The following is a 112,911-nucleotide window of genomic DNA, read 5'->3' as shown; positions in this document are numbered from 1 at the left end:
AAATATTATGGATTTTAACAAGCTTAAATTCTTGTTAATCTAACTGCACTTTCTGATTTACAGTAGCTATTACAGCGAAAGCATGCCATGCGATTGTTTGAGGATAGCGCCCCACATCAAAATATTTTTCCACCGGCACAGGCTTCATGCATTCACAATTAACGATTAAATATTCACTTACTTTTTGAAAGTCTTCCTCTGATTTGTCATCCAAAGAGTCCCAGCTATAACATGTAGTGTTGTTTTGTTAGATAAAATCTTCTTTATATCCCAAAAAGTCTATTTAGTTGGCGCCATCGATTTGAGTAATCCACTCGTTCAACATGCAGAGAGAGGAATCCTAAAATCTACCCCTAAACTTTGTTTCAACAAGTCAAAACGCGATTCTATTTACTCCTCAGATACCCTAAAATGTAGTCAAACTATAATATTTATTTTGGAAAGAAGTATGTTCAATAGGAAACCGATTTTAACAGGTCCGTAATGTCTTTATAGCGCGCAAACATGAATTTCCAAGACTGTGTCCCTCTACTAAAACTGATATTTCTTATTCGTTTTTGAAGTTACAAGCCTGAAACCTTGAACATAGACTCCTGACACCCGGTGGAAGCCATAGGAATTGCATGCAGGGAGCTAATTTTCAATATGACCTTTCTCTTGCAATTCTAAGAGGATGGTCTCTGGAAAAAAACAATTGGTTGGTTTTTCTTTGGATTTTGTTCTACCATATCTATTGCGTTATATTCCTCTACATTATTTTAGCATTTCTACAAACCTCTATAAAAGTGTTTTCTTTCTAATGGTACCAATTATATGCATATCCTGGCTTCAGGGTTTACTTTGGGCACAAAATAATGTATGAGACTATAACACAATTGATATGGCAGGCGAAAATCCAAAGAAAAACAAACGGGAATGGTTTTGGAGCTCCTAGGCTCTTATAATGGAAAGCTATGGGTTCTATGTAATTCCAGCTCCCAGATTGCAATTCCTATAGCTTCCACTAGATGTCACCAGTCTTTTTTCATTGTTTCAGGCTTGTTTCTTCAAAAACGAGCAAGAATTTGAAGTTTTTGTACAAAGAGTCCCGGCACAATATCAGTCTATTGAGGCACGATGAAGAGGAAGCGTGCTTGCTAATTTGACTATTCTATTGAACATACTTCTATCCATATTACATTTTATGGTTTATTTAGATTTTAGGATACCTGAGAATTAAATAGAGACGTAGTTTGACTTGTTTATACAAAGTTTAGCGGTAGCTTTTTGGACTCCTTTGTCTGTACGTTGAATGAGTGGATTACTGAAATCGATGGCGCCAACTGAACTGACTTTTTGGGATATAAGGATTTTATCTAACAAAATGACCATTCATTTCGTAGCTGGGACCCTTGGGATTGCAAACAGGAAGATTTTCAAATATAAGTGATTGATTGAATCGCTATTTGTGATTTTTATGAAGCCTGTGCTGGTTGGAAAATATGTTGTGCCGTCCTCAAACAATCGCATGGTTTCACTGTAAAGCCTTTTGTAAATCGGACAATGCAGTTAGGTTAACAAGAATTTAAGATACTTGTATGTTCATAAATGTTTAATATTATGATTATTTATTTGAATTGCGCGCCCTCCAATTTCACCGGATGTTGTTGGCAGGTGACCCGCGAGCGGGAGGCCTAGCCTTACTAAGGGGGAAGGTGTTACAGGCTTTGGTTTTTCTATTCATGTTTTCTTGCTGGGGAACGTAACAACAAACAATGTAGTAAAAACAAGCTGATATTTTGGGTTGGATGTTGCATCCAATTGTTCATATTTTAATCAATGGCATTTTCTTAGAATGTTCATTAGTCTTTCAGTTGTTAATCTTCTGTTTTTTATCCTCTTATGTTTGTTGTGGTAAATATTTGTTTATTTTCATCGTTTTTTTCCTGTGAAACCATTGTGTTGCATCCATGTCTGAAATGTGCTGTATAAATAAAGCTTGATTTGAACATATTGTAAAACAAATGAACCCAATGACCAACCAATCAACAGACTCTTGCTAAACCAATTAACAAATATGTGCAAAAGCAAAACATATCTTGGTCCATCTTAGTATGAAAAACAGTATAAATTCAGTTTCTCTCCCACTATGTCAATATAGTGCATGGTATGTAAGTTTAATATCACTTTTCAACCAACCCAGTTAATTTGTTGAAAATTAAAAATGTTGAAATCAACAATACGTCAAAGGATTCAACTACTGAAAACTGAAACACAAATGGATCCATCCCACTTTTCCAGCCTGCTGAAGGCGTGGTGGAGTGGTAAACACCACCCCCGGCTCTACCAGGGGCTTGAGGTGGTCTCACACAGCTCTGCTTATGTCATGTTCTGTGGCCTTGCTGTTCCATTTCTTGACTGCCCCTGCAACACAGAAACACATTTAGTCATATTATATATAACACTCAAAGTAATGGATATGGAGCATCTACAGCCTCAGTTACACCTGGCACCTAAATGTGACTTCTGTCATCTGATCACACCAAGCTCCATTAGGTTCAGATCTAACAGGATTGGCCGTTGACATAGTCTGGACACAGTCAGGCCACCAAATATGCATAAGCAATGTAAAGAGATAGAGATACATCCTTGGGATGTCCCTAGCCCATTGAAGTTGACATTTAAAATGGTTAAGGTTAGGGTCCCAGATAGCATTGACCATTGTGCATTCTTCTGTCTCTTTTACATAGCAGGTGATGGGTTCTGACTTCTGAACTTGAAAATATCCTAAGTTTGCCGATTGAGTGTATGTAAACTTCTGACCCACTGGGAATGTGATGAAAGAAATAAAAGCTGAAATAAATAATTATCTCTACTATTATTCTGACTTTTCACATTCTTAAAATAAAGTGTTGATCCTAACTGACGGTTAAATGTCAAGATCTGTGAAAAACTGAGTTTGAATGTATTTGGCTAAGATGTATGTAAACTTCCGACTTCAACTGTACAAATGAGATGAGTAATGCCAGATATATAAACATTATTAAAGTGACTAGTGTTCCATTCCTTAAAGTGGCCAACAGTGTGGTGGCCTTGAGATTGAAAAACAGCTTCTGTCTCTCGGTCCCAGCTTTGATGCACCTGTACTGACCTCGCCTTCTGGATGATAGCGGACTAAACAGGCAGTGGCTCGGGTAATAACAAAGAACAAATGTGTGCCTGAGGGGAAATTCCCTTTCATACAGCCAAAAAGGGTGAGAAACTACACCGGTTAAATGATTACGGTTAGGGGTTAAGGTTAGGGATGTCCCAAGGATCCCAGATAGCATTGACCATTGTGCATTCTTCTGTCTCTTTTACATAGCAGGTGATGGGTTCTGACTTCTGAACTTGAAAAGATGAAATATCCTTATTATGTGAAATTGAATGAAACAATAATGTATATTGATGCTAATATGATGTACAATATTCCATGATGTTTCTATATGATAACAATAGAGTAATATATTTAATATGATGTACAATATTCCATGATGTTTCTATATGATATCAATAGAGCAATATATTTAATATGATGTACAATATTCCATGATGTTTCTATATGATATCAATAGAGCAATATATTTAATATGATGTACAATATTCCATGATGTTCCCCACAGAGGGTAGTGCGTACAGCCCAGTACATCACTGGGGCCAAGCTTCCTGCCATCCAGGACCTCTGTACCAGGCGGTGTCAGAGGAAGCCCCCCCCCCCCCCCCCCCTACACACACCCTGTTATCATCTATGCATTGTCACTTTAATAACTCTACCTACATGTACATATTACCTCAATTACCTCAACTCACCGGTGCCCCCCGCACATTGACTCTGTACCGGTACCCCCTGTATATAGTCTAGCTATTGTTATTTAACTTCTGCTCTTTAATTACTGGTTCCTTTTATTCATTTGTACTTTTTAAAACTGCATTGTTGGTTAGGGGCTTGTAAGTCAGCATTTCACTGTACGGATTCACTGTAAGCATTTTACTACACCTGTTGTATTCGGTGCATGTGACTAATAAATTTGATTTGATAGACTCATAGTACAGAATGAATGACTGACTGCCTAGTTCCAACATCAGTTCACTGTCTCACCTCATACTGTATTGGAGCAGCAGCAGAGTGCCCAGTTCAACATCAGTTCACCGTCTCACCTCATAGCAGCAGCTGACATGATCATTGATGCTAATCATAATTTTTGAATCTGAGAGTAAATAGAGCCGTCTACACTCTAAAAATGAAGGGTTCAACTGAAGTTGTTCTCAGATCCCCTAAGAACCGTAGTGTTCTTGACAATGAAAAACAGCCCGAAAAGGTTCTTCAAATAACTTCTTAGAAGGTGGGGTTCACTCTAACTTTATGGAAAAAGCTTTATTCAATAAATATAGCAACTCCTCTCATATTGGGAAGAACCCCCCCGCCCCCCTTTTCAGGCCTTCAGTGGAGTTTTATTTCAAATGTGGTACCCGGACGGAGAAAATCCAATAAACGTTTTATAGTTTCATCCTTAGGGTAACTAACCCTAAAGTGGACACACTTCCACCAGTTTCCGAGACAACTGCCCAGACTTTGTAGACTGTTTAATAATGCTTAAACCTCATCTTTATCAAATTATCCATTAAAGATACCAACTCAAAACCTACGTTCGTCTACATATGGGTTGTTTTAATTGTATCTAATTATATTCCCAGTATTACACACACACATCCAATTCATAATATTTTCACAGAATCCATATAAAACGTAAGAAATTCTCAGGTACTCACGACAACCATTCCATTAGCTTTTTCAAGGACTCTCTGCAGTTACAAAGCAGCTCTCCAAACATACTCCCAGCAGAACCAAAAAAACATGTTTGTTTCCCGGACAATGACCGGAATTCAACGGTTCTCTAACCTCCCAGAGACCACGGCAAAATCAAGCCTCCCAGGAACTATAGACCTTCCGTGGCTTTCTAAAATATTATTCCGCTCTCAATACCACTCCATGATACTCTGATGGGCAGTGAAGTAACGGAACCCCAAGATAACGTTATATCAAAGCTTATTATCCACATGTCAATCATCTGATTAAGCATATTTCTATACAAGGAACTATATATCTCTGTGAGGACCTACAGATCTCTGTGAGGACCTATAGATCTCTGTGAAGAACTATAGATCTCTGTGAGGAGCTATAGATCTTTGTGAGGACCTACAGATCTCTGTGAGGAACTATAGATCTCTGTTAGGGACTATAGATCTCTGTGAGGAACTATAGATCTCTGTGAGGACCTATAGATCTCTGTGAGGACCTATGGATCTCTGTGAGGACCTACAGATCTCTGTGAGGAACTATACATCTCTGTGAGGACCTATAGATCTCTGTGAGGACCTACAGATCTCTGTGAGGACTTTTGATCTCTGTGAGGAACTATAGATCTCTGTGAGGACCTATAGAGCTCTAGGAGGATCTATAGATCTCTGTGAGGAACTATAGATCTCTGTGATCTATTCTAAAATGGTGTCCAGGTTTAAAACAATTACAGGTGCACATTACTATCTATATCATAAATTGTCTTAACTAGTAAACACAGATTATAGTTTTCATCCAGTTCACTCAGAGCCTCCTGACTCGGCCCTGTTTACGCCTCCAAGGTGCCCCCCTCACACAACAATACACACTCAGAGCCTAGTGCCTCAGCCCTGATCACACCCCCAAGGTGTCCCCCTCACACAGGAATACACACTCAGAGTCTACGAGGCTTTAAAAAAAACTTCACCTTAAGTGTTTCGCTCACTTCTATCTTTAAAAAAAACTAGGTTGGAGATGTGGTATCCACTCGGCTCACACTCTCTCAGATCAAAGGTGGGTTCATCTGCTCCGTTCCCCAAGTGTGGTCTCCCTGAGATCCCATGTTAAAGGGATCCCTCGTGCACCATTTACCCAGGTCGTCAGGAGCGGTCACCAAATCAGGATTCACATCCCCATCGCCAAATGTGTTTGTTAATTTCTTTAATATCAATTGAGGAAACAAACTTATCACATGAGTTATTCTTAATCTAAATCTTTATTCACTTAATAATAAGGGGGAAGGTCAATACAACGCACACATAAAGTGAATCAATTGAGTCTCTATGATAATGTTGGTTGGTGGACAAATCACCCCCAGATGATTCGTTGAGAGCCACGATACAAAAGTACAAAGGTCTTTTACAGCCAAGATGCACCCCTTTCAACCTACATGACCAACAACAGATGTATAGAACGGGTCACAAGGTTTAGATTTCTATCAAAGATAGTTCTAATTCTCAACAGACAGTATCTGCTGTAAAAACAGTACTCGGTGTAGAGACCAGGATCTGGCCCTGGGGTCATCTCTCCCTGGTACCATAGACAACAGAAACATTAACTCATGCTCTGGAATGCGGTCTCTTTAGGTTTTATCACCCAAAAGACATTGTAAATCTCCTGTCATTGTTTTCTCCCAGAGGCCCATCCTCGGTAGAACACACAGACACTATAGTTCTAAGAAACCTCTATTCTGTTGCATAAAACAACCATTTGATGCAATAAAAGTATTATAACATAATGTTGCAGTTTTGCTCTCACAGTATCAACTGAAAGTTGACTAGTAACAACCACTGGGACATAAAAGTCACCCACCATGAGACCCACTAAATCTGCCTGAAGAAGAGGCAAACAAAATCACTGGTGTAACACATACTGACAAATGAAGTGACACCAATCAGTGCGCCCTACGTGCTAACAAGCTATACGTGCTAACAAGCTATACATGCTGAAATCCAACCTCAAAACATAAATGGAAAAACCAAAGCCAGTAACACTTTCCCCTTTAAGACAACAAATATATCCTATATTGTTGTTTGAAAAGTTTGCACCACCAACAGAAAACAACTTCCATTTCACATTATAATCAACTACAATGCTTCACCTCCTACAATATAAACATGGTTTCTACTGGCTGTCAACAATTAAAAACAAGAAAAAACATGTATTTCTAAATAATAATATACAATCGTATCTTTTCTTTTTCATTCTATAGAATCCTAAAACTCACTAGCTTCTAGAACTCTCATCCCCTTGGAAGGAGCCCAAACAAAACTCATCTCCAATACGGAAAAACTTGCAGTCAAAATAAATAGTGACGCACTGGCTAAAAGCAAAACACAAAACTGTTTGACTTTCCCACCCTTGAGACAATCAGCAACCAAATACTCCTACAATGTTAAAACATTCTACATTGTGACATTAAAATCCTCCTTCTACAAGGTTTGATATCATGAAAAAAACTCCTTCATGCATGTATTTTCTGATGTTTAATCAGACAATCTCTGGTCACATTGATCACAGCTATAAGGTTTCTCTCCTGTGTGTGTTCTCTGGTGTACCTTCAGTCCCCCAGATTGAACAAAACTCTTCCCACATACAGTACAGCTATACGACTTATCTCCTGTGTGTCTTCTATGGTAAATCTTCAGATGGCTAGATGTAAAAAAAAAATTAAAAAAAAAATAAGAAAACTTCCCACATTGAGTACAGCTAAAGGATTTCTCTCCTGTGTGTACTCTCTGGTGTGAAAACAGGCTGCTTATCTGAGTAAAACACTTCCCACATTGAGTACAGCTAAAGGATTTCTCTCCTGTGTGTTCTCTGGTGTAATATCAGGCTGGTTGAATGAGTAAAACTCTTCCCACATTGAGTACAGCTATAAGATTTCTCTCCTGTGTGTGTACTTGGTGAAGAGTCAGATGGCTCAACCTAGCAAAATGGTTTCGCTCCTGTGTGTATTCTCCGGTGTGATATCAGGGTGCTTACGTGAGTAAAACTCTTCCCACATTGATCACAGCTATAAGATTTCTCTCCTGTGTGTATTCTCTGGTGTACATTAAGATGGCTAGATGTTTTAAAACTCTTCCCACATTGAGTACAGCAATAAGATTTCTCTACTGTGTGGATTCTTTGATGAATTCTAATGCCTGCTGATGAGGTGAATCTCTTCCCACAGTCAGAGTGGTGAATTATCTTCCCTGTGGGTCTCTGCAGGTTTTTCTTGAGGAGTTCTGATCTGGAGAGACTCTTCTCTGCCTCTTCAGCATAATGAGGTTGTTGAGGCTCCCCAGAGGATCCACGATAGTCGTGTCTCTCTCTTGTGTGAACAACAATGTCAGACAGATGATTAAAGGCCCACAACAGCAGAAATCCACTGTAAAAGGTGATGCAAACAGCGTAGCCATGTGTTACAACAATTGACGTCTGTATGAATGTAATGATTATTTGACATGTCTTAAAATGAGCAACAAAAGTCACATTTTGTCTTGATTTCACATTAGTAGGAACATCTAAGATTGTAGACTAGAAATAAGTTATTTGTGTTGTTGAAACTCTAAGCAGTGTGCCAGACGACTTTTGGTCTCCAATTTAGGCCCCTTTCTGGGTTTGCTAAAATTGCATGTAGTATATCTGCCTGGAGCAAAAATGGTGAGCAAAAATTTTAGCTTTTCACAATGTATTCTGAATGGGGGAAACTCAGGGGAGTAACCTCCATTTCCAGGTTGCTAATGACTGCATTTCACACTACCTTGGATTATAATTGTAAGGCTTGTTTGAATGTCCTGCTTAATATAATGTTTGTGTCATCATCACAAATCAACTGCTTTGTACTTAAAAAACACAAACCAGTAAATTGCTCTTTGGCTTTTTCATCAGCCTGACAATGGGGGTTTGTACGTTTGAATGAAGAAGCACTTTGGTTGTTGTTGCATGTCGTGATGTTTGTCATTTGACTGTCATTCAGAAAATGATTTCCTGGATCTTCTGATGATAGTTTAACATGTAACTAAACAGCTACAGGATTAAGGATTATGTGTAATTATTGAAGAACCACATTAATTACAGTATCCATGAGTGTTGTCAATAAAGCTAAGATTTAAAAATATATATATATATATATTTCACCTTTATTTAACTAGGTAGGCCAGCTAACAACAAGTTCTCATTTACAACTGCGACCTGGCCAAGATAAAGCAAAGCAGTGCGACAAAAACAACAACACAGAGTTACACGTGGGCTAAACAAAAGTACAGTCAATAACACAATAAAAAAATCTAGAAACAGCTTAACCTAGCAAAGACTTATAGATGACCCGGAGCCAGTTGGTTTGGGGACGAATACGTAGCGAGGGCCAGCTGACGAGAGCATACAGGTCCTAGTGGTGGGTGGTATATGGGGCTTTGGTGACAAAACGGATGTCACTGTGATAGACTGCATCCAGTTTGCTGAGTAGAGTGTTGGAGGCTATTTTGAAAATGACATCGTCGAAATCAAGGATCGGTAGGATAGTCAGTTTTACTAGGGTATGTTTGGCAGCATGAGTGAAGGTAGCTTTGATGCGAAATAGGAAGCCGATTCTAGATTTAATTTTGGATTGGAAATGCTTAATATTAGTCTGGAAGGAGAGTCTACAGTCTAGCCAGACACCTAGGTATTTATAGTTGTCCACATATTCTAAATCAGAACCGTACAGAGCAGTGATGCTGGACGGACGGGTACGGGCAGCGATCGGTTGAAGAGCATACATTTAGTTTTACTAGCGTTTAAGAGCAGTTGGAGGCCACGGAAGGAGTGTTGTATGGCATTGAAGCTCGTTTGGAGGTTTGTTAACCTTGTTGGGATAGGGGGCAGTATTTTCACTTTTGGATGAATAGCGTGCCCAGAGTGAACTGCCTCCTACTCTGTCCCAGATGCTAATATATGCATATTATTATTAGTATTGGATAGAAAACACTCTGAAGTTTCTAAAACTGTTTGAATGATGTCTGAGTATAACAGAACTCACATGGCAGGCAAAAACCTGAGAAAAAATGGAACATTATTGATGTTTTATGTTAAAAACGAAGTGCCTGCGCCTAGTAAATATGGATTCCTGTGCTGAACACGCTAACAACAAGTGGCTTTTTGCACATAAATTATGGACTTTATAGAAATTTATGGAACAAATCAGTCATTTATTGTCGAACTGGGATTCCTGGGAGTTTTTTCTGATGAAGATCATCAAAGGTAAGGGAATATTTATGGTGTAATTTCTAACTTCTGTTGACTCCAAAATGGCGGATATTCCTCTGGCTGTTTTGGGATCTGAGCGTCGTTCTCAGATTATGCTTTTTCCGTAAAGTTTTTTTGAAATCTGACACAGCGGTTGCATTAAGGAGAAGTCCATCTTTAATTCTGTGAATAACAGTTGTATCTTTTATCAATGTTTATTATAAGGATTTCTGCAAAATCACCGGATGTTTTGGAATCAAATCATTACTGCACGTTTTGCACAGATTTTTGGATATAAATATGCACATTATCGAACAAAACAAACATGTATTGTGTAACATGATGTTCTATGAGTGTCATCTGATGAAGATCAAAGGTTGGGGATTAATTTTAGCTATATTTCTGCTTTTTGTGACTCCTATCTTTGGCTGGAAAAATGGCTGTGTGTTTTTTTGACTTGGCTATGACCTAAAATAATCATATGTTGTGCTTTCGCTGTAAAGCATTTTTTTTTAATCGTACACGACAGGTAGATTAACAAGATGTTTACATTCATTTGCTGTATTGGACTTGTTAATGTGTGAAAGTTACATATTCCCAAAAATAATTTTTGAATTTCCCGCGCTGCCTTTTCAGCGTAATGTTGTCGAGGGGTTCCCTGCCCTAGAAAGGTTCACCTCTCTGGAATCGTTCGGGATGCATGCGTCCCACCTCGCCAACAGCCAGTGAAAGTGAAGGGCGCCAAATTCAAAACAACAGAAATCTCATAATTATAATTCCTCAACCACACAAGTTTTTTACACCATTTTAAAGATACACTTCTCGTTAATCCAACCAGTGTCCGATTTCAAAAAGGCTTTTCGGCGAAAGCAGAACATATCATTATGTTAGGTCAGCAACTAGTCACAGAAAGCACTCAGTCGTTTTCCAACCAAAGAGAGGTGCCACAAAAGTCAAAAATATTGATAAATGAATCACTAACCTTTGACAATCTTCATCAGATGACACTCCCAGGACTCAATGATACACAATACATGTTTGTTTTGTTCGATCAAGTTCATATTTAATTCCAAAAACATCCGATTACATTGGCGTCATGTTCAAAAATGCCTCCGAAACATCAGGAGAAATTGCAGAGAGCCACATCAAAAGACAGAAATACTCATCATAAACTTTCATGAAAGATACATATTTTACATAGAATTAAAGTTAAACTTGTTCTTAATGCAACCGCTGTGTCAGATTTCAAAAAAGCTTTACGGCAAAAGCACAATATTCAATAATCTGAGAACAGCGTAGAGCCACAAAAGCAAGCCATACAGTTACCCGCCAAATTGTGGAGTCAACAAAAGTCATAAATAGCATTATAAATCTTCACTTACCTTTGCTGATCTTCGTCGTAAACAATTGATTGGCCACAGCCTAGTCCACTTGTTGAAACAGGGGTGGTCGTTTGACCGCGGACCCATAACGTATGCAGGCAATGATCGCTGAGATCCTGATTGAAAACAGCAGAGGTGTATTTGGAGGGCAAGTTGGTCAGGATAATATCTATGAGGGTGCCCATGTTTAAGGATTTAGGATTGTACCTGGTGGGTTCCTTGATAATTTGCGCGAGATTGAGGGCATCTAGCTTGGATTGTAGGACGGCCGGGATGTTCAGCATATCCCAGTTTAGGTCACCCAACAGAAAGAACTCAAGATAGATGGGGGGAAATCAATTCACATATGGTGTCCAGAGCACAGCTGGGAGCTGAGAGAGGTCTATAACAGGCAGCAACAGTGAGAGACATTTCTGGAGAGATTCCGTTTTAAAATTAGAAGCTCGAACTGTTTGGGTTTAGACCTGGAAAGTATGACAGAACTTTGCAGGCCATCTCTGCAGTAGATTGCATCTCCTCCCCCTTTGGCAGTTATATCTAGACGGAAAATGTTGTCGATGGGGATGGAAATTTCAGAATGTTCAGTGGCCTTCCAAAGCCAGGATTCAGACACGGCAAGGACATCAAGGTTGGTGGAGTGTACTAAAGCACATCACCCGAGGAACAGAGGAGTAGGATGAGGGTACGGCTAAAGGCTATCAGAACTGGTTGTCTAATGCGTTGGGAACAGAGAATAAAAGGAGCAGATTTCTGGGCGTGGCAGGATAGATTCAAGGCATGATGGACCAACAGGGGTATGGTACGGTGCGTGTACAATGGAGGTAAACCTAGGCTTTGAGTGACGATAAGAGAGGTTGCATCTCTGGAGGCACCAGTTATGCTAGGTGAGGTCACTGCAAGTGTGGGAGGTGGGACAAAATAGTACTTTGAGGCATGTTGAGTGGGACTAGGGGCTCCGCAGTAAAATAAAACAATGACAACTACCCTAAACAACAGTATACAAGGCATATTGACATTAGAGAGAAATAAAACAATGCATAAAGCAATCACAGGTGTTGATTGGGAGGGCTAGCTAAGACAACAATGGGTAAGACAAGACAACAACAACCGGTAAAATGACGATGAACAGGCGATGAAGAGAGGGTCAGTTAACTACACACGGGCCTGAGTTCGAGGCTGGGGCCAACAGAAACAAAATAAACAAAATGGAGTACTGTGATTAATGAACAGTCCAGCAGGCATCAGCTATGTAGCCAAGTGATCATAGGGTCCAGTGAACAGGAATATATGAACCAGGGAAGCCGTTAGGTAGTCATTACTACGCCAGCACCAGTTAGCCTCGAGCCAGGTGCATCTCCCAGCTAGCAAACAAAATTACTCCAGCTATGATACATATTTTACCAATTGGCCTGGACAATTTGTCGACATTTGTCGATCCATCACGACTGGTCTGCCGACGCCTTTGCCAGACGTCAGTGACGCCCTTGTCCCGAATCTAGCATATGATGAAATTCAACTTAAATACGGGATCTTGCGGTCGGACAGTTTTTTGTATTCTGAAATGCACTCGAACTATGTATCTTTTAGTGGCTCCTCATGCTACGCTGGGAAAACAGTGTCGTGGGTACAGAAATAAATAATTTCATAGTTTGCTAAATCCAATGGTTTTTAACTGAGTGTCAGGGCATTAGCCACTATAGTCACTCCGGTGCGTCCGGTGCAAAGGTCCAGAGCTTACGCAATGATTTAGTATTTCTGTTCCCACGAAAACTGTTTTTCCAGCTTAACATAAGAAGCCACTAGAGATTGTTGGATCCTGTATTTTACATTATAGCCATTAGATATATATGATTAAATATTATCTGATGTTGGTTGTGTGAGGTGTCTGCATTTGTGCACTGGAGCATCATGATGAGATTAAACAACTGCTTGCTACTTGCCTGTTTGTGTGTGACAAGAACTGAGTGACCTGCATGTTGCAAAACTGTAGATAACAGCCCAGCAGTCCTTGTGTTTGTATGTAACAATATTGAGCACATGGTGTGACTTGCTGTATCTTACAAAGTTGTGATAGGGAGGGGTGGTCATCACGAGGTTTAACTGAGAAGTAAAAATACTGAACAACACAATAGCAGGAACTGAGCAACTGTTCTAACTAGGCTGCGATACCAGAACAGTAAGGATCTATACATCGACGGAGGGAGAACTCCAAGAAGCGCCAAGAGGCGGGGACCCGCCTGAGCGCCTGCAATAGGCTGGGCAAGTTTACACCACGCCCAGCCTCTACTGGGATAGGCCAACAGACGGATTGGAACTATGTCTATCACACTATAAAGAATACTGTTTACATACATCTTGTCAGTTCTCTGTTCTGCCCTGCGTGGTATTACAGTGAGCCCGTATATACGAAAGTTGCATTTGCCATTTATTACTTAGCTAATAAAAAATACATTGTTATATTTATCCTGATACCAGATTTGAATTTACGCAACCCTAACAAGATTGGAAGGTATATTTAATTTAAAAATGGAAAAAGAGATTGAAATATCTTGCAATTTATACAAAAGATGGAAAAACCATAACATTTACAACAAACACGTCTTGCTGCTACGCCATCTTGGATTGCAAGATGACACTCAGTTAAAAACCATTGGATTTAGCAAACTCTGAAATTATTTAGTCAGGTTATGTCGATGACCGACTCCCTCCTAGTCAGGTTATATTGATGACCGTCTCCCTCTACTCAGGTTATGTCTTATTTATTTATTCAAACGGTGTGCTTAAAGCATCATCAGTACATATAGATTTTATAAAAACACATGGGGCGATTGATAGAAAGAACAGATGACTCTTGGTTGACCAAGATGTATTTTAGTTGGGGACAGCACTGGAACATGATTTTGGGGCTCCCGGGTGGCACAGCGGACACTGCATCTCAGTGCTTGAGGCGCCACTACAGACACCCTGGATCAAATCCAAGCGGTGTCACAACTGGCCGTGATTGGGAGTCCCATAGGGTGGCGCACAATTGGCCCAGCGTCGTCCGGGACATGCAGTCATTGTAAATAAGATTTTGTTCTTAACTGACTTGCCTAGTTAAATAAAATAAAAATATATAAATTAAATAAATTGAAATAAATAAAAAATGGTGTTTCATGACAAACCAGTTTTTATACATCCGTCAGGCACCAACTTTGAGGAGGATTTAAAACAAAGGTTTCAAACCAATGCAGTACTTAATGCAGCTGGTGGCCACACCAGATACTGACTGTTACTTATGATTGTGACCCCCTCTTTGTTCAGGGACATATTATTCAATTTATGTTAGTCACATGTCTGAGGATCTTGTTCAGTTTGTATCAGTTGTTGAATCTTATGTTCATATAAATATTTCCACATGTTAAGTTTGCTGAAAATAAATGCAGTTGATAGTGAGAGGATGTTTCTTTTTTTGCTTACCACCAAAAGCAAACAACTTCCATTTCACATAATAATCAACTACAATGCTTCACCTTCTACAATATAAACATGGTGTCTACTGGCTGTCAACAATTAAAAACAAGAAAAACATTTTTTCCCCCACACATTTTAGTATTCATATGAGCCGCTTTGTATTATGTGCTGCTCTTCAACGATATCATCGGACATAGTTAATTCGTGTGAATTGCTTTAGGCCTACAAGAAGAAAAGGAACCGGAATCCATATCTACTCCGATCTTCAATGAACCGGCCCATTTAGATTTATGCTTCCCCGTCTGCCCCCATGAAGACTAATAAAGCACATAGAGGAAGTTATCACATCGTGCCTTTCAACACACTGTTTCCAACATTTTTTCCCAAGCTTCTAGAACTCTCGTCTTCCTAAAACTCACTAGCTTCTAGAACTCTCGTCTTCCTAAAACTCACTAGCTTCTAGAACTCTCGTCCCCTTAGAACGAGTCCAAACAAAACTAATCTCCAATACAGAAAAACGTGTTAAAATAAAATAAAAACATGTCAAAACACAAATCTTTTTGACTGCCTTGAGACAATCAGCAACCAAGTTGTCCTTACCAAGGACATGTCTGACTTCAAGAGGAAACATATTATTGTATTCAATTATATTTTGCTAGGTGGGATAGCCCCAATGTCAAAACAGTTTTAACGTGTCCAAATCAATAACCAATATGCAGAAACAGTTTGTATTATATTGAAAACATAAAATGTACAATTCACACAAACATCTGCCACAATAACCATATTACTTGTGGACCTTATAAACTGCACAAGCAAGTAGCAATACATCACTAATATCGATTAGGGGGGAAATCAGTTCTACATGCTGTTGAAACGAACACAACAACAACAAAAAACACATGGAAATGGGAGATATATTTTACCTCACTGGTTAGACAACCTGCAGAAGACAGTCAGCTACATTTTGGAGTGATGCATTTAAACGTAGGGGTCGCTAAACAAAGGAACGCAATTGAAATCAATTGTGCTGAGAGGAGGGAGATGAGGTTGCACGTCCTGTCAAAACTAACAGCTCAAAAACCACACGGAATCTGGGAATAATGTGTACATCAATGGTTAGAGGACAATTTGTAGAAAACAGCTAGCTACATTTGGATTCCAGTGGGTCGCCAACGCGATAAGTGCAACAAGTCTTGTTTGTCACTTTTTGTAAAAAAAAGAGTAGAAATCCACTGTGTTAAATCTCCTGTTAAATATGTTAAAACACACACAGATGAGAGTTCTAAGAACCCCCAATTCTTAAGCAATAAATTATAGCATCATCTTGTCATTTCTGTTCTGACAATGTATTTTCTGATGTGTAATCAGATTTCTTTTATCAGAGTATCTCTTCCCACACTGATTACAGTTAAAACGTTTCTCTCCTGTGTGTGTTCTCTGGTGTACAGCCAGATGACTAGACGTAGTAAAACTCTTCCCGCATTGAGCACAGCTATAAGATTTCTCTCCTGTGTGTGTTCTCTGGTGTACAGTCAGATGGCTAGATGTAGTAAAACTCTTCTCGCATTGACCACAGCTATAAGGTTTCTCTCCTGTGTGTGTTCTCTGGTGTACAGTCAGATGGCTAGATGTAGTAAAACTCTTCCCACATAGATCACAGCTATATGATTTCTCTCCTGTGTGGATTCTCTGATGAATTTTAATGCCTGTTGAGGAGGTGAATCTCTTCCCACAGTCAGAGCAGCGGTGAGATTTCTTCCCTGTGGGTCTCCTCTTGTGTTTCTTGAGGTGTTTTGATGTGGAGAGACTATTCTCTGCCTTGTCAGCATCATGATGTTGTTGAGGCTCCCCACAGGATCCACGATAGTCCAGTCTCTCTCCTGTGTGAACAACAAAGTCAGACAGATGGTTAAAGGCCCACAACAACAGAAATCCACTGCTAATCCACGATGTTGTACAACAACTGAAGTCTTTAATGAAAATTACTGACAATTGTCTTAAGACAGTCAAGTTAGCAACAATAGTCACATTTTGTCTTGTTTTCACATTAGTAGTAACATCGATGAGTGTTCTAGTGATGTACGCCAGAAGAAAGTTATTAAAGTTTCTGAAACCCTAAGCGGTGCCAGGCAACTTTTGGCCTCCAATATAGGTCCCTTTCTGTGTTTAATAAAATTGCGGCACGAGGGCGATGTACACTCAATTTGGTTGCAGAAACACCTCCCTGCTAATGAGAAAACCGATTGTTATGGATGTAGTATATCTGCCTGGAGCAAAAATGGTGAGTAAATATTTTCGTTTTCACTTTGTATTCTGAATATTAGCACCATCAGTGCTAGATCAGGAGTGCTACTCAAGGAAACTCACATTAAGCTCTGTGTCTATTCACTAATTCACCAATGAGTGCATTTCAAACTATTTTTGGATTATAATTGTAAGGCATGATTGAATGTCTTGCTTAATAAAATGTGTGTTTTATTGATGCAAATCAACTAATTTATACTTTTAAAAATAATTCAACCAGTAAAATGTTATTTGGCTAGCTTTGCCATCAGCCTGACAATGAGGGTTTGTACACTAAGTGTTTAAGAAATTGGCCCATAACTTCACCCAGCAACAACATAGACTAGAGGTCGACCGATTATGATTTTTCAACACCCATACCGATTATTGGAGGGCCAAAAAAGCCGATACCGATTAATCTGCCAATTTTTTTAATTTTTTATTTACTTGTAATAATCACAATTACAACAATAATGAATGACCACTTATTTTAACTTAATATAATACATCAATAAAATCAATTTAGCCTCAAATAAATAATGAAATGTGTTCAATTTGGTTTAAATAATGCAAAAACAAAGTGTTGGAGAAGAAAGTAAAAGTGCAATATGTGCTATGTAAGAAAGCTAACGTTTAAGTTCCTTGCTCAGAACATATGAAAGCTGGTGGTTCCTTTTAACATGAGTCTTCAATATTCCTAGGTAAGAAGTTTTAGTTTGTAGTTATTATAGGAATTATAGGACTATTTCCCTCTATACCATTTGTATTTCATTAACCTTTGACTATTGGATGTTCTTATAGGCACTTCAGTATTGCCAGTGTAACAGTATAGCTTCTGTCCCTCTCCTCGCTCCTCCCTGGGCTCAAACCAGGAACACAACGACAACAGCCACCCTCGAAGCAGCTTTACCCATGCAGAGCAAAGGGAACAACCACTCCAAGGCTCAGAGCGAGTGACGTTTGAAACGCTATTAGCGCGCGCTAACTAGCTAGCCATTTCACATCGGTTACACCAGCCTCATCTCGGGAGTTGATAGGCTTGAAGTCATAAACAGCGCAATGCTTGATGCACAATGGGATTGATTGTTTTTTATAATATAAGTTTAACTAGGTAGCAACTTACCTTGGCTTACTGCATTCGTGTAACAGGCAGTCTCCTTGTGGAGTGCAACAAGAGAGAGGCAGGTCGTTATAGCGTTGGACGAGTTAACTGTAAGGTTGCAAGATTGGGTCCCCCGAGCTGACAAGGTGAAAATCTGTCGTTCTGCCCCTGAACGAGGCAGTTAACCCACCGTTCCTATGCCGTCATTTAAAATAAGAATGTGTTAACTGACTAGCCTAGTTAAATACAGATTAAATAAAGGTGTATTTTTTTTTTTACAGATTTCCGATTGTTATGAAAACTTGAAATCGGCCCTAATTAATCGGCCATTCCGATTAATCGGTCGACCTCTAACATAGACCTACTGCAGGACCCATAACTTCACCTAACAACAACATAGCTGATCAGCTGATGATAGTTGAAAATGTGACTGTAACTAAACAGCTACAGAATTAAGAATGATGTGTAATTATTGAAGAACCGCGTTAATGACAGTATTGATTTGGGTGTTCAATAAAGTTAAGGTGACTCTTGGTTAGAACCACTGGATTTTGCAAACTCAAATGATTTATAATTTATGTGCCCATGAATACTGTTTTCCCTACGTAATATAAGGAAACTAAATGTTACGTAGGTAGAGTGCATTTCAGAGATCTGAATCCCAAAAAATGTACTAACAGGACAATCACCTAAACCACAAGAACAAATCTACACTGGAGGAGCTTACCAAGATGACATTGAATGTTCCTGGGTGGCCTAGTTACAGTTTGGACTTAAATCATATTGAAAGTCTCTGGTAAGACTTGAAAATGGCTTTCTAGATCAAAAACCGACTTGACATAAAAGGAAGGATTTTAAAGAGAATAATGAATTTCACATGAAGATCAGTCGCCTATTGGATGAAAATCACGACTTCCCATCAAGCCAACTCCTTGAATACCTTACTATGACAACACTCACTCCTTCTAGTTTCCAGTTGTCTAAAAAAACACTATTTTGCTAAAAACATTTATTTGTTTCCCTTTAGTGTGTTTATAATTTACTGTATTTATATATCACTTTTCAATAGGAAAAGTAAAAAATCACTGGGGGACGTCATGAACAATTCATACAATACAAAAACATATTCAAGAGTAGAATACCCTTTTAAAAATCACACAGTTCAACAACTGCAGAGTTTGTGCCCCTGTTTTATAAGATAGTACTCACTGTATTTACTGGTGTTAATCAGTTCTCCAGTCTTCTCTTCTTCGTCCTCCTCTAATGTGACAGTAATCTCCCCCTCTTCATCCTTCATTAAAAAAACGTCTTCATCTTCTTTCACAGTAACCTCCTTCTCTCCAAAACCTGCATCCTCCTCTTTCTCTTCTTCTTTTACTGTAACATCCTCCTCTTTCACTCCGAACACGTCCTCCTCGTCTTTCATTGAAACGTTTTCCTCCTCCTCTTTCACAGTAACAGCCCCACCCTCTACTTGTTTTTGTATTGTAACAGCCTCTTCTTCCTCCTCCTCCTCCTCTTTCACGAGAGCTTCCTTCTCCGTCCAGCAGACATCCTCTTCTTTAGCAGGAGGAGAGTAGCTTAGTGAACTCATGGTCGGGGATAACAGCTAGTTAGCATTAGCGACTAGACTAGTGCTAACTTAACCAGCCAGCCAACAAGTTGACTTACAACGTAAATATTAAATTAAATGAGGTAGTTAGTTGTTTACACATAAGTATGTTTAAATCATAGTGGCAAATAAACCAGTAAATTGTCTAAAGAGCTTGAATGTTCCGACTTTGTTGTCTAGCGAGCTACCGAGGGGGCTGCAGTTGTTGAAGAAGCGTTCCGTCCACTAGATTAAACGTCACAGTAGAAACATCGCCTGAAAGACACATATCGCCATCTGCTGTCTGGAGGGAGGAAACGCAGTTGAGGAGGGAAAACTATTTTTCTTCATTGAATTATATTATAAAGCAGTTTAGATAAACGTTTTTTTCCTCTCCATTAAATAAGAATATTATATCAACACGTACATAGAGCAACACGTGTTGTTTGATTAGTTCAGATTTTTTATGAGATTTTAAAACAAACTCTACATTAACTCCACATCTATATTTTTGATTCAGTCAGTCAAATAACTATATTTCAAAATAAGCCCCTAGTTATTGATACCCTTGATAAAGATGAGCAAAAATTACTGTATGAAATAAATAAATAAACTTTACCCACTACCAGGATATTTTAGCCCAAAACCTGGTTACCTCTCTGCTAGGAGGCTGAAACTTGGCAATAAGTGGATTTTCCAGCAAGACACATCAACATCCACAAAGAGATGGTTAATTGGGCACAAAATCAACATTTTCAATGGCCATCTCAGTCTTCAGACTTGAACTCCCTTGAAAACCTGTGGTTTGAATTGAACAGGGCTGTATATAAGTGCAGACTAAATAAACAAAGACCTGGAGATATTGGTCTAAGAATGGAATGGTATAAGTTCCCACCCAATGTTTTCTCTAATCTCATAAAACATTTTAATGTCATTATCTTTTTCAATTGTATTAGTATAAAATAATTTCCCTTTTGTTGTTGGAACAATTTTTTAACATATATTTCTTTTACCAGGCAAGTCAGTTAAGAACAAATTCTTATTTCAATGACAGCCTAACTGCCTGTTCAGGGGCAGAACGACAGATTTGTCCCTTGTCAGCTCGGGGATTTGAACTTGCAACCTTCGGTTACTAGCCCAATGCTCTAACCACTAGGCTACCCTGCCACAACAATACATCATGTAGATGTATATAATGAAAAGTCTAGGTCTATACTGCTCCTACATGGTGTAACAATACATCATGTAGATGTATAAAATGAACAGACTAGGTCTATACTGCTCCTACATGGTGTAACAATACATCATGTAGATGTATATGATGAACAGACTAGGTCTATACTGCTCCTACATGGTGTAACAATACATCATATAGATGTATATAATGAACAGACTTGGTCTATACTACTCCTACATGGTGTAACAATACATCATGTAGATGTATATAATGAACAGACTTGGTCTATACTACTCCTACATGGTGTAACAATACATCATGTAGATGTATATAATGAACAGACTTGGTCTATACTGCTCCTACATGGTGTAACAATACATCATGTAGATGTATATAATGAACAGACTTGGTCTATACTACTCCTACATGGTGTAACAATACATCATGTAGATGTACACTACCGTTCAAAAGTTTGGGGTCACTTAGAAATGTTTTGCTTTGTCATTATGGGGTATTGTGATGTCATTATTGGGTATAGAGTGTAGATTGATGAGGGGGGGGGGGGGGGGGGGGATTATTTAATCCATTTTAGAATAAGGCTGTAACATAACAAAATGTAGAAAAAGTGAAGGGGTCTGAAAACTTCCGAATGCACTGAATATATAGGGGCAGTACTTTGTGACATCACTTCATGAAACAAGAGGTACAAATATATAACATAGGTTCACAATATCAACATTCAATGTATCAAAATATATGACCCAGCTGGAAGTGGAAGCGCCAGCCAAGCCACAATCCTAGAGGTTCACTGATGATCAACCTCCTCCTTCACATCTGACTCCTGATGATCAACCTCCTCCTTCTCATCTGACTCCTGATGATCGACCTCCTCCTACACATCTGACTCCTGATGATCAATCTCCTCCATCACATCTGACTCCTGATGATCAACCTCCTCCTTCACATTTGACTCCAGTGATCAATCCAGAGCATCTTCTTTCTTGGGGAATCCCGATGGATGACGTAATCGAATAGGACGTCATCACCACCACCACCCACAAGATAATTGTCATTCAGGTTATCAATAGGAAGAGCATCAGCAATATGTCCTGTCTGGTAACTTGTCTCGTTCAATGGATTTACATTGGCAGGTGTAAAAAAAAAACTCAGTCGATCTCAAACTGAGGAAACACTTTTGGAAGTCTTTAACTGCATCAACGTCTGTGGCCTGTGATGTTGGGACAAATGATAGTCCCTTATTATACAAGATACAAAATTCACAAATTCTACAGCACAACGGCAGAGTCATGTCTTAAGTGTAAAACTAACAATGTCTCAAAAATGCTTCTGGGACTATTATGACGTTAGAAAGTTATGGGAGGAGTTAGAAAGTTGGCTGTCAGAAGTACAGTTATACAATGTAAAATTACTTTTAATCTCAACCAATGATCTGTTGTTAACGCAATATAAAGGTAAAATGCTTTATTATCTAAAAGTTGAAAGTGAGTGGGCGATGGAGAGAAATAAAATAGTGCTGATGCGCGCGATGGAGATGTGTTCTAGTGGGTCTGGGCAGGTGTGATGTAGTTCATGGAGATGGAGATGTGTTCTAGTGGGTCTGGGCAGGTGTGGTGTAGTTAATGGAGATATGATCTAGTGTGTCTGGACAGGTGTAATGTAGTTAATGGAGTTGGAGGTGTATTCTAGTGGATCTGGGCAGGTGTGATGTAGTTAATGGAGATGGAGGTGTGTTCTAGTGGGTCTGGGCAGGTGTGATGTAGTTAATGGAGATGGAGGTGTGTTCTAGTGGGTCTGGGCAGGTGTGATGTAGTTAATGGAGATGGAGGTGTGTTCTAGAGGGTCTGGGCAGGTGTGATGTAGTTAATGGAAATGGGGGTGTGTTCTAGTGGGTCTGGGCAGGTGTGATGTAGTTAATGGAGATGGAGGTGTGTTCTAGTGGGTCTGGGCAGGTGTGATGTAGTTGATGTTTGTATGATGTTGTTGTTTGTATGTTTTGTATTATTTATAAAATAAATTATTAAAACATTCCCATTGCAAAGTAACACCTCACAGTTCTATTTTTAGAGTTATTACATTAAACCTATCAGAATTCAGAAGAATGCCAAAGTCAGGTGTGAAGTAATATGCAGGACCAGCCTATTCCCTATAATGTAAACTACAACAGAAATAACTTAAAATGTATAACTTTAAATTAAACCAATAATATGCGCTCATGACTTGAGTAATTAAAGTAAACCATCGTTTTGCAAATACGTAACACCATCTAACCAAATATCAAAGAATGTTAGCTATATGCAGTTATCTTAGCCAGCCAGCTAACATGAGCTATATGCAGTTATCTTAGCCAGCCAGCTAACATGAGCTATATGCAGTTATCTTAGCCAGCCAGCTAACATGAGCTATATGCAGTTATCTTAGCCAGCCAGCTAACATGAGCTATATGCAGTTAACATTAGCTATTTAGCCAACTAGCTATTAGCCTAACCAGTGTAGCCAACCAGCACGGTTATGGTCAGCGAGACCAACTACAGGAGACCAGTTAGAACCCAACTAGCAGTAAGCCAAGGTGGAAAAAGTTACAAAACTCCCATAGTCTAATTCACAGAAAACATGCTGAAAAGTAGTGATGGGGAAACAAAGCTTCATGAAGCATTGGCTCTTTCGTGTCAAAAATAGATTCATTACTCAAGGATTTGAGCTTTATTTAGAACAGTCAGCAGCCACCTGCACTGTCGGCTGCAATGTCGAACGAGCCCAAATGTTCACAAAACCAATCAGGTGATCGAGAGCATCAAATCCTTGCTGCGTTTTGGGTAAACGGTGACTGGCTGACTGATTTAGAAATAATAATGAGTAGTTATTTATGATGCAAGGTGATTTGTTACTTAGTCAGTCAGCAGTCAGCAGCCACCTGCACTGTCGGCTGCAATGTTGAACGAGCCCAATACCAAACCAATCAGGTGTTTGACGAACTTATTCTTAGACGTCATTGATCACGTGCTGCTGATAAAGTGACACTGCTTTGAATTATATCGCTTAGCGACTTCAATACATGCCTCATAGCTCCAGTCTCAAACTTAACCCCGTTCCTGCTGAAGAAGAGATGGTCTGTTGGATGGAGAAAGAAGCTCTCGTGAAAGAGGAGGAAGAGGAGGATGTTACAATACAAAAACAAGTAGAGGGTGAGGCTGTTACAGTGAAAGAAGAGAAAGACGTTACAGTGAAAGAAGAGAAAGACGTTACAGTGAAAGAAGAGAGACGTTACAGAGAAAGACGTTACAGAGAAAGAAGAGGAAGACGCGTTCAGAGTGAAAGAGGAGGATGTTACAATACAAAAACAAGTAGAGGGTGAGGCTGTTACCGTGAAAGAAGAGAAAGACGTTTCAGTTAAAGAAGAGGAAGACTCATTCAGAGTGAAAGAGGAGGACGACGACGTTTCAGTGAAAGAAGAGGAGGGGGAAACTGGATATCTGGGCCCAGTTTCCCAAACGCATCTTAATGCGTCCGATGATTCTAATGATGAACGGGCCCTGATTAACACTAGTAAGTACTGTCTTAAAAACAGAAGCAAAAAAAACTGTGATTGTTGAACTGATGTGTGGTGTTAAAGGGGAAATGTGCAATTGCTACATCCATATTTTTTATACTTTAAATTATATATTTATAGACATTAATTATTGAAGAATATAACACATGCCTCATGATCTTAGTTCAACTGTTGTTCCTCATCAGAACCCCAAAGAAGCTTTTTTTTTTACTCCAATGTTTAGAATCAATGTAAACCAACACTGCATCGCCTCAACATGGTTAAAACTATAATGCTGATATCATGGATGGTCAGTCATTGCATCCATAGTTCTGTCTAGGAATTTGAGACTAGTTACATTTCTCCAGCCCCATCCATCATCTTATTAGCAAAAACGTGGTGGAATTACAGCTTTGTTATTGGTTGAACTGCAGATTGGTTGATTGATTGTTGTTTGGCTTTTTTAAAGGCTTAACCTGGTTTTTAAACAGCAACAAAATGGCTGCCCAGAGTCCTGAGCTGTGTTCGAATACTCATACTAACCACACTATTTGTGACGTTAATTGAGTATATAGTCTGCTTATTGGTCATAGTATGGATATAGTTAGTATGCTTTAAGTTCCCGGATGTCGTACTAAATTTGCCAAAATAGGATGTATACATGCAGTACTTTAGGGCCAATAATGCAATTCTTCAGGAAATGATTTTGGCTTCAACGTTTTCAGATTTGAAGAAAATGGGGGGAAAATATGCAGCCGAAGTCCAACGAGAGAGCGGATACAAATTAACTGCTTTCAATAATTATGACAAATGTTGAGCAATGTAATAAAGTAATGACTTTTCAAATAAGTTCCGTTACACGTTATGTTAGCTACGCTGTCCTTACAAAACGCATAATATATCTTTACAGCAGTATGTACCCGTATGTGAGCTAGCTACCTAACGTTAGTTGGCTACTTATACATCAAACTTGTCAGTATAGTAACTATATTCTAACTAACTACTCAATGTTTGACTTGATTATTTACATCGTTCTTAGCAAAGGGGTCATGTGCGTTCTCAATGGACATTGTTAATTCGGGTGCGTTCGTAAATTCGCTCTGGCTTTCTACTCCGATTGCATAGCACACTCATTTGAGTACCAGAGCGCAGAATAACTGATTAATTTAATAACGCTCAACACCTGTTGAATATGGCCTGTGTCAGTAAATATTTCTTCAAAAATGCTCAAATTAAATTGTTGCCAGCAGCACAGTTAGTCACCAACGCTCTGGATAACATGAAAACAGCCTATTCAGCGCTGCTAGGGAAAGTAAAATGATAAGAGTGAGGTTCTCTCTCATTTGTGTCTAGCAAGCTATACAACGTTAGCCAGTTAGCTTGGGTGCTTTACTGTCATTGTGAGGTCAGAACTCTTGGATCGACCCTACTCCTCAGCCATATAGTATTAGTTAACAGTGGCGTTATACGAGCTTATGTTTTGGTTTCTGATGGGGTAATACAGTTTAAACATTTGAGGCATTTATAAGTTATATTCTTCAAGAATCAATGGTTATATAGTAAATGGGTCTTTCTATAACTGCAAGTGTAAATTTCCTGTGAGGGTCAAATTGTTACAGCTGTTAAGTCATTGTATAATATTCTGGCAATTCTTTTCATGCCATTTCATTAAAGGCGAAAGATTGTATTTTCTTAGCAAGGTGTTGCTCAAATAATGTTAGCTGCTTTTGCTAATGCTAATCGCTAGTTAGTAGGCTAGCTAGCTTGCTAAATGTATTAAGAGTCAGCGCAAACGTAACTAGCTAATGCTGCATGGTACCAGTGCTGGTGTAGGCCTAGATAAGCATGTTTGTGCAGCGGTATCGTAAGCAAGGTATGAATATGTTGGCTAGCTAGTCGGCTACATGAGTAAGAAAACAACATGTAATGTAACATCTAATTAGGGTCAACTGGAAACACTGACCAACACTTTGGTTCTTACCCTGTCTTCTTCTGAGGTTTGTCAGACTACACTCATCAGGTGTATTGCTGCCACCTACTGTACGGGGTTGTAAAAAATATCCAAAACGCAAAAAAAAATGGGATTAACAAATCATACTAATTACGTAAACTAAACACGAACCAAATTCACTCCACTACCATGAATTTCAAACAAAAAGGGTACTATTTAGATCCCGACACAGGTTCAGGAACCTGGGAGGGGTGGACCGTCTTCATTCGGTACTTCCTGTAACATTTTGTCTGAAGTTCTGGAGATCCAGAAATCTATTTGCCGCCTTCACAATGATGTCTAGCTTCTTAGATGTTTTATTAGCTTATTATTAATGCAATTTATCACTGCGCTAGTGAGGGCAATGCAAACGCAATTTTGTTGTAGAAACTCCTCCAAGCTAATGCGGAAACTGCTAGTTTTGGACGAAGGTTACTAATAATTTATGAATGCAATTTATCACTTGCTCTATAAACACAACAAAGTCCACCTTGTTCACTATTTGTGTGTTGGGATCCTTCTCCTGCATGGCTTCACTGCAGACTGTGGGACATGAACTGCCTTCTCCTCTCTACTCCTTCAGCTATTTTCACTGCCTCCACGTAGGACACCTGCTGAATGGGCCTGATCATCCTAGCTACTGTGACATCCTTCATCCGTACAGGGCACTCCGGGAAGGTGATTCCCATCACAATTATAACATGCTTCATCTGACTACGACATATTTATTCCTTCGACAAACACTTGCCACATGTACAAACTGCAGCGGCTTCTGTATATCTCACTTACCCAGGTTTTACATAAGATGGGAGAACCACTTCACCAAAACACAGTAAAACCTTCCGTCTATCATTCATTTTAATCAACGTGCGTCTACCTGAAATGTTTAACCTAAACCACATACAGCTTTCTCCTTTTGCGCTGTTGACACACAATCAGTATCATATACCGCTCCTGGTCACTCGAACCGATTCCACGTTACCCAATTCATCCTTCACCATCTTTGAGACCGTTATCAGGTCACCCACAAAAACATCCTTGCTGATGATTCCCACTCCGACCCTAAACTGCTGTTCATTACCAACTTTAGCCCTTTTCACTCCACTGTTCTTCACCATCGTCCACTCAGTCTCACCAACTGCACAGAGTCACTGTTCTTCACCATCATCCACTCAGTCTCAACAACTGTACTCACGCCAAGAGAATCCCACAATGCTTCCTCCATTGCTCCTCCAGTCATCCCCTGGACTCCCTCGCTCTGTGCTGTGAAAGATGTGAGAGTTTGTTCTCAAAGTAGCGTCTACATTGTTCTCGTTCCATCTATATTGTTCTCATTCCATCTATATCGTTCTCATTCCAGCACATCTGTTGCTTCACCAACTTGTTAACCCTTTCGTCTGCACTACTTGCTGTCATTTTCCCTTCCTGATTTTCCTCTCTTGGATGTCTCCGCCATGCTCCTACTCTGTCAGTAATTCCTCCCTGGTTTATTAATTGGTATTCAAACAACAATATATTCAAGGTGCTGCACATTCTATTCTAAATCTAGAATCAGAGTCGTCATTATGTTTCCATGATTTCAATAGTTCACCAGTTAACTAAGCCTATAATGTGGACACCAAGGATGTGGAGACCAAGGAACCTGAAGCTTTCAACGGCTCAACTACAACCCTTTCGATGAGAATGGGGGCATGCTCAGTGTTTAGTCCCAGCTAAGCTTAGTGATGAGCTTTGAGGGTACTATGGTGTTGAACGCTGCACTGTAGTCTATGAATAGGATTCTCACATGGGTGTTCCTTTTGTCCAGGTGGGAAAGGGCAGTGTGGAGTGCAATAGATTGCATAATCTGTGGATCTGTTGGGGCGGTATGCAAATTGGAGTGGGTCTAGGGTTTCTGGGATAATGGTGTTGTGAGCCATGACCAGCCTTTCAAAGCACTTCATGGCTACAAGCGTGAGTGCTACGGGTCGGTAGTAATTTAGGCAGGTTACCTTAGTCCCTGTGCCCAAGAACACTATGGTGGTCTGCTTGAAACATCTTGGTATTACAGACTTTGACAGGGGATGAAAATGTCAGTGAAGACCCTTGCCAGTTGGTCAGCGCATGCTTGGAGTACACGTCCTGGTAATCCGTTTGGCCCTGTGGCCTTGTGAATGTTAACCAGTTTAAGGGTCTTACTCACATCGGCTGTGGAGAGCGTGATCACAAAGTCGTCCAGAACAGCTGATGCTGTAATGCATGTTTCAGTGTTACTTTCCTCGAAGCGAGCATAGAAGTCATGTAGCTCGTCTGGTAGGCTCGTGTCACTGGGCAGCTATTGGCTGGGCTTCCCTTTGTAGTCTGTAATACTTTGCCAGCCCTGCCACATCCGACGAGGGTTGGAGCCGATGTTCAAGGGGTATAGCAATCTCCCCAGGGTAGCAGTAATACTTTGAGATTTGTCCACAAAGGGAGACCCCTCCCATAGGTGGCTCATTATTGGGATTCATTGCTGATTCCTACCTGTAGCTCACTACAAAGTGTCTATTGATGCAAGTAAAGGGGCCCTGTTGGAGATTGGTGGATGGTAGCGGATTTTAGGGCACAAGCAGGGTTGCACACGGCCATGTTATTATCCCGCACAGTCTCTGTGGTTCATATGAACCACGTTCCTGGGAATTAGATTTGATTAGAAATCGTCCCAGTCTGTTTCCAGCTAGGTTACGAGGCGCTTTGTCATATCCAGAGTCAGTTTATTTTAGTACTGTCCATATGTAGATTGTTTTTGGTCACATACGTTTGCTAATCTTGCCAATGAAAAAATCATAAAAGTAGTGAGCTTTGTGATGATTGAGCCATCTGATTCAGTAAAAAAAAAATCCCCAAAATTGTATGTAAGGTTCTAAAAAGCTTTTTACTATTATTCTTTGTCATTTATCTTTTTTTCATTGTGTCGTTTTTTTCTTGTTTTTATTCAGTTTGTCACATGATTTCTCAATTTGTAGGACGTTTGCCAATCGGTTGTACAGCCAGACTTATTTGCCATTCCTTTTGCCTCATCCCTCTCGATCATAACATTTTTAAATTCCTCATCAATCCAAGGAGATTTTAGTTTCTACAGTCATTTTCTTAATGGGTGCATGCTTATCAGTAACTGGAATAAGCAATTTCATAAATGCGTGCAGCGTCTGGTTGCTCCTCATTACACACCACAGAGCAGCAAATATTCTTTACATCATCAACATAGGAATCCCGTGTTTTATTAAATAATTGAGACACACAAATGACTCGAGGGAACCAGAGATCAAGATAGCCTAACCATAAGGAAAAAAAACTCTTCCTCCTCCCGCTGCTGCTGGCCTTTGTAAATTCTGACGTTATGCTCCTGAAGTTTTCAGTAATAGACTAAAACAGCAGTCGGCAACCTTTTTTGGAGTGCAAATTTATCTGACCATTTCTACTCATCTGGTGCCAGTGATGATTTTCATATTCACATTTTACTGGAACAGTTTGATTTAATTTATAATCGTATCTCAAAATCATTGTCTGTGATTAATCTACATTCTACAGTGGGACAAAAAAGTATTTAGTCAGCCACCAATTGTGCAAGTTCTCCCACTTAAAAAGATGAGGCCTGTAATTTTCATCATAGGTACACTTCAATACTTATTTTCCACCATAATTTGCAAATAAATTCATTAAAAATCCTACAATGTGATTTTTCTGGATTATTTTCTTCTCATTTTGTCTGACATAGTTGAAGTGTACCTATGATGAAAATTACAGGCCTCATCTTTTTAAGTGGGAGAACTTGCACAATTGGTGGCTGACTAAATACTTTTTTGCCCCACTGTATATAAATATAAATGAAAATTATACAAATCTAAACTTTTATTGCCATTGCCAACTATGTTAAATAGCCTACATAAAGCCAACAAATAAAAAAAGGCTAGAAAATATCCAGATAAAAATAAATCACATTGGCTGAGCATGGCCTGTCTACACAGTGGATATAATGTTTCAAGTTCTATCACCTGGGTCAGTCTGAAACTTAATATAAAATATTCTGGGCTCACAGTTTCCTGCATCAGTGAGTTTGGGACAGACACAGCTGTAGGCTATTCGTGAAAGGGTTAAGAGGTAATCAGGTATTGTATGACATTTCCACTGGATCAGAGCATTACATTTTTCCCTTTTTCCCCCCTCGAGTGGTTATCAAGAGTGAGAGCTGGAAATATTTTACTAAAATCAATAGTTCCTCAAAGTATTTGTAAGACTTTGTTTACTTGCTGTTTGAGGTGGGGGAAAAATATTTTGAGAAGCTCCACATATGGTGGTGCGTAAATACTTCTCAGACATCCCCAAATAGGTGCATCGCTCTCTGCATCACTCTCTGCCCTCTGTTTGCTAAAACGCAACTCCTCCATGCTAATGCAGAAATCTCTAGTTATACCAATACCATAGACTCACTGTAGGACCCATAACTTCACCCAACAACAACATAGACCCACTGGAGGACCCATAACTTCACCTAACAACAACATAGACCTACAGAAATGTGCCTATATTGGAGACCAAAAGTTGTCTGGCACACTGCTCAGGATTTCAACAACTTTAAAAACGTATTTCTAGCATACAATCGTCGATGTTACTACTAATGTGAAAACAAGACAAAATATGATTGTTGTTCACTTGACTGTCTTAAGACAAATGTCAAATAATTAACATTCATTACAGATGTCATTGTTTGTACAACATCATGGCTAGGCTGTTGGCATAAACTTTTTACAGTGGATTTATGCTGTTGTGGGCCTTAAACCATCTGTCTGACTTTGTTGTTCACACAGGAGAGAGACGTGACTATCGTGGATCCTCTGGGGGGCCTCAACAACCTCATGATGCTGAAGAGGCAGAGAAGAGTCTCTCCACATCAAAACACCTCAAACATCAGCTGAGACCCACAAGAGAGAAACCATACTGCTGCTCTGATTGCGGGAAGAGTTTCTTAAGATTTGATTCACTAAAAATTCACATGAGAATTCGCACTGGAGACAAATCTTATCGCTGTGATCAATGTGGGAAGAGTTTTACTACATCTAGCACTCTGATTCGACACCAGAGAACACACACAGGAGAGAAACCTTTTAGCTGTAATCAATGTGACGAGATTCTCTGATTAAACATCAGAAAATACATGGAGTTGTTTCATGATATCAATGAAATTGTCACAATGTAGAATGTTTTAACATTGTAGTAGGAGTATTTTAATGATGTTCTACCTTATCGTTTGCCCTGTTCAATTGATTGCAGCATGATATGGATATTAGCCTCAGGGGAAAATCCAGGCTCTGAATTGAAAGAGTATTATTTAACAAAAAGTGACTAACAAAAAAAAAAGAGCTGTGTTACACTTACTGCGTTGGTGACCCACTTGAATCAAAATGCAGGACTTCAAAATGTAGTGAGCTGTTTTCTACAAGTGGAAAAAAAAAATACACGTAATATGATAATTGTTGCAGATGTTTGTGTATATACACACATGAAAGCAGTATAATAAATTGGTCTATAATCAATTTTATTAACAATCTGACATCACTCCAGTATTTCTTGACAACATTCAAGTGCTAATTGTTTTTATTCCACTACTGAAGAAGCATGACTCAAATCACCTCATATTTCAAACATTCAGCCTGACAAAAGATACATGATTTTTTATATTGCCAACACATATTAACAAGGGGGTGAACATTTGGTTTTGATTTTCATATTTATAATTCATGAAACATTTAGTAATCATAATTATTTATGTAACCAGCTGACCATTTTTGGGTACAGTTATATTGACAATGTTGCCCTGCTTTTAGAATATCAAGATTCATCCTCAGATGTGTCAACCCAAATGCATGACATTGGGGACTGGGCCCCGATCCAACAGCATGCCTATTGAGTGAACCCTGAAAAGAGAGAGAAGCTCCACAGTGAGGTGGAAAGTTACTACGGATATTGCAGGAGTTTCCTCTTGAAATCCGACATGTCCGTGTTAAGGACAACTTGGTTGCTGATCGTCTCAAGGGTGGGCAGTCAAAAATGTTTGCATTTAGTCAGTGAGTTGCCATGGGTCACAATTTATTTTGACTGCATGTTTTTCCGTTTTGGAGATGAGTTTTGTTTGGGCTCGTTCCAAGGAGACCAGAGTTCTAGAAGCTAGTGAGTTTTAGGATTCTATAGAAAGAAAAATGAGAAAAGATACGATTGTATATTATTATTTAGAAATATGTGTTTTTCTTGTTTTTAATTGTTGATAGCCAGTAGACACTATGTTTATATTGGAGAAGGTGAAGCATTGTAGTTGATTATAATGTAAAATGGAAGTTGTTTTCTGGTGGTGAGCAAACTTGTCCAACACAAATCTAGGATATATTTGTTGTCTTAGGGGGGAAGGTGTTACAGGCTTTGGTTTTTCCATTTATGTTTTGAGGTTGAACTTTAGCACGTATAGCTCGTTAGCACGTAGGACGCACAGATTGGTGTCACCTAATTTGTCAGTATGTGTTACACCAGTTCTGGCTTGTCTATCTCTTTAGTGGGAAGGTGTTTCACCTGAGCTGGTCCAGGTTCTATTTAAGAGTGTCTGGCCCAGTGCTCCAGTTGTCTTGATAGATGTGGGGAGTCAACACCTTTAGTTGTTCCACCTTTTTGGTTTACTTTCTGTCTTTAAGTTTGTTGTGGGTTTTTCTTTTGTTTTCCTTTTCTTGGGCAGATTTAGTGGGTCTCATGGTGGGTGTCTTTTAGGTCCCAGTTGTTACTAGTCAACCTTCATTGGTTACCCCTTTAGAGCCCATCCTAAAAAAATATTTTAACATTTTAATCAATGGCATTTCCTTAGGATGCTCATTAGTCTTTAAGTTATTAGTTTTTTTATCCTCTTATGTTTGTGAACTAAATATTTCTGTTTATTTTCATTGTTTTTTCCTGTGAAGCCATTATGTTGCATCCATGTCTGAAATGTGCTGTATAAATAAAGCTTGATTTGAACATATTGCAAAACAAATTAACCCAGTGACTGACCAATCAACAGACTCTTGGTCCATTTTAGTATGAAAAACAGTATCAATCCCACTTTTCCAGCCTACTGAAGGCGTGGTGGAGTGGTAAACACCACCCCCGGCTCTATCAGGGACTTGAGGTGGTTTCCCACAGCTCTGCTTATGCCATGTTCCATTTCTTGACTGCCCCTGCAACACAGAAACACATTTAGTCATGTTATATAGAACACTCAAAGTAATGGATATGGAGCATCTATGGCCTCAGTTAAACCTGGCAACTAAATGTGACTTCTGTCATCAGATCACTCCAAGCTGCATTAGGTTCAGATCAACCAGGATGGGTCTTTGACATAGTCTGGAAGCAGCCAGGCCACTGAATATGCAAAATGCAATGTCAAAAGATGAGTGGGGAAAAGTAAGTTTTACACAAGTGACCTTCATAATAAATTAAATAAAATGTTATCTGTCACATACATTTGTTATTGTGGGTGTGGCGAAATGCTTGTGTTCCTAGCTCCAACAGTGCAGTAATATCTAACTAAATGCTTGTGTTCCTAGATCCAACAGTGCAGTGGTATTTAACAATTTCACAACAAATACCTAATACACACAAATCTTAGTAATGGAATAAGAATATATAAATATATGGAGGAACGATGTCAGAGTGGCATAGACAGATACAGTAGAATAGAATACAGTATATACTTATGAGATGAGTAATGCATAGACTAAGATACAGTAGAATAGGATAGAACCTAGTCTGTTCATTATATACATCTACATGATGTGTTGTTACACCATGTAGGAGCAGAATAGACCTAGTCTGTTGATGATGTATTGTTACACCATGTAGGAGCAGTATAGACCCAGTCTGTTCATTATATACATCTACATGATATATTGTTTACACCATGTGGGAGCAGTATAGACCTAGGTCTGTTCATTATACACATCTACATGATGTATTGTTACACCATGTAGGAGCAGTATAGACCTAGTCTGTTCATTTTATACATCTACATGATGTATTGTTACACCATGTAGGAGCAGTATAGACCTAGTCTGTTCATTATGTACATCTACATGATGTATTGCTACACCATGTAGGAGCAGTATAGACCTAGTCTGTTCATTATACACATCTACATGATGTATTGTTACACCAACAAATAAAGGGAAATTATATTGTTTTATACTGATACAATATCTCAGAGAAAGAGATTTAGTTTAACATGTAATTCTCAAAAGGTAGGGGTCTGAATTATTGCCACCCATGTTTTCAATACTCTAGCACCCTCCCCTTGGGAGGATAAATACACTGAAATGTTTTATGAGATTAGAGAACACATTGGGTGGGATCTTAGACCGTTCCTCCATACAGAATCTCTCCAGGTCCTTGATTTATTTTGTCTGTGCTTATGGACTGCCCTGTATAATTCAAACCATAGGTTTTCAATGGAGTTGAAGTCCGAAGACTGAGATGGCCGTTGAAAATGTTGATTTTGTGCCCAATTAACCGTTTCTTCGTGGGTGTTGATGTGTCTTGCTGGAAGATCCACTTATGGCCAAGTTTCAGCCTCCTAGCAGAGAGGTAACCAGGTTTTGGGCTAAAATATCCTGGTAGTGGGTAGTAAAGTAAAGTTTATTTATTTTATACAGTCATTTTTGCTCATCTTTATCAAGGGTATCAATAACTAGGTGCTTACTTTGATATCTAGTTATTTGACTGAATCAGAAATACACATCTGGAGTAGATGTAGAGTTAGTTTTAAATTCTCGTAAAACATATTGTTGCTATTTGTACGTGTTGATATAATATTCTTATTTAATGGAGAGGAAAAAACGTTTCCCTAAACTGCTTTATAATATTAAAATTAATTGAAGATAAAACAATTAAGAAATTCCCTCCTCAACTGCGTTTCCTCCCTCCAGACAGCAGACTGCGATATGTGTTTTTTAGGCGATGTTTCTACTGTGACGTATATTCTAGTGGACGGAAGGCTTCTTCAACAACTGCAGCCACCTCCGTAGCTCGCTGGACAACAAAGTCGGAACATTCAAGTTCTTTAGACAATTTACTTGTTTATTTGCCACTATGATTTAAACATACTTATGTGGAAACAACTAGCTACCCCATTTAGTTTAATATTTACGTTGTAAGTCAACTTGTTGGCTGGTTAAGTTAGCACTAGTCTAGTCGCTAATGCTAACATCTCCGACCATGAGCTCACTAAGCTACTCTCCTGCTGAAGAAGAGGAGGTCTGCTGGACGGAGAAAGAAGCTCTCGTGAAAGAGGAGGAGGGAGAAGAGGCTATTACAATACAAAAACAAGTAGAGGGTGAGGCTGTTACCGTGAAAGAAGAAGAGAAAGACGCCTTCAGAGTGAAAGAGGAGGAATATTCGGTTTTTGGAGTGGAGGATGAAGTGAAAGAAGATGAAGAGGTTTTTGGAATGAAGGATGAAGAGGGGGAGATTACTGTCACATTAGAGGAGGACGAAGAAGAGAGGACTGGAGATCTGATTAACACCAGTAAATACAGTGAGTACTATTTTATAAAACAGGGACATTGATCTGATTAACACCAGTAAATATAGTTTTTATTTATCCTTTATTTTACCAGGTAAGTTGACTGAGAACACGTTCTCATTTGCAGCAACGACCTGGGGAATAGTTACAGGGGAGAGATGAGCCAATTGTAAACTGGGGATTATTAGATGACTGATGGTTTGAGGGCCAGATTGGGAATTTAGCCAGGACACCGGGGTTAACACCCCTACTCTTACAGTAAGTGCCATGGGATCTTTAGTGACCTCAGAGAGTCAGGACACCCATTTAATGTCCCATCCGAAAGACAGCACCCTACAGAGGGTAGTCTCCCCTGGGGTATTGGGATATATTTTTAGACCAGAGGAAAGAGTGCCTCCTACTGGCCCTCCAACAACACTTCCCGCAGCATCTGGTCTCCCATCCAGGAACTGACCAGGACCAACCCTGCTTAGCTTCAGAAGCAAGCCAGCAGTGGTATGCTGCTGGCAGAAAGTGAGTGCTATCTTATTAAACAGGGACATTGTTCTCATTAACACCAGTAAATGCAGTGAGTACTGTCTTATAAAACAGGGACACAAACTCTGCAGTTGTTGAACTAATGTGTGATTTTTAAAAGGGCATTCTACACTTAAATATGTTTTTGTACTGTCGGAATTGTTCATGACGTCCTCCAGTGATTTTAAAAAAACTTTTCCTGTTGAAAAGTGATATATAAATACAGTAAAGTATAAGCACATTAAAGGGAAACAAATAATAACAAACAAACAAACGAACTGGAAACATTGGATAAACTATCAACTGGGTCGGCCCAAAACTCGATATAGCAAGCTTGCACAATTGTATAAAATATTCTGGGCTCTCAGTTTCCCGCGCCAGTGAGTTCTCGACCGACACAGCTGTAGGCTATTTGTAAAAGGGATAAGAAGTAATCAGGTATTTTAACATTTCCACTGGATCAGCGTATTACGTTTTTCTCTTTCGTGCCGAGTGGTTATCGAAAGGGCGAGAGCTGGAAATATTTTTTAAATACTTTGAGGAACTATTCTCATTTGCAATTGATTCTGATTAGACTTTGTTTTCTTGCTGTTTGAGGTGAATAAAGGATTACTTTGAGAAGCTCCAGAACTCATTAGTGGTGGTGCGTTACGACAATCAGAAATACTATCAGACATCCCCAAATGGGCACATTTATAGGCCTACATTTGCGCTCAGACCAGGTAGACTAGTCCTACTTCTATATGTGTAATTGGGTGTGTGTCCTTACTCAACATTGCCAGGAGTGTTTCAAACAAAATACAATTAATAAATTGACATCTTGTGAAGTAAGGTCTGGGTGGTCTGCCAGGGGCCGCTTCATTTAGTATCCGTTTAGGTCGGCATGGGGAATGATTGTATTTTCCCATAGTATGTTTTACAGAAGTTGACCGACTGAAAGGGAGTGTAACTTTATGACTTTTGGATTCGGGCTAAACTTTGAACATTGAGATATTAAAGACATGATAGATCAGATGCAGAGTATATAAAGGAGTGAGATTTGTAGAAAGACATAATGGCTGTGGAATGTGCTGGGTGGACGGGAGGAGATCACAGGATTGCTATAAGGGAAGTGGATGGATATCTGTGGATTAGGCGAAGGAAGGGTTGAGGTCAGGTCAGATCCCCTGAAGGGAGTAATAAGGGTTTAGTATCCTGTTACCCTCTTCCTGTTGACCCAGAAGATGTAAGGATTGGAGAGGAGGAGGAGTGTCCAAAGTGTGGAAAATACATTTGTCTGAACTATGGCTGTAACAACCCTTTGGGAAGAATTGAACTTGGTTAAGCTTCTCTAGTGTCTGAGTTATTTACTCTGAAAAATTAGAACCTAACACTATAATTACTGTTCCCTGAAGAAGGGAAACGAGGTGCAAAACCTCTTTGGCCTCGCCCCTTCCTGGGTCGGTGTAGAGCGGTATTAAATTTAAGGAATAAACCCGAGCCTCACGCTCATCACCTGTGGAAGGCGGGCTTCCAGCGAGGCGTGAATTTAATAGCATGTTGTACCTAGTTTCCCTCCTTCAGGGAACAGTAGTTATAGTCATAGTGTTACGCTTGTCATATGATGAACTTCAATTTAAATACGGGATCTTGCTGTCGGACAGTTTTTTTCCATTCTGAAATGCACTCGAACTATGTATCATTTAGTTGCTCCTTATGTTGCGCTGGGAAAACAGTTTATCGGCACAGAAATACTAAATCATTTCAGAGTTTGCTATATCCAATGTTTTTTAACTGAGTCATCTTGCAATCCAAGATGGCGTAGCAGTATGACGTCTTTGCTGTTGTAAATGTTGTTTTTTCATCATTTTTGTATATATTGCAAAATATTTCAATCTTTTTTTTCATGTTTAAATTAAATATACCTTCCGGCAACCCGCCTCACCCAATGTGATACGGATCTGCTATTTTTTAGACCTTATAGCTAGAACCTCCATCAGCAGCTAGCCATCAGAAGCTAACCAGCGAATTAGCTACTAGCTATTTAGTCATTGTTAGCCACTGCTAGTGGCCTTTACCTTTTTAGCTCAGACACCAGCCGCTTTTAGCCTGGATAATACCTGCCAGTCTGCACAGCGCAATGTCAACCATGAGCATTTCGGACTGTTTTTCTTCACTACATCACCGTATTCCTGCTGTTTTTCTCCACCACATCACCGTATTCTTGCTGTATTCCCTCTCTGGACCAATACACCGGATAATCGCAGCTAGCTAGCTGCCACCGAGTGTCAAAGCCTCGAAGCTAGCCTTGAGCCAGGCCCATCTCCCAGCCTGCTCAGTGGACCCTATGATCACTCGGCTACACAGCTGATGCCTCCCAGACTCTTCACTAAGACGACTAGAAGCCACTACATCACCGGATTCCTGCTGTACGCTCTGGATCTTTGCATCGGAGTGGCCATAGTGGCTAACGCCCTTGTCCCGGAGCTAGCACCAGTTAACCTCGAGCCAGGTGCATCTCCCGGCAAGCAAACAAAATTACTCCAGGTACAATACCTCTTTTGCCAATTCTCCTGCACCCTTTGTCAACACGGAGCCCCGCCGATCCATCACGACTGGTCTGCCGACGTAATTCCATCCGATGTGCCCTCAACCGGTCTTTGCAGGACGTCGGTGACGCCCTTGTCCCGAAGCTATCACCAGTAGCCTCGATCCAGGCGCATCTTTCGGCTAGCGTAGTAATGACTACCTAACGGCTTCCCTGGTTCATATATTCCTGATCACTGGGACCCTATGATCACTTGGCTACATAGCTGATGCCTGCTGGATTGTTCATTAATCACGGGTCTCCATTTTGTTTATCTGTCGGCCACAGACTCGAACTCAGGCCCTATGTGTAGTTAACTGACCCTCTCTGCCCATTCATTGCCATTTTACCTGTTGTCTTAGCTGATTAACTGTTGTTGTCTTACCCGTTGTTACCCCTTGGTTCACTCCAGACCTGACTTCCCTCGATCAGAACAAAAACATCCTGTGGCGTACTGCGCTAGCATCGTGTAGTCCACGGAATATGCATTTTTTCAGAGAAGTCAGGAACCAATACACACAGTCAGTTAGGAAAGCAAAGGCTAGCTTTGCATCCTTTAGCTCTAACTCCAAAAAGTTTTGGGACACTGTAAAGTCCATGGAGAATAAGAGCACCTCCTCCTCCCGCCCACTACTCTGAGGCTAGGAAACACTGTCACCACCGATAACTCCATGATAATCGAAAACTTCAACAAGCATTTCTCTACGGCTGTCCCATGCTTTCCTCCTGGCTACCCCAACCCCGGCCAACAGCTCCCCACCCACCGCAGCTACTTGCCCTAGCCTCCCCAGCTTCTCCTTCACCCAAATCCAGATAGCTGATGTTCTGAAAGAGCTGCAAAACCTGGACCCGAACAAATCAGCTGGACCCTCTCTTTCTAAAATGATCTGCCGCCATTGTGGCAACCCCTATTACTAGTCTGTTCAACCTCTCTTTTGTATCGTGCGAGATTCATAAAGATTGGAAAGCTTCCGTGGTCATCCCCCTCTTCAAAAGGGGTGACTCGCTGGACCCAAACTGTTACAGACCTATTTCCATCCTGCCCTGCCTTTCTAAAGTCTTCGAAAGCCAAGTTAACAAACAGATCACTGACCATTTCGAATCCATCCGTACCTTCTCCGCTGTGCAATCCGGTTTACGAACTGGTCACGGGTGCACCTCAGCCACTCTCAAGGTACTAAACGATATCATAACCACCATCTATAAAAGACAGTACTGTGCAGCCGTCTTCATTGACCTGGCCAAGCCTTTCGACTCTGTCAATCACCGTATTATTATCGTAAAACTGACTAGCCTACTGATCCTTAACTTCGGCAATGTCATTGACAAAATAGCCTCCAATACTCAGACTGCATCCAGTTTGCTGAGTTATCACAGTGCCATCCGTTTTGTCACTAAAGCCCCATATAACACCCACCACTGCGACCTGTATGCTCTTGTCGGCTTGCCCTCGCTACATATTCGTCGCCAAACCCACTGGCTCCAGGTCATCTATATGTCTTTGCTAGGTAAAGCTCCGCCTTAACTCAGCTCATTGGTAACCATAGCAACACCCACCCATAGCACGCACTCCAGGAGGTATATCTCACTGGTCACCCCAAAAGCCAACACCTCATTTTGCTGCCTTTCCTTCCAGTTCTCTGCTGCCAATGACTGGAACAAATTGCAGAAATCGCTGAAGTTGGAGACTTATATCTCCCTCACTAACTTTAAGCATCAGCTATCTGAGCAGTTTATCGATTGCTGCAGCTGTACACAGCCCATCTGTAAACAGTCCATCCAACTGCCTACCTCATCCCCATGTTTTTATTTTTTAATTTGTATTTTACACACCAGTATTTCTACTTGCACATCATCATCTGCACATCTATCTCTCCGGTGTTAATTTGCTAAATTGTAATTACTGCGCTACTACGGCCATTTTTTTGCCTTACCTCCGTACTCCATTTGCACACACTATATAGATTTTTCTATTGTGTTATTGACTGTTTGTTTGTTTATCCCACGTGTAACTCTGTGTTGTTTTTGTCACACTGCTTTGCTTTATCTTCGCCAGGTCACATTTGAAAATGAGAACTTGTTCTCAACTTGCCTATCTGGTTAAATAAAGGTGAAAAAAAATATCCTAACTTTATTTTAGTCACATGTTCAAATATCATCAGCTGATCCAGGAAATCATTTTCTGAATGACAGTCGCATGACAAACATCACGACATGCAACAACAACCAAAGTGCTTCTTCATTCATTACTCTGGTAAAGACAGCTATGCCGTGCTCCATGTTGGATCCAACATCCCTACTTTGGTCATAATGTGTAGAGAACTGCTCCTTGATGGATAGGCTATTGTACAACACACAGAGCTATTTTCCTTTATTTGTTGTTAGGTGACGTTATGAGCCAATTTGGCAAACCGTGTACAATCCCTCATTGTCAGGCTGATGGAAAAACTAGCCAAAGAGCATTTTACTGGTTGAAGTGTTTTTTTTTTAAAGTACAAAGCGGTTGATTTGCGATGATGACACAAACATTATATTGAGCAGGACATTCAAACGAGCCTTACAATTATAATCCAAATTAGTGTGAAATGCACTAATAAGCAACCTGGAAATGGAGGTTACTCCCCTGAGTTTTCCCCCATTCAAATTCAGAATACATTGTGAAAAACTAAAATCTTTGCTCACCGTTTTTGCTGCAGGCAGATATACTACATCCATATCTATCGGTTTCCTCATTAGCAGGGAGGTGTTTCTGCAATCAAATTGTGTGTTTATTGCCCTCATGTCGCAATTTTAGCAAACACAGAAAGGGGCCTATATTGGAAACCAAAAGTCATCTGGTACACTGCTTAGAGTTTCAACAACATTAATAACTTATTTCTAGTCTACAATCTTATATGTTACTACTAATGTGAAAACAAGACAATATGACTATTCTTGCTCATTTTAAGACAAATGTCAATGAAGACAAATGTCAAATAATCTTTACATTCATTACAGCCGTCAATTATTGTACAACATCATGGCTACGCTGTTGGCATCACTTTTACAGTGGATTTTCGCTGTTGTGGGCCTTTAACCTGTCTAGGCCAAGTGTTCCGCTAGCGGAACCCCACAACATTCCGCTGAAAAATTCAATTTTTTAAAATAAATATGTAACTTTCACACATTAACAAGTCCAATACAGCAAATGAAAGATAAACATCTTGTTAATCTTCCCATGGTGTCCGATTTCAAAAATGATTTACAGCGAAGGCACAACATATGATTATGTTAGGTCAGAGTCAAGTCACAAAAACACACACAGCCATTTTCCAGCCAAAGATATGAGTCACAAAAAGCAGAAATATAGATAAAATTAATCCCTAACCTTTGATGATCTTTATCAGATGACACTCATGGGACATCATGTTACACAATACATGTATGTTTTGTTCTATAATGTGCATATTTATATACAAAAATCTCAGTTTACATTGGCGCGTTACGTGCAGTAATATTTTAATTCCAAAACATCCGGTGATTTTCCCAGAAATACTCATAAACATTGATAAAATATGCTGTTATTCACAGAATTAAATAGGGACTGATCCTCTATGCAACCGCTGTGCCAGATTTAAAAAAAACTTTACGGCAGAAGCATAATCTTAGAACGGCGCTCAGTACCTGATTATAAACCATTAGACAATTCCGCCATCTTGGAGTCAACATTAGTTAGAAAAAACACTATAAATATTCACTTACCTTTGATGATCTTCATCAGAAGGCACTCCCAGGAATCCCAGTTCAACAATAAATGACTGATTTGTTCCATAAAGCCCATCATTTATGTCCAAATAGCCACTTGTTGTTCGCGTGTTCAGCCCAGTAATCCATCTTCATGGAGGCGCGACCATTTCCTCCATGACAAAAACTCAAAAAGTTCCATTACAGGTCATAGAAACAAGTCAAAACAATCAATCTTGAGGATGTTTTTAACATATATCATCAATAAGGTTCCAACCTGGAGAATTTCATTGTCTGAATAAAAGCCCTGGAACGAGAGCATACTCTCTCGGGAGCGCGCTTAATGAGACTGAGGTCTGCCAGACCACTCACTAAAAGGGGTCTCATGAGCCCCTCCTTTATAGTATAATCTTAAAACTAGGATCTAAAGATGGTGACATCTAGTGGAAGCCCTGGGAAGTGCATGCACATCCATAACAATCAGGGATTTAAATAGGCTCTGTTTTGAAATTCGACTTCTCACTTCCTGTTTGGATTTCTTCTCAGGTTTTTGCTTGCCATATGAGTTCTGTTATACTCAGACATCATTCAAATAGTTTTAGAAACTTCAGATTGTTTTCTATCCAATGCTAATAATATGCATATATTAGCATCTGGGACAGAGTAGGAGGCAGTTCAGTTTGGGCACGCAATTCATCAAAAAGTGACAATGCTGCCCCCTAACCTAACAGGCTTAACCATCTGTCTGACTTTGTTGTTCACACAGGAGAGAGACAGAACTACTGTGTATCCTCTGGGGAGCCTCAACAACATCATGATGCTGACAGGGCAGAGAAGAGTCTCTCCACAGCAGAACACCTGCGCAGATCCACAAGGAACAGATCTCACTGCTGTTCTGATTGTGGGAAATGTTTAAAATCTTCATCAGAACTTAAAATACATCTGAGAAATCACACGGGAGAGAAACCTTACTGCTGCTCTTACTGTGGGAAGAGTTTTACTCTGTCAACCCACCTGATATCACACCAGAGAACACACACAAGAGAGAAACCTTATAGCTGTGATCAATGTGGGAAGAGTTTTCCTCAGGTAAGAAACCTGATATCACACCAGAGAATACACACAGGAAAGAAATCGTATAGCTGTGATGAATGTGGGAAGATTTTTACTTGTTCTAGCTATCTTGTTGTACACCGGAGAACACACACCGGAGAGAAACCTTTTAGCTGTAACCAATGTGGGAAGAGTTTTACTCGGCCAAGCAGCCTGATATACCACCAGAGAACACACACAGGAGAGAAACCTTATAGCTGTGCTCAATGCGGGAAGAGTTTTACTATATCTAGTGTGCGGACTAGACACCAAAGAGAACACACACACAGGAGAAAAACCTCATAGTTGTAATCAATGTGGGAAGAGATATGATTTAAAAAAATATATATTTCACCTTTATTTAACCAGGTAGGCTAGTTGAGAACAATTTCTCATTTACAACTGCGACCTGGCCAAGATAAAGCATAGCAGTGTGAACAGACAACAACACAGAGTTACACATGGAGTAAACAATTAACAAGTCAATAACACAGTAGAAAAAAAAAACATCTATATACATTGTGAGGAGGTAGGCGAATAGTTATAATTGAGTAATTATGATTAAACATCAGAAGATACATGGAGTTGTTTCATGATATCAATGAATTAATGTCAGAATGTAGAATATTAACACATTGTAGTAGGAGTATTATAACAATGTCACATTGTTGATGCCTAAATATTTGCCCCCTTATCAAGTGATTTCTGCATGATATGGTTATTAACCTCAGGGGGAAAAGTCCATGCTCTGAATTGAGAGAGTATTATTTATGAGATTCAACAAAGTGACTAACAAGAAAATAGTTGTTACACTTACCACGTTGTTGACGCACTTGAATCAAAATGCAACACTTCAAAATGTGGCCAGCTGTTTTCTACAAATTGTCCTCTAGCCAGTGATGTACACATTATTCCCAGATTCCGTGTGGTTTTTGAGCTGTTAGTTTTAACAGGATGTGCAACCTCATCTCCCTCCTGTCACACAATTGATTTCAACATGATGTCGTTGAGTGATGACAAAGTGTTGCGTTCCTTTGTTTAGCGACCCCTACATTTAAATGCATCACTCCAAAATGTAGCTGACTGTCTTCTGCAGGTTGTCCTCTAACCATTGATCTAAAAGATCTCCCATTTCCATGTGTTTTTTTAGTTGTGTTCGTTTCAACATCACGTAAACCTGATTTCCCCCCTAATCGATATCAGTGATTTATTGCTACTTGTCAAAACAACAGTGTTTTTGGTGCTTGTGCAGTTTATAAGGAGCTTGTTTAAAAAATACAAGTAATATGATTATTGTGGCAGTTTGTGTACATAGCACATTTTATGTTTTCAATATATCAAACTGTTTCTATATATTGGTTATTAATTTAGACACGTTAACTGTGTTTTGACATGGGACACCGAGCAAAATGTAATTGAAAAGACGACAATGCCCAACGTCCAATATTTGTTTGGTTCTAGTTGAAAATATGTATTTTCGGGTCATTTTTTAAATTACTTTAAAACAACGTAATTTCAGTAGCCGAGTGGTTTGGGCCAATAACCGAACGTTTGCTGGATCGAATCCCCGAGCTGACAAGGTAAAAATGTTGTTCAGCTCCTGAACAGGGTAGTAGAACAGTGGGTTCTAGGTCGTCATTGTCGATAAGAAGTTGTTCATAACTGACTTGCCTAGTTAAATAAAAAGTGGACTAGAGTTCTTGAAGCTAGTGAGTTTTCAGATTCTATAAAAGAGAATTTAGAGAAAAATACTGTGTATTATTTAGAAATATTTTTTTCCTGTCTTCAATTGTTGACAGCCGGTCTATATTGGTGAAGGTGAAGCATTGTAGTTGATTATAATGCGAAATGGAAGTTCTGTTGGTGAGCTAACTTGTCCAACAAAAATATAGGATATTTGTCTTAAGGGTGAAGATTTTACAGGCTTTGGTTTTTCCATTTGTGTTTTGAGGTTGGACTTTAGCACGTCTAGCTCGTTAGCAAGTAGGACGCACTGATTGGTGTCACCTCCTTAGTCAGTATGTGTTACACCTGTGCTGGCTTGTCCATCTCGTTAGTGGGAAGGTGTTTCACCTGAGCTGGTCCGGGTTCTATTTAAGAGTGTCTGGCCCAGTGCTCCAGTCAACACCTTTTTGGTTTGCCTCTTCTTGGGCAGATTTAGTGGGTGTCTTTTAGGTCCCAGTTGTTGTTACTAGTCAATTTTCAGTGGGCACCCTCAGGTTCTTTCAGAACCCTTCCTAAAAAAACAAGCTTAAATTTTGGGTGTGATATTGCATCCGATTAATATTTGAATCAATGGAATTGCATTAATGTTCATTAGTCTTTCAATTGTTAGTCTTCTGTTTGTTGTGTACTAAATATGTTTATTTTCATTGTTTTTTCCTGTAAAGCCATTGTGTTGCATTCATGCCTGAAATGTGCTGTATAAAGAAAGCTTGATTTGATTTCAACAAAATGTTATTTTTTTTATTTCACCTTTATTTATCCAGGTGGCCAGTTGAGAACAAGTTCTAATTTACAACTGCGACCTGGCCAAGATAAAGCAAAGCAGTGTGACAAAAACACCACATGGGATAAACAAAAGTACAGTCAATGACAGAATCTATATACAGTGTGCAAATGGAGTAAGGAGGAAAGGCAATAAATAGGCCATAGTGGTGAATTAATTACAATTTAGCAATTAAACACTGGTGTGATAGATGTGCAGAAGATGAATGTAGGGATGCAAAGGAGCAAAAATAAATAACACGGGGATGAGGTTGTTGGGTGTGACTATGTACAGATGTGCTGTGTACAGGTGCAATGATCGGTAAGCAGCTCTTTCAGCTGATGCTTAAAGTTAGTGAGGGAGATATATGAACCCAATGACCGACCAATCGCAAGACTCTTGGTCCCTCTTAGTATAACAATCGGTATCAATCCCATAAAGGATTCAACTACTGAAAACAGGAACAAAGAAATGGATCAACCAGATCAAGCCTGCTGAAGGTGTGGTGGAGTTTTAAACACCACCCCCGGCTCTACCAGGGGCTCGAGGTGGTCTCCCACAGCTCTGCTTATGTCATGTTCTGTGACCTTGCCGTTCCATTTCTTGACCTCCCCTGCAACACAGAAATAAACACATTCAGTCATATATAAAAACACTCAAAGTAATGGATATGGAGCATCTATGGCCTCAGTTACACCTGGCACCTTAATGTGACTTCTGTCATCCGATCACTCTAAGCTGCATTAGGTTCAGATCTACCAGGATGGGCCTATGACAGTCTGGATGCAGTCAGGCCACTGAATATAAATATTCAATATAAAAGAGATGGGGTGAATGAGTGGGGAAAAGTGTGACACAAATTACCTTCATAATATCAAAGAACAAATGTGTGTCTGAGGGAAAATTAACTTTCATACAGCCAGAAGGGGTGAGAAATTACACCAATATCAGTGGACCATTTGCACTAATGTAAATAAACATAGATGGAACATAATCCCTCTTGCTGACGTGATGCACTGCTAAGGGGACATAAATATTTACCATCTAAACCATGTGTGACCTCTCACCTCTCTGGATATAGAAGTGTTCTTCCTAACCAGTCCCTCAACAGCTCTCTGACTGAGCTCCACCCTCATTGGGTCTTCAGAGGAGAGGAAGGCTGAGGAGGGATGGAAGGCTGAATGGATCAGTCAGTCAATAAAGTGTAGAGCTGCTGTCTGACAAAAATCACTATTTTAGTAGTTCATTAAAGTAAATAAGGCTTTATGACTGCTGAATACCAACTATAAATCACTTAGATCATGTAATTGCAGGTAGAGATACATCCTTGGGACGTCCCTAGCCCATTGAAGTTAACATTTAAAATGGTTAAGGTTAGGGGTTAAGGTAGGGTTTAGGGTAGGGATGTCCCAAGGATCCCGGATAGCATTGACCATTGTGCATTCTTCTGTCTCTTTTACATAGCAGGTTCTGACTTCTGAACTCGAAAATATGAAATATCCTTATTATGTGAAATTGAATGAAACAATAATGTATGTTGATGCTAATATGATGTCCAATATTCTATGATGTTTCTATATGATAACAATAGAGTGATATATTTAATATGCCATATACTATTTTTTTAACAGTTTCACTAATTAATTTTTATAAACGTAATTATTATGATTCAAGGTCAGTTCACGTCTCACCTCATACTGTATTGGAGCAGCAGCAGCTGACTTGATCGTTGATGCTAATCATCATGTTTTGAATCTGAGAGTAAATAGATCCGACTACAATTCTAAAAATGAAGGGTTCAACTGGAGTTGTTCTAAGATCCCCTAAGAACCGTAGGGTTCTTGGTCAATGAAAAACAGCCCCAAAAGGTTCTTCAAAGAAGTTGTTAGAAGATGGGTTCATCGAGGAACCTCCGTTGTTGCTGGACTTCTTCCGGGAACTTCGCAATTACAACTGAAAACGATGGTGACAATTTTGGATGCGACAACAAGTTAAAAAGGTTAAGTTGGGTTGATGTTTGGCTCTGAATATGTCTAGAAATAATAAAACACACTAAAAATGAATAACGAAGACAATGATGGTTTACTGTGAATATCTTTCGCAACGTTACTATAGTTAATTATCGTAAACATTAGAAAGCCGGGTTTGACCGTCGGGGTTGTATGAGCTACAGTAAAGTACCGTTATCTAGCTAGATAACGTTATGTCCTAACTAGGCACAACTAGGTTTGGATTATTTCCCTCAACTATATTCTATCCTATTTATTGTATATCGTTTCCATGAAGCCAAAATGGCTTTACACTCATTAACGTAAGTTTCCAATCTAGAGCAGTTCTCACTTTTGTGAGAATGAACTAACTAACTAAGGACGGTGACATGTCCAGACGAGATGTTACAACGAACTGAATCGTCAATGGAGGTCTTCCTCTTTATATAGCCTGCTACAGCATGCAATACTATTAACTCACATGGGGGCATAACGTTACATGTACAATACTATCCCATTTTGGAAACCTTACATGGACAATACTATCCCATTTTGGAAACGTTACATGGATGACCTCTTGTCGAGGGAAATTAATATCTTAGATGGTAGCTGGAGATTGGATTCAAATGCATAATGGTATTACAGTGTCTAGACTAGCTCTTTCTCCAATATGTTCTATTTTGCATTAAATTGTATATATATATATATATATATATATATTTGTTTTAATGCTTTTAAGACTATTCTTTGACACATTTTATCTTCCTTTGAAATTCTTATAGGACAAAACATGGACACAATGCAATTGGGATCAAGAAGAAGGAACAGATATGTTGTAGGACAGCTGCATTTGAAGTGTACATTAAACCTACATAGCAGTCAATACAAACTGAAATCTATTAGGATACAAATGTGTGCAAATTATCTTTTCAGATCTTCTCAGAAATTAATCAAGTCCATGGAATGGATATAGACAAAAATATAATTCAAGGACTAGCAGAGGTAGAGAGGCGAGGCAGGGGTTAGGACATCATCCTGCTATTTTGACAGTCCCTGAAGGACAATACAGAAGAGGTATTTGCTCTTATTCCTTCCCTTTCGTTAATGTACTTTGTAATAAAATTAGCAAGTGTAGTAAGATCATTGCTTTACTTTACTAGGACTGGAGACCACAGCAGCGATCCTGCTCTTGCCCTACCTCTTCAATGAGGGCCCGAGTGGCCTTTATGTCCGTGACAAGGTATGCCTATGCCCCAATCATCTGTTTCTTCATAAACAGAGGTGTGCATGCTTATATAAAACTACAGCTGAACATTTGTTATGTTCTTTGTTAATTGTTTGTGTATTAATCTTTTCTTACTTTTGTTGACACAGATTTCACCGCTCTTCACTCCTTCACTGCACATCGGCGGAAATCCATTTCACCATGAGTCAAATCCCGCTGGCCTTTGATGGGGAGAACATCCACGCCCTCGAGGACATCCCCATGGGACTTGGGCCTCTGCTAGAGATGATTTTTTAATTCCCCTTAAATTTCACAAAAATTTCAGAGAATCACTTATGTTAAGTTACTGTGTTCTGGGGATAAGAGAAGTTGGGGTGAAGTTACCAGGACCGGTCATAAAGATGGCAAACTTCCTAACATAACTATGTGGATACGATATACACACTAAAGCTGAAAAATCTGTATTTAGCATCAAGTCTACAATATTGTTAGTTTACCTATGATTCATTTTGAATGTGTGTTGTTTTTATTGTACATCATTATTTATGATTCTTTTAATGTCATGAAAAGCACTTTACAAAGTAATTTTATTATTTATTATGGTCTGACATATCTGCAGAAATGTTGCAATTTTGTAGTGTGTTTTGTTTGGTAAATTGTTTTGTAAATATTAATTCACATTTGTGGAGCCACTAAATAAACAATGAATTATTTAAATCAATATTGTTATTATTGAATTTTTTTTTTTTTTTATAATGGAGGGAGGGAGGACAGGGAGTTAAAAAAATGAACCCCAAAAGGTTCTTTGAGGAACCATAAGGGGTTCTTCAAAGAACTTATAGGGGATCCTACAAAAGGTTATTTGAATAACTTTTAGGGGTTCCCCCACAGTTTCAATTTGAAGAACCCCTACAGGATACTTCAGGAACCTTTACTTTTTAGAGTGTATATTGATCAAAGTCACCTTTTCCGAGAGACATTTACATAATTATACACAACCCAATTTGGTATGACTATTTTAGGGTGAAATAGCAGCCACAATAGACAGACCTTATATCGCCCATAATTTGACGTCCATTGACATCACGTGCTGAGTGCGTATGACCAGTTATTCAATTTAGCTACACTTTGTAGTAGCTTTTTGTCTGAAAGTATTTTCTCAGCTGCGATACCAACTCCAGTCAGCAGATGGCGATGTGCATCTTTCAGGTGATTCTGCCACTGACGTATAATCTAGTGGACGGGACGCTTCAACATCAACAGCTAGTCAGCCACCTTGGTTCCCTCTAACTTTATAGAAAAAGGTTTATTCAATAAATCTAGCAATTCCTGTCATACTGGGAAGACACCCCACTCAGGCCTTAAAACTTGTTGGGGATAGGGGGCAGTATTTTCACTTTGGATGAATTGCGTGCCCATAGTGAACTACATCCTACTCTGTTTTAGATTGCTAATATATGAATATTATTATTACTATTGGATAGAAAACACTGAAGTTTCTAAAACTGTTTGAATTATGTCTGAGTATAACAGAACTCATAGGGCAGGCAATCTTCCAAACAGGAAGTGAAATTCTGAATGCGTGTCTAATTTCAAGTCATCGCCTATTCACTTCCAAATAAGATATGGATCTGGTAGCACTTCCCATGCCTTCCACTACTATATGTCCTCATTCAGTAGAATGGAGCCTCTGGAGTGAACTTTGACCGAATGGGAGGGGAATGAGTCACTGTCCCGACAGAATGCCATTTCCTGGTTGCGCATTTGTCTGTGGATGTCACTATCGTTCCATTTGGCTGCAGATGAAAACGTATGCTACGGTTGGTACGTTATTGGATATATGAAAATAACTTCCTGAAGATTGATTCTCTACTTAGTTTGACCAGTTTATTCGACCTGGAATATATATTTTTGAAGTTTTCCTGGACCAGCGTCAGCTTTTGGGCACGTGAGCTGAAAGTGCTAGCAAATGCAGCTAATTGGACATTATGGAACAAAACAACAATTTATTGTGGAACTAGGACTCCTTGCACTGCATTCTGATGAAAGATCAAAGGTAAGGGAATATTTATGATGTAATTTCATATTTCTGTTGACTCCAACATGGCGGAGAAATATATTTACGTCTGAGCACTGTCTCAGATTGTTGCATGGTAGGCTTTTTTCAAAACGTAAAAAAAAAATCTGACACAGCAGTTGCATTAAGAACCAGAGTATCTTTAATTATATGTAGAACATGTATCTTTCGTCAAAGTTTGAGAATTTCTGTTATCTGGCGAAGCTATCCATAATTCCTCCGGATATTTTGGAGGCATTTCTGAACATGGCGAGATTTGTGGATATAAATATGCATATTATCGAACAAAACATAAAATGTATTGTGTAACATGTCATGAGTCATCTGATGAAGATTATCAAAAGGTTAGTGATCAATTTTTATCTCAAATTCTGCTTTTGTGACTCTTTCTTTGGCTGGAAAAAATGGCTGTGTTTTTCTTTTGATTTGGTGGTGGTCTAACATAAATATATGTTGTGTTTTCGCTGTAAAACATTTTTTAAAAATCAGACATGGGTAGATTAACAAGCTGTTTATCTTTCATTTGCTGTATTGGACTTGTTAATGTGTGAAAGTTAAATATTTTGCCTTTCGCCTTGCCGCGCAGTTTTATTTAAAATGGAGTAAAAAAAAAATAAAAATGGGGAAAGTCCAATAAGCGTTTTATAGTTTCACCCTAAAGTGGACACACTCCCATCAGTTTGAGACAACTGCCCAGACTTTGTAGACTGTTTAATAATGCTTAAACCTCATCTTTATCAAATTATCCATTAAAAGATATCAACTCAAAACCTACTTTAATCTACGTATGGGTTGTTTAAATTGTATCTAATTATATTCCAAGTATTACTTTATCAAATCTCTAGTAATCATTGTACATACGTACAATTCATCATATTTTCATCTATTCACAAAATCCATACAAAAAGTAAGAAATTCTCAGGTACTCACGGCAACCAATCTATTTGCTTTTTCAAGGACTCAATTTCCTCCTCTTCTTCCCGAAGAGGAGAGGCGAAAAGGATCAGAGGACCAATATGCAGCGTGGTAAGTGTCCATGGTTCTTTTAATACGAAAATGTACACATAAACAACTGAATACAAAAACGTGGAATGAACGAAACCCAAAACAGTACCGTGTGGTGAAAAACACAGAAACAAACACACAGTGAAACCCAGGCTACCTAAGTATGACTCTCAATCAGAGACAACTATTGACACCTGCCTCTGATTGAGAACCATACTAGGCCGAAAGATAGAAATACCCAAATCATAGAAAAACAAACATAGACTGCCCACCCCAACCATACTAAATAATGACAAAACAAAGGAAATAAAGGTCAGAACGTGACAACTCCCAGCAGAACCAAAAATAAACGTTTGTTTCCCGGACAATGACCGGATCGTCAACGGTTCTCTAATCTCCCAGAGACCACGGCAAAAATCAAGTCTCCCAGGAACTATAGACCTTCCGCTGCTTTCTAAAATATCATCCCGCTCTCAAAACCACCCCGCGATATTCTATGATGTTACTATCCAAACTTCAGATTAAGACTCAGTCACACAACTCTCATACCACAGGCACAACTCTCATATCACAGTCACACAATGCTATTCTCAAAAATACCTAATCAATTAGTTGTTTTTCAACAATATTTTAACCTGCAGGAATATATTCACATTTCTATCATGGTTAGATCCTAGGATAATGCAACTCATACATTTACATATTTTAATAATTCTAAAATGGGGTCCAGGTTTAAGACAATTACAACAATTACCTTACTATCTTATACTATATCATAAATGGTCATGACTGGTAAACAAAGTTCGCACAGATTCCGGATGTTTTCCCTGAGATCCCAAGTTTGAGCACCATTTATCAGGAACGAGTTTCACTCACATCTTAATTAATTTAAAAAAAAACTACTTCCGAGATGTGGTATCCACTCGGCTCACTGCCTCTCAGATCAAAGGTGGGTCCATCTGCTCCGTTCCCTAAGTGTGGTCTCTCTGAGATCCCAAGATTGGGGAATCCCTCATGTACCATTTACCCAGGTCGTCAGGAGCGGTCACCAAGTGAAGAATAACATCCCCATTGCCAAATGTGGTGGTTAACTTCTTTAATATCAAATGAGAGAAACTTAACACACAAGTCAGAGTTATGCTTAAACTAAATCTTTAGTCACTTAATAAGGGAGCAGGTCAATACAACGTGCACATATAAAGTGAATCAATTGAGTCTCTACGATAATGATGGCTGGTCGACCCACAGGACAAAAGTACAAAAGGACAAAAGTACAAAGGTCTTTTATAGCCAAGATACACCCCTGTCAACCTACATGACGAACAACAGATGTATAACGGGTCACAAGGTTAAGATTTGTATGAAAGAAACGTATAATTCTCAGCAGACAGTATCTGCTGTAAAAACAGTACTCTGTGTAGAGACCAGGGTCTGGCCCTGGGGTCATCTCTCCCTGGTACCATATAGAACAGAAACATTAACTCATGGTTTGGAATGCGGTCTCTAGGTTTCATCACCCAAAAGACACTAAGTTTTCTCTCAGAGGCCAATGCTCAGTAGAACACAGACACAATATTTATAAGAACCATCTATTCTGTTGCATAAAACAATAATTTGCTCTCAGTGTCCACTGAAAGTTGCCTAGTAACAACAACTGGGACCTAAAAGACAAGCACCACGAGACCCACTAAATCTGCCCAAGAAGAGGAAAACAAAAGAAAAAGCCACAGCAAATTTAAAAACAGGACGCAAATAATGTTGTTGACACACCACATCTATCAAGACAACTGGAGCACTGGGCCAGACACTCTTAAATAGAACCTGGGCCAGCTCAGGTGAAACACCTTCCCACTAACGAGATGGACAAGCCTGCACAGGTGTAACACATACAGACTAACGAGGTGACACCAATCATTGCATCCGACGTGCTAGACGTGCTGAAGTCCAACCTTAAAACATAAATGGAAAGACCAAAGCCTGTAACACCTTCCCCCTTTAGACAACAAATATATCCCATATTTTTGTTGGACATGTTTGCTCACAACCAACAGAAAACAACTTCCATTTCACATAATCAACTACAATGCTTCTACAATATCAACATGGTGTCTACTGGCTTGTCAACAATTAAAAACAAGAAAAAACACATTTCTAAATAATAATATACAATAGTATTATTTAGTATTATTTTTTAAATCCTTTTTTCAATAGAATCCTAAAACCCACGAGCTTCTAGAACTCATCCCCTTGGAAAGAGCCCCCAAAAATCTTGTCTCCAATACGGAAAAACGTGCAGTCAAAATAAATTGTGATCCATGGCAACGCACTGGCTAAATGCAAAACTTGTTGACTGCCCACTCTTGAGAATCAGCAACCAACTCCTGCAATATCCGTAGTAACTTTCCACCTTACTTCGCTCTCTCTTTTCAGGGTTCACTCGATAGGCATGTTGTTGGATCAGGCCCAGTCCCCAATGTCATGCATTTGGGTTAGCACATCTGAGAATGAATCCTGATATTATAAAATCAGGGCAACATTGTCAAGACAACTGTACCCAACAATTGTCAGCTGGTTGCATAAATAATTAAGATTACTGTCACAAATTGTAAATATGGAAATCAAAACCAAATGTACACCCCTTTGTTAATATGTATTGGCAATAGTTCACTTAATGGTGAGGCATGGAATAATAAAACATGTATCTTTTATCAGGCTGAATGTTTGAAATATGAGGTGATTTGAGTCATGCTTCGTCAGTAGTGGAATAAATACAATTAGCATTTGAATGTTGTCAAGAAATACTGGAGTGATGTCAGATTGTTAATATTGATTATAGACCAATTTATTATACTGCTTTCATGTGTGTATATACACAAACATCTGCAACAATTATCATATTACATGTATTTTTTAAACAAGCAGCTTTTTCAACTTGTAGAAAACAGCTGGCTACATTTTGAAGTCCTGTATTTTGATTCAAGTGGGTCACCAACGCAGTAAGTGTAACACAGCTCTTTTTTTGGTAGTCACTTTTTGTTAAATAATACGCTTTCAATTCAGAGCCTGGATTTTCCCCTGAGGCTAATATCCATATCATGCTGCAATCACTTGAACAGGGCAAACGATAAGGTAGAACATCATTAAAATACTCCTACTACAATGTTAAAACATTCTACATTGTGACATTATTTCATTGATATCATGAAACAACTTCTTCATGTATGCATTTTCTGATGTTTGATCAGAGATCTTTTATCAGTGTATCTCTTGTCACATTGATCACAGCTATAAGGTTTCTCTCCTGTGTGTGTTCTCTGGTGTCGAATCAGATTGCTTGATCCAGTAAAACTCATCTCACATTAATCACAGCTATAAGGTCTCTCTCCAGTGTGTGTTCTCTGGTGTATTTTAAGTTCTAATGAAGATTTGCAACCTTTCCCACAGTCAGAGCAGCAATGAGATTTCTTCCCTGTGGGTCTCTGCTGGTGTTTCTTGAGGTGTTTTGACGTGGAGGGACTCTTCTCTGCCTCATCAGTATCATCATGAGGTTGTTGAGGCCCCCCAGAGGATCCACGATAGTCCCGTCTCTCTCCTGTGTGAACAAAAAGTCGGACAGGTGGTTTAAGGCCCACAACAGAAAAAAAATACACTGTAAAAAGGAGATGCCAACAGCATAGCCATTATGTTGTACAAACAATTATGTCTAATGAATGTTAATTATTTGACATTTGTCTTAAGACAGTCAAGTGAACAACAATCATATTTTGTCTTGTTTTCACATTAGTAGTAACATCAACGAGTGTAGGCTAGAAATACGTTTTAAAAGTTGTTGAAATCCTAAGCAGTGTGCCAGACAACTTTTAGTCTACAATATAGGCACCTTTCTGTCGGTCTATGTTGTTGTTAGGTGAAGTTATGGGTCCTAAAGTAGGTCTATTAGCATGGAGGAGTTTCTGCAACCAAATTGCGTTTTAGCCAACAGAGAGCGATGCACCTATTTGGGGATGTCTGATAGGATTTACGCACCACCACTAATGATTTGTGGAGCTTCTCAAAGTATTTTTTTCTTCACCTCAAACAGCAAGTAAACAAAGTCTTACTAAAATCTAATTGGCGAATGACAAGTTGCTCAAAGTATTTGTAAAAAAAATCCAGCTCTCACTCTTGATAACCATTCGACATGAAAGGGAAAAATGTAATGCTCTGATCCAATGGAAAGGTCATACAATACCTGAGTACTTCTTATTCCTTACACAAAAAGCCTACAGCCGAGTCTGTCCCAAACTCACTGGCGCGGGGAAACTGAGGGCCCAGACTATTTTATACAATGTTGCTATCACGTTTTGGACAGACCTAGGTGGTAGTTGATACACTGTTTAAAGTTCTCTGTAGACAGGCCATGCACAGCCAATGTTATTTATTTTTATCTGGATATTTTCTAGCTGATTTTATTTGTTGGCTTTATGTAGGCTATTTTTACATAGTTGGCAATGGCAATAAAAGTTATTTCGATTTGTATCATTTTCATGTAGGTTGACTGTAGATTACTCATAGAAAATGGTTTTGAGATTACTATATTATAATTATTATTACTATTATAAATTAAATTAAACTGTTCCAGTAAAATGTGAATATGAAAATCACAACTGGCACCAGATCAGTAGAAATGGTCAGATAAATTGGCACTACAAATGGAAAAGGTTGCCGACTGTTGTTGAAGCCTATTACTGGAAACTTTTTTTTCCTTATGGTTAGGCTATCTTGATCTCTGGTTCCCTCGAGTCATTTGTGTGTCTCAATTATTTAATAAAAATGGGTGACTCCTATGTTAAGGATGTAAAGAATATTTGCTGCTCTGTAGTATGTATTGAGGAGCAACCAGATGCTGCATGCATTTATGAAATTGCTTATTCCAGTTACTAATAAGCATGCACTCATCAAGAAAATTATTGTAAAAGCTGTTAAATCCCAGTGGATTGATGAGGAATTGAAAAATGAGGCAAAAGGAATGGCAAATAAGTCTGTCTGAACAACTGATTGGCAAACATCCTGCAAATTGAGAAATCATGTGACTAAACTGAAGAAAAAGACAATGAAACAAAGATAAATTACAAAGAATGATAGTAAAAAAGCTTTTGAGAACCTTACATACAATTTTGGGAAAAAGGCAAACTCTGCTCCATCATTAACTGAATCAGAAAGATCATTCATCAAAGCCCACTACTTTAGGATTTTTTCATTTAGCAAAATTAGGAAACTTAGGCATGACATACCAGCAATAAATGCTGACACTACACTTCCAAGTATATCTGACCAAATTACGAAAGACAAGCATTGTAATTTAGAATTCCATAAAGTCAGTGTGGAAGAGGTGAAACAATTGTTGTTGTATCAACAATGACAAGCCACCAGGGTCTGACTATCTAGATGGAAAATTGCTGAGGATAATAGCGGACTATATTGCCACTCCTATTTTCCATATCTTTAATTTAAGCCTACAAGAGAGCGTGTTTCCTCAGGCCTGGAGGGAAGCTAAAGTCATTCGATATGCGCTATGCTCTGCATAGTTAGCTCCAGGTAAAATGTTGCACTTATTCAGCCATTCTGTGACCAAAAACAGGCTACATATGGACAGTACCAAAATAAACTGACTCTGGAAATGACAAAGCGCCTCGTAACCTTGCTGGAAATGGGACAAACGGACCCCTTCTGTGGTATATTTGTAATCAAATCTAATTCCCAGGAACGGGGTTCATATGAACCACAGAGACTGTGTGGGATAATAACATGCCTTGTTCCCTCGACTCAGCTACCAACCAGCAATCTCCAACAGGGCCCTTTACCTGTATCACTAGACACTTCATAGTGAGCTACAGGTAGGAATCAGCAATGAATCCCAATAATGAGCCACCTATGGGAGGGGGAACCCTTTGTGAACAAACATCTCAACGTATTACTGCTATCCTGGGGAGATTGATATACCCCTTGAACACCGGCTCTGACCCTCATCGGATGTGACAGGGCTTGCAAACTATTACAGACTACAAAGGGAAGCACAGCCGATAGCTGGCCAGTGACAAGCCTACAAGATGAGCTAAGTAAACTTCTGTGCTCGCTTCGAGGAAAGTAATACTGAAACATGCATGAGAGCATCAGCTGATCCGGACGACTTTGTGATCACGCTCTCCGCACCCCATGTGAGTAAGACCTTTAAACAGGTTAACATTCACAAGGCCAGACGGATTACCAGGACGTGTACTCCAAGCATGCGCTGACCAACTGGCAAGGGTCTTCACTGACATTTTCATCCCCTGTCTGTAATACCAAGATGTTTCAAGCAGACTACCATAGTCCCTGTGCCCAAGAACACTAAGGTAACCTGCCTAAATGACTACCGATCCGTAGCACTCACGTCTGTAGCCATGAAGTGCTTTGAAAGGCTGGTCGTGGCACACATCAACACCATTATCGCAGAAACCCTAGACCCACTGCAATTTGCATACCGCCCCAACAGATCCACAGATGATGCAATCTCTATTGGAATCCACACTGCCCTTTCCCACCTGGACAAAAGGATTCCCATGTGAGAATCCTATTCATAGACTACAATGCAGCGTTCAACACCATAGTCCCTCAAAGCTTATCACTAAGTGAAGGACCCTGGGACTAAACACGGAGCACGCCCCCATTCTCATCGAAGGGGTTGTAGTGGAGCATGTAGAGAGTTTCAAGTTCCTTGGTAACCACATCCTTGGTGTCCACATTATAGGCTTAGTTAACTAGTTAACTGTTAAAATCATGGAAACATAATGACGATTCTAATTCTAGATTTGGAATATAATGTGCAGCACCTTGAATATATTGTTGTTTGACATGACTACCAATTAATAAACCAGGGAGGAATTACTGACAGTAGGAGCAGACCTCCAAGAGAGGGAAATCAGGAAGGGAAAATGACCGCAAGTAGTGTAGACAAAAGGGATAACACGTTGGTGAAGCAACAGGTGTGCTGGAATGAGAACAATATAGGTGCTACTTTGAGAACACAAACTGACATCTTTCACAGCACAGAGCGAGGGAGTCCAGGGGAAGACTGGAGGAGCAATGAGGAAGCATTGTGGGATTCAATTGGCGCAAGTACAGTTGTTGAGACTGCGTGGAGGATGGTGAAGAACAGTCACTTTAACTCTACCTACATGTACATATTACCTCAACTAACTGATACCCCACCACATTGTACAGCTAGTGAGATTGAGCGGACGATGTTGAAGAACAGTGGAGTGAAAAGGGCTAAAGTTGGTAATGAACAGCAGTTTAGGGTCGGAGTGGGAATCATCAGCAAGGATGTTTTTGTGGGTGACCTGTTAACGATCTCAAAGATGGTGAAGGATGAATTGGGTAAAGTGGAATCGGTTCGAGTGACCAGGAGTGCCGATTGTGTGTCAAGAGTGCAAAATGAGAAAACTTTGTGTGGTTTAGGTTAAACATTTCAGGTAGACGCACGTTGATTAAAATGAATGATAGACGGAAGGTTTTACTGTGGTTTTGTGAAGTGGTTTTCCCATCTTATGTAAAATCTGGGTAAGTGAGATATACAGAAGCCGCTGCAGTGTTACAATTGTAAAAAAGTTTGGACATGTGGCAAGCTTTTGTGATGGGAGTGCCCTGTACGAATGAAGGAGGTCGTAGTAGCTAGGATGATCAGGCCAATAAAGCAGGTGTCCTATGTGGAGGCAGTGAAAATAGCCGAAGGAGTAGAGAGGAGAAGGTAGTTCATGTCCCGCAGTCTGCAGTGAAGCCAGGCAGGAGAAGGATCCCAACATACTAATAGTGAACAAGGTGGACTTTGTTGTATTTATAGAGGAAGTGATAAATTGCATTAATAAATTATTAGTAGCCTTCGTCCAAAACTAGCAGTTTCCGCATTAGCATGGAAGAGTTGACAACAAAATTGCGTTTGCATTGCCCTCACTGCCGCAGTGATAAATTGCATTAATAATAAACATCTAAGAAGCTAGACATCATTGTGAAGGCGGCAAATAGATTTCTGGATCTCCAGGACTTCAGACGAAATGTTACAGGGAATACTGAATGAAGACGTTCCCCCTCCCAGGTTCCTGAACCTGTGTAGGGATCTGAATAGTACCATGTTTGTTTAAAATTCAGGGTAGTGGGGTGAATTTGGTTTGTGTTGACTTTTTTTATTTTACATAATTAGTATGATTTGTTAATCCCAATTTTTTTTGCGTTTTGGTTATTTTTTATAACCCCGTACAGTTGGTGGCAGCAATACACCCGATGAGTGTAGTCTGACTATAAACCTCAGAGAAGAAGATATGGTAGGAACCAAAGTGTTGGTCAGTGTTTCCAGTTGACCCTAATTAGATGTTACATTACATGTTGTTTTCTTACGTCATGTAGCCTGCTAGCTAGCCAACATATTCATACTTTGCTTACTCTGTGATCACTTGGCTGCATAGCTGATGCCTGCTGGACTGTCCATTAATCACGGTACTCCATTCTGTTTATTTATGTTTTATCTGTCGGCCCCAGCCGCAAACTCAGGCTCTGTGTAGTTAATCCGACCCTCTCTGCCTAGTCATCGCCATTTTACCTGCTGTTGTTGTGTTAGCTGATTAGCTGTTGTTGTCTCACCTGTTGTTTTAGCTAGCTCTCCCAATCAACACCTGCGATTACTGTATGCCTCGCTGTATGTCTCTCTCAAATGTCAATATGCCTTGTACACTGTTGTTCAGGTTAGTTATCATTGTTTTAGTTTACAATGGAGCCCCTAGTTCCACTCTTCATACCTCTGATACCTCCTTTGTCCCACCTCCCACACATGCGGTGACCTCACCCATTACAACCAGCATGTCCAGAGATACAACCTCTCTTATCATCACCCAGTGCCTGGGCTTACCTCTGCTCTACCCGCACCCCTTTAGCCGCACCCTCATACTACTCCTCCTCCTCTGTTCCGCGGGTGATGTGGAGGTAAACCCAGGCCCTGCATGTCCCCAGGCACCCTCATCTGTGATCAGAAAAGCCTTGGTTTCATGCATGTCAACATCAGAAGCCTCCTCCCTAAGTTTGTTTTACTCACTGCTTTAGCACACTCTGCCAACCCTGATGTCCTTGCCGTGTCTGAATCCTGGTTTATGAAGGCCACCAAAAATTCTGAGATTTCCATGCCCAACTATAACATTTTCCATCAAGACAGAACTGCCAAAGGGGGAGGAGTTGCAGTCTACTGTAGAGATAGCCTGCAAAGTAATGTCATACTTTCCAGGTCCATACCCAAACAGTTCGAACTACTAATTTCAAAAATGACTCTCTCCAGAAATAAGTCTCTCACTGTTGCCGCCTGCTAAAGACCCGCCTCAGCTCCCAGCTGTGCCCTGGACACCATTTGTGAATTGATCGCCCCCCCATCTAGCTTGAGTTTGTTCTGTTAGGTGACCTAAACTGGGATATGCTTAACACCCCGGCAGTCCTACAATCTAAGCTAGATGCCCTCAATCTCACACAAATCATCAAGGAACCCACCAGGTACAACCCTAAATCTGTACCCTAATAGACGTTATCCTGACCAACTTGCCCTCCAAATACACCTCCGCTCTCTTCAACCAGGATCTCAGCGATCACTGCCTCATTGCCTGTATCCGCTACGGGTACGCAGTCAAACGACCAGTGTCAAACGCTCCCTAAAACACTTCTGCGAGCAGGCCTTTCTAATCGACCTGGCCCGGGTATGCTGGAAGGATATTGACCTCATCCCGTCAGTTGAGGATGCCTGGTCATTCTTTAAAAGTAACTTCCTCACCATCTTAGATAAGCATGCTCCGTTAAAAAAAATGCAGAACTAAGAACAGATATAGCCCTTGGTTCACTCCAGACCTGACTGCCCTCGACCAGCACAAAAACATCCTGTGGCGGACTGCAATAGCATCGAATAGTCCCCGCGATATGCAACTGTTCAGGGAAGTCAGGAACCAATACACGCAGTCAGTAAAGGCCAGCTTCTTCAAGCAGAAATTTGCATCCTGTAGCTCTAACTCCCAAAAAGTTCTGGGACACTGTAAAGTCCATGGAGAACAAGAGCACCTCCTCCCAGCTGCCCACTGCACTGAGGCTAGGTAACACGGTCACCACCGATAAATCCATGATAATCAAAAACTTCAAGCAGCATTTCTCAACGGCTGGCCATGCCTTCCTCCTGGCTACTCCAACCTCGGCCAACAGCTCCACCCCCCCCCCAGCAGCTACTCGCCCAAGCTTCTCCTGCTTCTCCTTTACCCAAATCCAGATAGCAGATGTTCTGAAAGAGCTGCAAAACCTGAACCTGTACAAATCAGCTAGGCTTGACAATTGGGACCCTCTATTTCTGAAACTATCCGCCGCCATTGTCGCAACCCCTATTACCAGCCTGTTCAACCTCTCTTTCATATCATCTGAGATCCCCAAGGATTGGAAAGCTGCCGCAGTCATCCCCCTCTTCAAAGGGGGAGACAACCTGGACCCAAACTGTTACAGACCTATATCCATCCTGCCCTGCCTATCTAAGGTCTTCGAAAGCCAAGTCAACAAACAGATCACTGACCATCTCGAATCCCACCGTACCTTCTCCGCTGTGCAATCGGTTTTCCGAGCCGGTCACGGGTGCACCTCAGCCACGCTCAAGGTACTAAACGATATCATAACCACCATCGATAAAAGACAGTACTGTGCAGCAGTCTTCATCGACCTGGCCAAGGCTTTCGACTCTGTCAATCACCATATTCTTATCGGCAGACTCAGTAGCCTCGGTTTTTCTAATGACTGCCTTGCCTGGTTCACCAACTACTTCTCAGACAGAGTTCAGTGTGTCAAATCGGAGGGCATGTTGTCCGGACCTCTGGCAGTCTCTATGGGGGTGCCACAGGGTTCAATTCTCGGGCCGACTCTTCTCTGTATATATCAATGATGTTGCTCTTGCTGCGGGCGATTCCCTGATCCACCTCTACGCAGATGACACCATTCTGTATACTTCTGGCCCTTCCTTGGACACTGTGCTAGCTAACCTCCAAACGAGCTTCAATGCCATACAACACTCCTTCCGTGGCCTCTAACTGCTCTTAAACGCTAGTAAAACCAAATGCATGCTTTTCAACTGTTCGCTGCCTGCACCCGCATGCCCGACTAGCATCACCACCCTGGATGGTTCCGACCTAGAATATGTGGACATCTATAAATACCTAGGTGTCTGGCTAGACTGTAAACTCTCCTTCCAGACTCATATCAAACATCTCCAATCTAAAATCAAATCTAGAGTCGGCTTTCTATTCCGCAACAAAGCCTCCTTCACTCACGCAGCCAAACTTACCCTAGTAAAACTGACTATCCTACCGATCCTCGACTTTGGCGATGTCATCTACAAAATAGCTTCCAATACTCTACTCAGCAAACTGGATGCAGTTTATCACAGTGCCATCCGTTTTGTTACTAAAGCACCTTATACCACCCACCACTGCAACCTGTATGCTCTCGTCGGCTGGCCCTCGCTACATATTCGTTGCCAGACCCACTGGCTCCAGGTCACCTACAAGTGCATGCTAGGTAAAGCTCCACCTTATCTCAGTTCACTGGTCGTGATGGCAACACCCACCCATAGCACGCGCTCCAGCAGGTGTATCTCACTGATCATCCCTAAAGCCAACACCTCATTTGGCCGCCTTTCCTTCTAGTTCTCTGCTGCCTGTGACTGGAACGAATTGCAAAAATCGCTGAAGTTGGAGACTTATCATCTCTCTTACCAACTTCAGCATCTGCTATCTGAGCAGCTAACCGATCGCTGCAGCTGTACATAGTCCATCAGTAAATAGCCCACCCAATTTACCTACCTCATACCCATACTGTTGTTTTTATTTATTTACTTTTCTGCTCTTTTGCACACCAGTATCTCTACCTGGACATAACCATCTGATAATTTATCACTCCAGTGTTAATCTGCAAAATTGTAATTATTCGCCTACCTCCTCATGCCTTTTGCACACAATGTATATAGACTCTTTTTACTTTTTTTCTACTGTGTTATTGACTTGTTTATTGTTTACTCCATGTTGTTGTCTGTTCACACTGCTATGCATTATCTTGGCCAGGTCGCAGTTGCAAATGAGAACTTGTTCTAAACTAGCCTACCTGGTTAAATAAAGGTGAAATAAAATAAAAAACTCCTCTCTGATAAGATACCGCTGCACAAACATGCTTATCTAGGCTTACAACAGCACTGGTACCAGGCAGTATTAGCTAGCTACATTTGCCCTGACTCTTAAAACATTTAGCAAGCTAGCTAGCCCGCTAACTAGCGATAATGAGATAAAATTATTTGAGCCACACCTTGCTAAGAAAATACAATCTTTCGCCTTTAATGTTATGGCATGAAAATAATTGCCAGAATATTATACAATGACTTATCAACAGCTAACAATTTGACCCCCACAGGAAATCTACACTGGTCATTCTAGAATATACTATATAGCCTAGAAACCTGGTTAAACTATCATTATGACATCATGGATGAATTCTAGAATATACTATATATCCTAGAAACATGGTTAAACTATCGTTAGAATTTATGAAGGCCAGCAGGAGGACATGGTTCAGGAAGAGCTTCCCCTCTTCTGGTTGGTCTGTATTGATGTAATGGCATGAAAATAAATTGGCTGAATATTAAACAATGACTTAAACAGCTGTAATAATTTGACCCCAACAGGAAATCTACACTGGCAGTTATAGAAAGACCAATTTACTATATAACCATTGATACTTGAAGAATATAACTTGTAAATGACCCCTAATGTTTCAACCGTATTACCCCACCAGAAACCAAAACATAAGCTCGTATAACGCTACTGTTTGTAAACTAATACTATATGGCTGAGGAGTAGGGTCGATCCAAGCGTTCTGACCTCACAATGACAGTAAAGCACCCAAGCTAACTGGCTAGCATTGGATAGCTTAGCTTGCTTGACACAAATCAGAGAAAACCTCACTCTTACCATTTTACTTTCCCTAGCAGAGCTGGTTAGGCTGTTTTCATGTTATCCAGAGCGTTGGTGACTAACTGTGCTGCTGGCAACAATTTAATTTGAGCCTTCTTGCAGATGTTTACTGACACCTGGACATATTCAACGGGTGTCGAGTGTTATTAAATTCATCAGTTATTCTGCGCTCTAATCAAGTCACTAAACGTTGGGTAATTAGTTAGAATATAGTTGCTATACTGGTATATTAGTAGCCAATTAATGTTAGGTAGCTCTTTAATATACCGATACATACTGCTGTAAAGACATGCTATGCGTTTTGTAAGGATAGTGTAGCTAACATAACGTGTAATGTAACTTATCTGAAAAGTCATTACTTTATTACATTGCTCAACATGTCATAATTATAAAAAGCAGTTCATTTGTATCCGATCTCGTTGGATTTTGGCTGAATATTTTCCTCCAAATCTGAAAACAATGTGAAGCCACGCCCATTTCCGGAAGAATTGCATTATGGGCCCTAAAGTACTGCCTGTATATGTCATATTTTGGCGAATTCAGTACGACATCCGGGAACTTTTGGCATACTAACTACATCATATATGAGTATAATAAGCAAACTATATACTCAATTAACATTGGGATGAGTATTCTAGCCAACCAGCACGGTTATGGTCAGCGAGACCAACTACCAGAGACAAGTTAGAACCCAACTAGCAGTAAGCCAAGGTAGAAAAAGTTACAGAACTCCCGTAGTCTAATTCTCAGAAAACATGCTGAAAAGTAGTGATGGGGAAACAAATGGTATATTTTGGGTTGGATATTGCATCCAATTAATATTTTAATCAATGGAATTTTCTTAGAATGTTCATTAGTCTTTCAGTTGTTAGTCTTCTGTTGTGTACACTTGTTGCTTTTTGCACGTATAATATTCTTATTTAATAGAGAGGAAACAACGTTTCTTTAAACTGCTTTATAATATTATAATTCAATCTAGAAGAAATAAAAAACTTTTCCCTCAACTGCGTTTCCTTCCTCCAGACAGCAGACGGCGATATGTGTCTTTCAGGCGATATTTCTAGTGTGACGTATAATCTAGTGGACGGAACGCTTCTTCAACAACTACAGCCACCTCGGTAGCTCGCTAGACAACAAACTCGGAACATTCAAGTTCTTTAGACAATTTCCTGGTTTAATTGCCACTATGATTTAAACATACTTATGTGGAAACAACTAGCTACCCCATTTTAATAGAATATTTACGTTCTAAGTTAACTAGCTGGCTGGTTAAGTTAGCACTAGTCTAGTCGCTAATGCTAACAAGCTATATCCTCGACCATGAGCCTACTAAGCTACTCTCCTCCTGATAAAGAAGAGGCGATCGACTGGACGGAGAAAGAAGTGAAAGAGGAGGAGGAAGAGGATGTTACAATACAAAAAGAAGTAGAGGGTGAGGCTGTTACCGTGAAAGAAGAAGAGAAAGACGTTACAGAGAAAGACGCCTTTAGAGTGGAGGAGGATGTTACTGTGAAAGAAGATGAAGACGTTTTTGGAATGAAGGATGAAGAGGGGGAGATTACTGTCACATTAGAGGACGACGAAGAAGAGAAGACTGGAGATCTGATTAAGACCAGTAAATACAGTGAGTACTATCTTATAAAACAGGGGCACAACTCTGCAGTTGTTGAACTAATGTGTGAGTTTTAAAAGGGCATTCTACACTTGATTATGTTTTTGTACTGTCGGAATTGTTCATGACGTCCTCCAGTGCTTAAAAAACAACTTTTCTTGTTGTAAAGTGATATATAAATACAGTAAAGTATAAACACACTAAAGGGAAACAAATAAATGTTTTGAGCAAAGTAGTTTTTTTTTTGACAACTGTAAACTTGAAGGAGTGAGTAATGTCATTGTAAGGCCTTCAAGGAGTTGGCTTGATGGGAAGTCGCGATGTCATCCAATAGGCGACTGATCTTCATGTGAATATTCATTATTCTTTTTAAAATCCTTCCTGTTCTGTCAAGTTGGTTGTTGATCATTGCCAGAAAGCCATTTTCAATTCTTTCCATAGACTTTCAAGATGATTTAAGTCCAAACTGTAACTAGGCCACTCAGGAACATTCAATGTCATCTTAGTAAGCTCCTCCGGTGTAGATTTGGCATTGTGGTTTAGGTTATTGTCTTGTTAGTATAGTTTTTTGTATTCAGATCTCTGAAATGCACTCTACCTACGTAACATTTAGTTTCCTTATATTACGCTGGGAAAACAGTTTTCATGGGCACAGAAATTATAAATCATTTCAGAGTTTGCAACATCCAATGGTTCTAACCGAGAGTCACCTTAACCTTATTGACAACACAATACTGTCATTAATGCGGTTCTTCAATAATTACACATAATTCTTAATTCTGTAGCTGTTAAGTTACATGTTCAATTATCATCAGCTGATCCAGGAAATCATTTTCTGAATGACAGTCACATGACAAACATCACGACATGCAACAGCAACCAAAGTGCTTCTTCATTCATTATTCTGGTAAAGACAGTTATGCCGTGCTCCACGTTGGATCCAACATCCCTAACAAATGTATGTTTATGACGTGTTATTGTCTGCTTGATTTACAGTATCGTCTCGTTAGTCTGTTTGGAAACAGAGATACTTAGCTCATAATGTGTAGAGAACTGTTCCTTGATGGATAGGTTATTGTACAACACACAGAGCTATTTTCCTTTATTCAGGACATTTACAATGACAACACATTACAGAGTAGCCTAGTGGGATTATTCACACAATTATCTGGTGATCAGGTTATGAAATGTCATGGAAGACATTTTAGTTTCCATGTTTCACCTGAAATATAAAATTATATTTGTCCCAGGTCTATGTTATTGTTTGGGGAAGTTATGGGTCCTACAGTAGATCTGTGTTGTTGTTAGGTGAAGTTATGTGTCCTACAGACTGATAGTGTGCTGTAATGTTCAGAAAACATTGTGAAAAATGAAAACTTCCGCATTAAATGGAGGAGTTTCTACAACCAAATTTTGTGTGCATCGCCCTCCTGCCACAATGTTATTAAACACAGAGAGGAGCCTGTGTTGGAGACCAAAAGTCGTCTGGCACACTGCTTAGTATTTCAACAACTTTGATAACTTATTTCTAGCCAACAATCATCGACATTACTACTAATGTGAAACAACAATTGTAAATAATTGAACAGACTTCAGTTGTTGTATAACTTCATGGCTCTGGGCTTTTAACTTAAAACAAACAGTGGATTTCTGCTGTTGTGGGCCATTAACCATCTTACTTTGTTGTTCACACAGGAGAGAGACGGGACTATCGTGGATCCTCTGGAGAGCCTCAACAACATTATGATGCTGACGAGGCAAAGCAGTCTCTCTCCACATCAGAACGCCTCAAGAAACACCAGCAGAGACCCACAGGAAAGAAACCTCACTGCTGCTCTGACTGTGGGAAAGATTGCAAATCTTCATCAGAACTTAAAATACACCAGCGAGTACACACTGGAGAGAAACCTTACTGCTGCTCCGACTGCGGGAAACTTTTCTCAAGATCAAATTCACTAAAAGTACACCTGAGAATTCACACTGGAGAGAAATCTCACTGCTGCTCTGACTGCGGGAAACGTTGCAAAGATTCATCAGAACTTAAAATACATCAGCGAGTACACACAGGGGAGAAGCCTCACCACTGTTCAGATTGTGGGAAAAGCTTTTCAACATCACAGACTTTGAAGCTGCACCAGAGAACACACACCGGAGAGAAACCTCATACCTGTGATCAATGTGGGAAGGGTTTTACTCAGTCAAGCTGCCTGAAATCACACCAGAAAATACACACTGGAGAGAAACCTTATAGCTGTGCTCAATGTGGGAATTGTTTTGTTACATCTAGCAACCTGATATCACACCAAAGAACACACACAGGAGAGAAATCTTATAGCTGTGATCAATGTAGGAAGAGTTTTGGTACATCTCAAAATTCGATGATACACCAGAGAACACACACGGGAGAGAAGCCTTATAGCTGTGATCAATGTGGGAAGAGTTTTACTACATCTAGCCATCTGACTGTTCACCAGAGAAGACACACAGGAGAGAAACCTTATAGCTGTGATCAATGTGGGAAGAGTTTTGTTTCATCTGGCCCTCTCGCTAAACACCAGAGAACACACACAGGAAATAAATCTTATAGCTGTGATCAATGTGGGAAGAGTTTTACTACATCTAGCAATCTGACTATACACCAGAGAACACACACAGGAGAGAATCCTCATAGCTGTGATCAATGTGGGAAGAGATACTCTGATAAAAGATCTCTGCTCAAACATCAGAAAATACATGGAGTTGTCTCATTGATATCAATGAAATAATGTCACAATATAGAATTGTTTAACATTGTAGAAGGAGTATTTTAATGTTGTCACAATGTAGAACCCTAAATGTTTGCCACCTATTCTATTGATTTCAACATGATATGGATATTAGCCTCAGTGGGAAAGTCTTTGAAATGGAATAGTAGTATTTATGTGAGTTAACAAAAAGTGACTAACCTAAAAAAGAGCTGTGTTACACTTACCACGTTGGTGACCCACTTGAATCAAAATGCAACACTTCAAAATGTTTTCTACAAATTGTCCTCTAACCAGTGATGTACACATTCTTCCCAGATTCCGTGTGGTTTTTGAGCTGTTAGTTTTAACAGGATGTGCAACCTCATCTCCCTCCTGTCACACAAATGATTTTAACATGATATTGACGAGTTATGACAAATAAGTGTTGTGTTCCTTTGTTTAGTGACCCCTACATTTAAATGCATCACTCCAAAATGTTGCTGACTCTTCTGCAGGTCGTCCTCTAACCAGTGAGGTAAAATATATCTCCCATTTCCATGTGTTTTTTTTAGTTGTGTTAGTTTCAACAGCATGTACAACCTGATTTTCCCCCCTAATCGATATCAGTGATTTATTGCTACTTGTCAAAACAACAGCGTTTTTGGTGCTTGTGCAGTTCGTAAGGAGCTTGTTTTAAAGAAAAAAAGTAATGTGATTATTGTGGCAGATGTTTGTGTATATAGCACATTTTATTTCAATTTATCACAAACTGTTTCTGCATTTGGACTATTGATTTGGACACATTAAAGGTGTGACATTGGGGCTATCCCACTTAGCAAAATGTCGTTGAAAATAAGACTATGCCTGATCTACAATATAAGTTTTAGTTGAAAGTTGAAAAGAAGACCATTTAATTTCAACGTACTTGCAGCCTATACACATGCATGCAGTATAATAATTCTATAATCAGTTTTAGGGACAGGAGTCCCGGTCGTCATGGTAATAACGGATCCGCTAGCGGGACAACTTCCTGTTGGAATAAATAATCAGAAATATTATGGATTTGAATCATTTATGAACATACAAGTGTCTAAAGCTATTACAGCGAAAACATGCCATGTGATTGTTTAAGGATGGCGCCCCACATAAAAATTTACACCGGCACAGGCTTCATACACAATTAACGATTAAATATTCACTTACTTTTTGAAAATCTTCCTCTGATTTGTCATCCAAATGTTCCCAGCTATAACATGTAGTGTTCTTTTGTTAGATAAAATCCTTCTTTATATCCCAAAAATTCTGTTTCGTTGGCGCCATCGATTTGAGTAATCCACTCGTTCAACATGCAGATAAAGGAATCCGAAAATCTATCCTTAAACTTTGTTTCAAAAAGTCTAAATACGTTTCTATTTACTCCTCAAATACCCTAAAATGTAATCAAACTATAATAATTATTTTGGAAAGAAGTATGTTCAAGAGCAAACCGATTTGAGCAGGTGCGAAATGTCTTTATGGCGTGTACAAACACCAATTTCCAAGACTGTCCCTCTACTAAAACTGATATTTCTTATTCATTTTTGAAGTTACAAGCCTGAAACCTTGAACATAGACTGCGGACACCCTGTTGAAGCCATAGGAACTGCATCCAGGGATGGTTGGTTTTTCTTTGGATTTTCTCCTACCATATCTATTGTGTTATATTCTCCTTCATTATTTTAAAATTTCTACAAACTTCAGTGTTTCCTTTCCAATGCTACCAATTATATGCATATTCTGTCTTCAGGGCCTGAGATACAGGCAGTTTACTTTGGGCACGTCATTCAGAGAGGAAGTGGAGAGAAAAAAGGGGCCTAAGAAGTTTTAATAATCTGACATCACTCCAGTATTTCTTTATATTCCAAGTGCTAATTGTCTTTATTCCACTACCCAAATCACCTCATATTTCAAACATCCAGCCTGACAAAAGATACATGTTTTATTATTCCATGCCTCACCATTATGTGAATTATTGCCAATACATATTAACAAAGGGGTGTACATTTGGTTTTGATACATAGTATTTACAATTCATGTAACATTTAGTAATCATAATTATTTATGCAACCAACTGACAATTTGGGGGTACAATAATATTGACATTGTTACCCTGCTTTTATAATATCAGGGTTAATTCTAAAATGTACTAGAGCATGACATTGGGGACTGGGCCCCGATCCAACAACATGCCTATCTAGTGAACCCTGAAAAGAGAGAAGCTCCGCAGTGAGGTGGAAAGTGTCCGAGGTAAGGACAACTTGGTTGCTGATCGTCTCAAGGGTGGGCAGTCAAAACGTTTTGTGTTTTGCCTTTAGCCAGTGTGTTACCATGGATTACAATTTATTTTGACTGCATGTTTTTCCGTATTGGATATGAGTTTTGTTTGGGCTTGTTCCAATGGGACGAGAATTCTAGAAGCTAGTGAGTTTTAGGAAGACGAGAGTTCTAGAAGCTAGTGAGTTTTAGGTAGACGAGAGTTCTAGAAGCTAGTGAGTTTTAGGTAGACGAGAATTCTAGAAGCTAGTGAGTTTTAGGAAGACGAGAGTTCTAGAAGCTAGTGAGTTTTAGGTAGACGAGAGTTCTAGAAGCTAGTCAGTTTTAGGAAGACGAGAGTTCTAGAAGCTAGTGGGGAAAAACAGTTTTTCTTTCTTGTTTTTAATTGTTGTATTGTAGGTGAAGCATTGTAGTTGATTATAATGTTAAATTTAAGTTGTTTTCTGTTGGTGGTGAGCAAACTGTAACACCTTAAAGGGGAAGGTGTTACAGGGTTTGGTTTTTCCATTTATGTTTTGAGGTTGGACTTTAGCACGTTAGCATGTAGGGAGGACCGATTGGTGTCACCTTGTTAGTCAGTATGTGTTACACTTGTGCTGGCTTGTCCATCTCATTATGGTTGATATATTTCATCCAATTGTTAATATTTTAATCAATGTATTTTTCTTAGGATGCTCATTAGTCTTTCAGTTGTTAATCTTGTTTTTTATCCTCTTATGTTTGTTGTGTAGTAAATATTGTTTGTTTTTCATTGTTTTTTGTTTTTTGCTGTGAAGCCATTGTTTGCATCCATGTCTGAAATGTGCTGTATAAATAAAGCTTGATTTGATTTGAACATATTGCAAAACAAATTAACCCAATGACTGACAATCAACAGACTTAATTATTTTATTTAACCTTTATTTAACTAGGCAAGTCAGTTAAGAACAAATTCTTATTTACAATGATTGCCTACCAGGGAACAGTGGGTTAACTGCCTTGTTCAGGGGCAGAGCAACATATTTTTACCTTGTCAGCTCTAACCACCTGCCGCCCTCATGCATAACTAATGAGCACATATTTTAGTCCATCTTAGTATGAACAGTATAAATTCAGTGTATCTTCCACTATGTCAAAACAGTTTCACTTTTCAACCAACCCAGTGCATTTGTTGAAACTGAAAAGTTTTGAAAATCAACAATCCTTTAAAGGATTCAACAACTGTAAACTGAAACAAACAATTTGATCAAACAGATCAATCCCACTGGACATTAGGTTTCATTCAGAACCTGCAGGGCTTAGATTAAGCCAAGACTAGTTAAACTAGGACATTTAAGTAGCTTTCCTGAACGTGGCTTAAATTAGGCTTAGTTAGTCAGAGACTGGAGTCCTGGAGTCAGGTAAGTAAGCCTAAATGAGAACACCTGGGTTAAGCCTGATTAGGTTCAGTATGAACACCTGGGTTAATCCCGATTAGGTTCAGTAATCTTGAGACGAAACAAAAGCAGAGGCAAAAATAATTTGTTCAAAAAAACTTTAGTCTATGAAAAAACGCTCCAAAACAAATGTTGTCAACCTATCCAGTTATTGAAGGTAAAAACCACACTGCTGCTACTGAGGAGTAGAACAAGCAGGTTGGGCTGCAATTTGCTGTGAATTTAATGTTTAATGTTACCACAAGAAGAGTACAACAACTGAAGGTGAGATATCTACATTATTATCAGGATTACAAGAAGAAACAACAACTTCAGGTGAGATATCTACATTATTATCAGGATTTCAAGAAGAAACAACTAGAGGTGAGATATCTACATTATTATCAGGATTACAAGAAGAAACAACAACTAGAGGTGAGATATCTGCATTATTATCAGGATTACAAGAAGAAACAACAACTAGAGGTGAGATATCTGCATTATTATCAGGATTACAAGAAGAAACAACAACTAGAGGTGAGATATCTGCATTATTATCAGGATTACAAGAAGAAACAACAACTATTTTTTCATTTTACCTTTATTTATTTATTCTTATTTTCAATGACGGCCTAGGAACAGTGCCTGTTCAGGGGCAGAACGACAGATCAGCTTGTGGGTTTGAACTTGCAACCTCCCGGTTACTAGGCCAACGCTCTAACCACTAGGCTACCCTGCCGCCCCAAGATCTGCATTATTATTAGGATTACAAGAAGAAACAACAACTAGAGGTGTATCTGCATTATTATCAGGATTTCACATTTCTCATATTCATATTTTTGTGACATCACTTCTATTATTAAATAATCTCTGCCTTTTATAGACTCTGTGGAACAATGATTCCAAGCACCTCCCTCCTTTTGAAGCTTCCAGTCTGTTATTCAAACTCAATCAGCATGACAGAGTGATCTCCAGCCTTGTCCTCGTCAACACTCACACCTGTGTTAACGAGAGAATCACTGGCATGATGTCAGCTGGTCCTTTTGTAGCATGGCTGAAATGCAGTGGAAATGTTTTGGGGGAATTCAGTTAATTTGCATGGCAAAGAAGGACATTGCAATTCATCTGATCACTCTTCATAACATTCTGGAGTATATGCAAATTGCCATCATACAAACTGAGGCAGCAGACTTTGTGAAAATTTATATTTGTGTCATTCTCAACTTTTGGCCACAACTGTACACAGTGATTGTGTAATGTGAACAGGTTGGAAGAGCCAGTACACAGTGAGGGTGGAATGTGAACAGGTTGGAAGAGCCAGTACACAGTGAGGGTGGAATGTGAACAGGTTGGAAGAGCCAGTACACAGTGAGTGTGTTCCCTCCACATCTGCTATAACATCCCTGAGAGAAGGTGCTGCCACCACCTTTCAGCAGAGGAAAAGAAGATTACAATGCATGAAACATTAACCAGATAATTTCATGAGCATAAAATGAAATATCTGAAGAACATGAAATGAGAATTGTACAGGTTGAATTGGATATGAAGGTGGAAGAGAGGTATCATCCAACAAAGAGACAGTAATGAGACAATAGTGATGACCAGCCATGGTGAACAATATGATATGTAGAAAAATACATGTTTTGTCATTTGGATATTCATGAGTGAGAGTATTTTAATCACCACAAACTACATTTGTAACCAACCTTGATACAGAACAACATCTGCCTCAGTCACGGGCACATCTGCCTCAGTCAGGGATACATCTTCCTCAGTCACGGATACATCTGCCTCAGCCACAGATACATCTGCCTCAGCCACAGATACATCTGCCTCAGCCACAGATACATCTGCCTCAGTCACGGGCACATCTGCCTCAGCCACAGATACATCTGCCTCAGCCATGGACACATCTGCCTCAGCCATGGACACATCTGCCTCAGTCACGGGTACATCTGCTTGATGCTGATCATGGGAGGATCAGGACAGTCATGCTACTTCAGGTAGTTGTGCAGCACAGCTGTAGCAATGATGACCTGGCAGCATCTTCTTGGCTTGAAACAAAGTGTATTGTGAAAACACTGTAGTAAATCAAATCAAATCAAATTTTATTTGTCACATACACATGGTTAGCAGATGTTAGTGCGAGTGTAGCGAAATGCTTGTGCTTCTAGTTCCGACAATGCAGTAATAACAAGTAATCTAACTAACAATTCCAAAACTACTGTCTTGTACACAGTGTAAGGGGATAAAGAATATGTACATAAGGATATATGAATGAATGATGGTACAGAGCAGCATAGGCAAGATACAGTAGATGGTATCGAGTACAGTATGTACAAATGAGATGAGTATGTAAACAAAGTGGCATAGTATAGTATAAAGTGGCTAGTGATACATGTATTACATAAGGATACCGTCGATGATATAGAGTACAGTATATACGTATGCATATGAGATGAATAATGTAGGGTAAGTAACATTTATATAAGGTAGCATTGTTTAAAGTGGCTAGTGATATATTTACGTCATTTCCCATCAATTCCCATTATTAAAGTGGCTAGAATTGAGTCAGTGTCAGTGTTAGTGGTGGCTGTTTAACAGTCTGATGGCCTTGAGATAGAAGCTGTTTTTCAGTCTCTCGGTCCCAGCTTTGATGCACCTGTACTGACCTCGCCTTCTGGATGATAGCGGGGTGAACAGGCAGTGGCTCGGGTGGTTGATGTCCTTGATGATCTTTATGGCCTTCCTGTGACATCGGGTGGTGTAGGTGTCCTGGAGGGCAGGTAGTTTGCCCCCGGTGATGCGTTGTGCAGACCTCACTACCCTCTGGAGAGCCTTACGGTTGAGGGCGGTGCAGTTGCCATACCAGGCGGTGATACAGCCCGCCAGGATGCTCTCGATTGTGCATCTGTAGAAGTTTGTGAGTTCTTTTGGTGACAAGCCGAATTTCTTCAGCCTCCTGAGGTTGAAGAGGCGCTGCTGCGCCTTCTTCACGATGCTGTCTGTGTGAGTGGACCAATTCAGTTTGTCTGTGATGTGTATGCCGAGGAACTTAAAACTTGCTACCCTCTCCACTACTGTTCCATCGATGTGGATAGGGGGGTGTTCCCTCTGCTGTTTCCTGAAGTCCACAATCATCTCCTTAGTTTTGTTGACGTTGAGTGTGAGGTTATTTTCCTGACACCACACTCCGAGGGCCCTCACCTCCTCCCTGTAGGCCGTCTCATCGTTGTTGGTAATCAAGCCTACCACTGTTGTGTCGTCCGCAAACTTGATGATTGAGTTGGAGGCGTGCGTGGCCACGCAGTCGTGGGTGAACAGGGAGTACAGGAGAGGGCTCAGAACGCACCCTTGTGGGGCCCCAGTGTTGAGGATCAGCGGGGAGGAGATGTTGTTGCCTACCCTCACCACCTGGGGGCGGCCCGTCAGGAAGTCCAGTACCCAGTTGCACAGGGCGGGGTCGAGACCCAGGGTCTCGAGCTTGATGACGAGCTTGGAGGGTACTATGGTGTTGAATGCCGAGCTGTAGTCGATGAACAGCATTCTCACATAGGTATTCCTCTTGTCCAGATGGGTTAGGGCAGTGTGCAGTGTGGTTGAGATTGCATCGTCTGTGGACCTATTTGGGCGGTAAGCAAATTGGAGTGGGTCTAGGGTGTCAGGTAGGGTGGAGGTGATATGGTCCTTGACTAGTCTCTCAAAGCACTTCATGATGACGGATGTGAGTGCTACGGGGCGGTAGTCGTTTAGCTCAGTTACCTTAGCTTTCTTGGGAACAGGAACAATGGTGGCCCTCTTGAAGCATGTGGGAACAGCAGACTGGTATAGGGATTGATTGAATATGTCCGTAAACACACCGGCCAGCTGGTCTGCGCATGCTCTGAGGGCGCGGCTGGGGATGCCGTCTGGGCCTGCAGCCTTGCGAGGGTTAACACGTTTAAATGTCTTACTCACCTCGGCTGCAGTGAAGGAGAGACCGCATGTTTTCGTTGCAGGCCGTGTCAGTGGCACTGTATTGTCCTCAAAGCGGGCAAAAAAGTTATTTAGTCTGCCTGGGAGCAAGACATCCTGGTCCGTGACTGGGCTGGATTTCTTCCTGTAGTCCGTGATTGACTGTAGACCCTGCCACATGCCTCTTGTGTCTGAGCCGTTGAATTGAGATTCTACTTTGTCTCTGTACTGGCGCTTAGCTTGTTTGATAGCCTTGCGGAGGGAATAGCTGCACTGTTTGTATTCGGTCATGTTACCAGACACCTTGCCCTGATTAAAAGCAGTGGTTCGCGCTTTCAGTTTCACACGAATGCTGCCATCAATCCACGGTTTCTGGTTAGGGAATGTTTTAATCGTTGCTATGGGAACGACATCTTCAACGCAAGTTCTAATGAACTCGCACACCGAATCAGCGTATTCGTCAATGTTGTTGTCTGACGCAATACGAAACATCTCCCAGTCCACGTGATGGAAGCAGTCTTGGAGTGTGGAGTCAGCTTGGTCGGACCAGCGTTGGACAGACCTCAGCGTGGGAGCCTCTTGTTTTAGTTTCTGTCTGTAGGCAGGGATCAACAAAATGGAGTCGTGGTCAGCTTTTCCGAAAGTAACTATTAGTAGTAACTATTAGTAGACCGTGTTACTATGTAGTAACTATTAGACCTTGTTACTATGTAGTAACTATTAGACCGTGTTACTATGTAGTAACTATTAGTAGATCGTGTTACTATGTAGTAACTATTAGTAGACCATGTTACTATGTAGTAACTATGTAGTAACTATTAGTAGACCGTGTTACTATGTAGTAACTATTAGTAGACCGTGTTACTATGTACTAACTATTAGTAGACCGTGTTACTATGTACTAACTATTAGTAGACCGTGTTACTATGTACTATTAGTAGACCGTGTTACTATGTACTAACTATTAGTAGACCGTGTTACTATGTACTAACTATTAGTAGACAGTGTTACTATGTACTATTAGTAGACCGTGTTACTATGTACTAACTATTAGTAGACCGTATTACTATGTAGTAACTATTAGTAACTTACTACTAACTAGTACTATTAGTAGACCATACTACATAGTAATAACTATTAGTAACTAAGTAACTAACTAGTAACTTAGTACACCATATTACTATTTAGTAACTATTAGTAGACCATGTTACTATGTAGTAACTATTAGTAGACCATGTTACTATGTAGTAACTATTAGTAACATATTATATATAATGTAATGTTATATATAACATATATCCACATCACCATATGAAGTAATTATTAGTAGACCATGTTACTATGTAGCAACTATTAGTAGACCATATTACTATGTAGTAACTATTAGTAGACCGTGTTTCTATTGGGTAAAGGCCTCCTATCCACAAGTACTGGTCTGGCTGGCCTCTGTAATGCATGTTGGTCTTCACTTAAATATCACAAAAAAACAGCACTAAGCAGAAGTTAAACCTGCCTCTTTGAAAGATTCATTTAAGCTTCCATTTAGTCCTAAAGTAGCTCTAATCTGCCTTCTTGCAATCGGCTTTGTTGAGCCCAGAACAAGCTAAATCTACCACTATTTTAAGAGAAGTCTGTGCAAGTCGCTTTAAAAAAGCATTTTGTTCTTGGACTAAGCTTAAGCCTTATCTGTGAAACCGGCCCTGAGTGTTTTATATAATATGACTAAATGTGTTTCTTTCCGTGTTGCAGGGGCAGTCAAGAAATGGAACAGCAAGGCCACAACATGACATAAGCAGAGCTGTGGGAGACCACCTCAAGCCCCTGGTAGAGACCCGGGGGTGGTGTTTACCACTCCACCACGCCTTCAGCAGGCTGGAAAAGTGATACTGTTTTTTTAGACTAAGGTGGACCAAGAAATGTGTTACTTTTACACATATTTGTTTATTGGTTGGTCATTGGGTTAATTTGTTTTACAATATGTTCAAATCAAATTAAGCTTTATTTATACAGCACATTTCAGACTTGGATGCAACACACTGATTTCAAAGGAAAAAAAACAATGAAAATAAACTGAAATATTAACAACAACAAACATAAGATAAAAAACAGAACTAACAACTGAAAGACTAATGAGCATAAGGAAATTCCATTGATTAAAATACTAATTGTATGCAATATCCAACCCAAAATATAAGCTTGTTTTTTAGGAGGGGTTCTGAAAGACACTATAGGGGTGTCCACTGAAAGTTGACTAGTAAGAACAACAGGGACCTAAAAGACACCCACCATGAGACCCACTAAATCTGCCCAAGAGGCAAACAAAAGAAAAATCCACACCAAACTTAGACAGGAAGCAAACCAAAAAGGTGTTGACTCTCCACATCTATCAAGACAACTGGAGCACTGGGCCAGGCACTCTTAAATAGAACCTGGACAAGCTCAGGTGAAACACCTTCCCACTAACCAGATGGACAAGCCAGTACAGGTGTAACACATACTGACTAACGAGGTGACACCAATCAGTGCATCCTACGTGCTAACGAGCTAGACGTGCTAAAGTCCAACCACAAAACAGAAATGAAAAAAATATATACAATAATATAATTTTTTTCTCCTTTTACTTTCTATAGAATCCTAAAACTCACTAGCTTCTAGAACTCTCGTCCTGCTAAAACTCACTAGCTTCTAGAACTCTCATCCCATTGGAACGAGCCCAAATTAAACTCAAATCAAATTGTATTAGTCGTGTCTGATTTCAAGAGCAAACTCCTGCGATATCCCGATAGGCATGTTGTTGGATCGGGGCCCAGTCCCCAATGTCATGCTCTAGAACATGTGGGTTGGTACATCTGAGAATGATCCCTGATATTCTAAAAGCAGGATAACAATTTCAATATAATTGTACCCAAACATTGTCAGTCGGTTGCACAAATAATTATGATTACTAAATGTAACATGAATTGTAAACATGAAATATCAAAAGCAAATGTACACCCCTTTGTTAATATGTGTGGGCAATAATGAACTTAATGGTGAGGCATGGAATAATAAAACATGTATCTTTTGTCAGGCTGGATGTTTGAAATATGAGGTGATTTGAGTCATGCTTCTTCAGTAGTGGAATAAAGATAATTAGCACTTGAATGTTGTCAATAAATACTGGAGGGATGTAGAATTGTTAATAAAATTGATTATAGACCAATTCATTACACTGCGTCCATGTGTATAGGCTGCAAGTACGTTGTTGTTGTTTTCAAGTAATTTAAAAAAAAACGACCCGAAAATACATCTTTTTAACTTTCACTTTCAACTATAACCGAACATATATTGGACGTTGGGCATAGTCTTTTCAACGTCTTTTGAATTACATTTTGCTAAGTGGGAATAGCGCAGTGTCAAAACACAGTTTTAACGTGTCCAAATCAATAACCAATATGTAGAAACAGTTTGGGATATATTGAAAACCTAAACATTTTGAAGTGTTGCATTTTGATTCAAGTGGGTCATCAACGTGGTAAGTGTAACAACTCTATTTTTGTTAGTCATATTTTGTTAAATCTCATAAATAGTACTCTTTCAATTCAGAGCAAATGTTTAGGGTTCTACATTGTGACATCATTAAAATACTGCAACTACAATGTTAAAACATTCTACATTTTGAGCTACTAAAATACTTCCACAATATTAAAAACATTATTTCATTGATATCATGAAACATGTATTTTCTGATGTTTAATCAGATATCTTTTACCAGATTATCTCTGGTCACAGATTTTTCTTCCCACATTGATTACAGCTATAAAGATTCTGTCCTGTGTGTGTTCTCTGGTGTTCTGTCAGACAGCCAGATGTACCGAAACTCTTCCCACATTGATCACAGCTATATGGTTTATCTCCTGTGTGTGTTCTCTGGTGTATAGTTAGATAGCTAAATCTGGTAAATCTCTTCCCACATTTATCACAGCCAAAATATCTCTCTACTGTGTGTGTTCTCTGATGTATAGTTAGATAGCTAGATCTGGCAAATCTTTTCCCACATTGAGCACAGATATAAGGTTTCTCTCCTGTGTGTGTTCTCTGGTGTATAGGTAGATAGCTAGATTTAGTAAAACTCTTCCCGCACTGATCACAGCTATAACGTTTCTCTCCTGTGTGTGTCCGCTGGTGTACTATCAGGCTGTTTAGCTGAGTAAAACTCTTTACACAGTGATTACAGGTATAAGATTTCTCTCCTGTGTGTGTTCTCTGGTGTATAGTTAGATAGCTAGATGTAGTAAATTTCTTCCCACATTGATCACAGCTATAAGGTTTCTCTCCTGTGTGTGTTCTCTGGTGTCTCTTCAGTTTACTAGAACTAACAAAACTCTTCCCACATTGAGTACAGCCAAAAGGTTTTTCTTCAGTGTGGATTCTTTGATGTATTTTAAGTTTTACTGAAGAGTTTAATATTTTCCCACAGTCAGAGCAGCAGTAAGATTCCTCTCCTGTGTGTACTCGCTGGTGTTTCTTGAGGAGTTCTGATCTGGAGAGACTTTTCTCTGCCTCATCAGCATCATGGTGTTGTTGAGGCTCCACAGAGGATCCACGATAGTCTTGTCTCTCTCCTGTGTGAACAAAGTCAGACAGGTGGTTAAAATGCCCACAACAGCAGAAATCCACTGTTTATTTGAGGTAAAAGGTGATGCACAGAGCATACCCATGAAGTTGTACAACAACTGACGTCTGGTAAATTGTATGACAATTGTATTGTTTTCCCTTGTTTCCACAGTTGTAACATCGATGATTGTAGACTAGAAATAAATAATAACCATGAAGTTGTACAACAATTGACATCTGTTAAATTATTTCACAATTAAGACAGTCAAGTTAGCAACAAGTCATATTTGATCTTGTTTTCACATTAGTGGTAACTAGAAATAAGTTCAAGTTGTTGAAATCCTAAGCAGTGTGCCAGACAACTTTTGGTCTCCAAAATAGGCCCCTTTCTGTGCACCACGAGGGCGATGCACACACAATTTGGTTGCAGAAACGCCTCCCTGCTAATGAGGAAACCGCTAGTTATGGATGTAGTATATCTGGTAATGAGGAAACCACTAGTTATGAATGTAGTATATCTGGTAGTGAGGAAACCACTAGTTATGGATGTAGTATATATATCTGGTAATGAGGAAACCACTAGTTATGGATGTAGTATATATATCTGGTAATGAGGAAACCACTAGTTATGGATGTAGTATATCTGCCAGGAGCCAAAATGGTGAGCGAAGATTTTAGTTTCCCACAATGTATTCTGAATATTACAGCACAAGATCAGGAGTGCTACTCAAGGAAACTCACATTAAGTTCTGTGTCTATTCACTAATTCACCACCGTGTGGGAAAACTCAGGCTGACAGCAAAAATAGCCTCCAGTTACAGGTTGCTTCTGAGTGCATTTCACATTACTTTGGATTATAAGTGTAAGGCCCACTTGAATGTCCTGCTTAATATAATCTTTGTGTTATTGTTGCAAATCAACTGCTTTATACTTTCTTTTTTTTTTTAAACACTTAAAATTATCTTTGGCTAGGTTTGCCATCAGCCTGACAATGAGGGTTTGTACACTAAGTGTTTAACATAACCTTTCCTAACAACAACATAGACCTACTGTAGGACCATTACTTCACCTAAGAACAATATAGACCTAGGACTATACAGTGGGGAGAACAAGTATTTGATCACTGCCGATTTTGCAGGTTTTCCTACTTACAAAGCATGTAGAGGTCAGTCATTTTTATCATAGGTACACTTCAACTGTGAGAGACGGAATCTAAAACAAAAATCCAGAAAATCCCATTGTATAATTTTTAAGTAATTAATTTGCATTTTATTGCATGACATACGTATTTGATCACCTAACAACCAGTAAGAATTCCGGCTCTCACAGACCTGTTAGTTTTTCTTTAAGAACCCCTCCTGTTCTCCACTCATTACCTGTATTAACTGCACCTGTTTGAACTCATTACCTGTATAAAAGACACCTGTTCACACACTCAATCAAACAGACTCCAACTTTTCCACAATGGCCAAGACCAGAGAGGGTGTAAGGACATCAGGGATAAAATTGTAGACCTGCACAAGGCTGGGATGGGCTACAGGACAATAGGCAAGCAGCTTGGTGAGAAGGCAACAACTGATGGCGCAATTATTAGAAAATGGAAGAAGTTCAAGATGACGGTCAATCACCCTCGGTCTGGGGCTCCATGCAAGATCTCACCTCGTGGGGCATCAATGGACATGAGGAAAGTGAGGGATCAGCCCAGAACTACACGGCAGGACCTGGTCAATGACCTGAAGAGAGCTGGGACCACAGTCTCAAAGAAAACCATTAGTAACACACTACGCCGTCATGGATTAAAATCCTGCAGCACACGCAAGGTCCCCCTGCTCAAGCCAGTGCATGTACAGGCCCGACTGAAGTTTGCCAATGACCATCTGGATGATCCAGAGGAGGAATGGGAGAAGGTCATGTGGTCTGATGAGACAAAAATATAGCTTTTTGGTCTAAACTCCACTCGCCGTGTTTGGAGGAAGAAGGATGAGTACAACCCCAAGAACACCATCCCAACCGTGAAGCATGGAGGTGGAAACATCATTCTTTGGGGATGCTTTTCTGCAAAGGGGACAGGACGACTGCACCGTTGCAGTCGTCCTGCAATATTGAGGGGAGGATGGATGGGGCCATGTATCGCGAGATCTTGGCCAACAACCTCCTTTCCTCAGTAAGAAAGAGCATTGAAGATGGGTCGTGGCTGGGTCTTCCAGCATGACAACGACCCCGAAACACACAGCCAGGGCAACTAAGGAGTGGCTCCGTAAGAAGCATCTCATGGTCCTGGAGTGGCCTAGCCAGTCTCCAGACCTGAACCCAATAGAAAATCTTTGGAGGGAGCTGAAAGTCCATATTGCCCAGCGACAGCCCCGAAACCTGAAGGTTCTGGAGAAGGTCTGTATGGAGGAGTGGGCCAAAATCCCTGCTGCAGTCTGTGCAAACCCGGTCCAGAACTACAGGAAACATATGATCTCTGTAATTGCATACAAAGGTTTCTGTACCAAATATTAAGTTCTGCTTTTCTGATGTATCAAATACTTATGTCATGCAATAAAATGCTAATGAATTACTTAAAAATCTTACAATGTGATTTTCTGGATTTTTTTGTTGTTTTAGATTCCATCTCTCACAGTTGAAGTGTACCTATGATAAAATTACAGACCTCTACATGCTTTGTAAGTGGGAAAACCTGCAAAATCGGCAGTGTATCAAATACTTGTTCTCTCCACTGTATATCATTTAATATTTCAGGTGAAACATGGAAACTAAAATGTCTTTGTCATGACATTTCATAACCTGATCACCAGATAATTTTGTCATTAATCCCACTAGACTACTCGGAGGAGATGATTGTGGACTACAGGAAAAGGAACACTGAGCACGGCCCCATTCTCATCGATGGGGCTGTAGTGGAGCAGGTTGAGAGCTTCCTTGGTGTCCACATTCCTTGGTGTCCACATCAACAACAAACTAGATTGGTCCAAACACACCAAGACAGTCGTGAAGAGGGCACGACAAAACCTATTCCCCCTCAGGAGACTGAAAAGATTTGTCATGGGTCCTGAGATCCTCAAAAGGTTCTACAGCTGCAACATTGAGAGCATGGTTGCATCACTACCTGGTACGGCAATTGCTCGGCCTCCGACCGCAAGGCACTTCAGAGGGTAGTGCGTACGGCCCAGTACATCACTGGGGCAAAGCTGCCTGCCATCCAGGACCTCTACACCAGGCGGTGTCAGAGGAAGGACCGAAAAAATGTCAAAGACCAAAGCCACCCCAGTCATAGACTGTTCTCTCTACTACCACAAAGCAAGCGGTACCGGAGTGCCAAGTCTAGGACAAAAAGGCTTCTAAACAGTTTTTACCCACAAGCCATAAGACTCCTGAACAGGTAACCAAATGGTTACACGGACTATTTGCAGTGTGCCCCCCCCAACCCCTCTTTTACGCTGCTGCTACTCTCTGTTTATCTTATATGCATAGTCAACTTAACGATACCTACATGTACATACTACCTCAATAAGCCTGACTAACAGGTGTCTGTATATAGCCTTGCTACTCTTTTTTCAAATGTCTTTCTACTGTTGTTTAATTTCTTTACTTACCTTTAACACACACACATTTTTTTGGGCACTATTGGTTAGAGCCTGTAAGTAAGCATTTCAATAAGGGTTCCAGTTGTTGTAGTCGGCACACGTGACAAATGAGCTTTGATTTGATTAATGTGTTGTCATTCTAAATGTCCTGAATAAAGGAAAATAGCTCTCTGTGTTGTACAATACCCTATCCATCAAGGAACAGTTCTCTACACATTATGAGGTAAGAATCTCTGTGTCCAAACAGACTAACGAGACGCTACTGTAAATCAAGCAGACAATAACACGTGATAAACATCAATTTGTTAGAGATGTTGGATCCAACATGGAGCACGGCATAACTGTCTTTACCAGAGCAATGAATGAAGAAGCACTTTGGTTGTTGTTGCAATATACAGAAAATCAGACAATGGTGTTCACTATTACTGTGAACAAAGAACTCATGCTGTAAATACGACAATCTCAATTCCATTAAAAAGGCAAAAAAAATACAAATAAAATGTTTTACAAGAACTCCATCATAGAAGTACATGTTGATCTAAGGGTGAAAGAGAAATAATGAAATCCACTTGAATTCCAATGTAACTTTCCAATCTTGCTTTTTTTGTGTGGGATTTGCCCTAAACAAATCCCACACAAAAAAAGCAAGCTTGGCAAGTGAGCCATGGCTTGGTATTCCTCAAAGAAGCAAGAAGAAATAAAAGAGAGCAACTGTAACAACTGTAAACTTTTTGGAGGAGGATATCAAGCGTGTTGAGGAAATGAGTGGACTGTACTCGCCAGTGAGTCAACATCATGTGACTGGAATTCAGAAAATGACTTCCTGGATCAGCTGATGATAGTTGATTATGTGACTATAACTAAATAGCTACAGTATAAAGAATTATGTGTAATTATTGAAGAACTGTGTTAATGACAGTATCCATTTGGGTGTTGTCAAGAAATTTAAGGTGACTCTCGGTTAGAACCATTGGATTTAGCAAACTCTGAAATTATTTAGGATTTCTGGAAAACTGTTTTCCCAGCATAACATAAGGAGACACTAACTGATACGTAGTTAGAGAGCATTTCAGAGATCTGAATACAAAAAACTGTCTCACAGCATGATCCAGTATTTAAGTTGAAGTTCATCATATGACAAGCTTAATGTTATGACTATAACTATTGTTCCCTGAAGGAGAGAAACTAGGTTCAACATACTATTAAATCCGTGCCTCACTGGAAGCCCCGCCTTCCACAGGTGATGAGCGTGAGGACCCAGGAAGGGGCCTGGCCAAACAGGTGTTGTAACTCGTTTCCCTCCTTCAGGGAAGAGTAATTATAATCAAAGTTACAATCCCTTTCAGTCGGTCAACTTCGGTACAACATACTATTGGGAAATACAATCATTCCCATGCCGACCCAAACGGATACTAACTCAAACGACCCATGGCAGACCACCCAGACCTTACCCCGCAGGATGCGTCAGTTTTGTTAATTTATTCATTGTCTTTGGTTTGAAAAACTCCTCTTAATGTTAAGGCCTGCGCGTAAATGTAGGTCTATAAAATGTGCCCATTTGGGGATGACTGATAGTATTTCTGATTGTCTTAACGCACCACCACTAATGAGTTGTGGAGCTTCTCAAAGTCATTTTTTCTTCACCTGAAACACCAAGTAACCAAAGTCTTACTAAAATCAATTGGCGAATGACAATAGTTCCTCAAAGTATTTGTAAAATATTTCCAGCTCTCACTCTTTATAACCACTCGACATGAAATGGAAAAATGTAATGCTCTGATCCAGTGGAAATGTCATAAAATACCTGATTACTTCTTATCCCTTACACAAATAGCCAACAGCTGTGTCTGTCCCAAACTCTGGTGCAGGAAACTGAGAGCCCAGAATATTTTATACAATGTGGCTATCACGTTTTGGACAGACCTAGGTGAAAGTTGATACACTGTTTAAAGTTCTATGTAGACAGGCCATGCACAGCCAATGTGATTTATTTTTATCTGGATATTTTCTAGATGTTTTTATTTGTTGGCTTTATGTAGAATATTTTTACATAGTTGGCAATGGCAATAAAAGTTATTTAGATTTGTATAATTTTCATTTAAATTTATATAGATTAATCACAGATAATGATTTTGAGATAAAGACTATTATAATTATTATTACTATCATAAATTAAATGAAACTGTTCCAGTAAAATGTGAATATGAAAATCATAACTGGCTCCAGATCAGTAGAAATGGTCAGATAGATTGGCACCAAATGGAAAAGGTTGCCGACTGCCGTTGTAGCCTATTACTGGAAACTTCAGGATTATAATGTCAGAATTTACGAAGGCCAGCAGCAGCGGGAGGAGGAAGAGTTTTTTCCTTATGGTTAGGCGATCTTGATCTCTGGTTCCCTCAAGTCATTTGTGTGTCTCAATTATTTAATGAAACGGGGGATTCCTATGTTGATGATGTAAAGAACATTTGCTGCTCTGTGGTGTGTAATAAAGAGCAACCAGACGCTGCACGCATTTATGAAATTGCTTATTCCAGTTACTAATAAGCATGCACCCATTAAGAAAATGACTAAAAGCTGTTAAATCCCAGTGGATTGATGAGGAATTGAAAAATGGTATGGTTGAGAAGGATGAGGGAAAAGGAATGGCAAATAAGTCTGGCTGTACAACCGATTGGCAAATGTCCTGCAAATTGAGAAATCATGTGACTAAACTGAATAAAAAAGAAAACAACTACACAATGAAACAAAGATAAATGACAAAGAATGTTGGTAAAATCTTTGGAGAATCTTACATACAATTTTGGGAAATATTTAACTGAAACAGATGGCTCATTCATCACAAAGCCCACTACTTTTATGATTTTTTCATTGGCAAGATTAGCAAACTTAGGCATGACATACCAGCAGCAAACGCTGACACTACACATCCAAGTATATTTGACCAACTTATGAAAGACAAGTATTGTAATTTAAAATTCCATAAAGTCAATGTGGAAAAGGTGAAAAAATAAATTGTTGTCTATCAACAATGACAAGCCACCGGGGTCTGACAATCTAGATGGAAAATTACTGAGGATAATAGCGGACTATATTGCCACTCCTATTTTCTGTATCTTTAATTTAAGCCTAGTAGAGAGCGTGTGCCCTCAGGCCTGGAGGGAAGCTAAAGTCATTGGACATGCGCTATGCTCTGCATAGTTAGCTCCAAGTAAAATGTTCCACTTATTCAGCCATTATGTGACAAAAAACAAGCTACATATGGACAGTGCCAAAATAAACTGACTCTGGAAATGACAAAGCGCCTCGTAACCTTGCTGGAAATGGGACAAACGGACCCCTTCTGTGGTATATTTGTAATCAAATCTAATTCCCAGGATCGGGGTTCAAATGAACCACAGAGACTGTGTGGGATAATAACATGGCCGTGTCCAACCCTGCTTGTTCCCTCGACTCCACTACCAACCACCAATCTCCAACAGGGCCCTTAACCTGTATCACTAGACACTTCATAGTGAGCTATAGGTAGGAATCAGCAATGAATCCCAATAATGAGCAACCTATGGGAGGGGTACCCCTTTGTGGACAAATCTCTCAACGTTTACTGCTACCCTGGGGAGATTGATATACCCCTTGAACATCGGCTCCAACCCTCATCAGATGTGGCAGGGCTTGTAAACTATTACAGACTACAAAGGGAAGCACAGCCGATAGCTGCCCAGTGACATGAGCCTACCAGATGAGCTAAATTACTTTCCTCAAAGCGAGCATAGAAGTAACACTGAGCTCATCACTAAGCTAAGTACTAAACACTGAGCAAACCCCCATTCTCATCGAAGGGGTTGTAGTGGAGCAGTTGAAAGCTTCAAGTTCCTTGGTATCCACATCCTTGGTGTCCACATTATAGGCTTAGTTAACTGGTGAACTATTGAAATCATGGAAACATAATGACGATTCTAATTCTAGATTTGGAATAGAATGTGCAGCACCTTGAATATACTGTTGTTTGACTACCAATTAATAAACCAGGGAGGAATTACCGACAGAGTAGGAGCATGGTGGAGACATCCAAGAGAGGGAAATCAGGAAGGGAAATGACAGCAAGTAGTGCAGACGAAAGGGTTAACAAGTTGGTAAAACAACATATGTGCTGGAATGAGAACAATATAGATGGAATTATAATATAGACGCTACTTCGAGAACACAAACTCTCACATCTTTCACAGCACAGAGCGAGGGAGATCAGGGGATGACTGGAGGAGCAATGGAGGAAGCATTGTGGGATTCTCTTGGCGCGAGTACAGTTGTTGAGACTGCATGGAGGATGGTGAAGAACAGTCACTTTAACTCTACCTACATGTACATATTACTTCAACTCTGTACAGTTGTTGAGACTGAGTGGACGATGGTGAAGAACAGTGGCGTGAAAAGGGCTAAAGTTGGTAATGAACAGCAGTTTAGGGTCGGAGTGGGAATCAGCAGCAAGGATGTTAATTTGGGTGACCTGTTAACGGTTTCAAAGATGGTGAAGGATGAATTGGGTAAAGTGGAATCAGTTCGAGTGACCAGGAGTGGTATGATGCTGATTTCGTATGTCAACAGCACAAAAGGAGAAAGCTGTATGTGGTTTAGGTTAAACATTTCAGGTAGACGCACGTTGATTAAAATGAATGATAGACGGAAGGTTTTACTGTGGTTTTGTGAAGTGGTTTTTCCATCTTATGTAAAACCTGGGTAAGTGAGATATACAGGAGCCGCTGCAGTGCTACAATTGTAAAAGGTTTGGACACGTGGCAAGTGTTTGCCGAAGGAATAAATATGTCGTAGTCAGATGAAGCATGTTGTAATTGTGATGGGAATCACGCTCCCGAGTTCCCAGAGTGCCCTGTACGAATGAAGGATGTCACAGTAGCTAGGATGATCAGGCCCATCCAGCGGGTGTCCTATGTGTAGGCAGTGAAATCGCTGAAGGAGTGAGGAGAGAGGAGAAGGTAGTGGATGTCCCAAAGTCTGTAGTGAAGCCATGCAGGAGAAGGTAGTGGATGTCCCACAGTCTGTAGTGAAGCCATGCAGGAGAAGGATCCCAACACACTAATAGTGAAGGTGGACTTTGTTGTGTTTATAGCTCAAGTGAGAAATTGCACTAGTCAAACTGTTTATTTTTTATTATATATTTTAATTAGTATGATTTGTTCTTTCCCCCCAAAAAATGTTTTGGGGGTGTTTTTTACAACCCTGTACAGAAGGTGGCAGCAATACACCTGATGAGTGTAGTCTGACAATAAACCTCAGAGAAGATGACCTGGTAGGAACAAAAGTGTTGGTCAGTGTTTCCAGGTGACCCTAATTAGATGTTACATTACATGCTTTCTTACTTCATGTAGCCAGCTAGCTAGCCAACATATTCATACTTGGCCTATTCCAAGCATGCTTATCTAGGCCTACAACAGCACTGGTACCAGGCAGTATTAGCTAGCTATGTTTGCACTGACATTTAATTCACTTAACCCGCTAACTAGCGATTAGCAGCTAACATTATTTTAGCAACACCTTGCTAAGAAAATACAAAATTGCCAGAATATTATACAATGACTTATCAACAGCTCTAACAATTTGACCCCAACAGGAAATCTACACTGACAGTTATAGAAAGACCCATTTACTATATAACCATTGATTCTTGAATATAACTTATAAATGCCTCAAATGTTTTACCCCATCAGAAACCAAAACATAAGCTCGTATAACGCCACTGTTTGTAAACTAATACTATATGGCTGAGTAGGGTCGATCCAAGAGTTCTGACCTCACAATGACAGTAAAGCACCCAAGCTAACTGGCTAACGTTGGATAGTTTGCTAGACACAAATGAGAGAACCTCACTCTGACCATTTTACTTTCCCTAGCAGAGCTGGTTAGGCTGTTTCGTGTTATCCAGAGTGTTGATGACTAACTGGGCTGCTGGCAACAATTTAATTTGAGCTTTTTCTACCTACGTTTACTGACACCTGGACATATTCAATGGGTGTTGAGCGCTAGTAAATTCATTATTCTGAGCTCTGGTACACTCAGACGAGAAATCGGACTAGAGAGCCAGAGCGAATTTACAAACGCCCTCGAATGAACCATGTCCATTGAGAACGCACCGGACCCCTTGGCTAAGAATGACGTGAATAATCAGGTCAATAAACGTTGGGTAGTTAGTTAGAATGTAGTTAGAATACTGGCAAGTTTGATGTATAAGTAGCCAACTAACGTTAGTTAGCTAGCTGACATACCGGTACATACGGCTGTAAAGATATGCTATGCGTTTTGTAAGGATAGTGTAGTTAACATAACGTGTAACGTAACTTATTTGAAGAAGTCATTACATTAATCAACATTTTCTTAAAATTTGTCATAATTATTTAAAGCAGTTCATTTGTATCCGCTCTCTCGTCGGACTTGAGCTGCATATTTTCCACCATTTTCTTAAAATCTGAAAATGTTTGAAGCCACGCCCATTTCCTGAAGAATTGCATTTTGGGCCCTAAAAACACAGAAAGTGTCCTCTGCATGTAAACTTTGTATTTTGGTAACTGTAGTATAACATCCAGAAACTTTTGGCATACTAACTACATCGTACTATGACCAAAGCTCTAACCACTAGGCTACCTGCCGCCTTAATAAGCATACATACTCAATTCACGTCACAAATAGTACGGTTAGTATGAGTATTCAAACACAGCTCAGGTCTCTGGGCTGCCATTTTGTTTCTGTTTAAAAACTAGGTTGCCCCTTTAAAAAAGCCACACAACAATCAACCAACCAATCTGCAGTTCAAACAATAACAAAGCTGTAATTCCACCACTGTTTTGGTAATAAGATGATGATGGGGCTGGAGAAATGTAACTACTCTCAAATTCATAGATACAAGGACTGACCATCCATGATATCAACATAGTTTTAACCATGTTGAGGCTATACAGTGTTGATTTACATTGTTTCTAAACATTGGAGTAAAAAAGCTTATTTTGGGTTCTGATGGGGTACAACAGTTGAACTAAGCTCATGGGGCATGTGTTATATTCTTCAATAATCAATGCCTATAAATAAATAATTTAAATGTAGCAGTTGCTATTTCCCATTTAACACCACACGTCAGTCCCACAACTGCCTCTGTTTTTAAGACAGTACTTACTAGTGTTAATCAGGGCCCGGTTTCCCAAAACCATCTTACGGCTAAGTTCACTGTTAGAACAATTGGATGCCTTAAGATGCGTTTGGGAAACTGGGCCCAGATATCCAGTTCCCTCCTCCTTTTTTGATGTGACAGTCATCTCCCCCTCCTCCTCTTTCACTCCAAAAACTGCATCCTCCTCTCTCTGCCTCCTCTTCTTTTACTGTAACATCCTCCTACTCTTTCACTCTGAACACGTCGTTTCATTGAAAGAAGAGGAAGACTTTCTCTTCTTCTATCACTGTAACAGCCTCCTTTTCCTCAATACCTTCTTTCTCCGTCCAGCAGACCTCTTCTTTAGCAAGAAGAGAGTAGCTTAGTGACCTCATGGTCAGAGATGTTAGCTAGCTAGGCTAGTTCTAACTTAACCAGCACGCTTGCTGACTGATAACAGAAAAAAATATTATATTTGGGGTTCTGATAAGCTCATGAGGCATTTATAAGTGAATTATTCAAGAAACAGATGGGCACATATCATTCATGTATACGTCCCAAAATGGATGTAACAACTGCTGATTGCCCCTTTAAGACTACATATTGGGCTAATCTAATGGGAGATAGAGGACTACAGTATTTCAGGCATTGTCATTGGATGCATTTGATCAATTTTTAACGTTTTGTTGATGGTCCACTATTGATGTTCTACACGTTACAGTGTAGCTTCAGCCATTCCTACAGAACAACATTAAAGTGTAGAACCCCTTTACTGCATATTGGTTCAACGACTGCAGAGACAGTACTTACTGGTGTTAACTAGATCTCCAACCTCCTCTCCTTCCTCCAATGTGACAGTCATCTCCTCCTCCTCCTCTGTCACTCCAAAAACTGCACCCTCTTTCTCTTCCTCCTCTTCTTTTACTGTAACATCCTCCTCCTCTTTCACTCTGAACGCGTCTTCCTCTTCTTTCACTGAAACGTCTTTCTCTTCTTCTTTCACAGTAACAGCCTCACCCTCTGCTTGTTTTTCTATTGTAACATCCTTCTCTTCCTCCTCCTCTTTCACAATACCTTCTTTCTCCGTCCAGCAGACCTCCTCTTCTTTATCAGGAGGAGAGTAGTTTAGTGAACTCATGTTCGGGGATGTTAGCTAGTTAGCATTAGCGACTAGCCTAGTCCTAAACTAATTTAGCAAACCAGCTAGCTGACGAACAACGTAAATATATAATTAAATGGGCCAACAAGTACATACGACAGAAGTGTGTTGAATACACAGCGACTAATATACACCAAAACAGTGTAAAGAGCGTGAATGTTGTAGCTATGTTTGCTAGAAAGCTACCGAGGTGTCTGACTAGCTGTTGTTGGAGCGTCCCGTCCACTAGATTATTCGTCACACTGGCAGCGTCGCCTGAACCTAGAAGACGCACATCGCCATCTGCTGACTGGAGTGGGCAACGCAGTATAATGAAATGTTTATTTTATTTCCTGACAAAAAGGGGTATTTTTTTAAAAATGTATTTAATTAAATAATATTATATTGATACGTCCAAAGGAAAGCATTTGTTGATTGATTAGTGAAGATTTGTAATGAATGACAATTTAAACTTTACATCTAATGTTGCATTTAAGGCAATGTCATATTCATTCAGTCAAACAAACGCTCTGCCGCCAAGTTTAACACTGATCTATGTTCTATGAAAGCTGCTGGGAGCAAACTGCAGAATAGCTAGAGGAAAACAAAGCTAACTGTGCATCCCCAGGTATATCACCAGACTGCATACAAACCTAACTGAATCCCCAGGCCCTGGTATATCATCAGACTGCATACAAACCTAACTGCATCCCTAGGCCCTGGTATATCAACAGACTGCATACAAAGAGGCACTGAACACAAATTATACTTTACCAATCTCATTGCAAATGGTGACGGGAACCCCATAATTAAATTTTCTCTATTAAAGAAATTAGTTCAACCACTCGCTAGCTCCTCCTTTACCCACTCCATTGAATAAAGTAAAAATGTTCATGCATTTTTCAAATCCCCAAATCTGAAATAAAGAGCATTTACTTCACTGTACAATCTACCCCCTGATTCAGACCTGTCCCACTGCTTCACACTGAGCCTCCCAGCTGCAGTTTCACTGTACAATCTACCCCTTTATTCAGACATGCCCCTCTGCTTCACACTGAGCCTCCCAGCTGCAGTTTCACCACATTCTCATTGACAACCCCAACATCTGTCTCTGAAATGGTCCATAATATGAGGTCAACTACCTGCCCCTTGGACCCTGTTCCCACAGGACTCATACATCACAAAACACTTTCTTAATTCAGGCACTGTGCCTAATTCCCTTAAAACTGCCTCCATCAAACCAACCTTGAGAAAATCTGCATGGACCCTTCTAGTCTGGCTAGACACAACTACCTCTCTACCAACAATCTACATGAACCCTTCCAGTCTGGCTGTATACAACTACAGAACTACCTCTCTACCAACAATCTGCATGAACCCTTCCAGTCTGGCTTTATACAACTACAGAACTACCTCTCTACCAACAATCTACATGAACTACTATACTATGATGGTCTCCACACCTTGTTATTGTACTAGCTCCACTGCTATACTTTGATGTTCTCCACACCTTGTTATTGTACTAGGTCCACTAGTAGTACCACTACTATACTATGATGGTCTCCACACCTTGTTATTGTACTAGCTCCACTACTATGATGGTCTTCACACCTTGTTATTGTACTAGTTCCACTACTATACTATGATGGTCTCCGCACCTTGTTATTGTACTAGTACCACTACTAGTACAACTACTATACTATGATGGTCTCCACACCTTGTTATTGTACTAGCTCCACTACTATGATGGTCTTCACACCTTGTTATTGTACTAGCTCCACTACTATACTATGATGGTCTCCACAACTTATTGTACTAGTTCCACTACTATACTATAGGTCCACTAGTAGTACCACTACTATACTATGATGGTCTCCACACCTTGTTATTGTACTAGTACCACTACTAGCTCCACTACTATACTATGATGGTCTTCACACCTTGTTATTGTACTAGTACCACTACAATACTATGATGATCTCCACCTTGTTATTGTACTAGCTCCACTACTTTACCATGATGGTCTCCACACCTTGATATTGTACTAGTACCACTACTACACTACGATGGTCTCCACACCTTGTTATTGTACTAGCTCCACTACTAGTACCACTACTATTCTATGATGGTCTCCACACCTTGTTATTGTACTAGCTCCACTACTATACTATGATGGTCTCCAACACGTTGTTGTACTAGCTCCATTACTATACTATGATGGGCTCCACACCATGTTATTGTACTAGCTCCACTACTATACTATGATGGTCTCCACACCTCGTATTTGTACTAGCTCCACTACTATACTATGATGGTCTCCACACCTTGTTATTGTACTAGGCCCACTAGTAGTTCCACTACTATACCATGATGGTCTCCAAACCTTGTTATTGCACTAGTACCACTACTAGTACGACTACTATACTATGATGGTCTCCACACCTTGTTATTGTACTAGTACCACTACTAGCTACACTACTATACTATGATGATCTCCACCTTGTTATTATACTAGCTCCACTACTTTACCATGATGGTCTCCACACCTTGTTATTTTACTAGGTCCACTAGTAGTACCACTACTATACTATGATGGTCTCCACACCTTGTTATTGTACTAGTACCACTACTATGATGGTCTCCACACCTTGTTATAGTACTAGTAGCACTACTATAATATGATGGTCTCCACACCTTGTTATTTTACTAGTTCCACTACTAGCTACACTACTATACTATGATGATCTCCACCTTGTTATTATACTAGCTCCACTACTTTACCATGATGGTCTCCACACCTTGTTATTTTACTAGGTCCACTAGTAGTACCACTACTATACTATGATGGTCTCCACACCTTGTTATTGTACTAGTACCACTACTATGATGGTCTCCACACCTTGTTATAGTACTAGTAGCACTACTATAATATGATGGTCTCCACACCTTGTTATTGTACTAGCTCCAAAACTAGTACCACTACTATACTATGATGGTCTCCACACCTTTTTTAATGTACTATTACCACTACTATACTGTGATGGTCTCCACACCTTGTTATTGTACTAGCTCCACTACTACACTATTATTGTCTCCACCCCTTTGTTTTTGTACTAGTACCACTACTATACTATGATGGTCATCACACCTTGTTATTGTACTAGTACCACTACGAGTTCCACTACTATACTGTGATGGTCTCCACACCTTGTTATTGTACTAGCTCCACTACTACACTATTATTGTCTCCACCCCTTTGTTTTTGTACTAGTACCACTACTATACTATGATGGTCTCCACACCTTGTTATTGTACTAGCTCCACTACTATACTTTGATGGTCTTCAAACCTTGTTATTGTACTTGTACCACTACTAGCTCCACTACTATATTATGATGCTCTCCACACCTTGTTATTGTACTAGTACGACTACTATACTATGATGGTCTCCACACCTTGTTATTGTACTAGTTCCACTACTATACTATGATGGTCTCCACACCTTGTTATTTTACTAGTTCCACTACTATACTATGATGATCTCCACCTTGTTATTGTACTAACTAGCTATTACAATAACAAGGTGTGGAGACCATCATAGTATAGTAGTGGTACTACTAGTGGACCTAGTAAAATAACAAGGTGTCGAGACCATCATAGTATAGTAGTGGTAATACTAGTGGACCTAGTAAAATAACAAGGTGTGGAGACCATCATAGTATAGTAGTGGAACTAGTACAATAACAAGGTGTAGAGACCACCATAGTATAGTAGTGGTATTAGTACAATAACAAGGTGAAGAGACCATCATAGTATAGTAGTGGTACTACTAGTGGACCTATAGTATAGTAGTGGTACTAGTACAATAACAAGGTTTGAAGACCATCAAAGTACAGTAGTGGTACTACTAGTGGACCTATAGCATAGTAGAGGAACTAGTACAATAAGTTGTGGAGACCATAACAGTATAGTACTGGTACTAGTACAATAACAAAGGGGTGGAGACCATCATAGTATAGTAGTCGTACTAGTAGTGGTACTAGTACAATAACAAGGTGCGGAGACCATCATAGTATAGTAGTGGAACTAGTACAATAACAAGGTGTGGAGACCATCATAGTATAGTAGTCATACTAGTACAATAACAAGGTGTGAAGACCATCAAAGTATAGTAGTGGAGCTAGTAGTGGTACAAGTACAATAACAAGGTTTAAAGACCATCAAAGTACAGTAGTGGAGCTAGTAGTGGTACTAGTACAATAACAAGGTGTGGAAACCATTATAGTATAGTAGTGGAACTCGTAAAATAACAAGGTGTGGAGACCCTCATAGTATAGTAGTGGAACTAGTACAATAACAAGGTGTGGAGACCATCATAGTATAGTAGTCATACTAGTATAATAGGTAGTAGGTATAGTAGTGGAGCTAGTAGTGGTACTAGTACAATAACAAGGTTTGAAGACCATCAAAGTACAGTAGTGGAGCTAGTAGTGGTACTAGTACAATAACAAGGTGTGAAGACCATCATAGTAGTGGAGCTAGTAGTGGTACAAGTACAATAACAAGGTTTGAAGACCATCAAAGTACAGTAGTGGAGCTAGTAGTGGTACTAGTACAATAACAAGGTGTGGAGACCATCATAGTATAGTAGTGGAACTAGTACAATAAGGTGTGGAGACCATCATAGTATAGTAGTGGAACTAGTACAAAAACAAGGTGTGGAGACCATCATATTATAGTAGTGGTACTAGTACTTTAACAAGGTGTGGAGACCATCATATTATAGTAGTGGTACTAGTACAATAACAAGGTGTGAAGACCATCAAAGTATAGTAGTGGAGCTAGTAGTGGTACTAGTACAATAACAAGGTGTGGAGTCCATCATAGTTTAGTAGTGGTACTACTAGTGGACCTACTACAATAACAAGGTGTGGAGACCAAAGTATAGCAGTGGAGCTAGTACAATAACAAGGTGTGGAGACCATCATAGTATAATAGTGGAGCTAGTACAATAACAAGGTGTGGAGACCATTACAGTATAGTAGTGGAACAAGTAAAATAACAAGGTGTGGAGACCATCATAGTATAGTAGTGGAACTAGTACAATAACAAGGTGTGGAGACCATTATAGTATAGTAGTGGAACAAGTAAAATAACAAGTTGTGGAGACCGTCATAGTATAGTAGTGGAACTAGTACAATAACAAGGTGTGGAGACCATCATATTATAGTAGTGGTACTAGTACTTTAACAAGGTGTGGAGACCATCATAGTATAGTAGTGGTCCTACTAGTGGACCTAGTAAATTAACAAGGTGTGGAGACCATCATAGTATACTAGTGGAACTAGTACAATAACAAGGTGTAGAGACAATCATAGTATAGTAGCGGTACTAGTACAATAACAAGGTGTGGAGACCATCATAGTACAGTAGTGGTACAAGTACAATAACAAGGTGTGGAGACCATCATAGTATAGTAATGGAGCTAGTAGTGGTACTAGTACAATAACAAGGTTCCACACCTAGACCATCATAGTATAGTAGTGGTACTACTAGTGGACCTAGTACAATAACAAGGTGTGGAGACCATCATAGTATAGTAGTGGTACTAGTACAATCACAAAGGGGTGGAGACCATAATAGTATAGTAGTGGAGCTTAGTAGTGGAGCTAGTACAATAACAAGGTGTGGAGAACATCATAGTTGAGTAGTGGTACTACTAGTGGACCTAGTAAAATAACAAGGTGTGGAGACCATCATAGTATAGTAGTGGTATTACTACAATAACAAGGTGTGAAGACCATCATAGTATAGTAGTGGTACTAGTACAATAACAAGGTGTAGAGACCATCATAGTATAGTAGTGGTATTACTACAATAACAAGGTGTGAAGACCATCATAGTATAGTAGTGGTACTAGTACAATAACAAGGTGTGAAGACCATCATAGTAGTGGAGCTAGTAGTGGTACAAGTACAATAACAAGGTTTGAAGACCATCAAAGTACAGTAGTGGAGCTAGTAGTGGTACTAGTACAATAACAAGGTGTGGAGACCATCATAGTATAGTAGTGGAACTAGTACAATAAGGTGTGGAGACCATCATAGTATAGTAGTGGAACTAGTACTTTAACAAGGTGTGGAGACCATCATATTATAGTAGTGGTACTAGTACAATAACAAGGTGTGAAGACCATCAAAGTATAGTAGTGGAGCTAGTAGTGGTACTAGTACAATAACAAGGTGTGGAGTCCATCATAGTTTAGTAGTGGTACTACTAGTGGACCTACTACAATAACAAGGTGTGGAGACCAAAGTATAGCAGTGGAGCTAGTACAATAACAAGGTGTGGAGACCATCATAGTATAGTAGTGGAGCTAGTACAATAACAAGGTGTGGAGACCATTACAGTATAGTAGTGGAACAAGTAAAATAACAAGGTGGAGACCATCATAGTATAGTAGTGGAACTAGTACAATAACAAGGTGTGGAGACCATTATAGTATAGTAGTGGAACAAGTAAAATAACAAGTTGTGGAGACCGTCATAGTATAGTAGTGGAACTAGTACAATAACAAGGTGTGGAGACCATCATAGTATAGTAGTGGAACTAGTACAAAAACAAGGTGTGGAGACCATCATATTATAGTAGTGGTACTAGTACTTTAACAAGGTGTGGAGACCATCATAGTATAGTAGTGGTCCTACTAGTGGACCTAGTAAATTAACAAGGTGTGGAGACCATCATAGTATACTAGTGGAACTAGTACAATAACAAGGTGTAGAGACAATCATAGTATAGTAGCGGTACTAGTACAATAACAAGGTGTGGAGACCATCATAGTACAGTAGTGGTACAAGTACAATAACAAGGTGTGGAGACCATCATAGTATAGTAATGGAGCTAGTAGTGGTACTAGTACAATAACAAGGTTCCACACCTAGACCATCATAGTATAGTAGTGGTACTACTAGTGGACCTAGTACAATAACAAGGTGTGGAGACCATCATAGTATAGTAGTGGTACTAGTACAATCACAAAGGGGTGGAGACCATAATAGTATAGTAGTGGAGCTTAGTAGTGGAGCTAGTACAATAACAAGGTGTGGAGAACATCATAGTTGAGTAGTGGTACTACTAGTGGACCTAGTAAAATAACAAGGTGTGGAGACCATCATAGTATAGTAGTGGTATTACTACAATAACAAGGTGTGAAGACCATCATAGTATAGTAGTGGTACTAGTACAATAACAAGGTGTAGAGACCATCATAGTATAGTAGTGGTATTACTACAATAACAAGGTGTGAAGACCATCATAGTATAGTAGTGGTACTAGTACAATAACAAGGTGTGAAGACCATCATAGTAGTGGAGCTAGTAGTGGTATTAGTACAATAACAAGGTGTGGAGACCATCATAGTATAGTAGTGGTACTACTAGTGGACCTAGTAAAATAACAAGGTGTGGAGACCATCATAGTATAGTAGTGGTACTAGTACAATAACAAGGTGTAGAGACCATCATAGTATAGTAGTGGAACTAGTACAATAAGGTGTGAAGACCATCATAGTATAGTAGTGGTACTACTAGTGGACCTAGTAAAATAACAAGGTGTGGAGACCATCATAGTATAGTAGTGGTACTAGTACAATAACAAGGTGTAGAGACCATCATAGTATAGTAGTGGTACTAGTACAATAACAAGGTGTGGAGACCATCATAGTATCGTAGTGGTACTACTAGTGGACCTAGTAAAATAACAAGGTGTGGAGACCATCATAGTATAGTAGTGGTACTAGTACAATAACAAGGTGTGGAGACCATCATAGTATAGTAGTGGTATGAGTACAATAACAAGGTGTGGAGACCATAATAGTCTAGTAGTGGTACTAGTACAATAACATCAAAGTTGGATCAGCCTGTAGTGTGGTTTTCCACTTTAATTTTGAGTGTGACTCAAAATCCAGACCTCCATGGGTTGTTAAATTTGATTTCCATTGATAATTTGTGTGATTTTGTTGTCAGCATATTCAACTATGTAAAGAAAAAAGTATTCAATAAGAATATTTCCTTCATTCAGATCTAGGATGTGTTATTTTAGTGTTCCCTTTTTTTTCTGAGCAGTGTATACACTTTTTTTAAATGTCATGAAAAGCACTATACAAAGTAAGTGTATTATTTATTATGGTCTGACATGTCTGCAGAAGTGTTGCAATTTGGTAATGTGTTTTGTTTGGTAAATTGTTTACATTTGTGGTGCCAGTAAATAAATGAATTATTTAAATCAATATTGTCAATATTGTTATTAAAATATTTTTTTATAATGGAGGCAGGGTGAACAGCAAGTTAAAAAAAATTAAACCCAAAAGGTTATTTGAGGAACCATGATTAATGGTTCTTCAAAGAACTTATAGGGGTTCCCCCACAGTTTCAATTTGAAGAACCCTAAAGGATACTCCAGGAACCTTTACTTTTTAGAGTGTATATAGATAAAAGTCACCTTGTCCGAGAGACATCTACATAGTTATACACATCCCAATTAGGGATGACTATTTTGGGATTAAGTAGCAGCCACAACAAACAGACCTGATATCGCCCATGATTCGACATCATGCTGACTGGGTATGACCAAAGTTATTCTACACTTTGTAGTACAGTGCCTTGCGAAAGTATTCGGCCCCCTTGAACTTTGCGACCTTTTGCCACATTTCAGGCTTCAAACATAACGATATACAACTATTTTTTTGTGAAGAATCAACAACAAGTGGGACACAATCATGAAGTGGAACGACATTTATTGGATATTTCAAACTTTTTTAACAAATCAAAAACTGAAAAATTGGGCGTGCAAAATTATTCAGCCCCTTTACTTTCAGTGCAGCAAACTCTCTCCAGAAGTTCAGTGAGGATCTCTGAATGATCCAATGTTGACCTAAATGACTAATGATGATAAAAACAATCCACCTGTGTGTAATCAAGTCTCTGTATAAATGCACCTGCCCTGTGATAGTCTCAGAGGTCCGTTAAAAGCGCAGAGAGCATCATGAAGAACAAGGAACACACCAGGCAGGTCCGAGATACTGTTGTGAAGACGTTTAAAGCCGGATATGGATACAAAAAGATTTCCCAAGCTTTAAACATCCCAAGGAGCACCGTGCAAGCGATAATATTGAAATGGTAGGAGTATCAGACCACTGCAAATCTACCAAGACCTGGCCGTCCCTCTAAACTTTCAGCTCATACAAGGAGAAGACTAATCAGAGATGCAGCCAAGAGGCCCATGATCACTCTGGATGAACTGCAGAGATCTACAGCTGAGGTGGGAGACTCTGTCCATAGGCCAACAATCAGTCGTATATTGCACAAATCTGGCCTTTATGGAAGAGTGGCAAGAAGAGAGCCATTTCTTAAAGATATCCATAAAAAGTGTTGTTTAAAGTTTGCCACAAGGCTGTTGTCGACGTGTGCAGAGGGTCCCTGGTTCGAGGAGAGGGACGGAAGCTATACTGTTACAATAGCAACTCCTCTCATGACCCCCCCCCCCCCCCCCCCTCCGAATTTTCAGGACTTAAGGGCAGTTTTATTTCAAATGTAGTACCCAGACGGAGAACAACCAGTAAGCGTTTTATAGTTTCATCCTTAGGGTAACTTACCTTAAAGTGGACACACTCCCATCAGTTTCTGAGACAACTGCCCAGACTTTGTAGACTGTTTAATAATGCTTAAACCTCATCTTTATCAAATTATCCATTAAAGATACCAACTCAAAACCTACATTGGTCTTCATATGGGTTGTTTAAATTGTATATAACTATATTCCCAGTATTACTTCATCAAATCTCTAGTAATCGATTATACACATACAGTTCATATTTTGATATTTTCACAGAATCCATATAAACCGTAAGAAATTCTCAGGTACTCACGACAACCATTCCATTTGCTTTTTCAAGGACTCTCCATAGCTACGAAACAGCTCTCCAAACATACTCCCAGCAGAACCAAAATAAACTTTTGTTTCCCGGACAATGACCATGGGATCCCCAACAGTTCTCTAACCTCCCAGAGACCACTGGAAAATCAAGCCTCCCAGGAACAATAGACCTTCCGCTGCTTTCTAAAATATCGTCCCGCTTATTATCCAAATTTCAATCATCTGATTAAGCATATTTCTATATATGTTACTATCCAAACTTCAGATTAAGACTAATTTCCACAGTCACGCAACTCTCATAACACAGTCACACAATGCTATTCACAAACATACCAAAGCAATTAGTTGTTTTTCAACAATATTTTAACCTGCAGAAATATTTTCACATTTCTATCTCATGATTAGTTCCTAGGATAATGCAACTGATACATTTACATCTTTTAATACTTCTAAAATGGGGTACAGGTTTAAAACAAGTACATTTTAAAAATAATTACAGATATCTGACTCCGAGCCTACACCTCCACACAGGAATACATACTCAGAGCCTATGAGGCTTTTCTAAAACCTACACTTTGCATGTTTCACTCACCTCTTTCTTTTTAAAAAACTAGGTTCGAGCTGTGGTATCCACTCAGATCAAAGGTGGGTTCATCTGCTCCATTGCCGAAGTGTGGTCTCCCTGAGATCCCAAGTTAGAGGGATCTCTCGTGCACCATTTAGCCATGTCGTCAGTCACCAAGTCAAGATTCACGCCCCATCGCCAAATGTGGTTGTTGATTTCTTTCATATCAAATGAGGTGACAAACGTATCACACAAGTCAGAGTTATACTTAAACTAAATCTTTATTCGCTTAATAATAAGGGAGCAGGTCAAGACAACGAACCTGGACCAGGTCATGTGAAACACTTTCCCACTAACGAGATGGACAAGCCAGCACAGGTGTAACACATACTGACTAACGAGGTGACACCAATCAGTGCACCCTACGTGCTAACGAGCTATAAGTGGCAATACTTCACTTAATGGTGAGGCATGGAATAATAAAACATGTATATTTTGTCAGGCTGAATGTTTGAAATATGAGTAGGTGATTTGAGTTATGCTTCTTCAGTAGTGGAATAAAGACAATTAGCATTTGAACGTTGTCAAGAAATACTGGAGTGATGTCAGATTGTTAATAAAATTGATTATAGACCAATTTATTATACTGCTTTCATGTGTGTATATACACAAACATCTGCAACAATTATAATATTACATGTATTTTTTAAACAAGCAGCTTTTTCAACTTGTAGAAAACAGCTAGCTACATTTTGAAGTGCTGCATTTTGATTAAAGTGGGTCACCAACACAATAAGTGTAACACAGCTCTTTTCTTGTTACTCACTTTTTGTTAAATAACACTCTTAATTCAGAGCCTGGATTTTTCGCCTGGGGCTAATATCCATATCATGTTGAAATCAATTCATAAGGGGGAAAACGTTTAGGCTTCTACATTGTGAAATCATTAAAATACTCCTGCTACAATGTTAGCACATTCTAAATTGTGACATTAATTCATTGAAATCATGAAACAACTCCTTCATGTATGTATTTTCTAATATTTGATCAGAGATCTTTTATCAGGTTATCTCTGGTCACAGCTATAAGGTTTCTCTCCTATGTGTGTTCTCAGGTGTACTGTCAGACCGCTAGATGTAGTAAAACTCCTCCCACATTGACCACAGCTATAAGATTTCTCTCCTCTGTTTTTTCTCTGATGATTTTTAATGCCTGAGGAGGTGAATCTCTTCCCACAGTCAGAGCAGCAGCGAGTTCTCTTCCCTGTGGATCTCTGCAGGTGTTTGAGGTGTTTTGATCTGGAGAGAATAGTTCCGTCTCTCTCCTGTGTGAAGAACAAAGTCAGATGATTAAAGGCCCACAACAGCGGAAAACCACTGTAAAAGAAAGGTGAGGCCAAGAGAGTTGCCATGATGTTGGACAACAATTGATGTCTGTAATGAATGTTACAATTATTTGGCAATTATCTTAAAATGAGCAAGAAGTCATATTTGCCTTGTTTTCACATTAGTAGTAACATTGATGAGTGTAGACTAACGAGCTAGACGTGCTAAAGTCCAACCTCAAAACATAAATGGAAAGACCAAAGCCTGTAACACCTTCCCCCTTTAGACAACAAATATTTCCTACATTTTTGTTGGACATGTTTGCCCCCCCCCCCCCCCCCCCCCCCCCCCCCTATCCATATTTTGGGATGTCTGATTGTATTTACGCACCACCACTAATGATTTGTGGGGCTTCTCAAAGTCTTACTAAAATCAATTGGCGAATGACAGTAGTTCCTCAAAGTATTTGTAAAATATTTCCAGCTCTCACTCTTGATAACCACTCGACATGAAAGGGAAAAATGTAATGCTCTGATCCAGTGGAAAGGTCATAAAATACCTGATTACTTCTTATCCCTTTCACAAATAGCCTACAGCTGTGTCTGTCCCAAACTCACTGGCGAGGGAAACTCAATCGCAGACTATTTTGTATAAAGTTTCGGACCAACAGGTGATAGAACTTGAAACATTGTATCAACTATGAAAACAGGCCAAAAGCAGCCAATGTGATATATTTTTATCTGGATATTTTCCAGCGGTTTTTGTTTGTTGGCTTTATGTAGGCTATTTTTACATAGTTGGCAATGGCAATAAAAGTTATTTCGATTTGTATAATTTTCCTTTAGATTTAGAATGTAGATTAATCATAGAAAATGATTGAGATACAAAGACTTATAATTATTAATATTATCAATTAAATGAAACTGTTCCAGTAAAATGTGAATATGAAAATCATAACTGGCACCAGATCAGTAGAAATGGTCAGATAGATTGGCACCAAATGGAAAAGGTTGCCAACTGCTGTTGTAGCCTATTACTGAAAACTTCAGGAGCATAATGTCAGAATTTACGAAGGCCAGCAGCAGCCGGAGGAGGAAGAGTTTTTTTTCTTATGGTTAGGCGATCTTGATCTCCGGTTCCCTTGAGTCATTTGTGAGTCTCAATTATTTAATAAAACGGTTGATTCCTATGTTGATGATGTAAAGAATATTTGCTGCTTTGTGGTGTGTAATGAGGAGCAACCAGACACTGCACACATTTGTGAAATTGCTTATTCTAGTTACTAATAAGCATGCACCCATTAAGAAAATGACTGTAAAAACTGTTCAATCACAGTGGATTGATGAGGAATTTAAAAATGGTATGTTTGAGAGGGATGAGGGAAAAGGAATGGCAAATACGTCTGGCTGTACAACCGATTGGCAAATGTCCTGCAAATTGAGAAATCATGTGACTAACCTGAATAAAAAAGAAAAAAACAACACAATGAAACAAAGATAAAGAATGATAGTAAAACGCTTTGGAGAACCTTACATACAATTCTGGGGAAAAAAATAACTGAATCAGATGGCTCATTAATCAAAGCCCACTATTTTTATTATTTTTTTCATTGGCAAGATTAGCAAATTTAGGCATGACATACCAGCAACAAACTCTGACAAACACATCCAAGTATATCTGACCAAATTATGAAAGACAAGCAATGTAATTTAGAATTCCGTAAAGTCAGTGTGGAAGAGGTGAAAAAAATTATTGTTGTCTATCAACAATGACAAGCCACCGGGGTCTGAAAATCTAGATGGAAAATTAATGAGGATAATAGAGGACAATATTGGCACTCCTATTTTCCGTATCTTTAATTTAAGCCTACTAGAGAGCGTGTGACCTCAGGCTTGGAGGGAAGCTAAAGTCATTCGACAGCGCTATGCTCTGCATAGTTAGCTCCAGGTAAAATGTTGCACTTATTTAGCCATTCTGTGACCAAAAACAAGCTACATATGGACAGTACCAAAATAAACTGACTCTGGAAATGACAAAGCGCCTCGTAACCTAGCTGGAAATGGGACAGCTCGTAAAATGGGGCCATCTCATAAGCTCGTATAACGCCACTGTTTGTAAACTAATACTATATGGCTGAGCAGTTGGGTCAATCCAAGATTTCTGACCTCACAATGACGGTAAAGCACCCATGCTAACTGGCTAACGTTGGATAGCTTGCTAGACACAAATCAGAGAAAACCTCACTCTTACCATTTTACTTGCCCTAGCAGAGTTGGTTAGGCTGTTTTCATGTTATCCAGTGTAAGCATGAGCACTTAGCTGTGTTCGTTATAACCAGGCCTTTTGCTATAACATATTAACTTCAGCATATTAACTTCATCTGTCTACCAAGTATTACTCAATAGGAAACAGCACTCAATAACGCTGACACAAGCAGACTGATGTCTCCACTCACAGCACATAAACAGGAACTGGCCCAACCACAATGCCTTAGTCTCAGTATCGGCCAACGGCTGGCTATGTGAAAACAGGAACTACACATACATTAAGACACACAAACTCATTGCACACATATGCTGGACAAGATTATAACTTATCTAGGACACACACACACACACACACCCACCCTGGACTCAAGAAAACAACAAGGACATTGAGCAACGGCTAAAGCAATGGGCTGCAGGAGCCAATCATCGGAGACTACGCCTGGACCTGAACCAACCAGAGAACCAGGACTTCAAGACTCAACCTACTTTCTGTGCTGTATAAAACATGTAAACAAACTGTATTAGGCGCTCTTCTCTTTTAGCTCACTCGGAGTTACTTGACAGAGCCCATGCATGCTGTACCAGATATCTTTACTCTGAATAAACTGTCACTTGTCATACAATAGATCACTTTGTCCGAATCGATCCTTGACCGACTCGTCCGCCTACACATCTCATTTTATCAACACCAGACAGTTGGTGACAAACTGTGCTGCTGGCAACAATTTAATTTGAGCTTTTTTGCAGAAATGTTTACTGACACCGGCCATATTCAACGGGTGTTGAGCGTTATTAAATTCATCAGGTATTCTGCACTCTGATACTCAGATGAGGGTGCTCTGCAATCGGAGTAGAGAGCCAGAGCAAATTTACGAACGCACCCGAATTACCAATGTCCATTGAGAATGCACACGACCCCTTTGCTAAGAACGACGTAAATAATCAAGTCAATTGGGTAGTTAGTTAGAATATAGTTACTATACTGACAAGTTTGATGTATAAGTTGCCAACTAACGTTAGGTAGCTAGTTAACATACTGGTACCTACGGCTGTAAAGATATGCTATGCGTTTTGTAAGGATAGTGTAGCTAACATAACGTGTAACGTAACTTATTTAAAAATTCATTATTTTATTACATTGCTCAACAGTCATAATTATTTAAAGCAGTTCATTTGTATCCACTCGTTGGACTTTGGCTGCATATTTTCCTCCATTTTCTTCAAATCTGAAAAGTTGAAGCCACGCCCATTTCATGAAGAACTGCATTATGGGCCCTAAAGTACTGCATGTATACTTCGTATTTTGGCAATTTTGGTAATAAGATGGTGGATGGGGCTGTAGAAATGTAACTAGTCTCAAATGCATAGACAGACCTATGGATGCAAGGACCAACCATCCATGATATCAACATTATAGTTTTAACCATGTTAAGGCGATACATTGTTGGTTTACATTGATTCTAAACATTGGAGTAAAAAAAAGCTTATTTGGGGATCTGATGGGGTAGAACAGTTGGACCAAGATCATGAAGCATGCATTATATTCTTCAAGAATCAATGGCTATAAATAAATACTTTAAAAGTCAAAATATGGATGTAGCAATTGCACATTTCCCCTTTAACACCACACATCAGTTCAACAATCGCAGAGTTTGTGCTTCTGTTTTTAAGACAGTACTTACTAGTGTTAATCAGGGCCCGTTCAGCGTTAGAACCATCGGACGCATTAAGATGCGTTTGGGAAACCGGGCCCAGAGATCCAGTTTCCTCCTCTTCTTCATTTTTCGATGTGACAGTCACCTCCCCCTCCTCTTCTTTCACTGAAACGTCTTTCTCTTCTTTCACTGTAACGTCTTTCTCTTCTTTCACTGTAACGTCTTTCTCTTCTTTCACTGTAACGTCTTTCCCTTCTTTCACTGTAACGTCTTTCTCTTCTTCTTTCACTGTAACAGCCTCACCCGCTACTTGTTTTTGTATTGTGACATTTCTCTTCATCCTCCTCTTTCCCTCTGAACGCGTCTTCCGCTTCTTTAACTGAAACATCTTTCGCTTCTTTAACTGAAACGTCTTTCTCTTCTTTCACTGTAACGTCTCTCTTCTTTCACTGTAACGTCTCTCTTCTTTCACTGTAACGTCTTTCTCTTCTTTCACTGTAACGTCTTTCTCTTCTTTCACTGTAACGTCTTTCTCTTCTTTCACTGTAACGTCTTTCTCTTCTTTCACTGTAACGTCTTTCTCTTCTTTCACTAACGTCTTTCTCTTCTTTCACTGTAACATCTTTCTCTTCTTTCACTGTAACGTCTTTCTCTTCTTTCACTAACGTCTTTCTCTTCTTTCACTGTGACGTCTTTCTCTTCTTTCACTGTAACGTCTTTCTCTTCTTTCACTGTAACGTCTTTCTCTTCTTTCACTGTAACGTCTTTCTCTTCTTTCACTGTAACGTCTTTCTCTTCTTTCACTGTAACGTCTTTCTCTTCTTTCACTAACGTCTTTCTCTTCTTTCACTGTAACGTCTTTCTCTTCTTTCACTGTAACGTCTTTCTCTTCTTCTTTCACTGTAACAGCCTCACCCTCTACTTGTTTTTTGTATTGTAACAAGCTCCTCTTCCTCCTCCTCTTTCACGAGAGATTCTTTCTCCATCCAACAGACCTTCTCTTCTTCAGCAGGAACGGGGTTAAGTTTGAGACTGGAGCTATGAGGCATATATTGAAATCGCTAAGCGGTATAATTCAAAGCAGTGTCACTTTATCAGCATCGCGTGATGAATGACGTCTGAAGAATAATTTCGTTGAACACCTGATTGGTTTGGTATTGGGCTCGTTCGACATTGCAGCCGACAGTGCAGGTGGCTGCTGACTGCTGACTGACTAATTTACAAATCACCTTGCACCATAAATAACTACTCATTATCATTTATAAATCAGTCAGCCAGTCACCGTTTACCCACAACGCAGCATGGATTTGATGCTCTCGATCACCTGATTGGTTTGGTGATGCATTTGGGCTCGTTCGACATTGCAGCCGACAGTGCAGGTGGCTGCTGACTGTTCTAAATAAAGCTCAAATCCTTGAGTAATTAATCTATTTTTGACACGAAAGAGCCAATGCTTCAGGAAGCTTTGTTTCAACATCACTACTTTTCAGCATGTTTTCTGTGAATTAGACTATGGGAGTTTTGTAAGTTTTTCCACCTTGGCTTACGGCTAGTTGGTTTCTAACTGGTCTCCGGTAGTTGGTCTCGCTGACCATAACCGTGCTGGTTGGCTACAATGGTTAGGCTAATAGCTAGTTGGCTAAATAGCTAATGTTAGCTGGCTGGCTAAGATAACTGCATATAGATAATGTTAGCTGGCTGGCTAAGATAATTGCATATAGCTAATGTTAGCTGGCTGGCTAAGATAACTGCATATAGCTCATGTTAGCTGGCTGGCTAAGATAACTGCATATAGCTCATGTTAGCTGGCTGGCTAAGATAACTGCATATAGCTCATGTTAGCTGGCTGGCTAAGATAACTGCATATAGCTCATGTTAGCTGGCTGGCTAAGATAACTGCATATAGCTCATGTTAGCTGGCTGGCTAAGATAACTGCATATAGCTAACATTATTTGATATTTGGTTAGATGGCATTATGTATTTCCAAAACTGTGGTTTACTTTAATCACTTAAGTCATGAGCGCAAATTATTGGTTTAATTTAAAGTTATACATTTTAAGTTATTTCTGTTGTAGTTTACATTATAGGGAATAGGCTGGTCCTGCATATTACTTCACACCTGACTTTGGCATTCTTCTGATTTCTGATTGGTTTAATGTAATAACTCTAAAAATAGAACTGTGAGGTGTTACTTTGCAATGGGAATGTTTTAATAATTTATTTGATATTTTATAAACAATACAAAACATACACATACAAACAACAACATCATACAAACATTAACTACATCACACCTGCCCAGACCCACTAGAACACACCCCCATTTCCATTAACTACATCACACCTGCCCAGACCCACTAGAACACACCTCCATCTCCATAAACTACATCACACCTGCCCAGACCCACTAGAACACACCTCCATCTCCATTAACTACATCACACCTGCCCAGACCCACTAGAACACACCTCCATCTCCATCGCGCGCATCAGCACCATTTTATTTCTCTCCGTCGCCCACTCACTTTCAACTTTTAGATAATAAAGCATTTTACCATTCTATTGCGTTAACAACAGAGGATTGGTTGAGATTAAAAGTCATTTTACATTGTATAACTGTTCTTCTGGCAGCCAACTTTCTAACTCCTCCCATAACTTTATGATGTCATAACATTCCCAGAAGCATTTTTGAGACATTGTTAGTTTTACACTTAAGACATGACTCTGCCGTTGTGCTGTAGAATTTGTGAATTTTGTATCTTGTATAATAAGGGACTATCATTTGTCCCAACATCACAGGCCACAGACTTTGATGCAGTT

The 112,911-nt window shown here is 39.7% G+C and overlaps 4 protein-coding genes and 1 long non-coding RNA gene across 9 annotated transcripts; 3 read left to right on the top strand and 2 right to left on the bottom strand.

The window, feature by feature from the left end:
* Positions 1–16,141: 16,141 nt before the first annotated feature.
* Positions 16,142–20,111, bottom strand: LOC118938063 (zinc finger protein with KRAB and SCAN domains 1-like). The gene is made up of 3 exons (XM_036939727.1): positions 19,499–20,111; positions 16,519–16,784; positions 16,142–16,150 (listed from the first exon to the last, which is right to left on the bottom strand). Exons 1-3 carry the CDS (start codon positions 19,881–19,883, stop codon positions 16,142–16,144), a joined length of 660 nt encoding a protein of 219 aa, XP_036795622.1. The 5' UTR covers positions 19,884–20,111.
* Positions 20,112–35,551: 15,440 nt separating this feature from the next.
* On the top strand, positions 35,552–50,306 carry LOC118938441 (zinc finger protein 239-like). Of its 4 annotated transcripts, none has more exons than XM_036942407.1 (3): positions 35,552–36,159; positions 49,681–49,760; positions 49,895–50,306. In XM_036942407.1, exons 1-3 carry the CDS (start codon positions 35,823–35,825, stop codon positions 49,970–49,972), a joined length of 495 nt encoding a protein of 164 aa, XP_036798302.1. In that variant the 5' UTR covers positions 35,552–35,822; the 3' UTR covers positions 49,973–50,306. The 4 variants fall into 4 exon arrangements, 3 of the variants coding, with proteins under 3 accessions (XP_036798302.1, XP_036798301.1, XP_036798303.1); XR_005035717.1 differs by lacking the exon at positions 35,552–36,159 and adding an exon at positions 49,259–49,594; XM_036942406.1 differs by lacking the exons at positions 49,681–49,760; positions 49,895–50,306 and adding an exon at positions 43,719–44,399.
* A 16,619-nt stretch (positions 50,307–66,925) lies between these two features.
* Positions 66,926–71,879, top strand: LOC110487367 (zinc finger protein 664-like). Its single transcript, XM_021559293.2, has 2 exons — positions 66,926–67,491; positions 69,175–71,879. Exons 1-2 carry the CDS (start codon positions 67,188–67,190, stop codon positions 70,242–70,244), a joined length of 1,374 nt encoding a protein of 457 aa, XP_021414968.2. The 5' UTR covers positions 66,926–67,187; the 3' UTR covers positions 70,245–71,879.
* Positions 71,880–80,969: 9,090 nt separating this feature from the next.
* LOC110487360 (zinc finger protein 239-like) lies at positions 80,970–108,838 on the bottom strand. 2 transcript variants are annotated; one of them, XR_005035715.1, is made up of 3 exons: positions 108,420–108,838; positions 104,872–106,168; positions 80,970–82,470 (listed from the first exon to the last, which is right to left on the bottom strand). XR_005035715.1 is itself a non-coding variant. In XM_036942399.1 (2 exons), exons 1-2 carry the CDS (start codon positions 94,341–94,343, stop codon positions 81,632–81,634), a joined length of 1,167 nt encoding a protein of 388 aa, XP_036798294.1. In that variant the 5' UTR covers positions 94,344–94,609; the 3' UTR covers positions 80,970–81,631. The 2 variants fall into 2 exon arrangements, 1 of the variants encoding a protein (XP_036798294.1); XM_036942399.1 differs by lacking the exons at positions 104,872–106,168; positions 108,420–108,838 and adding an exon at positions 94,016–94,609.
* LOC118938452 lies at positions 98,734–102,242 on the top strand. The gene is made up of 3 exons (XR_005035730.1): positions 98,734–98,968; positions 100,276–100,388; positions 101,694–102,242. It is a non-coding gene; the product is annotated as an uncharacterized LOC118938452 (long non-coding RNA).
* Positions 108,839–112,911: the final 4,073 nt, after the last annotated feature.

Source organism: Oncorhynchus mykiss, chromosome 13, assembly GCF_013265735.2.
Source record: "Oncorhynchus mykiss isolate Arlee chromosome 13, USDA_OmykA_1.1, whole genome shotgun sequence".
NCBI lineage: Eukaryota > Metazoa > Chordata > Actinopteri > Salmoniformes > Salmonidae > Oncorhynchus > Oncorhynchus mykiss.
Note: the sequence above shows the minus strand (reverse complement) of the source record. Positions and strands in the feature narration are given on the sequence as shown.

What these genes read in the sequence shown, in the direction of transcription:
- LOC118938441 (XM_036942406.1), top strand. Translation starts at nt 35,823, where the DNA reads ATGCTAACATCTCCGACCATGAGCTCACTAAGCTACTCTCCTGCTGAA. An exon ending in GATTAACACCAGTAAATACA is followed by an intron (nt 36,160 to 43,718) that starts GTGAGTACTATT and finishes TTGTTCACACAG; the next exon opens with GAGAGAGACAGAACTACTGT.
- LOC118938063 (XM_036939727.1), bottom strand. Translation starts at nt 19,883, where the DNA reads ATGAGTTCACTAAGCTACTCTCCTCCTGCTAAAGAAGAGGATGTCTGC. An exon ending in GATTAACACCAGTAAATACA is followed by an intron (nt 16,785 to 19,498) that starts GTGAGTACTATC and finishes TTGTTCACACAG; the next exon opens with GAGAGAGACTGGACTATCGT.
- LOC110487367 (XM_021559293.2), top strand. Translation starts at nt 67,188, where the DNA reads ATGAGCCTACTAAGCTACTCTCCTCCTGATAAAGAAGAGGCGATCGAC. An exon ending in GATTAAGACCAGTAAATACA is followed by an intron (nt 67,492 to 69,174) that starts GTGAGTACTATC and finishes TTGTTCACACAG; the next exon opens with GAGAGAGACGGGACTATCGT.
- LOC110487360 (XM_036942399.1), bottom strand. Translation starts at nt 94,343, where the DNA reads ATGAGTTCACTAAACTACTCTCCTCCTGATAAAGAAGAGGAGGTCTGC. An exon ending in TGGAGATCTAGTTAACACCA is followed by an intron (nt 82,471 to 94,015) that starts GTAAGTACTGTC and finishes TTGTTCACACAG; the next exon opens with GAGAGAGACAAGACTATCGT.